Source organism: Salvelinus namaycush, chromosome 40, assembly GCF_016432855.1.
Source record: "Salvelinus namaycush isolate Seneca chromosome 40, SaNama_1.0, whole genome shotgun sequence".
NCBI lineage: Eukaryota > Metazoa > Chordata > Actinopteri > Salmoniformes > Salmonidae > Salvelinus > Salvelinus namaycush.
In genome coordinates this window covers 993,744-1,108,398 of record NC_052346.1, presented here as the reverse complement: position 1 = coordinate 1,108,398, position 114,655 = coordinate 993,744, and the positions used below count along the sequence as shown (strand labels likewise).

At 42.1% G+C, this 114,655-nt stretch overlaps 1 protein-coding gene across 1 annotated transcript; it reads right to left on the bottom strand.

Annotated features, from left to right (window-relative positions):
- Positions 1 to 12,399: 12,399 nt before the first annotated feature.
- Positions 12,400 to 110,182, bottom strand: LOC120033165 (zinc finger protein 385B-like). Its single transcript, XM_038979449.1, has 9 exons — positions 109,861 to 110,182; positions 64,763 to 64,905; positions 42,271 to 42,381; positions 17,166 to 17,355; positions 15,747 to 15,762; positions 15,352 to 15,632; positions 14,955 to 15,136; positions 14,067 to 14,174; positions 12,400 to 12,612 (listed from the first exon to the last, which is right to left on the bottom strand). The coding sequence occupies exons 1-9, from the start codon at positions 110,180 to 110,182 to the stop codon at positions 12,400 to 12,402; spliced, it is 1,566 nt and encodes a 521-aa protein (XP_038835377.1).
- Between the last annotated feature and the right edge of the window lie 4,473 nt (positions 110,183 to 114,655).

Sequence of the window (114,655 nt, the reverse complement as noted above, 5' to 3'; positions counted from 1 at the left end):
GCAATTGAAATTCTCCCTATGTCAGTGTAGTGACTGTAAGGGTCCCACACTGAGGATGACCTCTGTGGCCCATTCTTCCATGGACAATAATATGGTTTATGTTGCATCATCTCCAATTTTTTGCTTTTTTACTCAAAATGCTCTATCATAAAAAGTTTCCTGCTTGACATGCTCAATTTTTGGGACCATATCAACAGCGGACTTATACCCAAACATGATTTTGTTTGGAAAGTGATCCTTTTAAGAGTCGAAGCAAGCAGGTCAAAGCATCACTGACATGGAACTAGGTCTACTTTTAATGTAATGAATGATAGCTTAGGAATTGTGGTGTGAACGATCTACTGTACAACAAAATGTGGTGTGAATACTTTCTGAAAGCACTGTTGCGTGACTGTCAGTGACTGACAAAACGAGAAAAACTGCTGCTGCACAACCAAATTTTGAACTTACAGCTTCTGTCGCTTATGCCTGAAAGCCGTTCTGAAATGTAAAAAAATATTTCTCACAGCCTTTCAAGTCAAGATGTCAGTTTATTTAGAAGTAGTGTAAATTCAACTAGGCCTAGTTTGTAATCTCCAAATACTCTCCGCACGTTTCAGGAATCCATAGGAATAGTCTCTTGTGACAGACAATGCATTTTCTTGGATCTGGGTTCTGAGGTTACCACAGGATGCAACTCGGATGAGAACCCCAGTCTCTAGTAAGAGTAGCATACTGCTCAAGTCTCCAATGGTAACAACCCGGCTACAGCTCCATCTCTTGGTTCCGAATTCAAAGTCACTCACCGTGCAGGAACTGCTGACCGGTGCAAGGCTAAATTCCTCTGGGAGTCCATCCTGTGTGTCGACCCCAGAAACCCCTCTGATGATCCTGAGGGAGGTTGACTGTCCAGGCTCATCTCAGAAGGTTGTGTCGGATCCCGAGCTGAACCGCATGTCTTGCAGCGTACCGGCCTGGCCCAGAGTGCTGTGCATCATGAGCAGGCCAGAGCCAATGACAGTAAGGTGTCTCGGTTCCTTTTCTGCCCTCCTGACAGGGGAGTGGTTGAAGGATAGTCCTCCTGTCAATCACGAGGTGAGCCAGCTCAAGAGGTCTGAACTGTCTCTTGAGGATTGCAGCGTCATAGCAAACAGTCAGTCAGCCATGTGTTTTTATTCACCTTTATATTTGAGTTACACCTATGTTAACGTCTGTCATGAGAGACTAGTCTTTAGGGCACATAGATGATAACAGTTGCTTTTATTTCCAAGAAATGTGAGTCAAACACCCACAAAGGCCAATTAAGTGAACTGAACATTCTGTTCCTCTCAAGATGTAGTGCAGAGAAAAAAAGTGATTGCTGTCAATTCGATTAATTTCCTTGTTGATTTTCCATTTTATTTTATTACCGACAGATCCTTATTGTGTCTTTGGCATCATTAAAGTGAAGACTTATTTTATCAAATCAATTCTCTATAATTATTATTACGTGATTAAACTAATCATGTAAATGTAATTAACTAGTAAGTCGGGGCACCAAGGAAAATCTTCAGATTACAAAGTTATAATTTTCCTAATATAACGCTTCAGATATTTTAATATCTGATCAATTAGTCTTCTAATTAATGAATTATTCTTTAACTCACGTTAGTCTCATTCCAAACATCGTAAATTGTTGGTTATCTGCACGAACCCAGCCTTTACTATGAATCATCCATACACCAATTGTCTTAATCATTTATTTACTAACTAAATAATCACAGAAATGCATAAACAAACAACAGTTATGGTTACAAGGAAATGATAAGGGAGGTTAGCGGGCTAGCCTATATGACGGCTTGGTGGACAAAGGGACTGAGAACAGGCTGGAAAGACAAAAAGGAATCACTACACAGTTGATAATTATATTAATTGAAATGCTAATCCTTTGCACATGAACGCTCACTCATTCGGGAATAATTGTAATCAATATATATTTACGCCCAGTGTGTCGTCGTGATTTATGTTGGAATCCGGTCCGTCTGTTGGAGAGTCAGTTCATCATCGTCTCTCTCTCTGCTTCCCTGAAGATCAAAGTCTTTCCTGTTAGAATGGATACTTCAGAGTACCATTTAGAAATGTTCTCATAGAATAGATGTTTCGGTGGTTGTCTGTCTTCGCATCCCAGGTTGACATAATTTTTTAGCTGAGACTAGTAATTATTATCTAAGATTTGTTCTTATTCTGTAGGGATCAATAGTCTTAGGGTTTAACCATTTCCAGCCGTGTAGCCAATGCTCCACGTGGTATGGTTAGGAATTCAACAACCAGGATTTCTTCAGGAGGGGGTTTTATTCGTAACAGTAGAAAAGGGCTGTTCCATGATGCCAGATCATGTCTGTGCTCACGGGGGAGGGCCAATGACTTAGTTAAACTTTAAAGGGAATACAATTCTCTTTCATTAAAGGTTTAACATCACCTTACATCATTTCACAAATAGTTTAATCTTTACTCATTCATTTTATACAAGAATTAGATGCAAACCCCATAATTGAGAAATGTACATATTCAGAGATATAGTTATGTGTGTTTCCTGTCCTCTCTGAGGTCACCAAATGAAACACACTCGTCATACCCGTCCCTTAAGTGTCCACGGACCATTCCCACCTTCTCACAAAAGGACCTTTTGTATCAAATTCCCATTTTGGGAATTTAGGAGTTCGCCATGTGAAATCCTTTGTTCTCTCTATGTGGCTCTCTTTCTGCATTCCCATGGGAAGAGAGTCTCCTCCAGGAATTTACGACCTGAGATAACAACCTGGGTGTAGGAGATAGAGAGAGAGGGGGATGCCACGATCTATACCCAGAAAGGGCCACGTCATGACAAAAGGCTGGTCATTTTTGTGGTGATAAATGCTCTATTTGCATTCTAAATCAGATCTTCCACCTGTAGTTTGTACAGAAAGATGGTCAAATTAAAAGTGAAATCAAACTTTAAAGTGCATTTGAAATAATTTAAAATTGCAGGGCATTTAAAATCGCAGCACACTTTACAGTAAAATAGTCAAATGAAAAGAAGTAAAAGCAAACAAGAAGCATTAAATGGGAATAATAAAAGAATATAAAACACAAAGGATGTCTAAAACAAAAAATGTTTGTTCAATGCGCTTTTGTTATAACACATATACCAGTAGAGGGCGCCATACTATCATGAAAACAAGTTCAGGGCCCAGTTCCAAAATCATTCTCGTTCGCAGTTGAGATGTGCTGTAATTCAGGTGTGACAAGATCATTTGAACTGTAGAAAAGTCTGTTGTCATTATACTATCGTACACCTCACCTCACTGCTTACTGTCGCTGTGGAGCAATTGAGTGTAGAGAATGTGAAATGGAAATGGTTTGACTGGAGTATGTTCGTGAGAAATGAGCCTGCAAAGCTTTTCACTTTGAATTGGATTATACTGATTGGCTGTAAATTGCTCTAAATCAGGAGCCATCAGCAAACAAATGTGGAACACAGAGTGATGTCATTATGACTTCACAAAATGATCATTCTTCTGAGAGCTGTAATAAACTGTCACAGATCTTTCAACCAAAGACCAAAGTCTAGCGCCATGGCGGATGAGATAGCAAAAGCTCAGGTTGCCCAGCCCGGCGGAGATACAATCTTCGGCAAAATCATTCGCAAGGAGATTCCTGCAAAAATATTATTTGAAGATGAGGTGAGGTGTACGACAGTAAAATGACAACATACTTTTCTACAGTTTTTACTACACAAGTCAGCTAAGAACAAATTCTTATTTTAAATGATTGGCTAGGAACAGTGGGTTAACTGCCTTGTTCAGGGGCAGAACGACAGATTTGTACCTTGTCAGTTCAGGGATTTGATCTTGCAACCTTTCAGTTACTAGTCCAACGCTCTAACCACTAGGCTGCCTGCTGCCCCGAAGTGATTTATCAGCTAGTTTACACTGGCAACAAGTCATGTGCTTCTCTTTAGGCTTTTAGAATAAAGGTCTATAGGCCCTATCCAGAAACAACTCCTGGCTCGCCACACCGGTGTGACGCTAGCCACAATAAGGATTAGCTACAATGGTGGAATTTGAGATTCGCCTTCAAAATAAAAGTCCCCAATTGAAAATGATTCAAACTAATTAAAAATTGTGGAATCATATTTGGACTAGATAATGCTAAATAAGGTTGGAATGTTTTTATATAAATTAAACAGATGACAAAAGTTAATTTAAAACAAAAAATGTAAAAATCTGTTAAAATCACACTGTCGATTTAGAATTGCATTGGGGGTATACTTATATGCACAGTACAGCCTAAGCTATGGATTGTGCACCAGCCTACACAGTGACACCATTGTACAGCAATTAGGCACGGCACAGTGACAGATTTATATATCGTTTTTACCTTGTTGGATCTGGTATTTGAACCAGCAACCTTTCAGTTAATGGTCTAATGCTCAAATCTTGAGGCTACCTACCTAGTCCAAATATGTCTTGATAACACTATTTGTAACCATTTGCATCACTTTAAATTAGTGATTTGTATTTTGAAGGCTAATTGCAAATTCTGTGGCTAATCCTAATTGTGGCTAGCTTCACATAGGTGCCCGCCACTACCCCCTGGCCTAGGCACTTGTGGAGATGTGAGAAGATTGCACAGTTGTTTATTCCACCTAGCCTATCAGAGGGAAAGCATATTAGCATATCCTCTCAGATCTTCAAGGGTGGAGGAGGGCTGGGGGTTGTTTCTGAGCACCGATGAACATTGGTAGTAGGCTCAATAATGTTAAGCACCCTTCCCTTACTACTGAACAGAATGGGGCTTCCCTGCAGAGAGGATGCCAGGGCCAACTCAATAAGACTAACACAGAGCTTCCTATATATCAGGAGGAAGTGAGCAGCCAGCCCAGATTAACGGTCTGTAGTGATGCTCTTCTAAATGTTTATGTCCAAATGCAAACTACTGTATTTATTTTCCCAATTGTTTTTAACAGAGGCCCATTCTCCCTTTCCTACCTGAATGGTATCATACTCTGGTATGTTCCGTCATGTCAGTGTGATATTAGCTCTGAGAGAAACTGAGAGATTCCATGGTGTCATCTTTTCATAACAGAAGGCTAGAGTCAAACCGTTGCTCCCAGTCTCACAAGGATTAACAGACTAATGGTAATTTTCATGTAGGGCCAACCATAAAATGATATAATGAGAACTGCCCAGTGTTATTGCTATTTAGTGTTTACTATTACATTCTCACTCTACAGTAGCACAAACCAGCTAACCATGCCTATCAGATCAAATTTGCAAGTTAAGTACTGACATTTAAAAAATATGAAAGGAGACAACTATGCTCTTTCTAAATCTGGCATTAACTGCAATCAAGGGAGATTTGTGATACTTGTTCCACTTGTGTTCCTCTTTCAGCGCCCTTGACGGTAATGACTTGCTTTCAACATAATGCATGGGGCCTGGGTGTTTAAGTGGGATCAACCGCATCAAGTGCGAGTGAAAAGAGTAGATAAGCTGACATAAGGCTTTCATAATACTTTGACAACCACGGGTTAACCTCGGCATTCACTTCAAAGGAAAGGGGGGAAAAGACTTGAGGACTTGAGTCTTTCACACTGCTAAAATACTTTCCTAATATTTCTTAAAGCTTTTCTAGGGTTAGATTGTGTTCTTTGACATACGTGGTAAGATTTGCCTGTCATAACAGCAGCATTAAGGCTCAAAACTATAATGCAGAACTAAATTATCAACATGGCCAATGTAGATAATGTGTAAATTGTTTAAATATGAAATGTACTCTATCCGGTGATTTCGCTGATATGGCTGAAAACATAACTGGTCATTTCAGCCATTGCATATTTTTGTTCTTGCATGCTTTTCTCATGCAGTGTAGCCTGTACTAAGTGATTTTATGTAAACATGAGTATAAGCTAGAAGTGGTGTCAGTGGAGTGATGCTGAGCTTCTTACACAGCACTCGGCAGGAGGATCAAAAGACACACATGTTCTTTACATAACCTGCTTGCATAACGAAATCCTGCTGCGGCATGAGTCACACTAATACTTACTCATATTTGTGGATAAACCCATATGACATACAGTGCATTGCAAAAGTATTCACCCCCCTTGGGGTTTTTCCTATTTTGTTGCATTACATCCTGTAATTTACATGGATTTTTATTTAGATTTCATGTAATGGACACACACAAAATAGTCCAAATTGGTGAAGTGAAATGAAAAAAAATATTTGTTTCAAAAAATTCAAAAAAACGGAAAAGTGGTGCATGCATATGTATTCACCCCTTTTGCTATGAAGCCCCTAAATAAGATCTGGTGCAACCAATTACCTTCAGAACTCACAGAATTAGTTAAATAAAGTCCACCTGTGTGCAATCTAAGTGTCACAAGATCTGTCACATGATCTCAGATTCTGCAACACCACTAAGCAAAGGGGCACCACCAAGAAAACGGCACTATGAAGACCAAGGAGCTCTCCAAACAGGTCAGGGACAAAGTTGTGGAGAAGTACAGATCAGGGTTGGGTTATAAAAAAATATCAGAAACTTGAACATCCCACAGAGCGCCATTTAATCCATTCTTAAAAAATGGAAAGAATATTGCACCACAACAAACCTGCCAAGAGAGGGCCGCCCACCAAAACTCACGGGCCAGGCAAGGAGGGCATAAATCAGAGAGGCAACAAAGAGACCAAATATAACCCTGAAGAGACTCCCCAAACATATGGAAGAAGGAACTCTGGTCAGATGAGACTAAAATGTAGCTTTTTGGCCATCAAGGAAAATGCTATGTCTGGCACAAACCCAACACCTCTCATCACCCCGGGAACCCCATACCCACAGTGAAGCATGGTGGTGGCAGCATCATGTTGTGAGGATGTTTTTCATTGGCAGGGACTGGGAAACCGGTCAGAATTAAAGGAATGATGGATGGCGCTAAATACAGGGAAATTGAGGGAAACCTGTTTCAGTCTTCCAGAGATTTGAGACTGGGACGGAGGTTCACCTTCCAGCAGGACAATGACTATAAGCATACTGCTAAAGCAACACTTGAGTAGTTTAAGGGGAACATTGAAATGTCTTGGAATGGCCTAGTCAAATCCCAGACCTCAATCCAATTGAGAATCTGTGTATGACTTAAAGATTGCTGTACACCAGCAGAACACATCCAACTTGAAGGAGCTGGAGCAGTTTTGCCTTGAAGAATGGGCAAAAATCCCAGTGGCTAGATGTGCCAAGCTTATAGAGACATACCCCCAAGAGACTTGCAGCTTTAATTGCTGCAAAATGCGGCTCTACAAAGTATTGACTTTGGGGGGGTGAATAGTTATGCACGCTCAAATTCTTCATTTTTTCCTGTCTTATTTCTTGTTTGTTTCACAATAAAAAATATTTTGCATCTTTAAAGTGGTAGGCATGTTGTGTAAATCAAATGATACAACCCCCCAAAAAATATATTTTAATTCCAGGGTGTAAGGCAACAAAATAGGAAAAATGCCAAGGGGGGTGAATAATTTCACAAGCCACTATACGGTATGACGTTTTTACACTCACATAGGGCCAATATTGAAAAAACCTTGTTTGCACCCGATGCAAACATGTATATTCAAATCGGAATTAAACATTGAGGACAGAGCAAAACAAGTAAAATAACAGTTAGGAGAAAGAATACAACAAAAGTAAATTGTAAATGATGCAGTTTCATGTTTTAGCATTGTTTTTGGTGTTTTATCACTTGTTGAAAAAACGGTTGCAATTTTGCACCTGATGCAAATGCTTAGTAAATCTTCATATATCTTGCCTTGACATTTTTGTCAAGCAAATAGGACAAAAGAGGAAAAATAAGACCAATCATCCAATTTTGTGTTCCATTGCACCTGATAAGTGGGTAATAATGATGGTAGTTTAATTGATGATCTCCTCCCATTCAGAGCCTACATTTCCAAAACACAGTTTTATTTATTTCTAATTACACTCAAATTCAGGCATGATCATACTGTAATCAGGATTAAAGCATTGTTAATGTGCAGTAAAAAACAACAACATTGAGGTGGTTGTGAAACAAATATATTATTTTTTTGAAATACTTTCAATGTATACTTTTTCCTCATACATACATCTTATACACATCAAGTCCCCACATCCTCACAAATAACCTCTGTTGTCTCATCTGAGCAGTGTAAATGACTTAATATTCTAGAAATACCCATGTATGGTGCCTATAAACTAAAAGCAATTTTTTAGGAGGACTTTGTCAATTCTGGTTAACACACCATATTACAAATCCCACTGTGGACCCATAGAGGCACAGTGCCTTAAGAAATGATTCACACCCCTTGACTTTTTCCACATATTGTTGTGTTACAGTCAGAATTTAACATTTATTAAATTCGTCACTGGCCTACGTACAATACCCCATAATGTCAAAGTGGAATTATGTTTTTAGAGCTTTTTACAAAAATAATTTTTATGAAAAGCTGAAATGTATTGAGTCAATAAGTATTCAACCCCTTTGTTATGGCAAGCCTAAATAAGTTCAGGAGTACAAATCTGCTTAACAAGTCCCAATAAGTTGCATGGACTCTGTGTGCAATAATAGTGTTTAACATGATTTTTGCAAGACTACCTAATCTCTGTACCCCACACATACAATTATCTGTAAGATCCCTCAGTCAAGAATTGAATTTCAAACACAGATATAACCACAAAGACCAGGGAAAAGCAGACATTGAATATCCCTTTGAGCATGGTGAAGTTATTAATTACACTTTGGATGGTGTATCAATACACCCAGTCACTACAAAGATACAGACGTCCTTCCTAACTCAGTTGCAGGAGAGGAAGGACACCGCTCAAGGATTTCATCATGACGCCAATGGTCACTTTAAAACAGTTACAGAGTTTAATGGCTGTGATAGGAGAAAACTGAGGATGGATCAACATTGTAGTTACTGCACAATACTAACCTAATTGACAGAGTGAAAAGAAGGAAGCCTGTACAGAATAAAATCTTCCAAAACATGCATCCTGTTTACAATAAGGCACTAAAGTAAACCTGCAAACAATTTGGCAAAGAAATTAACTTTTTGTCCAGAATACAAAGCATTACGTTTGGGGCAAATCCAATACAACACATCACTGAGTACCACTCTCCATATATTCAAGCAAAGTGGTGGCTGAATGATGCTATGGGTATGCTTGTCATCGGCAAGGACTAGGGAGTTTTTAGGATAAAAATAAATGGAATAGAGCTAAGCACAGGAAAAATTCTAGAGGAAAACCTGGTTCAGTCTGCTTTCCAAAAGACACTGGGAACAAATTCGCCTTTCGCCTTTCAGCAGCCTTAAAACATAAGGCCAAATATACACTGGAGTTGCTTACCAAGACGACATTGAATGTTTCTAAGTGGCCTAGTTTCAGTTATGACTTAAAAATACTTGAGAATGGCTGTACAATCCAGGTGTGCAAAGCTCTTAGAGACTTACCCAGAAAGACTCACAGCTGTAATTGCTGCCAAAGTTGATTCTAGCATGTTTTGACTCAGGGGGTTGAATACTTACAGTTGAAGTCGGAAGTTTACATACACTTATGTTGGAGTCATTAAAACTCATTTTTTAACCACTCCACACATTTCTTGTTAAGAAACTATAGTTTTGGCAAGTCGGTTAGGACATCTACTTTGTGCATGACACAAGTAATTTTTCCAACAATTGTTTACAGACAGATTATTTCACTTATAATTCACTGTATCACAATTCCGGTAGGGGCAGAAATTTGCATACACTAAGTTGACTGTGCCTTTAAACAGCTTGGAAAATTCCAGAAAATGATGTCTTTAGAAGCTTCAAACGCAGTGCCTCTTTGCTTGATATCATGGGAAAATCAAAATAAATCAGCCAAGACCCCAGAAAAAAAATGGTAGACCTCCACAAGTCTGGTTCATCCTTGGGAGCAATTTCCAAATGCCTGAAGGTACCACGTTTATCTGTACAAACAATAGTACGCAAGTATAAACACCATGGGACCACGTAGCTGCCATACCGCTCAGCAAGGAAGAGCCACTGCTACAAAACCACTATAAAAAAGCCAGACTACGGTTTGCAACTGCACATGGGGACAAAGATTGTACTTTTTGGAAAAATGTCCTCTGGTCTGATGAAACACAAATAGAACTGTTTGGCCATAATGACCATCATTATGTTTGGAGGAAAAAGGGGAAGGCTTGCAAGCCGAAAAACACCATCCCAACCGTGAAGCACGGGGGTGGCAGCATCATGTTGTGGGGGTGCTTTGCTGCAGGAGGGACTGGTGCACTTCACAAGATAGATGGCATCATGAGGCAGAAAAATGATGTGGATATATTGAAGCAACATCTCAAGACATCAGTCAGGAAGTTAAAGCTTGGTCGCAAACGGGTCTTCCAAATGGACAATGACCCCAAGCATACTTTCAAAGTTCTGGAAAAATGGCTCAAGGACAACAAAGTCAAGGTAATGAAGTGACCATCACAAAGCCCTGACCTCAATCCTATAGACAATGTGGGCAGAACTGAAAAAGTGAGGAGGTCTACAAACCTGACTCAGTTACACCAGCTCTATCTGAAGGAATGGGCCAAAATTGACCCAACTTATTGTGGGAAGCTTGTGGAAGGCTACCTGAAACTTTTGACCCAGGTTAATTTAAACAATTTAAAGGCAATGCTACCAAATACTAATTGAGTGTATGTATACTTCTGACCCATTGGGAATGCGATGAAAGAAATAAAAGCTGAAATAAATAATTCTATCTACTATTATTCTGACATTTCACATTACCACTTAAAACCACTTAAAATAAAGTGGTGATCCTAACTGACCTAAGACAGGGAATTTTTACTAGGATTAAATGTCAGGAATTGTGAAAAACTGAGTTTAAATGTATTTGGCTAAGGTGTATGTACACTGCCAACTTCAACTGTATCTAATCAAGAATTATTATTGTTTTATTTTTCATTAATAGTTTTTACAAATGTTCAAAAAAAATATCCACTTTCACATTACATTTTGTGTAGATCGTTATCAAAAATGACAATTAAATCCATTTTAATCCCATTTTCTAACACAACAAAATGTGGAAATAGTCAAGGGGTGTGAAGGCATACCTTCAAAGAATTCCTATGGATAAACATCTAGCCTCCTTCTATTTTAATCAACTCTGTTTGACGGTGTCCATATTAGGACAGCCTAAGTCCTGCTAAGATTGAAACAAGTCCTGCTGAGAATGAGGGTGTCATAATATTAACACCATACAGGTTAAATCTTGCTGTTGTTGCCGCGGTTAAAATCGTACACAATATCGCTTAAAATGTGGTGACAATAGTTAAAAACTTCTTGCATAGCAAAGGACATCACTGTATCATCCAGAGATGGCAGTTTTTCAATTTTGATCCTAAGCACAATTCCCTACTTAAAGGAGCACAACTATAACATTCATATCTCGTTTCTTGATTTAAAAAAAAGTTTAAAGCAGTATTTCCAAACTCTCCAAACCACAATGTATGCATAAACTCTATTTCTAGTACTCTCTCTACAATACTACCTAACATAGTTTTGTGTATACTGTACACGTATCTTAAAACTCTGTACATTATTGCATTAAGGGGTCACAATACAGTGCCCTGACAAAAACATTGACATCACATAGAAATCAAAGGCCCATGACGTCCCTGCCAGACAACAGGCAGGTCAACATTAATGTGCAATTCTCCATTTTGTCTTTGGAAAAACAAACAGTTGTTTATCTTATAATAACACTGAAATTGAAGGACCGAAGGAAAACATCCCAGATTTTGCAGGGATGTTTATTGTGACTTTGAAAGAGTTAATCGCAGCTGGTGTCAGTTGTTCAGCCCACAAGAGTTGAGGTCAATCATGGCACTGTATCCCATAGCTTTCTCCACCATACAAACACTGGAGACAAGCTAGCCCCCATCATCGGTCTAAAACAACACAGCACTTCCTCTGCTGTCCAGCACTACCACAAATTCACACCGATCATGTGTAAGGTGAGATTGAAAGAAGTCCTGACACTGAGGCTGTCCTAATAGGACACCGTACATGTGACTGGTGTTGTCCTTACATTGTGCCGAGAAACCGCGGTAATTCAAGTCAATCAGGGTGTAGACAGTTCAATGCTCCCCTCGGTTAAGGTTCAGCAGGTTTAGGAGAAACATGTTGTCGGGTCAAGCTCCGTAATCCTGACTGCCCCAGTGTGAACGTTGCCATGGTAACACCTCTCATACACATCTCAGAGCTCTCTGAGGAACAGTTTGACACCAACCACTTGTGACTCTGAGGCTGTCATAATATGGACACTGTGCACACAAAGCTGGACCTCCCTCTGTGCTCAGGATGAGGGGTTCAAAGGTCAATATGGGGCGAAGAGGATGGACCCTCCTGTTGGCCGGATAGGGCCAGGAGCCGCTCGCAGGAAAGAGGGCGGGAGGGCGACTTTCTGGAAGATGGAGGTGTTGGGCCGCGGGTGGAGGGAGATGGAGGGTATTGTGGTGGGGATGAACGGGCTGGAGAGGAAAGCCTGAGACAGGGGCTTCACAAGGTCCTTCTGGAATGCGAGTTTAGCCTGAGGGGAAGAGAACAACTCCATGAGACACAACAATTCACATGGGGTAAGGTGTGTAATGCTATCCAATTCTATAATTGACTGATTAGTCAACAAATAAATCTGTAAACTAATCCATCAGAGAGACTACTCTAGCCTCTCTGCTCAAACAGACTACCCATAGGCAATGTGTAATATCAATTAAAAGAGAACAGCCACCGGGTGAGATAATACAGTTAATTTTGTACATTGTCAACTGAATGAATAAAGATATAATCTCAGGACATTATCTCAGGATACTGGATATTATTAGTTGCTATTCTCTTTTCGTCTGGAAACATAGTGTATATACACTGAGTATATATACACTGTGTAAGGGAGTGCGTAATTGGCGGCAGGAGAGCAAAACTTGACAGTTTTATTCATAAAACCACCGGTAACCAGAACCACAAACAAATGGGTACAAAACCCGTCGCGCACCAGAGAAAACGTGCACATGCACTTACAATAAACAATGCCGCACAAAGACATGGGGGGAACAGAGGGTTAAATACACAACATGTAAAGAAGGAAATTGAGACCAGGTGTGTGAGAAGACAAGACAAATGGAAAATGAAAAGTGGATCGATGATGGCTAGAAGACCGGCGACGCCGACCGCCGAGCGCCGCCCGAACAAGGAGAGGAACCGACTTCGGCGGAAGTCAGACTGACCAGACCGAAAAGGTGAATCGAGGTGAAAACTATGATACCTTATTGATGTCACTTGTTAAATCTACTTCAATCAGTGTAGATGAAGGGGAGTAGACAGGTTAAAGAAGGATTTTTAAGCCTTGAGATTATTGAGACATGGATTGTGTATGTGTGCCATTCAGAGGGTGAATGTGCAGACAAAATATTTAAGAACTGCAACACTGCTGGGTTTTTCACACACAACAGTTTCCCATGTGTAACAAGAATGGAACCACCCAAAGGACATCCAGCCAACTTGACACAACTGTCGGAAGCATTGGAGTCAACATGGGCTAGCATCCCTATGGAACGCTTTCGACACCTTGTAGAGGCCATGCCCTGCCGAATTGAGGTTGTTCTGAGGGCAAAAGGAAGATGGAAAGGTGGAATATTAGGAAGGTGGAAAGGAAATAGCTAGTCAGTTGAACAACTGAATGCATTCAACTGAAATATGTCTTCCACATTTAACCCAATCCCTCTGAGTCAGAGTTGCGGGGGGCTGCTTTAATCAACATCCACGTCATCGGCGCCCGGAGAAAAGTGGGTTAACTGCCTTGCTCAGGGGCAGAATGACAGATTTTTACCTTGTCAACTTGGGGATTTGATCCAGCAACCTGTCGGTCACAGGCCAACGCTCCTACCCACCAGGCTACCTGCCGTGTTCTTAATGTTTTGTGCACTCAGTGTAGATTTGACAAATCTCCACCAAAACTGAGAAAAATGATTGATGATAATACTGCCTTACTTCTAGTGTGGTGGTGGCGGTGCTGTGTTGCTGCTTGCTGTAAGGACTGTATTTGGGCTTCAAGGGTTTCCCGGCCACTCGGTCTTTGTGCCTCCGACTGGAAATGTGCTGAAACAAGTACAAAAAAGGGTTGACATTAGTCCTGTTGGCGCATTAAATATTACCTTTCAAAGTCGTTCATACTCAGTGTATATACAAACTCAATATGGCCGACATAAGCAAATCACTAAACTGGCACTGATTTCGTATTTCTTCAGAGCTAATCAGTTTGATCTAGTTGTAACCTTTCATTGTAGAACATATCTCAGGGATGGGAAGCTCTGGTCTTACAGGGTCGCAGTATGTGCAGGCTTTTATTCCAGCCCAGTACTAACCCATGGCTGATTGAAATAATACATTCTAAATCAAGACTAGTTTATCAGGTTTTTTCAACATTTGGAACAAAAGCCTGCACATACAGCGGCCATCCAGAAAATGACAACCCATGCCTTAGGCCTAAACATTATAAATGTGAAGTTATTAACTGCTAATTTTGGTGGAGATTCACATAATTACACTGCCATAGTACCTGTGGGAGAAAAATACAAAAGCCACCCGCCTAGTGTTTGACTCATGGAGGCCATATTCCATGAATTAGAGACTTCATATGATCATCTTTGCAAGATGATAGGCATTTCAAATGTAATTTGACTACACAGGCAATGGCATGGCACATACACAAAAAGTTGTACAAATAACAAACTATACCGTGGTACAGGATTTTGTGACAAAGACAGTGTTCTCCCAACTCAATCCACTTATTGTACAGAGGTAAAATGTATTATTTTGGATTTGTGATCAATTCAATTAATAAATGCTGAGATTGTCTGTAATTGTCTATTTCTTTACCTGTTTGAGCTGGATCTCTGAGTTGACGTGGACATCACAGATTTCGCAGTGGAACGTCTTGTTCTGCAGGCCTGAGCCTTTGGTGATGGTGGCCTGGACCTTGAGCTTAGCCCCTGGCCTGGGATAGGCTTTGATGGGCCCTGCTCCATCCCTCGCATCCAGCATCGTTTTGTGCTTGGAACCTGGTAAGGATGTGGAATAACAAGCAAGCAAATTAAAGAGGCTATTCGTCACGTTTAAAGGGTGCTCTTGAGCCAAAAGGAGCACATCCCATAGATGGACAGAAATTATACCTCCCCAGACAATAAATGTATCATTACATTATATGTACAGTATATGAACCATAGGCAAATTTTCACGTGAACAATTAGCAACTAGTAGATTCCATTTAGCCGACCTGTGTTGTGAGCCTCAAGCTGGGAGAGGGAGTTGACGGCTACTTTGCATAACGAACAGTAGAGAAGCTTCTTGGCCTTCTCCTCCTCTGATTCGTCGGAGTGCTTGCATGGGGCGGGGGCAGCAGGCACAGCAGGCACCGGGGTTGGTTTAGTGAGTGTGGGCTTTGGCATCTCTGGGGCCGGACTGGCAGGTGTGGGCTCACACAGAGGTTTACACAGGATAGATGAGGGCGCCAATGCCAGGCCAGAAGCGGGGAAAAACGATTTTGAAGACGCCATGGTGTAGAGATTGTTTGGATATAACCCTTTTTTAACTGAAAATCAAACAGACACAACAGTTAAACCACCTCATAACCCACTTAACACAGTGTTGTGCTACAGAGTTAGTACGTATGGGGATTGGGCTTTTTCTGTGTGTGTGTTTTATTAGATAGGACACTAGCTCGAAACCACGCTTGCACTGATACAGTGGCTGTATTCTGGAGGCAGCTGCTTAGACCGCTTGACCACGACAGGCCACAGAATTGGGCATTGATACATGCAATCTGTGATCAATTGAATGAATGCGATGAGAGCCTTTTCTCTCTCAAACTAGTCTGAATTGCACGTATCAAAAGGTATTAAACTAGTCTGAATTACATGTCTGTAAGGTATTGATACATGCCGTTAGACTCCCTCTATGGTTTTATCTAACCTTAATCCAACCTAACGTCATCTGACCTCCATCTGTTCAGGATTGATGAGTCAGAGAGCATTTCCACAGCTGCTGTCAAGCAGTGCTCTGGGTCGTGCAAATAGGGGTACGCTGTAGCAAAACGAAAAACACCATTTCAGGTATTACCTCCACATTTTGGACCAATTTCTTCCTTTTCGTGCCTATGAATTAGCCAGTAAATTTGAGCTGACCTGCGGAGGAACAGGCCGTACACATGATGATGGTGCTTTTTTTAAATATTTTTTTTACAGGCAATCTGCAATTGGTACATAAATTAATGATATATGTATCCATTGATTCTCTGAGAATAGACAGTAACTTCTGAATGCCACATGAGCTTAATTCAACTGTCGTGACCGATCAGAACCCAAAATATAAGCTTGTTTTACTCCATTGTTTGTAAACAATGTAACTGTTGATGACCACTTTGCCTATAATGCTGATATCATGGATGGTCATTCCCTGCATCCATAGCTTTGTCTATGAATTTGCAGGTGCTTACATTTCTCCAGCCCCATCCCTAAGCTGCGGCGGGGTTAAACTTATTCACAATATACCTTGCTCATATCGATATCACAACAAATTATTGATATTGGGACCCAGCACTACTTATCCAGCACGAATACATCTATCACTAAACCAAGCAACAGCCCAGGTGGTAGCGTAGCCTACCAGTCCCAACTCAGACCAATGGGTATGCAATCCAACACCACTTTCATAGGTCAGTGACTTTAGCAATCCAACTCAGCACATTGATGTAGGCACCACATTCAAATGACCCTGACACATGTTCACAAGCTCCTCTGAGCTGAGGCATAACAATAACACACAGAGAAGCGAATACACACATTCACAAACACACTTAACATCATCACAAGTCCAAACGCCTGAGACAAAGACCAATAAGAAAACGGCTGTATAGAGCATGCAGCATAAATATTCGGAGTAGACAATGGCCTGTCCCAAATGGTACACTATTCCCTATATAGTGCGCTACCTTTGACCAGAGCCCACATAGGGCTCTAGTCAAAAGTAATGCACTATGTAGGGAATAGGGTGCCATTTGGAACTCAACCTTAAACAAGAGGAGCTATTAACCTGGTTGTTCAGAGCTGCAGGCAGTGAGAGCGATACTGGAGGAGGAAGAGGAGGTGGTGGAGGATATGAATCTCTTTCCTCTGTCCTGGCTGGGTGTGCTGTAGTTTTTCAGGGTCTTATGTTTAGGGGTCTCCTGCGCTTTGAGCTTCTTGGCATGTTTGCTGCCTTTGTAGTGCGCATCGGCTTGGCTCTACAAAGGGGAAGAAATGAACTGTTCCGTCAGGCTCATTTCTAACACAGAGATTACCGCCACACACACACACACACACACACACACACACACACACACACACACACACACACACACACACACACACACACACACACACACACACACACACACACACACACAGACCAAGGGCTGTTAATGTGACCTTATTACCGCCACACCAGCAGTCACGATCAGGATGACCACAGTCAAATTCCACGTGACGGTAACTAGTAGCCTACCAGACTTGTAGCCTACCAGACTTGCTAACTGCCTGGTATTAGGGACTCTATTGTCCCACTCATCACTCAAAAATATTTATTAAACTCTTCATGAGAGCCCATGAGCTCATGTTGCACAACAATTCTATAGGCTATGTAATTGCGTGAGAAAACAGAGTTTTGATGGCCTCTATTAAAAAGAGGAGGATCCCATCAGCTTTCTATAGGCTAGGCCTACTATATTTATTTATCAACTGTCCTAATATTAAGCACATTGCTTTGCTTTACAACAGGAGTATAGCCTACCTGGCTGGCATGAAAATGAACCACGTGTCACGCTGGCATGAATGATTCGAGCGACAGACGCAGGAATGCGTAATAGGGTTTTTATTTAGCCCAAATTACGGCGTGCCGTGTAAAGGCACAGGGACGAAGACCGAACAAACACGTAACAAAAACACAGGGTTGAAACCCAAACAAAAGAGCGAGCAGTACCTCGAATAAATACACACGCGCACAATGATGAACACACGGGATGAGACCCGTACTCATCTGCGCAATCCACAAGGGCACGAAAGCCCAAACACACAGCACATGTACTCACACGCACCAATGGACATTGTAACAATAATCAACCCCACCATGGTGAACAAAGGGCACATATATACAAATACAATCGGTGGGAATAGGGGCCAGGTGTGCGCAAGGAAAGTTCCAGAGGGAGCCGTGACACCACGGGAAAAGCATCCTCCATTCGCTATTTAAGTGCATAGATGATATACTTTTTTCCCCATACCCCTGCTCCGAGACAGGTGCATGATAATGGTCCATTCTAAATCAAAACTCATTCCACACATATATTATTTAGTATATGTAAAGACAACATTAAATTAAGAATAGTCTGATGGGTGACAATATTGGTCTATCACTTGTGAATTATATTGTAGCGACCCTGGGTTTATAAGCGCGGAAATCGACTCATCCGCTGGAGCATGCTTTTGCGGCACAGTCGATAGCGCGCCGGACCTCGGGCTAGGAGGTCGAGGGTTCGAGACCTGCTCCCTGCTGTTTCATTACAATATATTATCACTTGTGAATGATGCCCAGCTTGTACAGTAAGGCAAGAAACAGAGCATTGCGACTTTTTCAAATCATAGTCACACATCTCATGTAGCCAAGCCCATAGGCATATATGTTTTGATACGGTTTGTATCACAACTGTGGCCAAATAGCTTCTTAAAATGAAGCACATTAATCTGCTTTATAACCGGTGTAGAGCCTAACTGGCATACTGTAGATAGGCTGCATGTGAGTTTCAAGTTATCATTTTCACCATAAAAATGCACCTTTATAATACAGCATTACATGCATAATTGCTGTCACTTTCGAGAACAGTGTATTGCCGCTAATTGATTTTATTTTGGAATATTCACATTTATAGCCTACTGCCGTGTGCGCATTGCTGCGCTTATAATGTGAAAAAATAGCCTAATAGTTTATCCACATTTTAAGCTAAACGTTCTGATCTGTTACATCAGCCTCAATGCTTTTAAAAGGTTTTTTGATGCGAGTATGTTTGGAATATTCATTTATTGCACAGCAGGACAAGTTGACTATAAGTAGAGGTCAAATTTTGTACTATAGGGGGAATAGTAGATTGACATAGGCTAGCGCTTTTGCTGTTTGTTAGGCCTACTCATTTTGTTGGCTGATGAAAAGTAGGATAAATGTGGACACTTCTAACATCTTCAATATGCTCCTCGGAATTCGATAAGAGGGACACACGCAGTTGCGTCCCTAATGTGTCTGTATTCATTCACTTGTAGCCTACTTCTTAGCTGAAATGCATCTGAGAAGGACCCGATCACGTGACTGGCATTGGCTAATAAGAATTGAGCCACCTGAGCGAGAGGTGCTTTGGAGCATTGCAGCCAGGAGAAGGGAATTATATTCATTATATTCAGCCCAAAAGGCATATATTTTTTCCGGGGGCATTACGCCACACAAGGGGAATTGCCGCCAGGATATCTGAGGCCTGTTGAAAATATTATCTGTGTGTGCAGCCGGCACAATAAACAAATCAGAGATCATGCCTTTCATGCAACTATTTTTTCGAAATCATCATTAGAGTCCCGTCATGCAGCCTTAGAATGTATTCAAAATCGAAACATATATCCCAACATTTGTATCACAACTCAAGTGGCATAAATAACTCTAAATTAAGCGTACAGTTGAAGTCGGAAGTTTACATACACTTAGGTTGGAGTCATTAAAACTCATTTTTCAACCACTCCACAAATTTCTTGTTAACAAACTATAGTTTTGGCAAGTCGGTTAGAACATCTACTTCTACATCTACTTTGACAATACATTTTTCCAACAATTATTTCACTTATAATTCACTGTATCACAATTCCAGTGGGTCAGAAGTTTACATACACTACGTTGACTGTGCCTGTCCAGAAAATGTCCAGAAAATGATGTCATGGCTTTAGAAGCTTCTGATAGGCTAATTGACATCATTTGAGTCAATTGGAGGTGTACCTGTGGATGTATTTCAAGGCCTACCTTCAAACTCAGTGCCTCTTTGCTTGACATCATGGGAAAATCAAAGAAATCAGCCAAGACCTCAGAAAAAGAATTGTAGACCTCCACAAGTCTGGTTCATCCTTGGGAGCAATTTCCAAATGCCTGAAGGTACCACATTCATCTGTACAAACAATAGTACGCAAGTATAAACACCATGGGACCACGCAGCGGTCATACCGCTCAGGAAGGAGACGCCTTCTGTCTCCTAGAGATGAACGTACTTTGGTGCGAAAAGTGCAAATCAATCCCAGAACAACAGCAAAAGACCTTGTTGGAGGAAACGGGTACAAAAGTATCTATATCCACAGTAAAACGAGTCCTATGTCGATATAACCTGAAAGGCCGATCAGCAAGGAAGAATCCACTGCTCCAAAACCGCCATAAAAAAGCCAGACTACGGTTTGCAACTGCACATGGGGACAAAGATTGTACTTTTTGGAGAAATGTCCTCTGGTCTGATGAAACAAAAATAGAACTGTTTGGCCACAATGACCATTGTTATGTTTGGAGGAAAAATAGAGAGGTTAGCAAGCCGAAGAACACCATCCCAACCGTGAAGCACGGGAGTGGCAGCATCATGTTGTGGGGGTGCTTTGCTGCAGGAGGGACTGGTGCACTTCACAAAATAGATGGCATCATGAGGCAGGACAATTATGTGGATATATTGATGCAACATCTCAAGATATCAGTCAGGAAGTTAAAGCTTGGTTGCAAATGGGTCTTCCAAATGGACAATGACCCCAAGCAAACTTCCAAAGTCATGACAAAATGGCTAAGGACAACAAAGTCAAGGTATCGGAGTGGCCATCACAAAGCCCTGACCTCAATCGTATAGAAAATTTGTGGACAGAACTGAAAAAGCGTGTGCGAGCAAGGAGGCCTACAAACTTGACTCAGTTACACCAGCTCTGTCAGGAGGAATTGGCCAAAATTCACCCAACTTATTGTGGAAGGCTACCCGAAACGTTTGACCCAAGTTAAACAATTTAAAGGCAATGCTACCAAATACTAATTGAGTGTATGTAAACTTCTGACCCACTGGGAATGTGTTGAAAGAAATAAAATGAAAATGAATGAAATAAATCATTCTCTCTACTATTATTCTGACATTTCACATTCTTAAAATAAAGTGGTGATCCTAACTGACCTAAGACAGGGAATTTTTACTTGGATTAAATGTCAGGAATTGTGAAAAACGGAGTTTAAATGTATTTGGCTAAGGTGTATGAAAACGTTCAACTTCAACTGTATACTGTAGGAGAACCAGTTTCTTTGTTAACCGCTCAACACAGAATAGCCGCATGTGCACACTTCCTTTGAAATCATTTGGAGAAACTGTCCTTGCTATTTTATTAAGTTATCTTCAATTGTATTCTTCATACTATATAATTATAAAAAATAATGCCAGGGGATTCTTAACAAATCTTGTCTGCTAAATGAACTAGTGTAGCCCACAGCCATATGACATAGCCAGGGCCTAACATAATGACAACTCACAGTATGCTATTCTGTTCTTCTGAAATAACACTTTTTTTCATCGCTATAGGTTTGATAAATTCACCTCTGAAGGTGAAATGTGTACTTACATTCTAAAATCTTGCTCTGATTTATCATCCAAAGCGTCCCAGAGATAACATGCAGTGTCGTTTTGTTAGATAAAATCCTTCATATCCCGAAAAGGTCCATATAGCATGCACGATCGATTTTGTATTTCCACTCGTTCAATTTGCAAAGAAAGGAATCTGTGAAAATCTAACCCTAAACGTTGTTTCCACCAGTCAAATCACGTTTGTATGTATTCCTCAGAGATCCTAGAACGTAACCAGACTTCACTATATCCTTAGCGGTGTAGTATATCCTATAGGACACCATATTTGGTCAGAGAGCGACGCCTTCATGGCACGCCGATGACGCGGGTGGTCTTCACTTGATCGACTCTAACTTTGTCAAATAAGCACCAATCGGGGTCAAACAAGGCTAGCTAGATAGCCAATGAGCTGGGCTTTACGGGGGTAAAATGTAGCTGCTAAACTTGTGCAACAGCATGCCTTTCCTTTTTGGACAAAAATTATAAGAATATTCAGAGTTATGAGGTTATGAATACTGGTTGTTTTGCAAATGTTGAACTTATAATATGGCTACTAATACTGGAAAAGCTAAGTCATAGTCCAAGTATACAGATTTGATGATATTCTTGCAGAAAAATGTAATATGAATGCAAATGTCTCCTTCACGATTTGCCCAAATGTACCTGGATGACTTCACAATAAATGTCATGTAGTTTGCTCATACTTCAAGTTATCCGTCTGAAAATTTGCACATACACTGCTGCCATCTTGTGGACACCGTCGGAACCAGAGTGATGGCTAGAAATGGGACCTTTTTGTTGCATTTCAAAGATGATTTTTTCTTTGTATTTTCTTCTACCAGATCTATTGTGTTATATTCTCCTACATTTAATTCACATTTCCACAAACTTCAAAGTATTTCCTTTCAAATGGTTCCAAGAATATGCATATCCTTGCTACAGACAGTTCGATTTGGGTCATGTCATTTTCGGCGAAAATTGAAAAAAAAGGGGGTATCCCAACCATATTTTCACATGTATTAAATTTTGCGGTTTCACATGTATAAAATGTTCACATGTGAAAATTGGATATGCAGTTTCACAAGTCAAAAACACCCTGATCTGTTTCACCTGTCCTTGTGATTGTCTCCATCCCCCTCCAGGTGTCGCCCATCTTCCTCATTATCCCCTGTGTATTATACCCGTGTTCTCTGTTTGTTTGTCTCCAGTTCGTCTTGTTTGTCGAGTCAACCAGCGTTTTTCTCAGCTCCTCTTTTTTTCCCCAGTCTCTCCGTTTCCCACCCCCCTGGTTTTGACCCTTGCCTGTCCCTGTCTCTGAGCCCGCCTGCCCGACTACTCTGACTGTCCTGACCCTGAGCCCACATGCCATCCTGTACCTTTGCCCCTATACTCTGGATTATCGACCCCTGCCTGCCTTGATCTGTCGTTGCCTGCCCCTATTAAACATTGTTACTTCAACAGTCTGCATCTGGGTCTTACCTTGATTCCTGAAATTCACATGAAAATCTCACTTTCACATGTGGAATTGGCAAGTTCACATTTGAAAATAAAATACAATTTGTGGGTTCACGTATAAGAAAACTCCACGTGAAAAACATTCACATGTGAAAATCACATTTGCAGTTTCAAGTGAAAATCTGAAGTGAGATTTTTCCAACCGGTGGAATTAGGGTGACCACATGTAAAATGCCCAATTGAGGGACAAAGAAACAATTTTGCGGGGCATACACAGAATACATTCACAGAATACATTTATTTGGGACAGGTTAATAGATCACATGGATCGTCAAATGACCGCATAGTGTTACGCCTGTCGTCGGAATGAGACCAAGGTGCAGCGTATTAGGCGTACATTTTTAATTTCTTAAATGAACAACAAAAAAACAAGAAAGAAAAACGACACGTAAAGTATTGTCACGCTAACACAGCAACTAACAAAAACAAGATCCCACAACAGAAGGTGGGAAAAAAGGCTGCCTTTGTATGATCCCCAATCAGAGACAACGATAGACAGCTGCCTCTGATTGGGAACCATACTTGGCCAACAAAGAAATATAAACACAGATTTTCCACCCTAGTCACACCCTGACCTACCAAATAGAGAATTTAAAGGATCTCTAAGGTCAGGGCGTGACAATACCCCCCCCAAAGGCGCGGACACCCGGCCGCAAACCTGAACCTATAGGGGAGGGTCCGGGTGGGCATCTACCCTCGGTGGCGGCTCCGGTTCGAGATGTAGCCCCCACTCCCTACGCTGATCCCTCCACTTCTGTGGAACCGTACCGTGGATCGTCGCCGGAGACTCCAGACCGTGAATCGTTGCCGGAGGAAGCGGACCGTGGATCATCGCCGGAGGCTCTGAACTGGGAACCACCGCTGGAGGCTCCGGACTGCAGATCGTCGCCGGGGGCTCCGGACTGGGAAACCCCGCTGGAGGCTCTGGACTGCAGCTCGTCGCTGAAGACTCTGGACTGCGGATCGTCGCTGGAGACTCCGGACTGCGGATCGTCGCTGGAGACTCCGGACTGCGGATCGTCGCTGGAGACTCCGGACTGCGGATCGTCGCTGGAGACTCCGGACTGCGGATCGTCGCTGGAGACTCCGGACTGCGGATCGTCGCTGGAGACTCCGGACCGTCGCTGGAGACTCCGGACTGCGGACCGTCGCTGGAGACTCCGGACTGCGGACCGTCGCTGGAGACTCCGGACTGCGGACCGTCGCTGGAGGCTCCGGACTGAGGACCGTCGCTGGAGGCTCCGGACTGCGGACCGTCGCTGGAGGCGCCGGACTGCGGACCGTCGCTGGAGGCGCCGGACTGCGGACCGTCGCTGGAGGCGCCGGACTGCGGACCGTCGCTGGAGGCTCCGGACTGCGGACCGTCGCTGGAGGCACCGGACTGGGGACCGTCTCTGGAGGCTCCGGACTGGGGACCGTCTCTGGAGGCTCCGGACTGGGGACCGTCGCTGGAGGCTCCGGACTAGTGACCGTCGCTGCAGGCTTCTTGCCATGGATCGTCACTAAAGGCTCCGGGCCATGGATCATCACTGGAGGCTTCGTGCCATGGATTATCACTAGAGGCTCCGGGCCATGGATTATCACTGGAGGCTTCGTGGCATGGATCATCACTACAGGTTCCGGGCCATGGATCATCACTGGAGGCTTCGTGCCATGGATCATCACTGGAGGCTTCGAACCATGGATCATCACTGGAGGCTTCGTACGTGGAGCTGGAACAGGTCTCACCGGACTGAGGAGACATACTGGAAGCCTGGTGCGGGGAACCACGCGTCCTGGCTGGACACCCACTTTAGCTCGGTGAGTGTGGAGAGCTGGCACGGGATGCACTAGGCTATGAAGGCGCACTGGAGGCATAGTGCGTAGAGCCGGCACAGGATATGCTGGGCCGTGGAGGCGCACTGGAGGTCTGGAGCGTAGAGCTGGCACAACGCGTCCTGGCTGAATCCCCCCTGTAGCACGGCAAGTGCGGAGAGCTGGCACAGGCCGCACTGGGTTGTGCTGGCGAACTGGGGATACCGTGCGTAGAGCTGGCGCAGGATATCTTGGGCCGAAGAGACGCACCGGAGGCCAGGAGCGCTGAGCCAGCACAATCCGTCCTGGCTGAACGCCCACTCTAGCACGGCAACTGCGGGGAGCTTGCACAGAGCGCACCAGGCTGTGGATGCGCACTGAAGGCATGGTGGCGCAGAACCGGATAACACGGTGCTTGACCGGTCACTCGCTCCCCACGGTAAGCACGGGGAGTTGGCTCAGGTCTGAACCCTGACTCCGCCAATCTCCCCGTCTGCCCACGGGGGCTGCCTCTCATGCTTGCTTCGTTGAGCTAACTCCTCGTAACGTCGCCGTTCCGCTTTCGCTGCCTCCATCTCCTCCTTCGGACGGCGATACTCCCCTGCCCTTGTCCAGGGTCCTGGACCAGGGTCCTCCCTCCAGGATTTCCTCCCAGGTCCAGTCCTCCTGACCACACTGCTTGGTCCGTTGGTGGTGGGATCCTCTGTTACGTCTGTCGTTAAATGTACATTTTGAATTTCTTAAATGAACACCAAAAAAACAAGATAGAAAAACGACACGTAAAGTATTGTCGCGCTAACACAGCAACTAACAAAAACCAGATCTCACAACAGAAGGTGGGAAAAAGGGCTGCCTAGGTATGATCCCCAATCAGAGCAAACAATAGACTCTGATTGGGAACCATACTCGGCCAACAAAGAAATATAAACATAGATTTCCCACCCTAGTCACACCCTGACCTACCAAATAGAGAATTTAAAGGATCTCTAAGGTCAGGGCGTGACACATAGTTCTGCTGTATTAAGGTCAATGTCTGTTAAAGGGGAAATCCTTAGTTGCTACATCCATTTTTGGACTATAAATGAATGATTCTTGAAGAATATAATGTGTAAATGCCTCAAGAGCTTAGTACAATTCTCAAACCCCATCAGAACCCAAAATATACGTCTGTTTTACAGTGTTTGTAAACAAAGTAAATGTAAACATCCTAACAACATGGTTAAAACTATAATTTTGATATAATGTAATGGTCAGTCCTTGCATCCATAGCCCTCTCCTGTACTCGCTGCTCACCCACGACTGCGTGGCCTTGCACGCTTCCAACTCAATCATCAAGTTTGCAGATAACACTACAGTGGTAGGCCTGATTACCAACAATGATGAGACAGCCTACAGGGAGGAGATGAGGGCCCTCGGAGTGTGGTGTCAGGAAAATAACCTCTCACTCAACGTTAACAAAACAAAGGAGATCATTGGGGACTTCAGGAAACATCAGAGGGAGCACCCCCCATCCACATCGACGGGACAGTAGTGGAGAAGGTGTAAAGTTTTAAGTTCCTCGGCGTACACATCACAGACAAACTGAAAGGGTCCACCCACACAGACAGCGTGGTGAAGAAGGTGCAACAGCGCCTCTTCAACCTCAGGAGGCTGAAGAAATTTGGCTTGTCATCTACATCACTCACAAACTTTTACAGATGCACAATCGAGAGCATCCTGTCGGGATGTATCATCGCCTGGTACGGCAATTGCACCGCCCTCAACTGCAAGGCTCTCCAAAGGATAGTGTGGTCTGCACAACGCATCACCGGGGGCAAACTACCTGCCATCCAAAACACCTACAGCACCTGATGTCACAGGAATGCCAAAAAGATCATCAAGGACAACAACCACCTGAGCCACTGCCTGTTCACCCCTCTATCATCCAGAAGGCGAGGTCAGTACAGGTGCATCAAAGCTGGGACCGAGAGACTGAAAAACAGCTTCTATCTAAATCAAATCAAATTTATTTATAAAGCCCTTCTTACATCAGCTGATATCTCAAAGTGCTGTATGCAGGTGTAGAAGCACGGTGGCTAGGAAAAATTCCCTAGAAAGGCCAGAACCTAGGAAGAAACCTAGAGAGGAACCAGGCTATGAGGGGTGGACAGTCCTCTTCTGGCTGTGCCAGGTGGAGATTATAACAGAACATGGCCAAGATGTTCAAATGTTCAAAGATGACCAACAGGGTCAAATAATAATAATTACAGTGGTTGTCGAGGGTGCAACAGGTCAGCACCTCAGGAGTAAATGTCAGTTGGCTTTTCGTAGCCGATCACATTCAGAGTATCTCTACCGCTCCTGCTGTCTCTAGAGAGTTGAAAACAGTAGGTCTGGGACAGGTAGCACGTCCGGTGAACAGGTCAGGGTTCCATAGCCGCAGGCAGAACAGTTGAAACTGGAGCAGCAGCACGGCCAGGTGGACTGGGGAGAGCAAGGAGTCATCAGGCCAGGTAGTCCTGAGGCATGGTCCTAGGGCTCAGGTCCTCCTCCGAGAGAGAGAGAGAGAGAGAAAGAGAGAGAGAGAGAAAGAAAGAGAGAATTAGAGGGAGCATACTTAAATTCACACAGGACACCGGATAAGACAGGAGAAATACTCCAGATATAACAGACTGACCCTAGCCCCCCCTGACACAAACTACTGCAGCATAAATACTGGAGGCTGAGACAGGAGGGGTCGGGAGACACTGTGGCCCCATCCGACGATGCCCCCGGACAGGGCCAAACAGGCAGGATATAACCCCACCCACTTTGCCAAAGCACAACTCCCACACCACTAGAGGGATATCTTCAACCACCAACTTACCATCCTGAGACAAGGCTGAGTATAGCCCACAAAGATCTCCGCCACGGCACAACCCAAGGGGGGGCGCCAACCCAGACAGGAAGATCATATCAGTGACTCAACCCACTCAAGTGACGCAGCCCTCCTAGGGACGGCATGGAAGAGCACCAGTAAGCCAGTGTCTTCAATGAAGACTTAAAAGGTTGAGACCGAGTCTGTGTCTCTCACATGTGTAGGCAGACCATTCCATAAAAATGGAGCTCTATAGGAGAAAGCCCTGCCTCCAGCTGTTTGCTTAGAAATTCTAGGGACAATAAGGAGGCCTACGTCTTGTGACCGTAGCGTACGTGTAGGTATGTATGGCAGGACCAAATCGGAAAGATAGGTAGGAGCAAGCCCATGTAATGCTTTGTAGGTTAGCAGTAAAACCTTGAAATCAGCCCTTGCCTTAACAGGAAGCCAGTGTAGAGAGGCTAGCACTGGAGTAATATGATACAATTTTTGGGTCTAGTCAAGATTCTAGCAGCCGTGTTTAGCACTAACTGAAGTTTATTTAGTGCTTTATCCGGGTAGCCGGAAAGTAGAGCATTGCAGTAGTTAACCTAGAAGTGACGAAAGCATGGATACATTTTTCTGCATCCTTTTTGGACAGAAAGTTTCTGATTTTTGCAATGTTACGCAGATGGGAAAAAAGCTGTCCTTGAAACAGTCTTGATATGTTCGTCAAAAGAGAGATCAGGGTCCAGAGTAACGCCGAGGTCCTTCACAGTTTTATTTGAGACGACTGTACAACCATCAAGATTAATTGTCAGATTTAACAGAAGATCTCTTTGTTTCTTGGGACCTAGAACAAGCATCTCTGTTATGTCCGAGTTTAAAAGTAAAACATTTGCAACCATCCACTTCCTTATGTCTGAAACACAGGCGTCCAGCGAGGGCAATTTTGGGGCTTCACCATGTTTCATCGAAATGTACAGCTGTGTGTCATCTGCACAGCAGTGAAAGTTAACATTATGTTTCCGAATGACATCACCAAGAGGTAAAATATATTGTGAAAACAATAGTGGTCCCAAAACGGAACCTTGAGGAACACCAAAATGTACAGTTGATTTGTCAGTGGACAAACCATCCACAGAGACAAACTGATATCTTTCCGACAGATAATTTCTAAACCAGGCCAGAACTTGTCCGTGTAGACCAATTTGGGTTTCCAATCTCTCCAAAAGAATGTGGTGATTGGTGGTATCAAAAGCAGCACTAAGGTCTAGGAGCACGAAGACAGATGCAGTGCCTCGGTCTGACGCCATTAAAAGGTCATTTACCAACTTCCCAAGTGCAGTCTCAGTGCTATGATGGGGTCTAAAACCAGACTGAAGCGTTTTGTATACATTGTTTGTCTTCAGGAAGGCAGTGAGTTGCTGCGCAACAGCTTTTTCTACATTTTTTGAGAGGAATGGGAGATTCGATAGAGGCCGATAGTTTTTTTATATTTTCTGGGTCAAGGTTTGGCTTTTTCAAGAGAGGCTTCATTTCTGCCACTTTTAGTGGGTTTGGTACACATCCGGTGGATAGAGAGACGTTTATTATGTTCAACATAGGAGGGCCAAGCACAGGAAGCAGCTCTTTCAGTAATTTAGTTGGAATAGGGTCCAGTATGCAGCTTGAAGGTTTAGAGGCCATGCTTATTTTCATCATTGGGTCAAGAGATGTAGTACTAAAACACTTGAGTGTCTCCCTTGATCCTGGGTCCTGGCAGAGTTGTGCAGACTCAGGACAACTGAGCTTTGGAATTTGCTTTCTAATGATCAGGATCTTTTCCTCAAAGAAGTTCATGAATTTATCACTGCTGAAGTGAAAGCCATCCTCTCTTGGGGAATGCTGCTTTTTAGTTAGCTTTGCGACAGTATCAAAAATAAATTTTGGATTGTTCTTATTTTCCTCAATTAAGTTGGAAAAATAGGATGATCGAGCAGCAGCGAGGGCTCTTTGATACTGCACGGTACTGTCTTTCCAAGGTAGTCGGAAGACTTCCAGTTTGGTGTGGCGCTATTTCCGTTCCAATTTTCTGGAAGCTTGCTTCAGAGCTCGGGTATTTTCTGTATACCAGGGAGCTAGTTTCTTATGACAAATGTTTTTAGTTTTTAGGGGTGCAACTGCATCTAGGGTGTTGCGCAAGGTTAATTTCAGGTCCTCAGTTAGGTGGTAACTGATTTTTGTACTCTGACGTCCTTGGGTAGGTCGGAGGAAGTCTGGAAGGGCATCTAGGAATCTTTGGGTTGTCCGAGAATTTATAGTACGACATTTGATGATCCTTGGTTGGGGTCTGAGCAGATTATTTGTTGCGATTGCAAATGTAATAACATGTTGGTCCGATAGTCCAGGATTATGAGGAAAAACATTAAGATCCACAACATTTATTCCACGGGACAAAACTAGGTCCAGAGTATGACTGTGGCAGTGAATAGGTCCGGAGACATGTTGGACAAAACCCACTGAGTCGATGATTGCTCCGAAAGCCTTTTGGAGTGGGTCTGTGGACTTTTCCATGTGAATATTGAAGTCACAAAAAATGTGAATATTATCTGCCATGACTACAAGGTCCGATAGGAATTCAGGGAACTCAGTGAGGAACGCTGTATATGGCCCAGGAGGCCTGTAAACAGTAGCTATAAAAAGTGATTGAGTAGGCTGCATAGATTTCATGACTAGAAGCTCAAAAGACAAAAGCTTTGCGGGATGCGCTGGGGATATGGTCACTAGTGTAACCAAGAGGTGATGCCTCATTTAACACAGTAAATTCATCAGGCTTAAGCCATGTTTCAGATTATGATCAGTGATTAGTTCATTGACTATAACTGGATCCAACATTAAGTAGCCCTATTTTGAGATGTGAAGTATCACAATCTCTTTCAATAATGGCAGGAATGGAGGAGGTCTTTATTCCAGTGAGATTGCGAAGGCGAACACCGCCATGTTAAGTTTTGCCCAACCTAGGTCGAGGCACAGTCACAGTCTCAATGTCGCCACTTAAATCTCAAGGTCACCAGACTGTTAAACAGCCATCACTAACATAGAGAGGCTGCTGCCAACATACAGACTCAAATCTCTGGCCACTTAAATAAACAGACTTAATAAAGGTATCACTAGTCACTTTAAATAACGCCACTTTAATAATGTTTACATATCCTACATTACTCATCTCATGTACATACTGTATTCTACACCATCTACTGCATCTGCCTATGCCATCGCTCATCCATATATTTATATGTACATATTCTCATTCATCCCTTTACATTTGTGTGTATTTGTGTGTATACGGTAGTTGTTGTGAATTTGTACGATTACTTGTTAGATTTTACTGCATAGTCGGAACTAGAAGCACAAGCATTTCGCTACACTCGCATTAACATCTGCTAACCATGTGCATGTGACCAGTAAAATTTGATTTGATTTAGTCTATGAATATGAGAGTGGTTGCATTTCTCCAGCCACATCCTTCAGCTTTTTACTGAAACTGTGGTGGGGAGTACACTTCGTTAATGTTTCAATTAAGGATTGCCACTATAAATACCTTCAGTAGAGTAATAGTGTTATTATATGATGCAATCCTCTAGACTGAGTTACTTTTGTGCCATTGATATCAAGCAAAACTTCTGAAGTCGAGAACAAAACTCTTAGTATTGGAAACAAAAACAATGAACTTGAAAGCGAAACTTAAACCCAAAAGTATTGCTAGCTTGTGAATTCTTCATGTGTCTTTTTGTAACGGGACACTCACACACACACACACACACACACACACACACACACACACACACACACACACACACACACACACACACACACACACACACACACACAATCACTTCCAAATTAAGTGAAAGTGTACACCCAGCAGTCACTCTCTAAACCAACGGTTGTGATTGCAGTTACCGCCACACTGGCAGTCATGCGTTATGACTGGAGTACAATTACATGTGACCATTGAGTCACAGTAATCTCCTTTAATGCACTCTGGACATACATTGGTAGTACCCAACTCCCTAACAATCATCAGGTCGCTAATGGCCTAGTACTCAGGGCTCTATTTTATTTAACCTTTATTTATCTAGGCAAGTTAGTTAAGAACAAATTCTTATTTACAATGACAGCCTACCCCGGCCAAACCCTAACGACGCTGGGCCAATCACAGTGCACCGCCCTATGGGACTCCCAATCACAGCCAGTTGTGATTCAGCCTGGAATTGAACCAGGGTCTGTAGTGATGCCTCTAGCACTGAGATGCAGTGCCTTAGACCGCTGCGCCACTCGGGAGCCACCTCAAACACCTATCAAACACTTATCAAACATCAAACACTTAGCATGCACGCTGACTTTGGTCACCAGTTGTATGGTGTTTCCTCTGACGCATTTGTGCAGCTGGCTTCTGGGTTAAGCGCGCAGTGTGTCAAGAAGCAGTCCGGCTTGGCAGGGTTGTGTTTTGGAGGACGCATGGCTTTCGACCTTCGCCTCTCCTAAGTCCACACGGGAGTTGCAGCGATGGGACTACCGATTGGCTATCACGGAAAAGGGGTAAAAAAGTACAACAAAAAAGATAGAGGGGCTGTCAACAGTTTAATGACATGTGTTTTGTGGAGAAAACATGTTACTATCGATGTTGCCAAACAGATTTCACTTGGTTTCCCAAATTATGCACTGGGTAGCTGCAGGAACAGGGTTGGAGAGCCCATGGCATACAGAGTTTGGGCGGAATATCACCTGTGGCACAGCGAGAGGCTGCATGCTCCTCAAACAGTGGTTGATGTGTGGAGTAAAATAATCGGAGTAGCCTATGTGGCTTCCATCAGTTATTCGAGAGCATACAGATTTTTTCCCCCTGCACCTGTTCCTGCCCATTAGATAATGGGCCATTCTAAATCAAAACGAATTTGACATATTAGCAAAGATTAAATTGAGAATAGTCTGATGGGTGAAAAAAAATCACTTGATGAGAGAACAGTGTGTGCAGCCTGAGACAAAGAACAACTTGCAACTTTTTCAAATGATCAATAGCCTATAGTCACATCATGCAGCACATGTTCTGATTTCTAAAACATTCTGAGATTTGCTAAAGTTCCCAAATAACTGTAAATCTACGTATAGGACCTGTTTCAAATGATCACTTTTATGCTCAACATAGCCACTTCATATGCAAACGTACTCGCTCTGGAATGGGACATTTTTTATTTAGATTTTATTACATTTTGGGTGTTTTAGCTAACTTTTGTACACATGTGGTGTTCCAAGTCAAAAATGAACGGTCATTAGAAATGAATGGGTGAGACTACAATTTGTGTATAAAATTGAGTTCATCAAATGGACACACTTCCTTTCCCAGACCCCCACATGCATGTGTGTTTGAGCACACACACACACACACACACACACACACACACACACACACACACACACACACACACACACACACACACACACACACACACACACACACACACACACGGGAACCTTTCTCCAATAGAATATTTCCCCCACGGGAACCACACCTCACAAACAATCACAACATTGTTTCAATAATATATATAACTTTTTTCGCAGCTCTGGTATATGAAGCTTTTTTGAGGCCTTGCTCACAATTCATTCTCTGGGAGCACAATGACCAAAGATATACTGTATGTGAGGCTCTTTGATCATATCTTTGATCATGACACTGGTGAGGAGGAGAGAGGCCAGGAAACTGACAGTGAAGATGCATTAGAGGTGAAAGTAGTCTGTGATTAATAGCACAATATATTTCACCTGAGTATTTGTGTTAGTCAAAATAATCCATACATGATGGGTTTTTTTACTCAAAAATGTGCTGTATGAGCTCAGGTCAACGAGGCCTATAGACCATATATAGCAAATATAAGTAAAAAATGTCACAGATCAGGTTTTCTCCCTTGAGTGTACTACTTGAGGTTGCCACTGGAGAGCACCCTTGAGTTACTTCTAGTATCCAGGTGACCTTGACTGGGCTTATTGGGATCACCTGCTGGATGACTATTTAGGTTCCTCTGTGGACTGGGCCAGTTGCTCAGGTCTCATGTTTTGTTCAGTGTTCTCATGTGGCCTTGCGTTGTTGTTTTGCTATTAAGACCTTAGGTAAACATTCTGGATTCACCCTTACCTCTGCCTGCTGTGTTTCTCTGCGCCTGGCTCCGAGTTCGTACTAGCATTGATGTCACAAAAAACATGTAATGTTCGCAAGAACTTAAGTCGATTAATAGATCTAACACAACGTTAGGTGATAATATATGTATTATTATGGATTTATAATCAGCTATAATGGGGCGGTCATTTTGGACCGGGAACACAGAATGAATTAACATGAAAGGAACACAACAGGAGGGTTAATGCTTCTCCCAGCTCACGCTGCTGCAGAGTACCGAAGGCTCCTTTGTCATTTTCTAATAGTCACTTCAATTAAAGAAGGAGAACATTTTTTTCCGTATGTAATTATTGTGGGCGTTGAATGCATTTTCAATTGCAAACTTAATATTTTAGTACAATAGTGCCTTTACTGACAAGAAGATTCACTTTCAAAGTTGATAACTTCAAAGAGTTAACACCAGATTCACTTTGTCAACTCCCAGACACAAAGTATTGGCAGGTAAAGCATGCTGCTAAAGATAATATTGTTGCTAAAGCGGAGAAAGAATACATTCCTACACATGCCCAAAACTACAGTTTCCTTATTGGTTTACAGGTTTACAGAGAGAATATCATGACACGAGGAAGACCTAGGATTACATTTGTCAATTTAGTCAGACATTTAACTAAGGTAAGTAGGACAACCATATCACAGTCATTGCAAGTAAAGATACCCAACACTACTACTCTAGCCTGGTCCCATATCTGCTTGTGCTATAGGTATGTTTGTGCTGTAAGGCTATACAGCACAAACAGATCTGGAACCAGGCTACTATACCAGGCTACTATACTATATACCTCCCTGATTTTGCATGGCCATCTGCATCACTTGTCAGTCTAGTGCTCCAGAGCAGACTCATGCTCCCTCCTAACCTCTTTCACCCTGTACACCTGGCAATACCTGGCTATTGGCATAATCCTTGATTTGTACCAAATGTGTAAGCACTGGCCACTTCAGCCTTGTTATAGCTGCCACCATAGAAACAGAATCTTGATTCTAAACTCAGGAAAAAAAAGAAACGTCCTCTCACTGTCAACTGTGTTTACTTTCAGCAAACTTAACATGTGTAAATATTCATATGAACATAATAAGATTCAACAACTGAGACATAAACTGAGCAAGTTCCACAGACATGAAACTAACAGAAATTGAATAATGTGTCCCTGAACAAAGGGGGGGGGGTCAAAATCAAAAGTAACAGTCAGTATCTGGTGTGACCACCAGCTGCATTAAGTACTGCAGTGCATCTCCTCCTCATTGACTGCACCAGATTTGCCAGTTCTTGCTGTGAGATGTTACCCCACTCTTCCACCAAGGCACCTGCAAGTTCCCGGACATTTCTGGGAGGGAATGGCCCTAGCCCTCACCCTCCGATCCAACAGGTCCCAGACGTGCTCAATGGGATTGAGATCCGGGCTCTTCGCTGGCCATGGCAGAACACTGACATTCCGTTCTTGCAGGAAATCACGCACAGAACGAGCAGTATGGCTGGTGGCATTGTCATGCTGGAGGGTCACGTTAGGATGAGCCTGCAGGAAGAGTACCACATGCGGGAGGAGTAACACTTCCCTATAACGCACAGCGTTGAGATTGCCTGCAATGACAACAAGCTCAGTCCGATGATGCTGTTACATACCGCCCCAGACCATGACGGACCCTACACCTCCAAATCGAACCCACTCCGGAGTACAGGCCTTGGTGTAATGCTCATTCCTTCGACCATAAACGCCAATCTGACCATCACCCCTGGTGAGACAAAACCGCGACTCGTCAGTGAAGAGCACTTTTTGGCAGTCCTGTCTGGTCCAGCTACGGTGGGTTTGTGCCCATAGGCGACGTTGTTGCCGGTGATGTCTGGTGAGGACCTGCCTTACAACAGGCCTACAAGTCCTGTCCAGCCTCTCTCAGCCTATTGCGGACAGACTGAGCACTGATGAAGGGATTGTGCGTTCCTGGTGTAACTCGGGCAGTTGTTGTTGCCATCCTGTACCTGTCCCACAGGTGTGATGTTCGGATGTACCGATCCTGTGCAGGTGTTGTTACATGTGGTCTGCCACTACGAGGACGATCAGCTGTCCGTCCCGTCTCCCTGTAGCGCTGTCTTAGGTGTCTCACAGTACAGACATTACAATTTATTGCCCTGGCCACATCTGCAGTCCTCATGCCTCCTTGCAGCATGCCTAAGGCACGTTCACGCAGATGAGCAGGCACCCTGGGCATCTTTCTTTTGGTGTTTTTCAGAGTCAGTAGAAAGGCCTATTTTAGTGTCCTAAGTTTTCATAACTGTGACCATAATTGCCTACCGTCTGTAAGCTGTTAGTGTTTTAACGACCATTTCACAGGAATGGATTATGGATTATGGATTATCTTTGAAAGACAGGGTCCTGAAAAAGGAACGTTTCTTTTTGCTGAGTTTATTTATTTGGATGCCACTATAGCTGTAGTGTTTAGAGACTCTACAGGTATAGTAGAAGCCTACATATAAAACTACTCAATAAAGTTCCCTTAGAAAGAACAATGGATCCTCTTTTCAGTGAAAAAAAGCTTCTTCCTTCTCTTCAATTTATCAGCTTTTATCCTATCTGATTATTCTCTGCCGTCTAGATATAGGAATCGTCCCAAATGGCACCCTATCCCTATAAAGTGCACTACTTTTGACCAGAACCCATAGGTCTTGCACTGTATAGGGAATAGAGTGCCATGTGGGACTCAAACATAGAAGTAATACATCAAAGTGTTCATGGTTATCTTATTCCTTTTCAATCCACTAATGCTTCACCCCCAAAAATACAAAAATAGTGGCAGCGGATTTAATGCTGTAAATTGCTATCTAACTTCACTGGCTTGATTTGGGAAATATTCTTGGTGTTAGATCTTCACTCAGAGTATGTGCCTTGAGGGGAACATACATGGAAACGGATTATATCAATCACATTTTAATCTGTAGGGCCAAACACAGACGCACACGAACGCACCAGACACCTGGGTTTAAATACTATTTGAAACCCTTCAAATACTTTTAGCATTTGCGTTAGCCTACTTCAAGTGCAGAAGGTGCAGTTTGCACTTTTGTGACTGTTCCATTGTGCCAGGCAATCTCAAAACCCAGATAACGTATTTATAATGATTTCAAAAGTATTTAACCCAGTTTGGCATGCATGCACACACGCATGCACGCACACACGCACGGACACACAGACACACAGTGTCATATTTCAGTGTCAATGGTAATTATATTCAGCCCTAACCAAAGCGCATGAGGCAAACTTGTGGGATGTCAGGAAGTTGCAAACACTACTGAATTTTTGATTGGTTGGGTTTCCTCCATTAGCTGTCTACTTTAACAGGTCGATGGTCTCGGTCCCTCCATGCATCCTTACTGAAACAAAGTGTTCATTAGGCACCAAACTGAAGAAAACAGACTGAAATAGGGAGGGACTACCTAGACTCGTCCAATAAGAAAAGCTCATTTTGTTTTCCAATGTGTGTCCTAATGAAAATGACCCTAATCACCTGTTAGTCCACCTCAGAAATATGACAATCAGGGCATTCGGAAAGTATTCAGACCCAATGACTTTTTCCACATTTTGATACGTTACAGCCTTATTCTAAAACTGATTAAATAAAACAATTTCCTCATCAATCTACACACAATATCCCATAATGACAAAGTGAAAACAGGATTTTTGAAATTTTTGCAAATGTATTAAATATAAAAAACAGATACCTTATTTACGTAAGTATTCAGACCCTTTGCTTTGGAATCGAAATTGGGCTCAGGTGCATCCTGTTTCCATTGATCATCCTTGAGATGTTTCTACAAATTGATTGGATTCCACCTGTTGTAAATTCAATTGATTGCACATGATTTGGAAAGGCACACACCTGTCTATATAACGTCCACAGTTGACAGTGCATTTAAGAGCCATGAGGTCGAAGGGATTGTCCTTGGAGCTCAGAGACAGGATTGTGTCGAGGCACAGATCTGGGGAAGGGTACTGAAAAATGTCTGCAGCATTTAAAGTCCCCAAGAACACATTGGCCTCCATTATTCTTAAATGGAAGAAGTTTGGAATCACAAAGACTCTTCCTAGAGCCGTTCGCCCGGCCAAACTGAGCAATCAGGGGAGAAGGGTCTTGGTCAGGGAGGTGACTAAGAACCTGATGGTCACTCTGACAGAGCTCTAAAGTTCCTCTGTGGAGATGATAGAACCTTCCAGAAGGACAACCATCTCTGCAGCACTCCACCAATCCTGATCAAACATCTCTGGAGAGACCTGAACATAGCTGTGCAGCGACGCTCCCCATCCAACCTGACTGAGCTTAAGAGGATTTGCAGAGAAGAATGGGAGAAACTCCCATGTGCCAAGCTTGTAGCTTCATACCCAAGAAAACGTGAGGCTGTAATCCCTGCCAAAGGTGTTTCAACAATGTACTGTACTTTGTACTTTTTTATTTTTTATAAATTTGCAAAAAATCTCTAAACCTGTTTTTGCTTTGTCAATATGGGGTAGTGTGTGTAGATTGATGAAGGAAAAAAACAATTTAATCAATTTTAGAATAAGGCTGTAATGTAACAAAATTTTGAAAAAGTCAAGGGGTCTGAATACTATCCGAATGCACTGTATCTCTGCTTTTCTACCTGCCTCCCAGAGGCAATGTCACACCCTGACCATAGAGAGCCCTTGGTTCTCTATGGTGTAGTAGGTCAGGGTGTGACTAGGGGGTATTCTAGGTTATATATTTCTATGTTGGTGCTCTTGGTATGGTTCCCAATTAGAGGCAGCTGATGTTCGTTGTCTCTAATTGGGGATCATACTTAAGGGTTCCCTGTTCCCACCTGCTTTGTGGGATATTGTTTTGTGTTTGTGCACCACGTAGTCACGTTTAGTTGTTCGTTTATTGGTATATTTTCGTTTTGCTGAAGTTTCACTTGGAAATAAAAATGTGGAACTCAACATCCGCTGCGCCTTGGTCCCTTTCTTACGACAACCGTGACAGGCTACCACACGGCCTGTGGGGTTTGAATCGCCTGACAAGTGGGGCGAGGGAATATTAAATGACATGGTTTTGCATGGAGAGAGATGAAGGGCAATATAACATTGACAAAGCCAATGGTTATAGACTTCATACAGAAACTGACAAGGCCCATTGAGAGTGACACCGATAGCCTTCAATCCTTACATTTTTTAATTAGTTGGTTATATATTTCCAGCCTCTGACTTTCTATATATATATATTTTTTTTAATTCTCTTTGATCAATAATGCAGGGCAAATGCATGCCGGTTTGGCCAAAGGATAATCATGTTTTGGATATTCTTTAAAATCTGTAGAAAGGTCCTTGGAGGGAAGGGTGTTTGGCATACATTTAAAATCTGTATTCAAAATAATTTGAGAAATAATTCATTCAAGTTAGAAACTTTGACATTTTGGCCTTACTCGCAGGACGCCATCTGTAATATGAGTGTGCGTATTGGAAAGGGTCAAATTGAAATGTTTCTACCAGAAGAAATATGAGAAGCATATGCATAACCATGGTAGCAATTGAAATGGATCACTTTGGAGATTATGGAGAAATTATTAAACCAAAGGTGAGGTGAGGACACTACAGAATAAGTGAGAAATTCTAGACGAAACAAATTACTAGACTGCAGCTAGAAATTACGTAAACCTAGGACGAGAATACCGACAACCGCCGAAGCATCTATCCATGAGAACATCTGAAGTAACCATTCTAACCGCCTACAACCACGAAAGACTTTGTGACTTCAATTAAAGTTAACCAGAGACTCTGATGAACCCTACAGGACGATTGAGGATTCCAACAGAGAAAACAACGAGATACGGGTGTAAATATAAATTGCAATTTCTTTTCGAATGAGCGGCCGTTCATGGGCAAAGGATTAGCATTTATATTAATATAATTATAGACTGTGTGTAGTGAATCCATGTTGTCTTTCCCGCTCTTTCTCAGTCCACACCCCCTTCCCTTTGTCTACCAAGCTGTCATATCGGCTTAGCTCACTAGTGACTTTTCTATCATTGTAAGTAACCAATATCTACTTTTTTTTGTGATGTATTTCTGTGATTATTTAGTTAGTTAGTAAATACATAATTAAACCAATTTGTATGTTGCTGATTCATTATTGAAACTAGGGTTTGTGCAGATAACAAATAATTTTACGACGTTCAGATGAGACTGATAGAAGGTAGCAATTAGTAAGCATTAATGGGAGACTAATTAATTAGAGTTATATTCGGGAAATTATAACTTTAACTCAAAACCTTTTCCCGTCGTGACCCATCTTCCTAGTTAATTAATGTTTACGGATTAGTTTAATCATGTAATATTTAAACCTAGAGAACTGATTTGATTTAAATACATCTTCACATTTAATGATAGTCCAGACATGACACATTACACTGTTGGTTTAATGTGCATTTTACATTTACTGTACGTTTTTAGCCAAAGTAGCCCAATTAGCTGTGAGGATGGGGGCATCTTCTTGTTGCACTTGCTGCTCAAGTTTAGAACAGCTGTCAGTTGAATAGTATATAGAGCTGTAAAGTGGAGACCCTGGGCTCCGACGTCATGTTAGAATGTATAGAATGTTACTGTACAGCCACTACGTTCCAATTTAGGCACTTATCAGTGACCAAATCTGCCATTTGCAGCAATTACTGAATTTGGTCTCTGCAAACACGGGAACATTGGCTTTAAAACGTACATTGCTGACAAAGTTTGATCGGATTGAATCCCGGACCTTTCTATGAATTTAATTTGGGGAAGACGCAAAACATCATAATTATATTTTTGGCAGTCTGGCGTGGAATGCCTCTGCAATGTTGTTGATATTGTATCAGCTATGCTCTCAATCACACAGTAACCATGGGACATAGAAACCAACTTTTTCATAAAGCGTTTCAGAGTAGGAGTGCTAATCTAGAATCAGGTCCCCCCCATGTCCATGTAATCTAATTCGTCATAATCGAAAATACAAAACTGATCCTAGATCAGCACTCTTGCTCCGAAACACTGACGCGTCCAGGAATAAGAGTTCAGCACTACAGTTCAGTAGAAACTGAAGATTCTTGGATAACCAATGAAACACACTGACAAGAAAGAACCTCCCCTGATACCCTCCCTTGAAACTTCCATTATGTCCCAAAGGAGTTGGTAAGGAAACTTAAAAGTCAACGTTCCAAGTCCTGTTTCACCCAAAGTGCTGTGGTTTGTTTGATTTTATGACCATGATGAGAGGAGGACAGTGGAACCCTCCTCTTCCACAGTAGGGCTTATTTCACACAATCTCACTCTCTCTGTCACTGTCTCTCTCTCTGACTGCATCTATTTGATGAGCCTTTCAGAGTCAATAACTGCTACCTAATTACACAGGGCAGAGAATGTCAACTCCACAATACTTCAACACTGCAACGCTTAAGCTCTCCTGAACGCTGCCTGTCTACAACAGTCTCAAACACCCTCAGTCATTTGTCTGGCGAGAGAATGAGAGAGGAGAACACTTGGACCGAGGACAATAGAGCCCAGTTGCTGTCAATTGAAGAGGCATTAAACAGGAGACACAACAAGCAGTATGTTAACGAATAGAAAATCGCCGTGTCCACCCCACTGTTTTTAGCTCCCGAGTGGCACAGCGGTCTAAGGCACTGCATCTCAGTGCTAGAGGCATCACTACAGACCCTGGTTCGATACCGGGCTGTATCACAACCGGTCGTGATCGGGAGTCCCATAGGGCGGCGCACAGTTGGCCCAGCGTCGTCCGGGTTAGAGAAGGGTTTGGCTTGGGTAGGCCGTCATTGTAAATAAGAATTTGTTCTTAACTGACTTGCCTCGTTAAATAAAGGTTAATTAAAGAACACATAAAAAAAAAACATCCATAACATCCTATAGAGTTGATTGACAGTCAGAGACCTTACTGACAACTTACATTTGTCCTAATATGGACGGCGGCAAATAGATGTGTTGATATCATACATTAGCGTACTCCCTGAACCTTTAGAGTAGACTGTCTGGGGAACACACAACTTAATATAGCTACCTGAAGACAAATGACAATGCACAAAGGTGAGTGAGTGAGTGAGTGAGTGAGTGAGTGAGTGAGTGAGTGAGTGAGTGAGTGAGTGAGAGAGAAGGGATTCCCATATACTCACATCTGAGTTGAAGCGCAGTTGGCAGATGTTGCAGGAAATAACTTGCTTTCTCTTCGGCGCGATGGAGACTCCAAATGTGTGATTAATTACGGCCTTCTGCACAGGGTCCATCTGGAAAACAAGCAGAGCACATAGAGATCAGATTAAAAATAAAGGGAGAAAAAGAGAAAAGGAGAGAGAGTATGTGTGTGTGAGAGCAGGGGCGCAACTTTGACTGGGAACGGGTGGGAAATGTCCCCCCCCACACACAAAAGCAAGTTATTTCCTGCAACATCTGCCAACTGCGTTTCAACTCAGATGTGAGTATATGGGAATCCCTTCTCTCTCTCTCTCTCTCACTCACACAGCTTTGTGCATTGTCATTTGTCTTCAGGTAGCTATATTAAAACCTGTTGAGGACAGAGGGCGCTGTTTTCACTTTGGGGGAAAATCGTGCCCAATTTAAACGGCCTCGTACTCAATTCTTGCTCGTACAATATGCATATTATTATTACTATTGGATAGAAAACACTCTAGTTTCTAAAACCGTTTGAATTATATCTGTGAGTAAAACAGAACTCCTTTTGCAGCAAACTTCCTGACAGGAAGTGGAAAATCTGAAATTGATGCACTGTTCTAGGGGCTGCCTATTAAAGTCCTTGATATTTATTAGTTTAGATGCACTTCATACGTCTTCCACTAGATGTCGACAAGCAGTGAGAGAAGAAATTGAGTGTGTAACTTGATCTGGACTCGAATCATAGCTCTTGGCATGACGTGTCACCAGTTTCCTGTTTTCTGGAGAGCGCGAGGAGGGACCTGGATTTGCCTTCTGATAAGCTGACGTTATGGACGACTAATATCTCCGGCTTTGATTTTATTTGATACATGTGACAATATCATCGTAAAGTATGTTTTTTCAATATAGTTTAATCAGATTATTGAAATTTTTTCGGGAGTTTTGCCGTGTTCCGTTCTCTTCCGTTTGTTGACGATGGAGAGATTCGTGCCACTTGGCAAGTGTGCTTGCTAAATCGAGAGGGAAAAAGGCCGTTCTAAAACCAAACAACGATTGTTCCCGACAAAGGACCCCTTGTACAACATTCTGATGGAAGATCAGCAAAAGTAGGACCCATTCTATGATGTTATTTCATATATCTGTCGTACATGTGAACTAGTCGTTTGCGCCCAGCTTTTGGGTACTCTCTCGCTATACCTAAGCTGGATGTCGTAATGAAGTTATTTTTAGAATTCTAACACGGCGATTGCATTAAGAACTAGTGTATCTATCATTTCCTATACAACATGTATTTTTTTGTTATGTTTATGAATAGTTATTTGGTCAGAATATGTGTGTCAGAAAAAGTGTCAGAAAAATATCCGGACGTTGTGGGAAAAAGATGCTATGTTAGCACAACGTTAGCACAATGTATAACCACTGATTTCAGCTCTAAATATGCACATTTTCGAACAAAACATAAGTGTATGTATAACCTGATGTTATAGGACTGTCATCTGATGAAGCTTATCAAGGTTAGTCAAAATTATATATCTTGCTGGTTTATTCACTATCGCTAACGTGCCTATTGCTATCGCTAACGTGCCTTGATGAATGAATGCGGTAGTGTGGTAGGCTATTGTAGTAAGCTAATATAATGCTATGTTGTGTTTTCGCTATAAAACACTTAAAAAATCGGAAATATTGGCTGGATTCACAAGATGTTTGTCTTTAATTTGCTGTACACCATCAATTTTTCAGAAATGTTTTATGATGAGTATTTAGGTATTTGACGTTGGTGTCTGTAATTATTCTGTCTGCTTTCGGTGCAATTTCTGATTGTAGCTGCAATGTAAACTATGATGTATACCTGAAATATGCACATTTTTCGAACAAAACATAGATTTATTGAATAACATGTTATAAGACTGTCATCTGATGAAGTTGTTTGTTGGTTAGTTTGGTTGGTTCTTGGTTAGTTAGGTTGGCTTTGTGCATGCTACCTGTGCTGTGAAAAATGTCTGTCCTTTTTTGTATTTGGTGGTGAGCTAACATAAATATATGTGGTGTTTTCGCTGTAAAACATTTTAAAAATCGGACATGTTGACTGGATTCACAAGATGTGTATCTTTCATTTGCTGTATTGGACTTGTTAATGTGTGAAAGTTAAATATTTCTAAAAAATATCTTTTGAATTTCGCGCTCTGCCTTTTCAGTGGAATGTGGGAGGAGTTCCGCTGGCGGAACGCCAGAGCCAGACAGGTTTTAAGTTGTGTGTTCCCCAGTTTGATAGTTGGAATGTGATACAAAATGTGCGCCGGTGTGCTTTAGGACCATGCGGACGCCTCCGAGCGGTCGGGTAGGCTCTTTTTGGAGTGTTTATCGGACCGGACACCACAGAGCAGGATGACAGGCTGTGTGAAGGCAACGTTTCTGGAAGGTTGGCTGGACCTACACGGAAGAGTTGAACATAGTTCAGTGTGTTCTAGCTACTCTTTAGTTGACTGATGTAATTGGCAATGTAACTGCTGTATAACTTAACAGAAAAAAACGAAACTATTGTTTATTCGCAGTGCTGAGCTAGTATTGTAACTGACATGTAACGTTATCTAATGTTTCATCCCCTTTCGACTGAGGTGAATGAATAAAAACGACAGTAGCCACCACAGCCAGGTCAGCTCTAGCCTGTAGTTATCTGTCAGATAAGTAGTAGTAATAACCACCTCATATCATTATCTAACAGCAGTTGTTTGTATGGAAAAGTTTTGTAGCCTTTGTTTTGTCATGTTTCAGAAGTAAATGAACCTGGCAAGCTTTCGCCAGTTGATGTACCATTATTTTTTGCCTCAATCAAACTAGACCTGAATCAAACGATGAAACCATCAGCCATACAATCGAAGATTGATATTCTGATGTTTTTTTTCAGTGCAATGTGAGCTATATTAGTCAGTATGTCAATGTAACGTTATTGATCTGTCAGTTTCCCAAGCTAATTCCCTACTTTTCACACTGACACAGTAAAAAACAGCTCTAACATTACAAGCTTCACTGTCATGGTGCACAGTGGTGATCTGCACTCGACCGATTTCTTCATCCTGCCCCCGCCCGCACCTGCTGGTTTTCTGTCGGACTCCCACTCCCTACTGCAAGAACTGGTGGTCCCAAACCCAACCACAGTCCCGCAATGTTATTTTAGGCGTATGTGACGTAGCTCACTTGCCTGCCATGTTCCCAGGAATTTTGCACCCTATAGGCAATATCAAATGTGCAAAAATAACTTAAGAAATAGGTTAAAATACCAGAGATTCTCACATGGCCCTTACATTGTATTATCAGCCAATATGTGTAGATGTAGTTTGAAGAGAGCAGAATTGGAGAGACTTGCACTTTCTCTGAGCTATTTTCATAGCCTATCCTTTAGGAGTGGGAAGATTTTCAGACGGAGAAATATATTTAGGCCTATTACTATTCAATGTAGTAAACTATAGCCTAACCTATAGCCTAATCATGGGCCTATTTAGGAGTCTGTGGCTCAAGTGGTTTGAAAGCTATTGAGGTTTGAAAGCGTGAATATCCAACTTGAAACGGTCTTTACCTCGGTCTATAGCCTACTCTATTTAATTGGGACCAAATCTCGTAAGTATGGCTACTGAACTGGAAGCAGCGAGAATGATGACAGCGACACTTGTGACGTTTTGCATAGTCCTATATGATATAGCCTACCTTTTAGGAGTACGATTTGCAGGCAGAGACAAATAAATGCGTAATCCATACTTATTGAAAATGAAAAGGCGCAACACTCCACTCACCATAGTAGCTCCATTTATGTGCGCGTTGTGTATTTTCCTTTTCAATGGTGATTACATTTTTTGGATTGCACTTTGACTCACGTTGGGTGAGCGCCCTCCACTTCTTTTCATTATCAATATGTATTTACAGACACTAGTAAAGTACAGTCTAATCATATTTAAGTTAATTTCCAATTCAGGTTAACTGCCACGTGATTCTCCGCCCATGTAGGCAGCTTACTCTATTTCAATGAGACCACACATACTAGGCGCACTTGAACTCTCACGCCGAGCTAGGAGAGGTGAGGCTACTGAAGGTGAAGCTGGGAATTCTGAGTGTATGAATAGTGCGAAAAATATGTGATTTTAATACAATAGCTAGGCTAAAGCATACAAAGCAGAAAAAGGAACGTTTCAAAAATAATCTGCTGGACAACAAAACTATTTTCAGCCCAAAGTTGTCTGTCTGACCACCCGCACCTGCCTGCAGCATGAAAAATGCTGACCGCCCGCAATGATATCTGTGGGGACTCGCAGGTCCCGCAGGCATCCCTTGGGAATGCAGCCCTCTAGTGCAGTCAGTACCCAACACTATGCTCATCATGTCTTAGCAGGATCAGATAGTGACAGGGTCCCAGCAGGGTCAGACAACCAGTCTACAGAGCTCAGGTGAATTTTGCAGTACATGTTGTGAATGATACAAAGTTCCATCTTGAATTGATGGGTAGACCTACAGTAGCTACAAGATAGCAGTTTACGTTTAAACTGCAGTAATCTCTGGCATAAATTACTGCTGTTAAAACCATCCATTGAATGTACTATATGCCAGTGAAACTGAATATCATGCACTCAGGAATTGTATTATTCTGCTGGAGGTTTAAAGCACAAAGGGGACATATTTGCATATGTTGTGGTCTTGTGAAGGCTGGCTGAATTCTGGCAAAGAGTATGTTCTTTTATTTCAACATGTTTACTTATTCTCCCTTTTTTTGTTTGCTCGGAAACGTTGATACTGGAAGTATCAGAAGTATAAATATATATAAATATATACAGTTGAAGTTGGAAGTTTACATACACTTAGGTTGGAGTCATTAAAACTCATTTTTCAACCACTCCACAAATTTCTTGTTAACGAACTATAGTTTTGGCAAGTCGGTTAGGACATATCATTTTTCCAACAATTGTTTCCAGACAGATTATTTAACTTATAATTCACTGCATCACAATTCCAGTGGGTCAGAAGTTTACATACACTATGTTGACTGTGCCTTTAAACAGCTTGGAAAATTCCAGAAAGTGATGTCATGGCTTTAGAAGCTTCTGATAGGCTAATTGACATAATTTGAGTCAGATGGAGGTGTACCTGTGGATGTATTTCAAGGCCTACCTTTAAACTCAATGGCTCTTTAATTGACATCATGGGAAAATCAAATGAAATCAGCCAAGACCTCAGAAAAAAAATGGTAGACCTCCACAAGTCTGGTTCATCCTTGGGAGCAATTTCCAAATGCCTGAAGGTACTACGTTCATCTGTACAAACAATAGTACGCAAGTAAAAACACCATGGAACTATGCAGCCGTCATACTGCTCAGGAAGGAGACGCATTCTGTCTCCTAGAGATGAACGTACTTTGGTGCGAAAAGTGCAAATCAATCCCAGAACAACAGCAAAGGACCTTGTGAAGATGCTGGAGGAAACAGGTACAAAAGTATCTATATCCACAGTTAAACGAGTCCTATATCAACATAACCTGAAAGGCCACTCAGCAAGGAAGCTGCCACTGCTCCAAAACCGCCATTAAAAAGCCAGACTACGGTTTGCAACTGCACAAGGGGACATTTTTGGAGAAATGTCCTCTGGTCTGGTGAAACAAAAATAGAACTGTTTGGCCATAATGACCATCGTTATGTTTGGAGGAAAAGGGGGGAGACTTGCAAGCCGAAGAACCCCATCCCAACCGTGAAGCTCGAGGGTGGCAGCATCATGTTGTGGGGATGCTTTGCTGCAGGAGAGACTGGTGCACTTCACAAAATAGATGGCATCATGTGGATGGAAAAATATGTGGATATATTGAAGCAACATCTCAAGAAATCAGTCAGGAAGTTAAAGCCTGTTCGCAAAAGGGTCTTCCAAATGGATTTTGACCCCAAGCATACTTCCAAAGTTGTGGCAAAACGGCTTAAGGACAACAAAGTCAAGGTATTGGAGTGGCCATCACAAAGCCCTGACCTCAATCCCATAGAACATTTGTGGGCAGAACTGAAAAAGCATGTGCAAGCAAGGAGTCCTACAAACCTGACTCATTCACACCAGCTCTGTCAGGAGGAATGGGCCAAAATTCACCCAACTTATTGTGGAAGGCTACCCAAAACGTTTGACCCAAGTTAAACAATTTAACGGCAATGTTACCAAATACTAATTGAGTGTCTGTAAACTTCTGACCCACTGGGAATGTGATGAAAGAAATAAAAGCTGAAATAAATCATTCTCTCTACTCTTATTCTGACATTTGACATTCTTAAAATAAAGTGGTGATCTTAACTGACCTAAGACATGGAATTTTTACTAGGATTAAATGTCAGGAATTGTGAAAAACTGAGTTTAAATGTATTTGGCTAAGGTGTATGTAAACTTCTGACTTCAACTGTAGCACAGACACTTCTAAACCCATATTCATGATTGTCTTTTTTTCCCATTTATGAATGTGTTATTCAATACATTTCTATGCGCTGTAGTAGTAAAGGCCAAATTCAATATTTTATCAAATAATTATTTTATGTATTTATATTATACTTAAAGGGGTCCTAAAATTCTAAATCAAATTGCTAAATGATTCATGGCATGACCATCTTAAAACAATTCCATATGTTAGCTTAGTACGTCGCTAATGCCTTCCTGAGATGTAGATGTACTGTCGCCATGGAAACAGAAATGCCTTGGCAATGGTGCTTTGTGAGAATGTTAACTTAAGGGACGGATGGTTGTGAGTTTGCACTCTCTCTCTCTCTCTCTCACACACACACACACACACACACACACACACACACACACACACACACACACACACACACACACACACACACACACACACACACACACACACACACACACACACACACACACACACACACACACACACACACACACACACACACACACACACACACACACACACACACACACACACACTAGCTGTGGGGATTAATGGATGTGACTAATTGTTTCTATTCCTGTGTAAAAACAACATTCATTACTCTTCATTCTACCTTAGCTGCCACTCTTCATATAAGAAGATAATTACCCCTCACGATACGCATGAGTGATGCCAATCTGTTAGCTCACTACCGCTGTGTGTGTGTGTGTGTGTATGCATGCAGTATTTAAAACCACACTAAATGGCTTAATAATGAGTTATATGTACACAGTATGTTGTGGTGTTATTCTTAATAAAAATGTTAATCATGTTATTCCAATGATGATATATCCTTATCAAATGATGATTGGGAGGGTGCACTGTGTCGATCCTTGTCAAATTATCTTATTCTGTTCTCTACTCAATTGGATCAATTTAAACTTTGTCATCATATAGAACATAATCCAGGGATTTATTATTGCCAGATACTGTACAATCCAGGGTTTCAGTGTTTTTCAGACTTCAATAGTAGATATGTTCCCCATCCAGCTCTCCTCTCCTGTACCAAAGCCAATAAAAACCTATTCCCATCATCCTCGGCTAGGAAGAAACAGGTGTTTTTATAATCGAACAATGACTTAGAAGGTGAGGTGTGATCTTCACAGTATGTTTATAAGTTTGGTTATAGAATAAACTATTTACACTGTGGCCAAATCATTAGGTACAGCCATCTAGAACCGGGTTGGACCCCCCTTTTCCTCCACAACAGCCTGATTTCTTTGGGGCATGTAAACGTGGTGTACCTAATAAACTGGCCACTGAGTGTATATTTGATAATAAAGTGTGTCACGCCTCATCTGCCCAGGCACCCCTCAGGCTATGAGTCATAACCAGTGGTGTATAGTCGTGGCCAAAAGTTTTGAGAATGACACAAATATACATTTTCACAAAGTCTGCTGCCTCAGTTTGTATGATGGCAATTTGCATATACTCCAGAATGTTATGAAGAGTGATCAGATGAATTGCAATTCATTGCAAAGTCCCTCTTTTCCATGCAAATGAACTGAATCCCCCCAAAATATTTCCACTGCATTTCAGCCCTGCCAAAAAAGGACCAGCTGACATCATGTCAGTGATTCTCTCATTAACACAGGTGTGAGTGTTGATGAGGACAAGGCTGGAGATCACTCTATGCTGATTGAGTTTGAATAACAGACTGGAAGCTTCAAACGGAGGGTGGTGCTTGGAATCATTGTTCTTCCTCTGTCAAACATAGTTACCTGCAAGGAAACACGTGCCGTCATCATTGCTTTGCACAAAAAGGGCTTCACAGGCAAGGATACTGCTGCCAGTAAGATTGCACCTAAATTAACCATTTATCGGATCATCAAGATCTTCAAGGAGAGCAGTTCAATTGTTGTGAAGAAGGCTTCAGGGTGCCCAAGAAAGTCCAGCAAGCACCAGGACCGTCTCGTAAAGTTGATTCTGCTGCGGGATCGGGGCACCACCAGTACAGAGCTTGCTCAGGAATGGCAGCAGGCAGGTGTGAGTGCATCTGCATGCACAGTGAGGCAAAGACTTTTGGAGGATGGCCTGGTGTCAAGAAGGGCAGCAAAGAAGCCACTTCCCTCCAGGAAAAACATCAGGGACAGACTGATATTCTGCAAAAGGTACAGGGATTGGACTGGTGAGGACTGGGGTAAAGTAATTTTCTCTGATGAATCCCTTTTCCGATTGTTTGGGGCATACAGAAAAAAGCTTGTCCGGAGAAAACAAGGTGAGCACTACCATCAGTCCTGTGTCATGCCAACAGTAAAGCATCCTGAGACCATTAATGAGGGGGGTTGCTTCTCAGCCAAGAGAGTGGGCTCACTCACAAGTTTGCCTAAGAACACAGCCATGAATAAAGAATGGTACCAACACATCCTCTGAGAGCAACTTCTCCCAACCATCCAGGAACAGTTTGGTGACAAACAATGCCTTTTCCAGCATGATGGAGCACCTTGCCATAAGGCAAAAGTGATAACTAAGTGGCTCAGAGATCAAAACATTGATATTTTGGGTCCATGGCCAGGAAACTCCCCAGACCTTAATCCCATTGAGAACTTGTGGTCAATCCTCAAGAGGGTGGACAAACAAAAACCCACAAATTCTGACAAACTCCAAGCATTGATTATGCAAGAATGGGCTGCAATCAGTCAGGATGTGGCCCAGAAGTTAATTGACAGCATGCCAGGGCAGATTGCAGAGGTCTTGAAAAAGAAGGGTCAACACTGCAAACATTGACTCTTTGCATCCACTTCATGTAATTGTCAATAAAAGCCTTTGACACTTATGAAATGCTTGTAATTATACTTCAGTATTCCATAGTAACATCTGACAAAAATATCTAAAGACACTGAAGCAGCGAACTTTGTGGAAATTAATATTTGTGTCATTCTCAAAACTTTTGGCCACGACTGTACAGTACTTATACTGAACAAAAATATATAAACGCAACAAGCTACAATTTATAATACTTTATTTCGTTACAGTTCATATAAAGAAATCAGTCAATTGAAATAAATTCATTATGCCCTAATCTATGGATTTCACATGACTGGGAATACAGATTTGCATCTGTTGATCACAGATTCCTTAAAAAAAAGGTACGGGGGCGTGGATCAGAAAAGCAGTCAGTATCTGGTGTGACCACCATATGCAGCGCGACACATCTCCTTCACATAAAGTTAATCAGTGGCCTGTGGAATGTTGTCCTACTCCTCTTCAATGGCTGTGCGAAGTTTCTGGATATTGGCTGGAACTGGAACACGCTGTCGTACATGCCAATCCAGAGCATCCCAAACATGTTCAATGGGTGACATGTGTGGTGAGTATGCAGGCCACGGAAGAACTGGGACATTTTTAGCTTCCAGGAATTGTGTACAGATCCTGCAGCATGGAGCTGTGCATGATCATGCTGAAACATGATCGGAGGATGAATGGCACGACAATGGGCCTCATGATCCCATCACGGCTTATTGTAGAGAAATTAACATTAAATTCTCAGGTAACAGATCTGGTGGACATTCCTGCAGTCAGCATGCCATTTGTATGCTCCCTCAAAACTTGAGATATCTGTGGCATTGTATTGTGTGACAAAACTGCACATTTTAGAGTGGCCTTCTATTGTCCCCAGCACAAGGTGCACCTATGTAATGATCATGCTGTTTAATCAGCTTCTGGATATGCCACACCTGTCAGGTTGATGGATTATCTTGGCAAAGTAGAAATGCTCACTAAATTTTGTGCACAACATTTTAGAGAAATTAGCTTAAGTAGTTTAAGCTTCTGTACTTTACTATTTATACTTTTGACAACTTTTACTTTTACTTCACTACATTTCTAAAGAAAATAATGTACTTTTTAGTCCATTTATTTTTCTTAACACGCAAAAGTACTAGTTATACTTTGAATGCTTAGCAGGACTGGACATTAGTCCAATTCACACACTTATCAAGAAATATTAGGAAAGTTAAGAAAATGACTGTAAAAACTGTTAAATTCGCATGGATTGAAGAGGAATTGAAACATTTTATGGTTGAGAGGGATAAGGCAAAAGGAATGGCAAATAAGTCTGGCAGCATAAACAATTGGCGAACCTACTGCAAATTGAGAAATCGTGACTAAACAGAACAAAAATAAGAAACTATACTATGAAACAAAGCTAAATTATATAAAGAATGATAGTAAAAAGCTTTTGAGCACCTTAAATGTCATCTTGGGCAAAAAGGCAAACTCAGCTCCATCATTCATTGAATCAGATGGCTCATTCATCACAAAACCCACTGATATTGCCAATTACAAATTTTTTCATTGGCAAGATTAGCCAATTTAGGCATGACATGCTAGCAACAAACGCCGAACCTACACATCCATGTTTAACTGACCAAATTATAAAAGACAAGCAATGTAATTTTGAAATCCTTAAAGTGAGTGTGGAAGAGGTGATTTTTTTGTCGTCGGTCAACATTGACAAGTCACCTAGGTCTGACCACTTGGATGGAAAATGACTGAGGATGATAGCGGATGATATTGCCACTCCTATTTGCCATCTTTCAATCTAAGCTTATAAAAAAGTGTGTGCCCTCAGGCCTGGAGGGAAGAAAAAGTAATTCCACTACCCAAGAATAGTAAAGCACTCTTTACTGGCTCAAATAGCCGACCAATCAGCCTGTTACCAACTCTTAGTAAACTTTTAGAAAAAATGGTGTTTGACCAGATAATGTTATTTTACAGTAAATAAATTAACAACAGAATTGCAGCACGCTTATAGGAAAGGGCATTCTATATGCACGACACTTACACAAATGATGGATAATTGGCTGAGAGAAATTGATAATAAAAAGATTGTGGGAGCTGTTTTGACATTATCGATCATAGTATGCTGCTGGAAAAACATATAGAGTATGTTATGGCTTTACACCCCCTGCTATATTGTGGATTGTGGAATTTGAAATTATTTATACTTTTACTTTTGATACTTAAAGGAAAACGCCACCCCAAAACGATCTTTTGGTATTTGTTTCATTAGTCCATTTGACATAGTCCCAAAATGTTTTGCTTGTTAGCGATCAAGTTTTAAAGACATGTAACTTTCGAAATACAGAAATCACATGATGCAAAACGCACCAAACGGGGATGATTTCTGTATTTTAAAAGTTATATGTCTGGAAAACGTTGATTTCTGACAAGCAAAACATGTTGGGAGTCAACAATGGACTAATGAAACAAATCAAAAAATATTGTTTTGGGGTGGAATTTTCCTATAACCTTTTCACGTGTGAGTTCCAAATATCTTAACCGTCGCCCCTGCGTGAGTTTATTCATGCGAGTGATGTCAGACTGCTATCACTGTTCCAAAATGTCATTGTTCAGCAAAAGGACAGCTACCCGCGCTGCCCTCAAACCAAGGCACGCTGCCTGCTAATTATCTTCAACTTGTCATTTTCAAATTATTTTCTAACAAGTTTTAATTTCTAAAAACAGTTTGAAATGTGTTCTACCTACCGGTTAATAAATTTGCATAAGAAGTGGCCTATTTCACTGTTGCGGACAATTTATGTTTGAGACTTTACAGAGAGGACAAAATTCTCTCTTCATTGAGAGCCTGAGCACTTCCCTAGTGTTTCCACAGATCAAGTATGGAGACATTGCACATCTCTAGTCAGAACAGGCCTTGCACAAATGTTTTCCACCAGCACATTTTCTGGCTGGCGCCCGCATTACCTTCATGGTTGTTTTCCTTACACATTGGACATGTGTGAGTTCCTATCAAAGTAAGTGGCTTATTGTTTGTATATTGTGTTGTCGTTTTTGCTGTAGCACACCATATGTATGTATGGATCATAATGTATTTACTGTTTTATTCAAATGTTTTCAAGTACTGGTAACTTGCATTCCAATTCTTGTATAGATTGTAACAGACACATATTACTTTTCTGAATGTTGTACTGATTATGAGGAGTTAATGCTAAGCTATTTGCCGGCTATGTGTGGCGCCATGTTTGTTGACATTATACAATGCATTCTGGTTGTCATGTAAGCGTCTGTCAGACCAAAGTTATCACAAGGGATAGTTCCCTTGACTGACTTATGGTGCTTTCAAGACAACTGTGAACTTGGAAAAATACGAGGTCAAATCATGATGTCAATAATCTTCATGTCGGAAAGTCGGAGCTCAAGAAAGAGGTCCCAGTTCCAGAGTTGGAATTCCGAGTTGGATGACCGTTCCAAACTATTTTTCCCAGTCGGAGCTTGTTTTTTCTCCGAGTTCCCAGTTGTCTTATACGCACTGAAGTCGGAAGTCAGAGATTTCCCAGTTCCCAGTTGTTTTGAACACGGCATCAGATTGTAACTTTGGTACCTCAGGGTTGCCAGCTCAGACCCCCCCTTTCCAGGGGTTTTAATTATATTTGGCGTATAAACTTATCTTGTGTTTGCCCCCCATTTATTGATAAATCCCCCATCATAGTAATATTTCCTGCATCTTATCCCCCCACGATACCTTCCCCCATTTCTACCCCCCATGGACTTGAAAACCCCCTACAAATGAAATTAACCCCGCTCACAAACACACCTAAGATGGTTTCATCCCTGTTTAGCTTTTGCACTACGGTTAGGCTAGGCAGTAGGCTTGTATTTGATGTGATGAGCTGTGAGGTGAAAATCTTTTATTTGCTTTATGATTTGTCAAAAAAACTATAAACGACTTGTCAAGTCATGTGCTCCGGTTCTTGTATACACTAACAAGTACATCGACGATCTGTAATATGCTGAAAAGTGGCTAAACTAAGTTAATATTTTTCAGGAAATGAGCACAGCCATCTTTGACTTTGTTTATTTGCGTCCCATAGTGAATGGCATTCTGAGATTATGGAGTTTTCGCCAAGTGAAACATAAACAAACATGGCTGCCATCATAAGGAATGTAGCTGCTGTTAGCTTAGCTGACACACATTTCTTTTATAAACAACATTACATTAGGCTCTTGTGCTCACCAGAGATGTGGTACATTGTAAACTAGTCTAGCTGTTAGGTCGCTAAGTTGTTTTGTTTTTTATCAGCGCAAACTGTTATTTAGACTGGTTTATGTAAGGTTCTTTATTTATTTTCTTAGTCAACCTCACCCTCCAGATTGAAGTCTTCCACACCGAAACCATTCAACTCATGGAACTCTCATCCCCCAAACAGCTACTCATCCTCGGAAACCCCTGGCATTGTCGTCACGACCCTGCCATCTCGTGGCGACAAGGTGAACTAGTGTCCTGTTCTTCTATCTGCTTCACCAATTGTCTCAGCCTACACTGCAGCGCCACCACCATTGAGGACTCTGCCTCTGCAGTGCCACCCACCATACCATCTGAATATGCCCAGTACAGCAATGTCTTCAGCAAAATCAAGGCCTCCACATCGCCCAGGGGATTGTGCTATTGACTTACTCCCTGGAATGTCCCCACCAAACGGCCATGTTAACCCCCTATCTATCCCGGAAAATGAGGCAATGGAGAACTACATTGATGAAACACTCGAAAATTGAAACACTCGAAAATGGTTTCATTCATCCTTCTTCTTCCAGGGCTGCGTCCAGCTTCTTCTTCGTTGGAAAAAAGGACGGTGGTCTCCGTTCATGTATTGAGTACCGTTCACTGAATGACGTCACGGTCAAGAACCGTTTCCCTCTTCCTCTGATCCCAGTGACCCTTGAACAAGTGGGCCACACCAACATCTATACAAAACTCGACCTGCGAAGTGCATATAACCTTGTCCGTATATGTGAAGGCGCCGAATGGAGGACGGCCTTTATCACCGCACTTGGGCACTACGAACACCTGGTCATGCCCTACGGCCTTACTAACACCCCCACCGTCTTCCAATCCTTTATGAACAAGGTTTTCCAGGATATAATCAACCGCTTTCTCATCATCTACATTGAGGACATCCTGATTTACTCCCACTCCCTGAAGGAACACATACAGTATGTGCAAAAGGTTCTTCAACGGCTCCTTGACCATAACCTTTATGTCAAGACTGAAAAGAGCACCTTCCATGTAACCTCGGTAAGCTTCCTCGGTTTCGTACTGACACCTGGAGGGGTCAGCATGGATGAGAACAAAGTCACCAAACCCAACACCGTTAAGGAACTCCAACGTTTCATTGGGTTCTCCAACTACTATCGCCGGTTCATTCGGAACTTCTGTTATACTGCCGCTCCCCTCACTGTCCTTACCAGCCAAAAGACTCCTCCAGGTACCATCCCCATACCAACGGGCAGACGGAATGCCTGAACCAAGAAATAGGGAAGTACCTCCGCCAACAATGTTCTGCCTCTCCACACTTTTGGAGTCGGTATATGGCCTGGGCCGAACACGCTCAGAACTCACTCATGCATTCATCCCTCCGCCTTACTCCGTTTCAGTGTATACTTGGTTACCAACCCCCCATGTTTCCCTGGGAGGCAAAGCCTGGTACTGTCCCAGCTGTCGATGACTGGTTTCGGCGTAGTGAGCGGGTATGGGAGACCGCTCACCGGCATCTGCAGGAAGCCTCTAATACCCAGAAACGCTTTGCCGACAGACGCCGCCAACCTACGCCACTCTTTCACCCCGGACAGCATGTGTGGCTCTCTACCAGAGACATCCGGCTCCACCTCCCCTGCAAAAAGTTCTGTCCTCGCTTCATTGGTCCCTTCAAGATAACCCATCGCATCAACCCTGTCACGTACCCCCTCCAGTTACCCCGTCAATATAAAATCTCCTCGTCCTTCCATGTGTCTCTGTTAAAACTGGTCACCTACAGTCTACCTCGGGGGTGAGGTCCAGCAAGTCAACCTTGTGTTCTGTTTCTTTTGTGTTCTTGAACATAGCCCTGTCTTTCATTTTTGTTCATTGATTTCACCTGTGTTAGTTACTCACCTGGTCTCATCAGCTCCTTATTTAGTTCAGTTCATTCTGTTTGTGCCTTTGTAAGGTATTGTTCGTTTTGACTCAACTAAGCCTTTTCCTAGCTCGTTTGTGAGAACCAGTTATAGCCTTCAGTCCTAGGTTTGATTCACCTGCCTGTTTGCCTTACCTGTGTATGACCATTGCCTGCCTTTGACCACGATTCCTGCGTTTTGCGAGGGCGAAATAAACACCTGCCGCCCTCTACGCGTGAATCTACACCTTTTTCTCCCTGAGTATTCATTACAGTTTATGGAATGAGTTTGACTGTGGATGTGTTCCGTGTGATGCTTGGATGATAAAGTTCGCATTTTTCTTTTACGTTCTGTTGCTTTCATAATAAAAGGTCAAATTGAGGAATAAAGTTTAAGACCTTTATTTTCCATTCGTACAAAACAATATTTAGATGCTGTTCAGACGCGTTTGTTGCGTCGTACATTCTGTTGCTACTGTTCCAGTCACATATTTGAGAGCATACGCTGCAGGGACCGCGCAACAAATACGTGATCATACGCGACAAAGGGTTAAGCATATTTTAGTAATTACAATTACTTTTGAGACTTAAGTATATGTAAAACCAAATACTTTTAGGCTTTTACTCAGGTAGTATTTTACTGGGTGATGTCAATTGGGTATTTTTTCCACCACTGGTTCTAACTCAAACACCTTATAAGGGTATGTGTGGGAGCAATAATTCATAATTTGGGCAGAGCAAAGCAGCAAGAGAGAGAGAAAATAATGTTTAAAACAAGTGGCGAGGTACAGTGTTTGTTGATTTAACAGGCATTGAGAGGTCCTGTGTGGCAAATGTCAAGTCTGGAGCCAGGAATGCTTGGCATGAAGAGCCGAGGCTCGCCAGGTTTACATATCCTGGCGCGGGAACAAAGCGGTTGTGTGCTGTGGGATGCATAGAACATGGGCAGCAAACGAAGAGGCAGGCTGTAGCATACAGTAGCAGAAAAAGGAAACTAACGACACAGATGGACACACGCCCACGCACAGGCAACGCACACACACGCAAAGCTGTGGTTCTTGCTGGTGCAGTGTTGTAGACCATTAAAGCCTAATAGGCTCATTCTAACACACACCTTCAGGGGATGTTAGTGAAGTGACAGTGACAAAAACGTCGAGAGACACAAACAAAATATAACCTGACTGTAACAGATGCTTGGAACAAGACAAATATATTCCGACACGGCACATGCACAAGAAAAACTCATTTGATCAAGCGGTGGCAATAGTCATGGCACCATGTGAGGTATTTTGTAACAGTCACTCACGAATGTGCTTGTGTGTGTGCGTGCGCGCATGTGTGTGTCGGTGTGTTCAGGCTTGTCACTCACACGCGCTGGTTTGTCGCTGGCTTGCTATTGTGAGTGCTTGCTTGTTTGTTTTGGTATCTGTCTGTTTACGGAGGAGTGCGTGTGAGTGTGTTTGTCTATTACCTTGTTTATTGTCCATCCACTAATATCAGTCAAGTCAGCACCTCTTGCCTTACCTAGCCCCTGGATACAGTCGAATCATGTCCGTAAAATTTTTGATCAGGGCCTTTTTTAGGCCTGGCTGCCCTCTAGCTGCCCATTGTCTGCGTCCCAAATGGCACCCTATTTAGTGCACAACTTTTGATCACGGTCCAAAGAGCTTTAGTCAAAGGAAGTGCACTATATTGGGAAAAGGCTACCCTTTGAAACGCAGGCATTATCTGCTGTGTTTGCTTTCCAACAAGTATTGATTACACAGTCTCAGAATGGAGGGCACGCACCTGCTCTGGGGCTATGATGCAATCATGTAGAAATAATTTTCAGCATGCCCAGCCACACACCACGAATCAGCCTGATAAATGGGTACGCGGAATCGTTCTAATGAAGTCTTGCCTAGTTATTCATCACGGGAAGTAGTGTGTGTATGTTTATGTGTGCACACATAAGCACACATACACAGTCACACACACAAATGCCTTTTTAGATTACCAATGGAGATACAGTAGTTCAACCAGAAAATCAAGGGCTTTCACTTTTCTGAACAGACACATCAATGTGTATAGGTTATAGTCTGGTGTGTTTAAACATTAATCCCAGTACCTGCACACACACACACACACACACACACACACACACACACACACACACACACACACACACACACACACACACACACACACACACACACACACAGTCATAGAGGCCTATCGATGGGATATAAACCTTCTGTTAAGAGAGCAGGGGCTAGATTGGGTGAGCACAATACTATGCCACCTATTGCCCTGCCTATTCTCTTCGCTCGGAAAACAAGTAACCACTGCGAATTATAACTATGGACGCCTGCTCGCTGTTCCCATGAAAGATGCATGGACACTGCTGACCTCATGCCAGGGCAGCGGAGTATCTCTTACACTCCACCACAACTCTGTTTTATTTTATAACGCATGGTCAGGTTGTATACTGATCATATAAGGACGTTTTGCTAACATATTTTTAGCAGCCAGAAAAGGCTGTCTATCTGGTTGTAATCTAGTTATATGACATATTTTTTCTCTAATTTTCGAAATCATGAAAAAGGTATCTTTACCTGGTTATAACAGAGATCAGTTGGTTGTAAACTGGTTATATGACGTCTTCTCAACCAGAAAACGAACTCACAACCAGACAATAATGTTATTAAATATTGGGTGCCAAAAACACTGAGAAACAAAACAGTTCTAGGTCCTTCTGAGTGCTCTTCAGGCCAAGCGTCTGTCATGACGCCCCCCCCCCCCCCCCTTCTCTATCTCTCCACAGTTTTATGACAGGTTGTAAATTCCTTGAAGAGACCCTCTCCCCGTTTGGACATGCAGTATGGGGAGAGAGGATTTCACAGTGGAACAAAGAAGCTGTTCCCACAAACTCCTACATCCCCAAAATTTGAGAATTATACAATATTTATATTTTTGAGAATGTGGAACCGGTCAGTGGGGAAGCAAAGAATGACCATGTCAAAATGTGTTTCATTCGGTGACCTCATGAAAGACAGGAGACACACATTGAGAAGTATACACATAATTGTTTTTCATAGTAACTTACGATTAGTCAGTTGCCACGCTCCCGTGAGCACAGACATTACACAGCGTCATGGAACGCCCCCTTTTCTACTAAAAGTATAAAACCTACTTCTGACAAAATTTACATTAGACCAAAACACGCCGCGCTGCTGCCGGTGTGTGAAGTAGTTCTATCTGTGACCCGAATAATCCACCATTGAGACCAGAAAACATGGAAGCTGTCGCTACATGATGAAATGGTTGGCAACTCTACCAAAGGACAAGACCAGAGAACGTGAAGATCATCCACGCTGAAATGGTTAAGAAATCTACAAATTAAAAGACCAATTATACAGACTGTACCTGTTTACATACTTTAGTCTAGTAAACACAACCCGTCGAACGATTATAACAAGCTACAACTCCGAAAGACTTGGTGGACTAACCAGAGACTTTCTGTCGACAATCTATCCAGCAGACGGATCGGCGATCGCAGAGAGGGACAACAAAGGCATACACTTGTAAATATGTAAATTGCAATTTATTTTCTAATGAGCAGTTGTTCATGTTCAAAGTATAAGCATTTCCATGAGTGTAGTGTATGTACGGGAGTCCACTCTGAGTTTCCTGCTCTTGAGCTCGCCCCTTCCCTTTCCTTTCTCTACCAAGCAGTCATATCGGCTTAGCCCACTAGGGACTATTCAGTGTATCATGTCAGTAATCAATGTATAACTATTGTGTGTGTGTGTTTATGTAATTCTGTGATTGATTAGTTACATAGTAAATAAATAATTATGCCAATTTGTATATGGCTGATTCATGATTTACGATGCTAGGGTTCGTGCAGATATACAAGGGTTTGCAACATTCAGGAATGATATTGATGAGGTAATACATTAATAGAAGACTATAATCAGTAAGATAATAAAATATCTGAAGAGTTATATTCAGGAAATTGTATAACAATATAACAATATAACTCTATAACAACTTTTTCCCGTGATGCCCCGAGTTCCTAGTTAATTACTATTCCGTGATTCACTTAATCACGGAATAATTACACATAGAGAATTGATTTGATAATATAACAGTCTTCACATTTAATGACAGCAAACGCTACGACACGTCCTAAGCCATGCTAAGCTGGGCACACAGCCACGTGTCTGTGACAGAGAGATGTTGACAGGCCCCTGGCGAGGCTTTCACTAACTACTCTAAAGATCCCTGTCACATCACACCATGAAAGTCAGTTTGGGAGGACAGTCAGAGATGCAAGTGGTGGAGAAGACACAGCGTGGAGTGAGGGAACACTTTGCCAAGATAATCCATCCACCTGACAGGTGTGGCATAACAAGAAGCTGATTAAACAGCATGGTCATTACACAGGTGCACCTTGTGCGTGGGACAATAAAAGGCCACTCTAAAATGTGAATTTTTGTCACACAAACACAATGCCACAGATGTCTGTGGCATCGCTACCATGTGCCGCCTCCAATGTTGTTTAGAGAATTTGGCAGTACATCCAACCAGCCTCACAACCGCAGACCACGTGTAACCACGCCAGCCCAGGACCTCTTCACCTGCAGGATCATCTGATTGGCTAGGCCTGGCTCCCCAGTAGGTGGGCCTATGCCCTCCCAGGCCGACACATGGCTGCGCCCCCTGCCCAGTCAAGTGAAATCCATAGATTAGGACCTAATGAATTTATTTCAATTGACTGATTTCCTTCTATGAACTGTAACTCAGCAAAATCTTTGAAATTGTTGCAGGTTGCGTTTATATTTTTGTTCAGTATATACTGTATGTACTGTATATGTCGTTTGGCCGTGTATGTGCTATGGCTGTGTGGGGTATGTCATATGTCAATAAATTCCGCCGGTAGAAAAGTTAACAGTGTTGAAATGGATGTGATGGTATTTGAGCCAAACACTCAAGTTTAGCAACAAGTAAACTGCAACAAGGAAACAGAGTGGAACATAGAGGTGGGCGATATGTCCTAAAAATTATATCTAGATCTTTTTTTTTTTAACATTTTTTTTTACTTATGGACGATTCACAATATATATCTCGATTTTCTCAAAATAAGCGTTGTTGTACAATTAAAGGTTAAATACACTGCATTTCAAATAGTCAGCAGTAATCTAATGAATTTAGGGCTTGTGTAATTATACACATCCTAAATATAAGCCATCTACAAAGAACCATTAACAATGTAGCTGTTTTATCTAAGTAGTTTAACCTACTTTTTTGCAATAATCACTGACCTGGCTTTCAAGTCTGTCTATGAAAATGCCAATTTTGTTACAAATTTAACCAGAACCATGCACATTCACTAATAATGACCAACTTCTGGTAGCAGGAATTACAGAAAATTAACACAGATCTCATAAACAATCTCTCATGCACAAGCCCACGTACTAGTGCGCAGCCAGCTAATCTTTGTATTTCATGTTTCGCCAACTTGGATCTACACTACCGGTCAAAGGTTTTAGAACACCTACTCATTCAAGGGTTTTTCTTTATTTGGACTATTTTCTACAATGTAGAATAATATTGAAGACGTCAAAACTACGAAATAACACATATGGAATCATGTAGTAACCAAAAAAGTGTTAAGCAAATCAAAATATAGTTTATATTGAAATTCAAATAGCCACCTTTTGCCTTGATGACAGCTTTGCACACTCATTCCTTCTGGAGCCAATCAGTTGTGTTGTGACATGGTTATAAAATAACAAGTCCATATTATGGCAAGAACAGCTCAAATAATCAAAGAGAAAGGACAGTCCATCATTACTTTAAGACACGAAGGTCATGTGCAATACAGAAAATTTGGTCAGTAAATACGGAAAATTTAAAGAACTTTGTGCAGTCGCAAAAACCATCAAGCGCAATGATGAAACTGGCTCTCATGAGGACCGCCACAGGAATGGAAGACCCAGAGTTAGCTCTGCTGCAGAGGATAAGTTCATTAGAGTTACCAGTCTCAGAAATTGCAGCCCAAATAAATTCAAGTAACAGACACAATTCATATCAACTGTTCAGAGGAGACTGTGTGAATCAGTCCTTCATGGTCAAAATTTCTGCAAAGAAACCATTACTAAAGGACACCAATAATAAGAAGAGACTTGCTGGGGCCAAGAAACACGAGCAATGGACATTAGACCAGTGGAAATTTGTCCTTTGGTCTGGAGTCCAAATTGGAGATTTTTGGTTCCAACCGCTGTCTTTGTGAGACATGGTGTTGGTGAATAGATGATGTGTATTTCCCACAGTAAATCATGGAGGAGGAGGCAGCAATACGCCATCCCATCTGGTTTGGGCTTAGTGGGACTATCATTTGTGTTATATGTGTTATTTCATAGGCGCAAAAAGCATACATTTCAATTATGTAAGGAATTGGCAACTCGTTCTCATTCTGAGAAATAAGGGAGGCCACTTGATTTCATCATCTAAACAAAGTATAACAGTTAGTATAACAGTCTTTGGCTAAAATAATGTCACACACGACAAGCTGTACTTGGTACTGCACGACAAACTGAGCATGAATTTTCCAGGATCAATTTTCATTAATAGTGCTGTTTTAGTAGTGTCTGCTTTGCATGCAGTTTGAGGAGTTGAGACATAAAAAGGGTATTGTTAGAAAGGTTAAAAAATAATGTCTAAATGTCTTTCAGTGTCCTTATGACCGATTTTGTTGGACCAAACCTCAAATGCAAATGGCGAGTTAAAACCGCTTGTCAGAAAGGAAGAAGTGATCTCTCATCTTTGTTGTTGTGAGTGGCAGGGTAAGGGGCTTGGAGTTTGTGAGTAAATGGGAAGGTGCGCACAGCACAGAGTGAAGCGAAAGAGATGAGACCAAAAAGACAACATGAGAACAAGTGGACATAAATGCTCATGAAAACAATACATTTGTGATGGGGTAAGACAGTCGATCCAAGCTTACGAGCCATTTATATATAGGTTGTATTCATTTAAAAGTCCCAAAATGGATGTACCAATCACCAACTTTAGCTTTAATTGTCCTGCCTAAAGCATCACTTATTAATTCAGATCAGAGCAGTTCAGCGAGATAGGAAGTGATAGCAGGAGACTCACTGTGTTGAAGTTGGGGAAGAGTCCCACTGCTGATGTGGTTTCCACCGGGAAGGACATGAAGGACTTCATATCCAGAGTGGACTGCATCATAACAGGAGGGGTCCGCACCAACGCCGGGAGACAGCTGCTATTGAAGGCACTTCCTACAGAAAGAGAGAGAGAGAACGCAATTTTGCAACAGTAGAGAGAGACAAAGCGACAGTGAGGGGAGGAAGAGACAGAGAGAAATTAGATACGTAAATGTCTTCCAAACTCACAGGAAACCATGGTTATATCTGCAGTAGTGCTTGCACACACATGTAACTCATTCCTACAGACGGCATCAAGAGGACGGAGGAAGAGGAGATGGAGCGTGGATAAGTATTTTATTCAATTTTCTATTTAACCTTTATTTAACTAGGCAAGTCAGTTAAAAACAAATTCTTATTTACAATGACAGCCTACACTGGCCAAACCCGGACAACGCTGGGCCACTTGTGTGCCACCCTATGGGACTCCCAATCACAGCCAGTTGTGACACAGCCTGGCTTTGAACCATGGTGTCTGTAGTGACGCCTCTAGCACTGAGATGCAGTGCCTTAGACCGCTGCGCCACCTGGGAGCCCAAGTATTCAGTGATGATGCGTGAGAGAGTAACAAGACACACACACACGACATGCCTTCAGAATTTTCCTACTGCATCACTTTTTTTGCTCCGCCACTGAGCTCATGGATCCCCTCACAGAAAATCATGTCATACAGTACGACGCACCAAGGGACTAGAATGCACCTGTGCTGAGGCAGCATGGTAAATCTGCGCCCAGTGAACCATTGATACAATCCCACATCAATCCAGTCAAACATGCATGCTGAATCTCCAGAAAACAGTCCCACTCAAAATAACCCAACACATCATAATATATAGCATAGTACATCCATTTTAGCAGACAGTTTTATCAAAAGCGTCGTACAGTTATGCATGCATACATTTTTAGAATGGCTGGCCCCAGCAACCCCAGCGTTGCATCTATATACAGGCTATAGATAACCAGTCTAATACACACTGAAATGTAACTTGCAATATCTTATAACAACATTGTAGTTCATAGATCTTGACTTAGATCATCACATAATCCATTATTGATGATGTGTAAGCAGACAGAATTCTATGAAAGCGTATATCACATTTCAAATCAAATCAAATGTATTTATATAGCCCTTCTTACATCAGCTGATATCTCAAAGTGTTGTACAGAAACCCAGCCTAAAACCCCAAACAGCAAGCAATGCAGGTGTAGAAGCACGGTGGCTAGGAAAAACTCCCTAGAAAGGTCAACTGCTGAAATCCAATTAAAAAGAAAACGACAACAATAAATCAATAACAAGTTTGCAATTTCTGCAGCATTACATCACAACAGGACGAATACATCACAGCAGAGTTTCAGAAAACGTGTCTAACTTTATTTTCAAGATCTTTTCAGATAAAAACACACACTTTGGCATGCGGTTTTAGAGGAACGGAGGATCCTTGAGGCAACGTAAAGAAAGGTCTATTTGTTTTTTATTACCTTTATTTAAGCAAGGAGTCAACCATTTATACAAGGGCCTCTTTCAAAGGAAGCCCTGCATCTACAATTCCATTAGAGAAAATCAAATACAATATAAAACAAGTCAAATACCACACAACACACATTTACAAGAAAACAATTACATTCCTCAATAAGAAGGTCCCCAAACAATATTTTAAATTGCCCGAGCGGCACAAAAACATTCAATTGTAATGTATTTTATAGTTGGTTCCAGCAATGAGGTGCTTTAAAATTAAATGCAGATTTACCTAGTGTGGTGGAGACCTGAGGAACCTCAAGAGTTAACTTCTTAGGGATAGCCCCCTTTTTTTCAATTTCGCCTAAAATGACATACCAAATCTAACTCTCTAGCTCAGGCCCTGAAGCAAGGATATGCATATTCTTGGTTCCGTTTGAAAGGAAACACTTTGAAGTTTGTGTAAATGTGAATTGAATGTAGGAGAATAAAACACAATAGATCTGGTAGAAGAAAATACAATGAAAAAAACTAACGTTTTTTTTCTATCACCATCTTTGAAATGTAAGATAAAGGTCCCAGTTCAAGCAATCACTCTAAGTCCGATGGTGTCCACAAGATGGCAGCAGTCTATGTGCAACGTTTCAGACAGATAACTTGAAGTATGAGCAAACTACATGACATTTAGTGTGAAGTCACCCAGGTACATTTGGGCAAATCGTGAAGGAGACATTTGCATTCATATTACATTTTTCTGCAAGAATATCATCAAATCTGTATACTTGGACTTTGATTTAGATTTTCTGGTATTAGTAGCCATATTATTAGTTCAACATTTGCAAAACAACCAATTTTCATAACTTCATAACTCTGAATATTATTATAATTTTTGTCCAAAAGGAAAAGGCATGCTGTTGTACAAGGTTAGTAGCTACATTTTATGACACATACAGGGTTACCAGATACTCCCGTAAAGGCCAGCTCATTGGCTATCTAGCTAGCCTTGTTGACCCTGATTGGTGCTTATTTGACAAAGTTAGAGTCGTTTAAGTGAAGACCGCCTGCGTCATCGGTGTGCCATGAAGGCGTCGCTCTCTGACCAAATATGGTGTCCTATAGGATATACTACACCGCTAAGGATATAGTGAAGTCTGGTTACATTCTAGGATCTCTGAGGAATACATGCAAACTTGATTTGGCTGGTTGAAACAACGTTCAGGGTTAGATTTTCACAGATTCCTTTCTTTGCAAATTGAACGAGTGGAAATACAAAATTGATCGTGCAAGCTATATGGACCTTTTTAGTATATGAAAATGATTTTATCTAACAAAACGACACTTCATGTTATCTCTGGGACCCTTTGGATGATAAATCAGAGCAAGATATCAGAACGTAAGTACACGTTTTACCTTCAGAGGTGAATTTATCAAACCTAATGTGCGTGAAAAGAGTGTTTTGTTGTTAGGAGCTCTTCTCAAACAATAGCATGGCATTTTTTCGCAGTAATAGCTACTGTAAATTGGACAGTGCAGTTATATTAACAAGAATTTAAGCTTTCAGCCGATATAAGACACTTATATGTACCGACATTTGTTGTTTCTCTAGATTCTGCGATCGTGACAAGGCGCTGCATGATTTACAACTGTCCCGTTGACAGGATGCCGATCCGTTCCAGGAATGAGGTGCTTTAAATTTAAATGCGGATTTACCTAGTTCGGTGGAGACTTAGCAACCAAAAAGGGAATACAGAAGTGATCTACGGGACTTTAATGAAGACCAGCCAAACTTTTGGGTAAGTCTCTGAGACATCTAACATTTTCCAGTTGCCTTTCCTGTTGAAGTGGATGAAAAGCATGCCGTGTCATCTAAGGGAACCAATAACTCATGCACATCTGCATGGAATAAGGTCAACGTAAAGAGTGTTTATTGAAAACATGGAGTAGGCAAACTGACAGCTTAATCCAGAGTTTTAGGTTAACGGCCTCAATTAGATCCTCTTTCCTAAGGTCATACCAAACTCTCAATGCAATGGAGCATCCCTCTCATAATCTCTTTTGATTAAATATTAATTTGACAATGTAAGGCCATAGAATTTTTTTTGGGGAACAAAAGCTATTGGTGCCTGAGGGTAGCCTTGTCGTTAAAGCATGCATATGATTCCTCTGCCTGCGATGGTACAGCATCTAGCAGCTCCCTTCTCTCTATCTCCCCTTAATTTCGTCCTATATCTGTTAATAAACAATAAAAAATGGATGGACAGTAACATTTTGCAGGTATACTTTTACTCATTAAAACATGATTGAGAGATTTTGCTCAAATATCAATATAAGTTATAGCACAGTACACCAGTAGCAAATATACACTAGTCATATTAGTGGTGCTGCAATCAGAAAGAAACGTATGCTAACAATCTCTTTGAACTCTCATCAATATTCAAAGCAGTGATCGCAGCTCCACAGCCAGACTGGAGAGAGACAAAAACAACCGGCACACTCTGTTCTGAATAACATCAAGGCAATTTGAAATCTGAAATGGTCACTAAGGGAACACAATGATGATTCAAAGAAATGTTAACCAAATTACAATACCAAAACAAAATTATTTAATGGCAGCACGCACACACCCTTTTTTTTAGCCTGGATAATACCTGCCAGCCTTGGACTGTTTTTCTCCACTACAACGCCAGATTCCTGCCGTAAACCCTGTACCATTGATCATCACATCTAGCTAGCTGCCACTGAGTGACCCAGCCCCGAAGTTAGCTCTGAGCCAGGCGCATCTCCTGGCTAGCAAACGAAATTACCACAACTACAATACCTCTTTCGCCATCTGGCCCGGTCCCTTCATCGATACGGCGCCCCGCCGTACCACCATGACTGGTCCGCAGACGTATTTCCATCAGTTGTGCCTTCAACCGGCCTTTGCCGGACGACGGAGCAGACGCTTCTACTTACCCCGGACTGCTAACTTTAAACGCCGTGTCTCCCGCGTGCTAGTGTAGTAACGAATACCTAGCGGCTTCCCCGTTTCATCTATTGCTGCACACTGGACCCTATGATCACTTGGCTACATAGCTGATGCCTGCTGGACTGTTCATTTATCACGATACTCCACTTTGTTTACCTTTGTTTATCTGTTGGCCCCGAACTCAGGCCCTGTGTGTAGTTAACTGACCCTCTCTGCCCATTCATCGCCATTTTACCTGTTGTTGTTGTCTTAGCTGATTAGATGTTGTTGTCTTACCCGTTGTTGACTTAGCTAGCTCTCCCAATCAAAACCTGTGATTGCTTTATGCCTCGCTTTATGTCTCTCTCAAATGTCAATATGCCTTGTATACTGTTGTTTAGGGTAATTATCATTGTTTTAGTTTACTGCGGAGCCCCTAGTCCCACTGTACATGCCTTAGATACCTCCTTTGTCCCACCTTCCACACATGCGGTGACCTCACCCAGTATAACCAGCGTGTCCAGAGATGCAACCTCTCTTATCACTCAGTGCCTGGGCTTACCTCCACTGTACCCGCACCCCACCATACCCCTGTCTGCACATTATGCCCTGAATCTATTCTACCACGCCCAGAAATCTGCTCCTTTTATTCTCTGTCCCCAATGCACTAGACGACCAGTTTTGCTAGCCTTTAGCCGTACCCTCATCCTACTCCTCCTCTATTCCTCGGGTGATGTGGAGGCTAACCCAGGCCCTGCGTGTCCCCAGGCACTCTCATTTGTTGACTTCTGTAATAGAAAAAGCATTGGTTTCATGATTGTTAACATCAGAAGTCTCCTCCCTAAGTTTGTTTTACTCACTGCTTTAGCACACTCCGCCAACCCTGATGTCCTTGCCGTGACTGAATCCTGGCTTAGGAAGGCAACCAAAAATTCTGAGATTTCCATACCCAACTACAACATTTCCATCAAGATAGAACTGCCAAAGGGGGAGGAGTTGCAATCTACTGCAGAGATAGCCTGCAAAGTTCTGTCATAATTTCCAGGTCTATGCCCAAACAGTTCGAGCTTCTAATTTAAAAAATGTATCTCTCCAGAAATAAGTCTCTCACTGTTGCCGCCTGTTATAGACCCCCCTCAGCTCCCAGCTGTGCCCTGGACACCATATGTGAATTGATTGCCTCCAATCTATCTTCAGAGTTCGTTCTGTTAGGTGACCTAAACTGGGATATGCTTATCACCCCAGCAGTCCTACAATCTAAGCTAGATGCCCTCAATCTCACACAAATCATCAAGGAACCCACCAGGTACAACCCTAAATCCGTAAACATGGGCACCCTCATAGATATTATCCTGATCAACTTGCCCTCCAAATACACCTCTGCTGTTTTCAAATCAGGATCTCAGCAATCACTGCCTCATTGCCTGCATCCGCTATGGGTACACGGTCAAACGACCACCCCTCATCACTGTCAAACGCTCCCTAAAACACTTCTGCGAGCAGGCCTTTTTAATCGACCTGGCACAGTTATCCTGGAAGGATATTGACCTCATCCCGTCAGTCGAGGATGCCTGGTCGTTCTTTAAAAGTAATTTCCTCACCATCTTAACTGACTTGCCTAGTTAAATAAAGGTAAAAACAGGTCTCTTAGGGTATGTCTCTATAAGCTTGGCACATCTAACCACTGGGATGTTTGACCATTCTTCAAGGCAAAACTGCTCCAGCTCCTTCATGTTGGATGGGTTCTGCTGGTGTACAGCAATCTTTAAGTCATACCACAGATTCTCAATTGGATTGTGGTCTGGGCTTTGACTAGGCCATTCCAAGACATTTAAATGTTTCCCCTTAAACCACTCGAGTGTATGCTTAGGGTCATTGTCCTGCTGAAAGGTGAACCTCCATCCCAGTCTCAAATCTCTGGAAGACTGAAACAGGTTTCCCTCAAAAATGCCCCTGTATTTAGCGTCATCGATCATTCCTTCAATTCTGACCGGTTTCCCAGTCCCTGCCGATGAAAAACATCCCCACAGCATGAAAACCACCACACTTCACTGTGGGGATGGTGTTCTCAGGGTGATGAGAGTTGTTGGGTTTGCGCCAGACATAGCATTTTCCTTGATCGCCAAAAAGCTAAATTTTTGTCTCATCTGACCAGAGTACCTTCTTCCATATGTTTTGGGAGTCTCCCACATGCCTTTTGGCGAACACCAAACATGTTTGCTTATTCTTTTCTGGCCACTCTTCCGTAAATCCCAGCTCTGTGGAGTGTACGGCTTAAAGTGGTCCTATGGACAGAGCTTTGCAGCTATTTCAGGGCTATCTTTTGTCTCTTTGTTGCCTCTGATTAATGCCCTCCTTGCCTGGTCTGTGAGTTTTGGCCCTCTCTTGGCAGGTTTGTTGTGGTGCCATTTTCTTTCCATTTTTTAATAAAGGATTTAAATGGTGCTCCGTGGGATGTTCAAAGTTTCGGATATTTTTTTATAACCCAACCCTGATCTGTACTTCTCCACAACTTTGTCCCTGACCTGTTTGGAGAGCTCCTGTAATAGTTCTGGGTGTAGCTGGTGCAGAGGAGTCAGGCGCAGGACAGCAGAGATGAGTAATACACGTAATTTTACTCAAGACTTACAAATACAAGTCGAATATACCTAGCCCACAATAAGGACTGTAAATACAACAAACAATCAAGCACAAAAACCATGGGGAAAACAGAGGGTTAAATAATGAACATGTAATTTGGGAATTGAAACCAGGTGTGTAAAACAAAGACAAAACAAATGGAAAATGAAAAGTGGATCGGCGATGTCTAGAAGGCCGGTGACGTCAACCGCCGAATGCCGCTCGAACAAGGAGAGGGACCGACTTCGGCGGAAGATAGTGCCGCTTGCTTGGTGGTGCCCCTTGCTTAGTGGTGTTGCAGACTCTGTGGCCTTCCAACGAGATCATGTGACAGATCATGTGACTGTTAGTTTGCACACAGGTGGACTTTATTTAACTAATTGTGTGACTTCTGAAGGTAATTGGTTGCACCAGATCTTATTTAGGGGCTTCATAGCAAAGGGGGTGAATACTACATATGCACACACCACTTTTAAGTTTTTTATTTATTATAATTCTTTTAAACAAGTAATTTTTTTCATTTCACTTCACCAATTTGAACTATTTTGTGTATGTCCATTACATGAAATCCAAATAAAAAAATATTTAAAATTACAGGTTGTCATGCAAAAACAAATAGGAAAAACGCCAAGGCGGGTGAATACTTTTGCAAGGCACTGTATGGAATCATTTAGTAACTAAAAAAGTGTTAAACAAATCAAAATATTGTTTTTTTTGGATTCTTCAAAGTATTCACTCTTTGCCTTGATGACAGCTTTGCAGACTCTTAGCATTTTAAAATAAGGATGTAACCTAACAAAATGTGGAAAAAGTCAAGGGGTCTGAATACTTTCCGAAGGCTCTGTACTTCCATTCATTTTTTCAACTGGTACCCCCGGACCTTCAGACGGGTATTCTGAGGACTGTGGGCGTCCTAGAGCAAAATAACCAACATGTACATGTTCGCGAGAGTCTCGCCATTCCACGGAAATATTAGTGTGTAGTTTAAACTGTTTAGACGCTACAGACAGAAGTTGGCAGATTGGCTGTACCGACATTAGACAGAGTCCTAAGACGCTTGTGGGGGGTCGTAGAGCAAAACATGTTCGTGAGAGTCTCATCTTTCCATAGAGGGGTCATAATAGTTTGTAGGCCAAACCGGTCTGATGCTGCAGATGATTTTGTGAGAAGATTGAAGGTTCCCTTCTATTAGAAGCACCTGATGCAGGCTGGGTGAAATGAAATTAGGGCTTATCACAAACTTGAGTCTGCATGCCAGGGAGGACTGATTCAATCGCAGAGGCAGATGACCTGGTGGGAGCAGAGGCTAATAAGTAGAGACCTGCCAGTCATAAGGCAGAGTTGGGTTAGAGCAGTGAACAGGGTCACCAAACAGAAAATATGCACCACTTCCTTAAAGAATGTAAATTTCAGAGCATCTGTGCATAACACTGAGGCTCCATCCCACATAATTAAGTCATAATTAAATATTGCTTGCTAATATGGACAAATGCAAAGACAAATCCAACATGTTGGCATAAAATGAAAGTAGAGTGGTGGATCTCAACGTGGAAGATATTAGTAATTTCTAGTGTGAATGAAATCATAAATACGGGAGCACCTGAGATCTCTCTCTACAGCAGCGTTTTCCAAACTCGGTCCTTGGGACCCTAAGGGGTGCAGGTTTTGCTCTAGTAATACACAGCTGATTCAAATAATTAACGCTTGTTGATGAGTTGATTATTTAAATCAGCTGTATAGTTCTTGGGCAAAAACCTTGGGTTCCCCAGGACCGAGATTGGGAAACGCTGCTCTACAGAAAAAGAAAGTCCAGATTCCACATGGGAAATAAACATAGACAGCCTTTATAAGTCAAAGCCAGTGGCAGAACAATTGGAAAACAGGCTACAGTAATGCTTTTATAAGATATAGAATCTCCAATTGCAATTAGGCCTAACTTAAAGAACACAGGTGGTAGAGAGCCAGTCAGTGTGGGTCTGTGAAGTTCACATCTGCAAAGTATTGGGTTTTTATTCTACTATTATTTCCTAGTATCATTGTTACCAGTCATTGCATTAAACAGTGACACATACAATGAAACACATACAGTACAGTACATGAAAAGTTCACAAGATGAGGACAGGAAGAGGCGACGATACCCAATGAAACAAACATGCAGGTAAACCACTGCAGACACCAACCCAGGCACATCTAAGCTGTAGCTAAATGCAAACCCGTCTCCATTTAGCAGCCAATAACACTATTAGTCTCACACACAGAGTGTATCTCAGTGAAATCGTTCATTTGGATGAATATCAAGACACTTTAGGCCCTTGAAAAGTCCACTAAACAGGGAAAAAACAGGAGATGAAACACAAAACAGTTGTATGACTCACACTGTAAATGAGATGCTGAATACAGTAGCATACACAATAAAATCGATCAAATGAAATTGCCTTCCATTGCATTCTCTTCACTATTTTGAGACCACATATTACCAGAAGGAATCAACAAAATGCCCAAGATGCACTTCTCATAAGCTGTCATGAAACACAATGTAAAGATATAAAGCACAATGCCATAGCCTACCATTGCATTCATTGAATGCACTGAGCTAACCTAACTTCTTCGGGATAGGGGGCAGTATTCGGAAGTTCAGATGACTGAGGTGCCCAAAGTAAACGGCCTGTTACTCAGGGCCAGAAGCTAGGATATGCATATAAGTAGTAGTATTGGATAGAAAACACTCTGAAGTTTCTAACACTGTTAAAATAATGTCTGTGAGTATAACAGAACTGATATCGCAGGCCAAAACCCGAGGAGAATCCATCCGGAATTTCTTTTTTGAGGTGACCACCATTTAAAATGCCTGTCTATGGGAAAATCAAAGGAATACCTCCCAGATTGCAGTTCCTATGGCTTCCACTAGATGTCAACAGTCTTTAGAAAGAGTTTCAGGCTTGTTTTTTGAAAAATGAGCTAGAATTTGTAGTTTTTCTAGGTGGCTCTCATTTTGACTGTAGTGTTGTTGCGCGCGTGGATGAGGGCGCGGTCTTCGTTATTTATCTCCGGTAATGAATATACTATTCTCCGTCTTAAATTGTATCATTTATTTACATATTAGGGCACCTGAGGATTGATTAGAAACGTTGTTTGACTTGTTTGGACAAAGTTTATTGGTAACTTTTGGGATTCCTTTGTATGCATTTTGGACGTGTGGAACAGGTGGATTACTGAATCAAGCGAGCCAACTAAACTGACTTTTTTGAGATACAAAGAAGGACTTTATCGAACAAAACAACCATTTGTTATGTAGCTGGGACCCTTGGGATTGCAAACAGAGGAAGATCTTCAAAGGTAGGTGATTTAGTTTATCGCTATTTCTGACTTTTGTGTCGCTTCTGCTGGTCTGGAAAATGTTTTTAATGCTTTTGTGTGGGGGGCTCTGTCCTCAGATAATCGCATGGTATGCTTTCGCTGTAAAGCCTTTTTGAAGTCTGACAAAGCGGCTGGATTAACAAGAAGTTAACCTTTTAAACGATATAAGACACTTGTATTTTCATGAATGTTTAATATTAAAATTTTTGTATTTGGAATTTTGCGCTCTGCAATTTCACCGGATGTTGTCGAGATGGGGAGCTAGCGCCCCACCTTTCCCAAAGTTAACCAAATGTTAAATTCTGAACAAAAGGGTTTGACAAAGAAAACAAACGGTCAAGCACATTCTCACAGCAATCAATTAATTCCCATCACAAAACATCACCCTCGCTGTGTAAAAAATATACTTTCATAAACTGATTTTATTTAGGGCATGTTCTTGTTGTTTCAGCTTTAAGAATTCCATGGAAACAAAGGGCCTGCTTAAGGAGAGGAACTTCCCTTAATTTTCTCCTGACAGTGGAACCGACACACACACACACACACACACACACACACACACACACACACACACACACACACACACACACACACACACACACACACACTGATCTTAAGACATGTCCTAGATGGTAAAGTAATTACTGCTGCAAAGTTGTAATTAGTAACAAAACAGACAATATAAAGGTAGATACTGTAATACACTCATATTGCTTTGAGCTCAACACTGTACAACTGCAGTTGAACATGCTGGCATTTCTACCTCAGTTTAACCAAGTCGTGTCTGATAGGAGCAACTGTTCGCCCCCTGGACCATTTGCCAGACGGGCCGAGTGGTCCCAGCAGTGCTCTGTCTCAGGGTCAGTCTGGTACAGACCCCATTGGTGTTCTCCAGGGCCCTATGAGGACAAACACACACAAACACGCTCACAGAGGCACACACACCCAGACATTGGTATGCATGCATGTGCACAAGCAGAGACACACACGCATGCTCACGTACAAACACAACCACACACACACGCAAACACACAAGCGTAATACATCCTTTCACTGTTAGCAGTGGAAACAGGTCTACTCAGACAGCAGTGTAGTATGTTACACCAGCTATTCAATATCGGTGCGAACGCCATTTCATCGAGTCGCCAAGTGACAGTTCAGTCATTCAGTCAGGGTGATCTTTCAGATGATCGCTGCTATATTCAGAGTGACGCGTTGTTATCATTCATTTTAAGTTGACAGGAATTTCCACAATAACAACTGATGTACTCTCCTATCTGGGATTGACAGCAGGAAGGGAATTTCTCAGCTTGATAACTAGTGTGGCATCTCCTAGAATTTGAAGCAGAAGTAGGATCATCATCAATGCTCTTTCAAACACCTTCACAATTCACACAATTCACTTCAACATCCTCTGTTCTGCTGGCTGTTCACATAAGGAACTGTGAGATTGAAATATGCGCTGTGCTCCTACTCTAAGACATGGGAATGCAACAACAACTATATATTGTATTATGTAATGGCAAACAGAGGATAGCACAGCTATTGTCTTCAAACATATCCTGGTTGGACTACTTAAGACATTTCCACATTTCAAAAACCTATTAAAATTTAGATCAAACAAACAATTCATTCCAGACAATTCTACAGACACAGGAGTGTTCTGATATCAGCACAAACTGCCTACACCATGTCAACAGACGCCTTCACCACACACTGCATGCTCCCATCAAATCAAAAGGAATCCAACTGTCCAACTCACCTAAAAGCATGCTTGCACTATGTAGTGTGACCGTGAATACGCCTGAGTACATCCCATGCAACTCCCCTCCTGGTCCACTTTGGCATTCTGCTGTCACTGCTGGCTCTACTGTGAGGACAGGGGAACACACGCTGGGGCGCGGTGGGGGGAGGAGGTGGCTGGTGCCAGGGGGAGGGGAGGGGAGCACTGCTGTGCTAACTGCCAGACTCACCCAGACAATAAAGCAGCTGTCAGTGGAGCAGCAGCCACAGCAGAGGTAGAAGGTAAACTGTAATATGTAGGAGGTACTAGGTAGGAACAGTTACTGTAGGAGGTAGGAGGTATGAAGGTACGAGTTACAGTAGGAGGTAAGCGGTAGGAGCAGGCACCGCATAAGTTACAAGGTAAGATATAAGAGGTAATAGTGAGCGACTGTAGAGGGGTAGGAGGTAAGAGCTACAGTAGGAGAAAGGAGGTAAGAGGTAGTATATAGCATATTTGAGGAAAGAGGTAAGAGGTAGAAGGAGATCAATCAGCCTAGGAGGTAAGAGATAAGGTGTAGTGACAGTAGGAGGAAAATATATATATTTTTTAAATGTAACCTTTATTTAAGTAGGCAAGTCAGTTAAGAACAAATTCTTATTAACAATGAAGGCCTACACCGGCCAAACCCAGACGACGCTGGGCCAATTGTGTGCCGCCCTATGGGACTCCCAATCACGGCCGGATGTGTTACAGCCTGGATTCAAACCAGGGACTGTAGTGACACCTCTTGCACTGAGATGCAGTGCCTTAGAATGCTGCGCCACAAGGTTGGAGGCTGAAGCTAGGAAGTAGGAGGTAAAAGTTAGGATGTAAGAGGTAGGAAGAAGGATCAGCAATCAGCAGATCAGGAGATGATCACCTTCACCAGTGTAACCACAAATCAGAAATATCTAGGTCTCTTCACAATAGTTTTCAGATAATGGGGGAAGGAGAGTGAGTACAACAAAAGCATCACCCTTCAATGGCGTAGATTTAAGAGCTGAGTTAATCAGTTTTATAAGTTCTGCTCCTGGCGTTCGTTCCCGGAGAATAGGACTTCAATCAGAGCTGACCCACTGCCTCTCTGTTGCTATGTGTCTAGTTGTGTATGGTGAGCAGACACACACAGACACACAAAGGTGGCGTTAGCAAAGGACACTGTGTGATAGCTTGCTAGGAGGACACCTTTATACAGCAGGTGGGAGGTGGGGATGACACAGGTAGATAGCTAGACAGTGTCCTTCATCCCCGAAAAACTCAGGTAATACTTTTATTTCAAATTTATTTTCTTCACATTATAATCGCATAGCCAAAATCGAAAGTGTCATACAAGCATGAATCAAAGTTTATTTGTCACGTGTGCCGAATACAACAGGTGTAGACCTTACAGTGAAATGCTTACTTACAGGCTTTATCCAATAGTGCAAAAAAGGTATTAGGTAAACAATAGGTAGGTAAAGAAATAAAACAACAGTAAAAAGACAGGCTATATACAGTAGCGAGGCTATAAAAGTAGTGAGGCTACATACAGACACCGGTTAGTCAGGCTGATTGAGGCAGTATGTACATGTAGATATGGTTAAAGTGACTATGCATATATGATGAACATAGAGTAGCAGTAGCATAAAAGAGGGGTTGGCGGGTGGTGGGCGGGACACAATGCAGATAGCCCGGTTAGCCAATGTGCGGGAGCACTGTTTGGTCGGCCCAATTGAGGTGGTATGTACATGAATGTATAGTTAAAGTGACTATGCATATATGATAAACAGAGAGTAGCAGCAGCGTAAAAAGAGGGGTTGGGGGGGGCACACAATGCAAATAGTCCGGGTAGCCATTTGATTACCTGTTCAGGAGTCTTATGGCTTGGGGGTGAAAACTGTTGCGAAGCATTTTTGTCCTAGACTTGGCACTCCGGTACCGCTTGCCATGCGGTAGTAGAGAGAACAGTCTATGACTGGGGTGGCTGGGGTCTTTGACAATTTTTAGGGCCTTCCTCTGACACCGCCTGGTGTAGAGGTCCTGGATGGCAGGCAGCTTAGCCCCAGTGATGTACTGGGCTGTACGCACTACCCTCTGTAGTGCCCTGCGGTCAGAGGCCGAGCAGTTACCGTACCAGGCAGTGATGCAAACAGTCAGGATGTTCTCGATGTTGCAGCTGTAGAACCTTTTGAGGATCTCAGGACCCATGCCAAATCTTTTTAGTTTCCTAAGGGGGAAAAGACTTTGTCGTGCCCTCTTCACGACTGTGTTGGTGTGTTTGGACCATTCTAGTTTGTTGTTGATGTGGACACCAAGGAACTTGAAGCTCTCAACCTGCTCCACTACAGACCAGTCGATGAGAATGGGGGCGTGCTCGGTCCTCCTTTTCCTGTAGTCCACAATAACCTCCTTAGTCTTGGTTACGTTGAGGGATAGGTTGCTATTCTGGCACCACCCGGCCAGGTCTCTGACTTCCTCCCTATAGACTGTCTCGTTGTTGTCGGTGATCAGGCCCATCACTGTTGTGTTGTCTGCAAACTTGATGGTGTTGGAGTCATGCCTGGCCATGCAGTCGTGGGTGAACAGGGAGTACAGGAGGGGACTGAGCACGCACCCCTGGGGAGCTCCAGTGTTGAGGATCAGCGTGGCAGATGTGTTGCTACCTACCCTCAACACCTGGGGGTGGCCCGTCAGGAAGTCCAGGATCCAGTTGCAGAGGGAGGTGTTTAGTCCCAGGATCCTTAGCTTAGTGATTAGCTTTGAGGATACTATGGTGTTGAACGCTGAGCTGTAGTCAATGAATAGCATTCTCACATAAGTGTTCCTTTTGTCCAGGTGGGAAAGGGCAGTGTGGAGTGCAATCGAGATTGCATCATCTGTGGATCTGTTTGGGCAGTATGCAAATTGGAGTGGTCTAGGGTTTCTGGGATAATGGTGTTGATGTGAGCCATTACCAACCTTTCAAAGCACTTCATGGCTACAGACGTGAGTGCTACGAGTCTGTAGTAATTTAGGCAGGTTGCCTTTGTGTTCTTGGGCACAGGGACTATGGTGGTCTGCTTGAAACATGTTTGTATTACAGACTTAAATCAGGGACATGTTGAAAATGTTAGTGAAGACACCTGCCAGTTGGTCAGCACATGCCCGGAGCACACGTCCTGGTAATCCGTCTGGCCCCGCAGCCTTAAATATGTTGACCTGTTTAAAGGTCTTACTCACGTCGGCTACGGAGAGCGTGATCACACAGTCATCCGGAACAGCTGATGCTCTCATGCATGCCTCAGTTTTGCTTGCCTCGAAGCGAGCATAGAAGTGATCTAGCTCGTCTGGTACGCTCGTGTCACTGGGCAGTTCACAGCTGTGCTTCCCTTTGTAGTCTGTAATAGTTTGCAAGTCCTGCCACATAAGACGAGTGTCGGAGCCGGTGTAGTATGATTCAATCTTAGCCCTGTATTGACCTTTGCCTGTTTGATGGTTCGTTGCAGGGCATAGCAGGATTTCTTGTAAGCTTCTGGGTTAGAGACACGCACCTTGAAAGCGGCAGCTCTACCCTTTAGCTCAATGCGAATGTTGCCTGTAATCCATGGCTTCTGGTTGGGGTATGTACGTACAGTCACTGTGGGGACAACGTCCTCAATGCACTTATTGATAAAGCCAGTGAATGATGTGGTGTACTCCTCAATGTCATCGGAAGAATCCCGGAACATGTTCCAGTCTGTGATAGTGAAACAGCATCTGCTTCATCTGACCACTTATTTATAGACCGAGTCACTGGTGCTTCCTGCCTAAATTTTTGCTTGTAAGCAGGAATCAGGAGGATAGAATTGTGGTCGGATTTACCAAATGGAGGGCGAGGGAGAGCTTTGTATGTGTCTCTGTGTGTGGAGTACAGGTGATCTAGAATGTGTTACCCTCTGGTTGTACAATTAACATGTTGATGGAAATTTGGTAGAACTGATTTAAGTTTCCCTGCATTAAAGTCTCCGGTCACTAGGAGCGCCGCCTCTGGGTGAGTGGTTTCCTGTTTGCTTATTTCCTTATACAGCTGACTGAGTGCAGTCTTAGTGCCAGCATCTGTCTGTGGTGGTAAATAAACAGCCATGAAAAGTATAGCGGAAAACTCTCTAGGCAAGTCGTGTGGCCTGCAATTTATCACAATATACTCTACTTCAGGCGAGCAAAATCTAGAGACTTCCTTAGATTTCGTGCACCAGCTGTTGTTTACAAATATGCACTGACCGCTCCCCCCTCGGAATTGACAGGGGCGTGCTCAAGAGTGGGGGACCAATGGGAAGTGGGCTGCAATCACACACTATTGGCAAGACGTGTGTAGTAGTACACACACCACAGTCCCTGTCCATTGTCACTCAAAAATTGTATTTTAAAAATAATGGCCACCTAATATTTGAAAATACGCACACACTGTGCATGTGCAGGCCGGTGTGTGTGTGTCGGGATTGGCAGGGGGGGTGTCAAAACTATGAACATAACAGAATAGTCAATTTCTCCTCCGAGAGGCGAACCCAGGACCTTCAGATTGGTCAGATAACTAGTTACCAGAGCCATAAAGTCATGAACCCTGCTTATTTCTACCATTTATCTTCTTAAAATCGGATTTTAAATCTAACCTTAACTTCAACCCTAACCTTAATCACACTGGTGACCTTATGTCTAACCCTAACCTTAAAATATGTATTTTTTAAATACATGAATTTGTGTTTGTGGTAACTATCGGAAACTCTTCAGATTCCGTGGCGGTGGCATTAACGCTTACGCTATGAACCCTGTCATGAACACATCTTGACATGGACAGTATGGTAATAACAGGACACTTTTGTCATTGTTCATTCACTCAATACTGATTGAACGTTTATTTTTCTTGCTTGGTTAAACGGGATCTTTAGTGACCACAGAGAGTCAGGACACCCTTTCAACATACCATCTGAAAGACAGCACCCTACACAGGGCAATGTCCCCAATCACTGCCCTGGAGTATTGGGATATTATTTTTTTTTTTAGACCAGAAGAAAGGGTACCTCCTACTGGCCCTCCTACACCACTTCCAGTAGCATCTGGTCTCCCATCCAGGATCAACCGTGCTTAGCTTCAGGAGCAGGCCAGCAGTGGAATGCAGGGTGGTATGCTGCTGGTGGTATGCTGCTGGCATGTAGAAAAATGTCACATTGATAATCAAATTAGCAAGCATGGCATTTTCAATTGACTGTACAAAGGTCGCGCAAGGACGCGATGATGTTGGTCTAGTTTAAACTGGGTGCCCTAGCACCCCCTGGCTACTTTTTACTTCAGGTTTTCGGGAATATGGATTTATTTCAAAGCCTAACTTCAAAATCAGTGCCTCTTTGCTTGACATCATGGGAAAATCAAAAGAAATCAGCCAAGACCTAAGAAAAAAAATTGTAGACCCCCACAGGTCTGGTTCATCTTTGGGAGCAATTTCCAAACACCTGAAGGTACCACGTTCATCTGTACAAACAATAGTACACAAGTATAAACACCATGGGACCATGCAGCCATCACACCGCTCAGGAAGGAGACGCGTTCAGTCTCCTAGAGATGAACCTACTTTGGTGCGAAAAGTGCAAATCAATCACAGAGCAACAGCAAAGGACCGTGTGAAGATTCTGGAGTAAACAGGTACAAAAGTATCTATATCCACAGTAAAACGAGTTCTATGTCGACATAACCTGAAAGGCCACTCAGCAAGGAAGAAGCCACTGCTCCAAAACCGCCATAAAAAAGTCAGACTACAGTTTGCAGCTGCACATGGGGACAAAGATCGTACTTTTTGGAGAAACGTCCTCTGGTCTGATGAAACACAAATAGAACTGTTTGGCCATAATGACCATCATTATGTTTGGAGGAAAAAGGGGGAGGCTTGCAAGCCGAAGAACATCCTCCCAACCATGAAGCACGGGGGTGGCAGCATCATGTTGTGGGGGTTCTTTGCTGCAGGAGGGACTGGTACACTTCACAAAATAGATGGCATTATGAGGAAGCAAAATTATGGGGATATATTGAAGCAACATCTCAAGACATCAGTCAGGAAGTTAAAGCTTGGTCGCGAATGGGTCTTCCAAATGGACAATGACCCCAAGCAAACTTTCAAAGTCGTGGAAAATGGCTTAAGGACAACAAAGTCAAGGTATTGGAGTGGCCATCACAAAGCCCTGACCTCAATCCAATAGAAAATGTGTGGGCAGAACTGAAAAAGCATGTGCGAGCAAGGAGGCCTACAAACCTGATTGTTACACCAGCTCTGTCAGGAGGAATGGGCCAAAATTTACCCAACTTATTGTGGGACGCTTGTAGAAGACTACCTGAGACGTTTGACCCAAGTTAAAGAATATAAAGGCAATGCTACCAAATACTAATTGAGTGTATGTAAACTTCTGACCTACTGGGAATGTGATGAAAGAAATAAAAGTTGAAATAAATAATTTTCTCTCCTGTTATTCTGACATTTCACATTCTTAAAATAAAGTGGTGATCCTAACTGACCTACGACAGGACATTTTTACTAGGATTAAATGTCAGGAATTGTGAAAAACTGAGTTTAACTTCTTGTCAATAGGGGGGCGCTGTTTTCACTTTGGAAAAAATCGTGCCCAAACTGCCTTGTACTCTATTCTAGATCGTACAATATGCATATTATTATTACTATTGGATAAAAAACACTCAAGTTTCTAAAACTGTTTGAATTATATCTGTGAGTAAAACAGAACTCATTTTGCAGCAAACTTCCATACAGGAAGTGAAAAATCTGAAAACGATGCTTTGTTCCAGGGCCTGCCTATTCAATTGCCTAATATTTATCGATATGCATGCACTTCATACGCCTTCCACTAGATGTCAACAGGCAGTGGAAGGTGGAATGGGGTGTCTAGCTTGATCTGAGGCCGAACAAGAGCTTTTGGAGTGACAGGTCTGGAAATGTCTTTGTCTTCTCTGGCGCACGAAGTACGTCGACATTGGCTTCTGAAAAGCGTTCGGTATACACGGCGGATATCTCCGGCTCTGATTTTATTTGATACATGTGATAATAACATCATAAAGTAGTTTTTTTCAACCGAGTTGTATCAGTTTATTCAACGTTTATTGGGACTTTTGGAATTTTCCGTTCTTTGCGTGAAGAGAAGATGGGCATGTTCCCCCCACATGGCTAGCTAAGGTTGCTAATTCGACAGGAGAAAAGGACATTCTAAAACCAAACAACGATTTATTCTGGACCTAGGACTCCTTGTACAAGATTCTGATGGAAGCTCAGCAAAAGTAAGAACAATTTATGATGTTATTTTGTATTTCTGTGGAAAATGTTGATTCCTATTCTCTGCCGTTTTGGCGGGCGCTGTCTCGCAATAACGCAAGCTGTTTGTTATGGTAAAGTTATTTTTAAAAATCTAACACGGCGGTTGCATTAAGAACCAGTGTATCTTTCATTTGCCATACAACAAGTATTTTTATGTCAAGTTTATGATGAGTTCTTTGGTCAGATTAGGTGAGTGTCCAAAATGGCTCCGGACATTCTGGTGAATCGATGCTACATATTCACAATGTATAACCACGGTTTGCAGCTCTAAATATGCAAATTTTCGAACAAAACATAAGTGTATTGTATAACCTGATGTTATAAGACTGTCATCTGATGAAGTTGTTCAAGGTTAGTGATTAATTTTATATCTTTTGCTGGTTTTTGCGAATGCTATCTATGCGGTAAATAAATGCGGTTGTGTGTTTGGCTATTGTGGTAAGCTAATATAATGCTATATTGTGTTTTCGCTGTAAAACACTTAAAAAAAATCTGAAATATTGGCTGGATTCACAAGATGTTTATCTTTCATTTGCTGTACACCATGTATTTTTCATAAATGTTTTATGATGAGTATTTAGGTATTTCACGTTGCTCTCTGTAATTATTCTGGCTGCTTTGGTGATATTTTTGATGGTAGCTGCAATGTAAAACTATGATTTATACCTCAAATATGCAAATTTTCGAACAAAACATACATTTATTGTATAACATGTTATAAGACTGTCATCTGATGAAGTTGTTTCCTTGTTAGTGACTAATTATATCTCTATTTGGTCGGTTTTGTGATAGCTACCTATGCGGTAGAAACATGGTGAAAATATGCGGTTGAGTCTTTGGCTATTGTGGTTAGCTAATAGAAATACATATTGTGTTTTCGCTGTAAAACATTTTAAAAATCGGAAATGATGGCTGGATTCACAAGATGTTTATCTTTCATTTGCTGTATTGGACTTGTGATTTCATGATATTTATATGCTATTATTTACTTGTGGCGCTATGCTAGGCTATGCTAGTCAGCTTTTACTGATGAGGATGCTCCCGGATCCGGGATGGGTGTTAAGTAAAGGTTAAATGTATTTGGCTAAGGTGTATGTAAACTTCCGACTTCAACTGTGAGTCCTCAGACTGTCTTATAAAGGGAAACTTGATTGGCAATTATAATAAGCTGCGCTATTTTCAAACCCTCAAATCCATATGGTTCCCTGTGGATTCCTGACAGCAGTATTTAAAGAAGAACATCAAAGCTGTAGTGGGGTTTACCTCAAATTGAAGTCTATGTTTCTCAGTCCCCCTTGGTAAGAGCATAAATCCTTAATTTTGCAGAAAATAGGAAAAAGTGGTTTCACATTGAGAATATTGAATCTTGTATGATATCACACGGTTCAGTTTATTCTCCAAGGACTTACTCACACAATAACTATTCGGTACGAGACAGAGACATCAGGACTAGAATACACGATTGGTGAACACCAAGCCAGAAGCACAATGATGCCTTTGAAGTACCGAACTAGAAAGTCAAATATGTGTACACAGACACAGTGCTCAGTGCTGCTGTCGGCACCCTGAATCCCCTTTGAAATGAAACTCATATTTAAATTTAACATCTCTCTTTAGAGAGAAGAGCCCATGGCTGCAAAAAGGAGAGACACACATACAGATTGAATTCTCTGCTATCAGAAATAAGTTTACCTGAGGGTTTTTCCAGTCTAACAGAAAGGGGTTAAAGGGATAGTTCACCATTTTTGTGTGAATTTTTAGCATATGTACTGCTTTTGACTTTCAACTTTCTTTCGGAAAAATGTTTTGGAACATGTAGCAATGTTAGTGGAAATGGATTGAATCAGCTAGCGGTGCATTGAAAAGTATGAGGAAAGAGAGGTGGAAGGGAAAGCATAACATGAGAAACAAACTTGAAATAAAATGTAATTATAACACCCTTTTGGTAAATCAGAAATAAGCTAATAAGTCACCTTTAACCTGCTAAACAACTCCATTATCCAGTTTGTAGTGGTCATACTATGCTGTTTGTCCTTTATTTCACAAACAGATCTGGTTTTCCTTCACAAACAACTGCTCAAAGGAGTCCGATATTCACAAAGGACCCATACAAACGTGTAGGTTATATACTCCATCTCACACAAAGAGCAGGCTTATATCTTTTGAATGGTTGGTCAGATTGGAGAACCCATGTCAGGTGTGGCATAAATGCTATCCTGTGTAACCAACCCAGCCTGTAACTCCACCATCGTAATGCCATGGGTAAACCACAGCGATGACAGCAGCTGTCTTTGCTCTCCCAAGGTCTCAAACATAAAACTTGGCCAAGGCGCTCCTTTCTTGTCTTCTGTGAAACTGGGTATGTGACACAACTTGATCTGTTTCACCTGTCTTTGTGCTTGTCTCCACCCCCCTCCAGGTGTCGCCCATCTTCGTCATTATCCCCAATGTATTTATACCTGTGTTCTCTGTTTGTCTGTTGTCAGTTCGTCTTGTCTTGTCAAGCTTACCAGCGTGTTTTTCTGTGCTCCTGTTTTCCTAGTCTCTGTTTTTCTAGCCCTCCCGGTTCTGACCAGTTCTGCCTGCCCTGACACTGACCCTGCCTGCCTGACCATTCAGCCTGCCTTGACCTCGAGCCTGCCTGCCCCCTACTGTACCTTTCGGACTCTGACCTGGTTTATGAACTTCTGCCTGTACCCAACCTGCCCATTGTATTTCAATAAATATCAGAGACTCGAACCGTCTGCATCCTGGTCTCACCCTGTTTCGTTATAGGTATGTGTCTCAATTGGCAACCTATTACCTACACTACGTTTGACCAGAGTCCAATGGGCTCTGGTTAAAATAGAAGTGCACTAAATAGGGAATATGGTGCCATCAGAGATACAGCTGAGATCCAATCCATGGAATCAATTTCCCAAGGCCTAGTGAGATGCTTTTACAGTACAACCAAGCAGCATCAAATGGAAAGCTTGTGTTGTTGGTTCCGGTTACATGCATATCCTTATTTTACACATCCCCACCCCAGCCCTAATCTCCTCCACAGGTGACAAGAAATGTAAGGAGAGGATAGAAATGGTTTAGGGTCTGCATGCGAAAGAGTGAACTCCCATTCCAAACACTCTGGCTCATAGCTGAGGAGATTTACACGTGGGTAGGAGAGTCTGATCTAATGCAAGGTCCTATAGAAGCATGAACAAGACGGACAAGTAGAGAGGGGCAGGGGAAAGTGTTTCTGAAATATGTGACTATTAATCACCGAAATAAAAGCTATAGTCAGGGAGAATCGAAAGTTTACAAAAAAGACCAACACAGGAGTATTTCTTGGGGGGGGGGGGATTTTGCCAGCAAGGCAGTATACCCAAATTTGCAGTGAGTGCCCGAATTCGGGGGGAGACCGATGTTCGTATGACACCCCTGACTGAGACATCTTGAATTGAAGCATATACAAGCACCTCTTATTTATTCACACCATCATACCATTAACCAGAGCTTAAGCATTATGCTACAGAACCCATATGCTCTCTACACCATATCCAGTATTGTCTTAGTAAAGATGTTCTGAGGCTAACATAATGCTGTCCTGTCTCCTTACCAATACAAAAGCTTGAGTATTCCCCTCAACACAACAAGCGTGGTGCTGTGTGTAGACTAAGCTACTAGACATAAGTAACAGAGCTCCCAGTGAAATCCAACCGTGTCATGATCTATAATTGTATCTCCCAGTGATAATGGCCTTTCATCCCAAACAGCTGACACACTCATCAATCACAGATCACACACTCCAGCTTTCATTTCCACAATGTTCACAACATCATTAACATTGAGTAGAACGGGACAGACCTTCCAGATAATCTTTGTGCTGAAATACCCTTTTAGCGTTGGTGGGGGTGCTGTATGTGTGACAGTGTGAATGAGTCAATGGAGTCATCGCTCTCGAACTGTCACTGTCATTTGAGCTGACGGAACAAACTATTGAAAGAGGTTGGTAAAGTGCGGTTTTGCTTTGCGTCATACAGTGCCAGATGAGAATAGACCAACGGAAAGACAAAACAGACAGACAAGCAGGCAGGCAGACAGGTCGACAGGTAGACAGACCAACAATAGGTGTGATGTGCAGTGCAACGAAACCCAAAAAGTCTGGATTTATCAAACAAAGAAATGTGGTTGGGCCAACGCTAACAAACAACCAATTTGAAGGCATTTTCACAATGCTGTGTGTTTTGACCTATAGTGCTGTATAATTAAAAGTTCAAAGAGTAACAAGTCCACCATTCCATTATTTTTATTGGCACCATTCACAACAAAAAAATACCCTCAATGTCCCAGTCTAACCAGTCAGAGGTGGGAACTTCTGAGAGCTTCAAGCTCTTGAAATGAATATCAAACAACATATGCACTGTTCATCAATGCAGTGTTTAGCAAGCTTGGGATTTGAATAATGCCAGTAATTGGGTGGGAGCCTTCTGAAACTTTCATTGGGTTCTTATTGATCTCAGGATGTAGTGCCTAGGCTTTGGCATTCTGGGTGTGTCCCGAAATGCACCTTATTCCAATATAGTGTGCTTCTTCAAATGGCACACTATTCCCTACATAGTGCACTACTTTTGTCATTTTATTCGGGGAAAAAAAGGGGCTAATCCTTAAGAGTTTTAAAAGTCGAAGCCGTTTGGGGGGGGGTTCCAAACTGACATATCGAAATGTTTTAAGGTGGTCACACTATGGATCATTGAACTATTTGATTTGGAATTATAGGATCCCTTCAGGGATAATTTTTTGGTTGATAATATATTGAATATTTGGACTTTACTACTACAGCCCAGAGAAACACACTGAATAACACATTCATAAATGGCAAAAAAGACAGTAAAAAAATATATTATAAGAAAAGGTTTTGAGGTGTTTGTATATCTAGGTGTTTGTATATCTATATCTAGGACATATAAGAAAGCTCAGGAAATACATATACACCGTACCGGTCCAAAGTTTGGACACACCTACTCATTCCAGGGTTTTTCTTCATTTGTACTATTTTCTACACTGTAGATTAATAGTGAAGACATCAACACGATGAAGTAACACATATGGAATGATGTAGTAACCAAAAAAGTGTTAAACAAATCAAAATATTTTGTATATTTGAGATTCTTCAAAGTAGCCACCCTTTGCATTGACGAGAGCTTTGCAGACTCTTGGCATTCTCTCAACCAGATTTATGAAATGCACCTGGAATGCATTTCAATGAACAGGTGTGCCTTGTTAAAAGTTAATTTGTGGAATTTCTTTCCTTCTTGAAGCGTTTGAGCCAATCAGTTGTGTTGTGACAAGGTAGGGGTAGTATACAGAAGATAGCCCTATTTGGTAAAAGACCAAGTCCATATTATGGCAAGAACAGCCCAAATAAGCAAAGAGAAATTACAGTCCATAATTTAGACATGAAGGTCAGTGAACTCGGAAAATTTCAAGAACTTTGAAAGTTTCTTCAAGTGCAGTCGCAAAAACCATCAAGCGCTATGATGAAACCGGCTCTCATTAGGACCTCCACAGGAAAGGAAATCCCAGAGTTACCTCTGCTGCAGAGGATACATTCATTAGAGTTAACTGCACCTCAGATTGCAGCCCAAATAAATGTGCCACAGAGTTCAAGTAACAAACACATCTCAACATCAACTGTTCAGAGGAGACTGCGTGAATCAGGCCTTCATGGTCGAATTGCTGCAAAGAAACCACTACTAAAAGGTAACCAATGGGGGCTGCAAGTAGCCTATTGGTTAGAGCATTGGGCCAGTAACCGAAAGGTTGGTAGATCGAATCCTCGAGCTGACAAAGTAAAAATCTGTCGTTCTGCCTCTGAACAAGGCAGTTAACCCACTGTTCCTAAGTCGTCATTGTAAATAAGAATTTTTCTTAACTGACTTGCCTAGTTAAATAAAGGTTACAATAAGAAGAAGAGACTTGCTTGGGCCAAGAAACATGAGCAATTAACATTAGACCGGTGGAAGTCTGTTCTTTGGTCTGATGAGTCCAAATATTTTTGGTTCCAACAGCCGTGTTTTTGTGAGACGCATAGTAGGTCAACGGATGATCTCTCCATGTGTAGTTCCCACCATGAAGCATGGAGGAGGATGTGTGATGGTGTGGGGGTGCTTTGCTGGTGACACTGTCAGTGATTTAATTAGAATTCAAGGCACACTTACCCAGCATGGCTACCAAAGCATTTTGCAGCGATACGCCATCCCATTTGGTTTGCATCAGATGTCCTGGCCTCCACAATCATCCGACCTCAACCAAATTGAGATGGTTTGGAATGAGTTGGATGGCAGAGTGAAGGAAAAGCAGCCAACAAGTTCTCAGCATATGTGGGAACTCCTTCAAGACTGTTGGAAAAGCATTCCACATGAAGCTGGTTGGGAGAATGCCAAGAGTGTGCAAAGCTGTCATCAAGGCAAAGGGTGGCTACATGGAAGAATCTTAAATATAAAATATATTTTCATTTAGTTAACACTTCTTTGATTTATTTAACACTTCTTTTGATTCCATATATATTATTTCATAGTTTGGATGTCTTCACTATAATTCTACAATGTAGAAAATAGTAAAAATAAAGAAAAACAATTGAATGAGTAGACGTGTCCAAACTTTTGACTTGTAATGTATATATTTTTTTAATTCATTAATTGTTATTTTTACACATATTTAACCCCTTTTTTGGATGACCACAAAACTACCTTCCCATTCATTTTCTTAACCAGTACCGGTTACCTTTATATGAGTCCCGTGACACTTGTGGGGGTCCGCAAAACTGAATAATCAAACTGAAACCGAACCGACCTAAAAAAGCACTAATTGCTCAGGACTAACTATAACCTTTCAGAAAGCAGACACACACTTTCGATTCCCCATTGATTGTATTTGGCTTGAAACAGACTTTACCGGACAGAGGTTGCTCTCCGGTTTCGTGATGAAGCCAAGGTGTGGTTGAATTTATTCTGCCACTGTGTCTTCTTATTGTTTTGGCCTCAGGCCTACATATCACGGTTGCAAGGCATATAAACGAACCGGTTATAGAGCAAACAACGCAATTATAACACCACATAGGTTGTGAAATGGCTTTGTTTCCCCATTGATTTTACCCACGCACCGCTACTGGCAATACCGAAGCTAATATTTGATCTCTAAAGACATTCCTCACATTATTCATTTAATGTTTGATCTTGGCACATCACTAAATCAGCAGTGTGTCGGTTGTTAGAGTTGACTTGACTAAAAGTAATTCAATTGCATTGAACTCTCATATTAACGTGCAAAGACGCAAACATTTCCAAAAGGTACTCACTTCAGTTGTACTGAAATTGCAATCTGGGATTGGTACATACAATTTTTGACTGTTAAAGTAATGATATATTGCCATTGATCCTTGCATCCAGTCATTTCCATGGCACAAGGTGGGCTTAATAGAGTTCATTGTTAAGCCCTAAGAATGAATACATCACAGAAGAGACTTCAAAGATGCAATTAACCCTCCTGTTGTGTTCGTTTCATGTTAATTAATTCTGTGTTCCCTGTCCAAAATGACCGCCCCATTATAGCTGATTATAAATCCATAATAATACATATATTATCACCTAATGTTGTGTTAGATCTTTTTATCAACTTAAGTTCTTGTGAACATTACATGTTTTGAACTTCTATTTGCTATTTATGGCCTGTAGGCCTCATTGACCTGAGCTCATACAACTAGTTTTTGAGTAAAAAATGCATAATGTATGGATTATTTTGACTATAACAAATACTCGATAAAACATATTGTGCTATTTATCACAGACTACTTTGTGTCAAAGTTTATTAAGGACATTTGTTTTGAAACCATTTCAACATTTTAAATAGTGGCACAAAATAACATCTGTTGAGTTCCCGGTCAACACTGACCGGTAGGATTTTATTCGTGAAGAAAGGACATAGGCCCAAAACTACACATGAAAACTTTACCATATTACAAAATGTATGTCTGAACACACTAAAGAACAACAGTAATAATAACAGTATTACTAACAATAACAAACATTAAAATGTTCACACACTGTCAATCAATGGTGGTAACATTTTGTATGTTCTCATGCACATGTTGGACAATACATGTGCCTGGACTTGGGTTATAGATGAGTGGCAGGCTCTCCACCCACTTGTGCCAAACCTTTCTGATTGCTGCCAGCTTGTCTTGTTGACGGCGGCCTGGTCTTGTATCACGGTTGTCGAAGCGAATCACCCTTGACAACACGGGTGAAATGTCTGGAATGACATAGTGGCACGACCAGACTCTGCATCCCATAAACTGGTGGTAGATTGTTTCTGGATCTGTACACGTCAGCCAAAATCAAGAGACCCACGTATGCTTGAACATCTGTCCGGTCTACCTACTTCCAGTTGTCTTTGTAAACGCGTCTTCCCTCCAAGTTGGTCATGTTTATCACTATAGTTTCGATTGACTCTGTCAGAAACAGTTCGAATCAGGATTTTATGTCATCAACCCGGGATATGGCGTATCTCGTTGGCCCTGGGCTCATCCTGATAACATTTTCAGCCGACAGCTGACCTCTCCTCTCAGGTGGGGATGAAGGCCAGGACAAATTCCCATTCTTTGACCGGAATGTAACAACAACCTCAGCAGGGCCCTTTTCCTCATCACTGGATTGTTCCACATCGGTTGTCTCTTGGTCTGGATCATGTTCCGTGTTGTCTTCAACTTCTGACACTTCCTCCTCTAATGCATCTTCACTGTCAGTTTCCTGGCCTCTCTCCTCCTCACCAGTGTCATGATCAAAGTTATGATCAAGAACCGCACATACAGTATATCGTTTGGTCATTGTGCTGCCACATAATGAATTGTGAGCAAGGCCTTAAAAAAACTTTATATACCAGAGCTGCGAGAAAAGTTGAGATGTTGTGAGAATGCCAACAGGTGCGGTTCCCGTGGGGGAAATATTCTATTGGGGAAAGGTTCCCATAGGGGGTTGCCATGGAAGCCAAGAAGGGGAGTGAGGTGTGTGTGTGTGCTCAAACACACATGCATGTGGGGGTCTGGGAGAGGAAGTGTGTCCATCTGATGAATGGGCATGTGCCTGAACCCACTAATTGTAGTCTCATCCATTAATTTCTAATGACTGGTCATTTTTGACCGGGAAAACCACAGGTGTACAAAAGTCAAATAAAAAACCCAAAATGTAATGAAAATCATCAAAATGTATTTTGTGTGTTCAGATGCCCTGTGTACATTTTTCAGAGAGAAAACTTGTAAATCGGTCCAATTCGACCAGAACACAACAGGAGGGTTAACTCAGCAGAGAGAGCAAATAAAAAATATCCAGAGGAACTCACATGCACATAAAAATGTAAATGTTTGTATTAATTTCAGCCAGCCGGTCTGAGGACAAACATCTGAGAAACCATTTCACCATGGTTCCTCCAGACTATGACCTGGTTATACTGTGGAGGAGCAGTGGACTGCGAGGCTAAAGCATCACACCAACAGGGTCCTGTTCATTAGGCAAGAAACCGAAGAAAATGGTCCGAAATAAAGGGAAATGGAGTGAAACAGGTAGGTACTACCTCGATTTATCCAATAGAAAATGTTCATTTTCGTTTTCCCTTGCAAATTGTTTTAAAGGATTTTTTGCTGCAACCCTAATGAACACAACCTAATATAAGGGAGCCTAGGGGTGAGTATTAAGCAGACTGACACTACTTTTCAGCCCCCCATAAAAGTGACATGGTGTGAGAAGGCGATATGGAGTTCCCCCCCTACCACCGTAAAGCTGATTTAAAGCTATTCTCCACATTAATACGGTGTCTATTGATCTACAGTAATTGAACTACATAAGCTTGAAGAACATAATGTATAATGCTGGACATACATTCAAATCCAGACAACATCAATAAATACAATCAATAGGCATTAGAATTGACCAATATACTGGGTGCAGGGCAGCCACACTAATTTCTGATGGCCCATGTTGAGACAGACAGGCAGACATACAGATAGACGGTGTGATGTTGACCTATTGAATGAGCTTTCTGCGTAACGACTGAGAGGAGAAAACTCCAGACTCCATACAGCTCTTTCAGCAAACAAACACACACAGTCACGCATGCACAGATGCACAACCAAAGAAAATGCACACACAGTCACAAACCCTCTCACACACACAGACAGACACACACAGTCATGATTGACTGTTACAGAATACAACAGCCCTCACTCTCGTATCAACAATCTATGGTCACACGCTGTATGCATGCACAGACACCTTCTGATTCCCAAGTAGATGAGTAGAGTACATACACACACACACACTGTCATGGAAAACTGTAATTTATCTGGTAATTTGGGGTATTATCAACAGTAAAATACTGTGAAACGATTTACTGAAGCATACTGTAATTTGATGCGTTGTGGGAAAGGTATGTGTGCAGTAATTCCATCCCACAGAATACAGTACAGTACCAAGTTATTGGAGTGCCAAAAACATTTTTGACCAAGAGTGGGTGCATGGTATTGCTGTTTCTGGCACATTAACATATTTAAACAATGCTGTACCAATTTAACTGGTATGTAGTAGTAGTGCCCCATGAAATGAAAATGTATAGGGGACAGATTGAAGTGGCATCAAGTCTTAAACCTTGTTGAGCATTTTGACATTTCCTTTTAGTCAGTTTTGCCCTGTAGTCGCTGCCAATTTGGAAGCATTTGATAAGACCTCTAGAAGTGCAAGTGATATAACATACCAAATATGAATTGATATGCTGTAATGTGTAAACACATTAGCTATCAGCCAACCTGCTTGCGCCAATCCCATATAATTACAGTATAATACTGTGAAATACAAATCCCATCTGCACTTAAAGAATTTAACTAATTACTCCATTCATTCAGTACAATTACATTAGCGTTAACTTTTTTTAAACAGTATAATACAGTCAATTCTACGGCATGTATTTTACTGTGTGTCATTACTCAGTACCTCTTTGATACTGCATTTAGATTCCAGTAGTTGTACTCCAATATGAAATACAGTAACTTACTTACCACTAGCTGCCTGTCATTACTGTCAAAATCATGGCATCCTCTTTACAGTGTGCTATAAAGAGTTGTCCATGACTGTGTAATCAAAATACTATACCTCATAAAAAAATTGCTTCTCAAATGTCAATACATAAAGACAATAAATCAAAAAATCTGTTGGCATACTGTAACCTAACAGAGACACTATATATCAAACACTTATTTACTCAAAGCAGGGAACAACTACAATGAAATCAATAAACTGAAAGAAATTTCAAAGTCATGCATTTGCTGTACTGTTACCAGCTACGAATTCTGTCAAGCACAGCAGTACTGAAAACAATCAGCAACAACGGAACAGCGTCGCTCACCTCGGCTCAGTAGACTGGTCCACATATTCACACACACAACTCCTCCCTCCCAATGCTGAGTAGAATATGTGTCCTCCTATGTTAAAAGAGAGATAGAGAGAGGTAGGTGTGTGTGTGTGTGTGGGGGGGGGGCAGAGAGAGACAGAGAGAAGAGGATCGAAGGAGAGAGAGGTGGACAAAGAAAGAGAGAGGGGAAAAGAGAAGGGGACTAAGAAAGAGAGAGAGTAGGGGAAAAGGGAGAGGAACAGACAGAGAAAGAGAAAGGGAGAGCGAGTGAGCGAGAGAAAGAAATGCTGCACTGTGTTGAGTGGTGAAGAACTAGTGCGCCTTGCCTCTGAGCCTTATCGTCAGTGTGACAACACACTTTAAGATCAGCACACCTCCACAGCTCCCTAGACACTGGCTCATTTCCCCCTGAGCAAAACCCTTCACTCTGTGGGAAGAAAGAGAGAGACACGCACACACGCACAAACAAACATGCGCAAGCTGGCACGCACGTGTGCGCAGGCATACACAGGCATGCACGCACACACAAACGCACACAGAGATAAGCCATGCCATTAGAGATAACAAATGAGGTGAGGAGAGACTAGTTCACAGTGACACTTCTGAGTAAGTTGGAAATAAGTGTATGTGTGTGTGTGTGTGTGTGTGTGTGAGAGAGAGTGTGTGTGTGTTTGACGTTCAGAACATGTTATTCCTCTCACTATCTGACCAAGCAGCTAACAAGCCGATAGCCTGTCTACTCTTGTTAGTCTCTGTCATTTTTCTCACATGCACGCACACACAGTTTAAAGTGAGAGAAATCAATGACACACGTGCACGTAGATTCGCGGGGCAAGCGTAGTACGCCAGACACACACACATTTTTAAAGAGGACGAAGACATTTCCATCAAATTTCAACTGACAATTCCCTATCGGCATTTCCTTTTAAATCTCTGAACCTTTAGTGCCTGTGAGTCCCTATTAGTGGTTGCCCAGTTTAATCGCTGTATGAAGGAGTGGGAGGGCTGGGGTCTTCTTGGCGTCAGCAGGGCCTGGCATGGGATAAATAAAGCAGGACTGGCACGGAGAGCCAGGCACACAGCGAGCGAGAGCGAGAGAGAGAGAACCTCCTGCCAAATGTATGGCCATATTAGAGACACATATTTCCCTCAGATTACACAGACCCAAATAGAATTCGAAAACAAATCCAATTTTGATAAAGTCCCATATCTATTGGGTCAAATACCACAGTGTGCAATCAAAGGCGCAATATTTGTGACCTGTTGCCACATGAAAAGGGTGACCAGTGAAGAACAAACACCATTGTAAATACAACCAATATTTATGTTTTAATACTTTAACACGTACTTTAACTATGTGTACATCATTACAACACTGTATATAGACATAATACGACATTTGAAATGTCTTTTGGAAATTTTGTGAGTGTAATGTTTACTGTTCATTTTTATTGTTTATTATCTATTTCACTTGCTTTGGCAATGTAAACATGTTTCCCATGCCAATAAAGTCCCTTAAATTGAAATTGAATAGAGAGAGAGTGAGAGAGAGATGACGGACTAGAACTACAAACACTGAGCTCCCGACAGAGACAGAGCATGTGTTCTCACTGACACAGAGTGAGAGCCTCAACATGTGCCAAACGCCACAAATGTTCCACCTTCTGATATAGCAAACATATGTCTCGAGCCTTGGGGGAAAACATGAGGGATGTACTATGGCCGAAATAAAACAAAGCTTCTGAAAAGATCTTGGCTATGTAAAGCTCCTCAAATATATTGTATGCTGCCAAGTCAATGGTGCTGGCCAGGAGTAATACTGAGAATGATGAAACACAAGGACAGTAGCCATAAGGGGTGTCATTGATTCAAACAACTTTTTTCATGTGGGATATATTTCAGTCTCTCTCTCACGTCAATCTACAAGAGCAGACAATAACGTGCTACATAAAGATTGTGAAAGTGACCTTGGAGTGTGAAAGCAATGCATGCACAGCAGTCCGCCACAACCCCCGACACTACACAATCCTACGGTACACTACACAACAAGCTAGTCCCAATTCGTTCCCTATCACTTTACTTGGCCAGAATCCTTGCAGGAAGTAATACGGCGGAAGCTCTACTACGACACTGCTTATACCCATCCAGACTCTTCAGACATGCTAACCACATTGAGGGGTTATAGGGAGCAATTTGGACCAGCTGTACTCCATAGCCTGTCCTAATGAAAACGACCTTGTGTTCCGAGTGGAGTCTGTTGAGGCAGAGGGAGGAAGGGGCTTGGTGGACAGGGAGGAAGGGGCTTGGTGGACAGGAGCAACAGAAATGTCAGACAAACATCTAGCTCTCTCGAGATTGTTCTCTAGAGGTCCTACCGGTCCCAAAACCCAATCAGTCTGTCCTCGCCCCTCTCCTCCCCCTTTCCTTCCCCCTAACCTGCCGTGTTAGCCCTGCTCTGCTTCTGTTGTTGGAGGCAGTTTGAATAGCAAATCACAAGCACGGGATGCCACTCACACCAAAATTAGATCACTTTTCATGTGCATAATTTCTCTAACCCAAACAGAAGTTGTCCTTAATGGAAAGTAAATAGAGAGATCCCACAACCCAGCCCGGAATGCTGCACTGCACTTGCCGCCATCTGTGTGTTGTGTGTGTGTGTGTGTGTGTGTGTGTGTGTGCACAAGAGTGTATGTGTGTCTGAGTGAGTGCCACAATGTCCTCTGTGCAATCTGTCCCAATAGCATCTTGATGCTCCCCAATGACGTGTCAGCAGTTTCTCTGACCTAGCTAGCAGCTCATTTCTCCAGTGACCGTGCCAAGTACAGAAACAAATAAAGCCTGTCTGATTGCCCTCACTGGTGAGTAAATCAATTAAAGTCTGTGTTCCAAATGGCACCCTATTCCCTACATAGTGCACTACTTTTGACCAGAGCCCCATGGGCCATTTATGACTCTGCCATAGCATCTGGAGCAATGCTTCAATAATCACCAAGAGAGGGCCAACTTGGCATCTTGCCAATGTCTGTTATTAAGCTCGAAGGGCGATTTCAAATTGTGTCCGTTACAATTGTAAATAAAGAGGCGAACAAATTAGTTTGAACTGTACAGTACCTGTACCATGTGATTGCAACATTGGTTGGGAAGTACAATTGGGGAATAATTAATTAGTCACTGATTAGTCACTGGTGCGATTCAGAAAGTCTTTTCGATGACTATATCAGAAGAGAAGGACTAAACACACTGCGGAAACACTCTCCTCAGGGAAAGGCAGAGGCATGTGTTTGTGCGTGTGTTTTGTTCTGTTTCTTTGTCATCAATGTTGGGAGATGTATAGACGAGCATATACGCGCACACACACACACACTGTACAGTATACAGCACATATCCCATTACATGATTATATTTACAGCATGGCCCAAGAGACACAACTCATTAATGAATTAATAAAGTAATTAAACTTTCCAAACAGTTATGCTCCCAGCCTAGTTTTGATAAGGTCATTGTTTCTGTCATATACATCTCAAGGTGATGGAAATCGACTACGGGTGAAAATGTGCTTTGTTGCTCACTCATGACTCTTTTACATTTTACTTTTACAATAGCTTCAGAGCTCAGGAACCTACCAAAGCACCAGAACAGTTTTTACCCCAGTGCTGTGTGTAGCCTAAATAACATCCACATAAGACAATTGCATTTGTACTTTCAGATACTATTTTTGTATATACGGATGATGTTGCCCACCATTTGCACTGTGACATTCCTATATTTTTATTATTGAGCTCTCATCAAAGAGACATTTCAATGTTTTATGAACAAATTACACATAAATGCAACTTGCACTGTGTTGAACATGAACGGTCAAATTCATTCCAGTTCCTGTAATTATTCTATATTGATAAAATAATTGCTAGAATTTCAATGAAACCCCATAGCAATTGTTTTGTCTACAATGTATTGTTATTCTGATCACTGGAAGCATGCACCTGTGAGGGGAGTCTACCTGTTGGTGGTCGTAGTATTAGTAGTATTAGTAGTAGTATTTAAAGTCCCCACAACAATTCTTTGGTTTTTAAATCGAACATGGGAAAAAAAAGAGCTACTGTGCAAATACAGCAAATAGTCTTTATTTTATATTCATAACACCAACACTTACCATAAACCCTTAGCGGCTCTATGGTGCAGTGTCTTGGCTACTGCTTTTTGTCAGCACTGCCATCTAGTGGTGAGCCCAGTGTTATCTGGATACTGTAGGCTGGTAGTTGGTACTGTTTAGGCTACCTACACCACAAGACCAAAAGTATTTCAACATCTGCTCGTCGAACATCTCATTCAAAAAATCATGGCCATTAATAGAGTTGGCCCCCCCCCCCCTTTACTGCTATAACAGCCTCCACTCTTCTGGGAAGGCTTTCCACTAGATGTTGGTAAATTGTTGCACAAGAGCAGTACATGCATGATGATTTTGTCCACCCACAGCAGACGCAATCACGACACGCAGGATGAAATATCAAAACGAACTCTGAAACAAGTATATTAATATGGGGACAGGTCGAAAAGCATTAAAGATTTACGTCAATTTAGCTAGCCAACTTGCTGTTGCTATCTAATTTCTCCTGGGATAAACATTGGGTTACGCCAGTGTAGGTCCTCTACTCCGACAATTTATCCACAGATAAAAGGATAAACCTAGCTCGTTTCTAGTAATCTCTCCTCCTTCAGGCTTCTTCTTCTTCTTCTTCGGACATTATATCGTGAGGTGCTGACTTGCTGCACCCTCGACAACTACTGTGATCATTATTATTTGACCATGCTGGTAATTTATGAACATTTTAACATGTTGGCCATGTTCTGTTATAATCTCCACCCGGCACAGCCAGAAGAGGACTGGCCACCCCTCATAGCCTGGTTCCTCTCTAGGTTTCTTCCTAGGTTTTGGCCTTTCTAGGGAGTTTTTCCTAGCCACCGTGCTTCTACACCTGCATTGCTTGCTGTTTGGGGTTTTAGTCTGGGTTTCTGTACAGCACTTTGAGATATCAGCTGATGTAAGAAGGGCTATATAAATACATTTGATTTGATAGATGGCGGTTGGAAAACATCTTTAAGGTGCATTACCACCACCAACAGGACTGGAGTGTGGACCTCAGTTCATCTTTCAATCACTCACGTGGGTATATGCTCATAAAAGCCAATGAGGAGATGGGAGAGGTTGCAGCACATCAAGCGTCAAAAACAGAACCAAGTTCTATTTTAGCGCCTTACTACGCAGATGCTCGTTGACATGCGCGATCAGTGTGGGCACAATGATTGAATAACATGTGAAATTGTATTTACAACACTCGCGCACGCGACGCGAGATGTGTGGTCAGCATGTTGGTGAGGTTGGGCACTGATGTTATGCGATTAGGCCTGGCTCGCAGTCGGCATTCCAATTCATCCCAAAGGTGTTCGATGGAATTGAGGTCAGGGTTGTACAAGCCATTCAAAGTTCTTACTCACCGATCTCAACAAACCATTTCTGTATGGACCTTTTTGCACGGGGGCATTGTCATGCTGAAACAGGAAAGGGCCATCCTCAAACTGTTGCCACAAAGTTGGAAGCACAGATTCATCTAGAATGTCATTATATGCTGTAGCGTTAATATTTCGCTTCACTGGAACTAAGGGGCCTAGCCCGAACCAAGAAAAACAGCCCCAGACCATTATTCCTCCTCCCCCAAACTTTACAGTTGGCACAATGCATTGAGGCAGATAGCATTTCCACCAAACCCAGATTTGTCTGTTGGACTGCCAGATGGTGAAGCATGATTCATCACTCCAGAGAACATGTTTCCACTGCTCCAGAGTCCAATGGCGGCCATAGAAACCCATTTTATGAAGCTCCCGACGAACAGTTCTTGTGCTGACTTTGCTTCCAGAGGCAGTTTAGAACTCGGTAGTGAATGTTGCAACCGAGGACAGACGTTTTCTACACGCTGCGCGCTTCAGCAATCGGCGGTCCCGTTCTGTGAGCTTGTGTGGCCTACCACTACGCGGTTGAGGCGTTGTTGCTTGTGAGGGAAGATTTGATAATACAGAAATTAAACACCACATTTGGCGATGAGGATGGGATGTGAATCGTCACTTGGTGACCGCTCCTGAAGATCTGGGTAAATCGTGCACGAGGGATCCCTCAAACTTGGGATCTCAGGGAAACCACACTTCGGAACGAAGCAGATGGACCCACCTTTGATCTGAGAGGCAGTGAGCCGAGTGGATACCACATCTCAAACGTATTATTATTATTATTATTTTTAACTTCTTGACGCTAGGAGGCAGAATTTTTATGTTTGGAAAAATGCTAGAATATGCATATAATTGACAGATTAGGATAGAAAACACTCTAAAGTTTCCAAAACGGTCAAAATATTGTCTGTGAGTATAACAGAACTGATTTTGCAGGCGAAAACCTGAGGAAAACCAACCCGGAAGTGCCTCTTATTTTGAAAAATCCCTGTTCCATTGCCTGCCTATCCTCCATTTAAAGGGATATCAACCAGATTATTTTTCCAATGGCTTCCACAGGTTGTGAACAGGCTTTAGACATAGTTTCAAGCTTTTCTTCTGAAAAATGAGCGAGATTTATCAAAACGCGTCAGTGGATGGCCAGGTGTCCTTTGATTAGTTCATGCGCGCGAAAGTTGTAGCTCGACATTTTCTTTCTCTCTAGTATTGAATAGTTTACCGTCCGGTTGAAATATTATCGATTATTTATGTTAAAAACAACCTGAGGATTGATTATAAAAAACGTTTGACAAGTTTCTACGAACTTTACGGATACTATTTGGAATTTTTGTCTTCCCTTCATGACTGCTGGAGCCTGTTGATTTCTGAACATAACGCACCAACCAAATGGAGGTTTTTGGATATAAAAATAATATTTATCGAACAAAAGGAACATTTATTGTGTAACTGGGAGTCTCGTGAGTGCAAACATCCGAAGATCATCAAAGGTAAGCGATTAATTGTATTGCTTTTCTGACTTCCGTGACCAATCTACATTGCTGCTAGCTGTTTGTAATGTTTTGTCTAGTGATTGATAAACTCAAACGCTTGGATTGCTTTTGCTGTAAAGCATATTTTCTAAATCTGACACGATAGGTGGATTAACAACAAGCTAAGCTGTGTTTTGGTATATTTCACTTGTGATTTCATGAAAAAAAATATTTGTAGTAATTTTTGGGGAATTTGGCGCTCTGCAATTCAGCGGTTGTTTACGAAAATGATCCCGTTAAAGGGATCCGTGCGCCAAGAGGTTAAGAAAGAGGTGAGCGCACCACACTTGAAGTCAAGTTTTTAGATAATCCCCTGTTACGTAGGCTCTGAGTGTGTATTCCTGTGTGAGGGGGGCACCTTGGAGGCGTAAGCAGGGCCGAGTCAGTGGAGGATGATCTGAGAGTTAGTCGACTCAAAGACACCTATCATTGGTCGGTTGCGGGCAACCTAGAGCCGTCCTGACACTGAATTGATCACAGTGGGGATTGGTGCGGTCTGTAGGGGTGAGGAGCCAGGGAGACTGTGGATTGTGTGTGAAGCACAGTACCTGGTGAAACCCTATTGGAAGAAGGACCTCATTCTGTAAAGTGTCTGTCCCTGTCTTAGTGACCCTCAGAAGTGGTGAATTCCAATTGTTTTAAATGTGCTTGCCGGGTATGCCCTGGGTTTGGTCATTTAGCGTTAAATATCTAGAATCTGTGTGAACTAATTAAGACCATTTATGACATAGTATAAGATAGTAAGGTGGAACCTGTACTTGTTTTAAACCTGTAATTTTAAACATGTACCCCATTTAAAAGTATTGAAAGATGTAAATGTATGAGTTGCATTTTCCTAGGAGCTAATCATGAGATAGAAATGAGAAAATATTCCTGCAGGTTAAAATATTGTTGGAAAACAACTAATTGATTAGGTATGTTTGAGTATAGAATTGTGTGACTGTGATATGAGAGTTGTGTGAATATGGATATGAGTCTTAATCTGACGTTTGGATAGTAACATATAGAAATATGCTTAATCAGATTATTGAAATTTGGATAATAAGCTTTGATATAACGTTATCTTAGGGTTCTGTTCCTTCACTGCCCATCATAGAATATCACAGTGTGGTATTGAGAGCGGGATGATATTTTAGAAAGCAGCGGAAGGTCTATAGTTCCTGAGAGGCTTGATTTTGCCGTGGTCTCTGGGAGGTTGAGGATCCCCCTGGTCATTGTCCGGGAAACAAAATAATTTTTTTCTGATGATTGTTGCTTGGTTTTATTGTTTAGGTAACACCAGTGAATTTGAGCAGGAAGTTAATGTATTCTAACATTATAATCTGTTTTCATTACGTGGAACAATGTCAGGTCATTAAAGTGGATTACAGTTTGAGTTTGATTTTATTTTTGCAGATTGTGTTTTTTTAAATGTTTTATTGAGATGCAAACATGAGTCCCTGAGCAACTTTGTCATCTGAAACATTACAGTCGTGAGTTCTTGTGTAGCTTGTTGTTTACTATTTGCATGCATATATCACTGTATCATCTGCATACATTGGAACTTCAGACCCTGTACAGACAGAAGGAAGATCATTCATGTACGAGCTGAACAGTATTGACCTTTGGGGCATGCAAACATTGTAGATATGAGTGGAAAAAAGTTAGTTTTGACTCTTACGCTGATGAGACAGCACCAACTTTTTAAAGGTTTTCGATTTGTTAAAAACAACAGGTTTGTTTTTACAAAATGTATGCAACAGGTTGAAATGATTAGATTGCTGGAAAGGCGTTATGGGTTTGTTTAAGGTTTACTGTTTATTGTAGGTGTTGATTTCACTTAATTAAACATTGTATTATCTGATGTGTTTGAGTAGGATTCTTTCTTCCAGGACGGATGGAAGTCACCTAAAGTATGTATGTTTAAGGAGACATAGGAGAACACGTCAACATTTTTATTAAATGCCTGGGATTAAATAACGCTGATTCCTTATGCTGAGAAATTTACTACATTTGCGACAGAGGAGAAATGATTACATTGGTCTAGTAATGATACCAGGATAATTGTGTCTAAGGGTAGCACATGCTAAATTAAGTACATATAAACATTGAGGAAGTTTAAAACTAACGATTAATGATTTGAGGGAGTACAGTGGAATTATCATTATTATTAGGTTTTGTTTGTAGTTAACTTTTGGGTTTCTGAATCGGTGTAGTATAATGAATGCTGACGAGGTGTTTTGTGTTTTTTCTGGGAAAATGGGGGTTTCATTGTCTCTCTTTGGAATGTTTCCTGGGGCTATAATCTTGGGGAGAGTGAGTGAGATTGAGGCTGTAAACTACCAAATTGAAAAGGCCTGGCAATTTTGGGTTTGTTTTTACCTTAAGGTTTGCAAATACCAACACACACAACACATTTGTTAAGACTATCTGTTGGTGTTTTTAATATACTATGTTTGATTTGTGTGTTCTATTTCCTTTGGGTTTAGTGAGTTTTTCATTTGTCTTAGTGCCAAGGTATCTTCAAGGGGCACGCACACACATGGAATTTTTTGAAGTTTTTATTTTCTGAGTTTTAATTAAACACGTGAATTCTTTTGATAAAGGAATGTTCTGGGAACCTGGGATACAACATGTAGGAAATGGTTGACTATTTTTCTTTAAATTTGTCTAATATAGTAAGAAACACTTCTTTGAAGGGTTTGTATGACCTATGACCTCTGTCATGACTTTCCATTGTGGTTTGATGACCCTCATTGGAAAGCCATTTGGATAATGAATTTAAGGTCATTTGTTATACTGATTTCTAAGTCATTTGTAATATTGATAATTATGATGAAGTTTATAGTTCTTAGCCATATCTGTAATTTGGACCAATGTGAAGAAGGAGAGGGCATTGCCTTTGACTAAGTGTAGGTTGCTTTAAGTCTATTTTCCTTTGACCATATAGGTAAAATAATTTTTCTTTGTGGAGTTTTTCAGAGTAGTGATTTTAATTTGATTATGTTAATTAGAAATTTTGTTTTATCTTTTGACCAGTAGTAGTGTTGTTTTATACATTACTCTCATGGAGAGTTATGTGTTAAAAATGGGGGAGGGTACAGTCCTTTGAGGTTTTGGATTCAGTTCTTTGAGGTTTTGGATGGAAGTTTACACCTTGAGTGATATGTGTAGGAGTGTATTGTTGTGTTGTTTGTTCTGTTCCCGATGGGTTATGTCTAACTTCCTGATCCTGTGGCTCTGCGATGAAGTTGACAGTGTGTTGGGGAGTATAAGCCAATTTGAAAGAATAGTTTCAATAGAAGGGGTTGTTATTCTCTTTGACATATGTTAAGACATTTGTATTTAGAAAAATTGGTAAAAGTAATAATTTATCATATAGTTAATGAACTGAACTAAACTGTTGTTCTGATCTGTTCTTTCGAGGTTATCATGAAAAGTGACATCAGACGGTATCTTAATGCATGGAAGAGATAATTGGACTGAACAGTGTGTGTACCTCAGAGGGATGACTGTCCTATCTGTTGTGATGAGGCCTGTGTTTAGACACTGGTTCTCCTGTAATTTAGGGAGCATTTCTGTTCTGTTATTTTTGTATTTTCCTCAACAATGTATTATTCTGTGTGAGATTAAACATGTGCAAGTCTGTCTTGTAGAATAAATGTTGTAAACTCAGTTTCCGAAGGGAGAAAGCTTACATGGAACTAAGGTACTCGACATTGAAGGGATTTGATTATTTTCTTTTAAATTTGATTATGTATGTTTTTTCATAATTAATATACTCTGCAAACTACTGTTAGTAAGGTACCATGTTACTGTTCTGATTCTCCAGAAGGGACCGAGTCCCTTGAGAGGGGAACGTGGTGGATGAATCAGAATTAGTTGGGTAACATGGATAATTAAGATGTCTTATCTGCATAATATGCTTATGTGATATACTTGTTATTAGAATGTATCCCTTCGGACTCTGGTGTTGGCAGTTGCACTTCTTCCCTCAGCTGGGGCTCAGTCACCTGGAGCCCAGAGAGGGGAGTGGTCAGGCTTGTCTTTTACATGTCCCTGGTGCTATGCAGAATATCAGAAAGGGAAGAGGACAGGAGGGAACATTGTCTTCATATGTGAATGTATCTGTTAAACCATGTGAAGGGATGGTGTGATTAATGGGGAACCAATTACTGGTTTCCACAATGTCTGTGCGCCAGTCACTCCCTCCTTTGGCCTTGGGGGATGTGTGTGGTAGTGTCTAGAGTTGACAATTGTTTTATGTGTTACGTTCCCCAGTTTCTGTGTTGTAGTTTGTGTATTTGAGTGTGTGTTTCAGGAGATGGCTTCCTGAATTCTCCCCAAGCAGCTGATTGGTCGACTCCATGGCTAATTGGAGCTGACCCCGCCTCCTCGTCAAGACGTAGCTGTCTTCAATTAGATTCCTTCTGAAGCTATATAAGCCAGTGTTCTGTTGCTCAGAGGAGAGAATGCAGAGAGGGATCATTGCTGAGAGGGATCATTGCTGAGAGGGATCATTGCTGAGAGGGATCATTGCAGAGGGGGATCATTGCAGAGGGGGATCATTGCAGAGGGGGATCATTGCAGAGGGGGATCATTGCAGAGGGGGATCATTGCAGAGGGGGATCATTGCAGAGGGGGATCATTGCAGAGGGGGATCATTGCAGAGGGTTATATCATATGCTGGTTGTGTTCTCAGAGAGAGATCATTGCTGAGAGTGAGACAGGCAGTTGGTATGTATTATGTTAGTTGTTGATGGGAGCAGCTTTGGTATGTTCTGTGTGATTTTGTTGCTCAGTCAGAGCCTATTTGATGTCCTGTGTTTCTCAGTGTGTTTGTGAAATTGTTTAATATTCTGTTTCATTTGTTCCCGAAGGGGAAGGCACCTAGGGAGTGCTTAGGCAAGAGGCCCTACATATACCTGTAGTATATTCACTGTCTAGGCACACTAGGTAAGACCTGGGCGGACCTCCCCCTGTATTTTGGTTAGTGCACCAGGTGGTGCTAAATTAGGTAAGTAGTGGGTAGGCAGGTAAGGTAGGAGAGGGGGCTTTGACATTTAACTTTCTTTGCTTTGGTTCCGTCCAGCCTCTTTTCCCCATATTACTGTGTGATGGAATAAATTCCTTGTAAACGGTATCACTCTCTCTGCCTTTGTCATCCTTACTCGCACCTACAGTCCATACTACTTTCACTTCACGGGGAGTTGAGTTGTAACAGGGTGTTGCGTTCCCTCTTCTTAGAGGCGTGCGTAACATATGCCATTGGATGAGTTGGCGTTTTTGTGCTAGGAGTAACAGGAACAAGATAGCAACCTCGTCTTAGGGGCCAGACTGAATGATAATTTATAGCGAATACTATCTGGCTACGGGATACTCCTTTCTCATTTATAAAGTCTCACTTTGTGAACTGTTCCTAATATCTGTGGTTTGTTATGTCAACTAGGGGGTGGATCTTTGCAATAAAAGATCTCAGTAGCCATTGGGTTGCCACTCTCAACGGATCATTAGAAATGGTGAATCGTTGAAAGTCATTGCTATTGCAAATCTCTTATTAAAGATTTAGCTTAAGTATAACTGACTTGTGTGATAAGTTTGTCTCCTAATTTGGTAATACAGAAATTAACCACCACATGCTCCACTTCATGTTAACAGCACTTAGTCGACCGGGGCAACGCTAGTAAGGCAGAAATTGTTGGTGGCATCCCATGATGGTGACACGTTGAAAGTCACTGAGCTCTTCAGTAAGGCCATTCTACTGCCAATGTTTGGAGTGTGTGGGGGCAATCGTGAACCATAGCCATATCAGACATCAATACATCCAATTGGCACAATCATTGGTTCACTGCAGGTAAAGGACTAATTTATTTACAAGGTGTGTGGTGACTTTAGGAGATGTCCAGGTGCTCTGCATTTGAAGGCCTGAAGACCTTCACTTCCTGATTAGGATGATATAGTATTACTGAGGAGGATCTCCAGTCCTAGCCTGAGTCTGCTGTAATTACATGTGTTTGGCTCAGACAGCTCTACAAAGACACAGCAGAAGTGTGGACCTCCTGACTGAAAGGAGAGCTATGAACAGACTTTAAACAGACCTGGGTACAAATAGCATAGCTTGTTTTCATTCAAATACTTTTTGATCAATGCTGCATTGTGTGGCAGATGGGTGGGATTAGCATTTTTTGGGACTATTCCATTGGTTATTCCATCTGAAAGAAAATAAATAATTCTTGAACCTAGTTTTGCTGGATGGTTCCAGTCATTTTCTTCTAAAACTCTGTTACTGTTTAGCTAGTGGTGTTCCATTTAAATGTTTCTGCAAATCGCTTCAATGTTTTTTTTAATAACATCTAACCTTACCTACTCTACTTGTAAGGGTTTAATCTTGTTTCCCCAATGCATCCCTCTACAACAACAGTGTTATTAAATGGTGTTTCATCCGCAAGTGCTCTTTCCATGCTGCTTACAGTACATCTGCCCTGGTAACTGTGATTACATTCCTCTGCCTCACTGCACCTGACCTATGTAATCCTCTCACTCTCTTCCTTGCTCTCTCCAATAATACACAGAGTGGTGTTTGAGCTGCAGCTATGCCATGAGCAGGCAACAGTCGACCTCCAACCCCAGCCAACCCACAATCCCAGCCTCAGCCCGACTTCGGGCTCCAACCTCAGCATCAACTGACCCACAGCCTCAGCTCCAACCTGACCCCCAGCCCCAATCTCCAGCTCCAGCCCCAGCTCCATGGCTTCTCTCCTCCATGAGAGCTCGTTACTCTAGGGTGTGCGGGTGCATGATGCTCAGACTCTGGCCCTAACCAGGCATCTCCAGCTGGGTTAATTCAGGGAAGAGAGCGGGCACAGCCCATCACATCAACCATGGGGGGGCAGGGCATCTTCACCATGAGTAACCCACGGGACACAGATGTGCTTTTCTCTCTCACTCACAAAAACACACACACCTCCGTCCACAATTGCATGTGTGCACAGTGCACGCCCAGAGAGAGAGACAGATGAACAGAGACAAACAACTCTTTGGGTGTTGGAAGTAGAGCGGAATTATTCAGTAGACAAACTAATAACATAATATTGTATTCTATGTTCCAGTGAATGGTGAGTTGTCCCAGCTTACCTGTGCTGGAGCAGGTGAGAGTGCCGGCCGGTGCTGGACTGGTGCCGCTGCCTGTGCTCGGGGGGAGCTCTCCATTGTTGAGCTGCTTGACCCTGCGCAGGTGGGAACGGCCATTGTAGTGGACCTGGGCCTGGGCGGCTGAGTTGAGCTGGAGGTTGCACACCTCGCAGAGGGAGTAGAGCAGCCTTTTCTTCTGCTGAGGGCCATCTGGGTGTCCTTCTTCGGGCTCCTGTAGCAGCTCGCCACACAGGTTGAAGGGCAAGCACACGCCACCGCCACTGCCTTTCTGCAGCAACTGGGTTGGACTCAGAGGCCTCTTCATACCTAGAAATTAACACAGCGAGGGAACAGGGTGAGTCAAGAGATGAGTAATACGTACAGAATTGGCAAGGTCTTCTTTAGACATCTTACTGCTCTTCAGCTGCTCTTCAGTTTTCCAACTCAGGTGCAAACGGCTGGGATTTCGTAGCAAAACTCCTCAGGTAACACCAAGAGCATAGATACAGGCAAAAAATATGAGGACGGTAATAGCAGAGGGAGAAAAGTCTTCTCTCCAAACCACATTCACAACATATTTCGCAATTTCTTTAGCGTCACCTTCTGCACAAACTCTTCACATGCCATTACCTTTGAGTTCCACTCAACTGCTAGTCAACACATCAGCTAGTACCACTTGTTTAACCTCTGCTCTGCCATCATCACAAAACGTGTATCCAAAATGGTACCCATTCCCTATATAGTGTGCTACTTATATCCCAGGTATAGGGTGCCATTTAGGGCATAGACAAAGCTATAGCCCAGACCCAGCATCACTCACCGCCCAATTACCTATCAGCAAAAGGTCAAGTTAATTTTCTTTGACAGAGATGAAAGATGATGATTCTCAGACACTCGTTGTGTCAAACTGAGGGTGCAGGCTGCCCGGGGGCCAGAGGTGAACCTGGTGCTTATCAAAGCACTGTCGCTCCACTCGTTCCAAATGGATTAGCAACTAGTTGGTAAACACCAGGTCACCTCCACTCACATCCACATATTCACAAGCAGAAAGGCCTGGGAAACTCACAGTGCCTTCGGAAAGTATTCAGACCCCTTGACTTTTCCCACATTTTGTTATGTTACACCCTTATTCCAAAATGAATTACATTTTAAAAAAAATCCTCATCAATCTACACACAATACCCCATAATGACAAAGCGAAAACAGTTTGACATTTTTGCAAACGTATTACAAATAAAAAACAGAAATACCTTATTTACATAAGTATTCAGATAATTTGTTATGTGACTCGAAATTGAGCTCAGGTGCATCCTGTTTCCATTGATCATTCTTGAGATGTTTCTACAACTTCATTGGAGTCCACCTGTGGTAAATTCAGTTGATTGGACATGATTTGGAAAGACACACACCTGTCTATATAAGGGCCAACAGTTGAAAGCATTTCAGAGCAAAAAACAAGCCCTGAGGTTGAAGGAATTTTCCGTAGAGCTCTGAGAAAGGATTCGAGGCACAGATCTGGGGAAGGGTACCAAAAATTCTAATCAAATCAAACTTTATTTGTCACATGTGCCTAATACAACAAGTGTAGACCTTACCGTAAAATGATTACTTACAAGCCTTTAACCAACAGTGCAGTTCAAGACGAGTTCAGAAAATATTTACACAAACTAAAGTAAAAAATGATAAAGAGTCAATGTCAATGTAAATTGTCCGGTGGCCATTTGATTAATTGTTCAGCACTCTTATAAGCCATAAGAGTGCTGAACAATTAATCAAATGGCCACCGGACAATTTGGCCACCGGGGTAGAAGCTGTAAAGGAGCCTTTTGGTCCTAGACTTGGTGCTCTGGTACCGCTTGCCGTGCGGTAACAGAGAAAACAGTCTATGACTCGGGTGACTGGAGTATCTGACCATTTTTGGGCTTTCCTCTGACATCGCCAATTATATAGGTCCTGGATGGCAGGAAGCTTGGCCCCAGTGATGTACCTGGCCGTTCGCACTACCCTCTGTAGCACCTTACGGTCAGATGCAGAGCAGTTGCCATACCAGGCGTTGATGCAACCGGTCAGGATGCTCTCGGTGCAGCTGTAGAACTTTTTGAGGATCTGGGGACCCATGCCAAATCTTTTCAGTCTCCTGAGGGGGAAAAGGTGTTGTCATGCCCTCTTCACGACTGTCTTGGTGTGTTTGGACCAGTTCGTTGGTGATGTCTGCAGAATTGAGGGTCCCCAAGAACACAGTGGTCTCTATAATTCTTAAATGGAAGAAGTTTGGAACCACCTAGAGCTGGCCGCTCGGCCAAACTGAGCAATAAGGGGAGAAACAAGGTTCTTTGGTCTGATGAAACCGAGATTGAACTCTTTGGCCTGCATGACAAGTGTCATGTGTGGTGGAAACCTGGCACCATCCCTACGGTGATGCGCGGTGGTGGCAGCATCATGCTGTGCGGATGATTTTCAGCGGCAGGGCCTGGGAGACTAGTCAGGATCGAGGAAACGATGAATGGAAAGTACAGAGAGATCCTTGTTGAAAACCTACTCCAAAGTGCTCAGGACCTCAGACTGGGGCAAAGGTTCACCTTCCAACAGGACAATGACTCAAAGCACACAACCAAGACAACGCAGGACTGGCTTCAGGACAAGTGGTGGCCCAGCCAGATCACGAACTTGAACCCAATCTAACATCTCTGGAGAGACCTGAAAATAGCTGTGCAGCAACACTCCCCATCCAAGCTGACAGAGCTTGTGAGGTTCTGCAAAGAAGAATGAGAGAAACTCCCCAAATAAAGGTGTTCCAAGCTTGTAGCGTCAGACCCAAGAAGACTTGAGGCTGTAATAGCTGTCAAAGGTGCTTCAACAAAGTACTGAGTAAAGGATCTGAATACTTATGTAAATGTGATATTTAAGTTTAGCTTTTATAAATGTAAAAAAATTCTTACAAACCTGTTTTTGCTTTGTCATTATGGGGTATTGTGTGTAGATTGTTGAGGGACAAATACAACAATTAAATAAATGTTCAAATAAGGTTGTAACGTATAAAAATGTGGAAAAGGTCAAGGGGCCTAAAATACTTACCAAATACACCCCAACTGTAAGAATATTCTAATATAAATACACAATGCAGAGGACTAGAGGTCAAGAGGGCTAGAGAGCAATGGAACTAGTGTTTTTCAGTTCAACATCTATTTAGGATCTGTGTAGGAATTTCAGTCCGGGACTCATAGCTACAGATGGCAAGTTTTCATTGGTCCAAACTGTTTATACATTGAACCTGAAATGGAAAACTTGGTATTTTGCCATTGGCCCAATTTTAATGCAAGGAATTCTAATTTGTCAACCTAAGGCTAGGCTTGGGTATAAACTACATCCTGTCACTTTGTTCCCTGGAGAAAACACTGAGGACAGGGAAGAATAAACATCTAACATATACTTTCCAGCATAACAACTATGATTTGTTCTCTTTGAATAAATATATTTGACTCCCCATGATTTGCTTTAGGGTTTGTGTTATTGAAGAATAACATCAACTGCTAACACAACTCTCCAGATACACACATTCTCATGCAAACAGCGACATCTCGTGCATACGCAGTCACAAACATTCAGGCGCACATCCAAGCACATACACACTAGGGTTGAATGGCGGGAACCCAGTTACCACTCCCTTTACCCGGGATAAATAACTGCGAGAAGCTGGTGAATTATAATAAATTATTTATATGAACAGCATGGCGTGAAATGGAACTGTTCAATTACAGTGGGGAGAACAAGTATTTGATACACTGCCGATTTTGCAGGTTTTCCTACTTACAAAGCATGTAGAGGTCTGTAATTTTTTATCATAGGTACACTTCAACTGTGAGAGACGGAATCTAAAACAAAAATCCAGAAAATCACATTGTATGATTTTTAAGTAATTAATTTGCATTTTATTGCATGACATAAGTATTTGATCACCTACCAACCAGTAAGAATTCCGGCTCTCACAGACCTGTTAGTTTTTCTTTAAGAAGCCCTCCTGTTCTCCACTCATTACCTGTATTAACTGCACCTGTTTGAACTCGTTACCTGTATAAAAGACACCTGTCCACACACTCAAACAGACTCCAACCTCTCCACAATGGCCAAGACCAGAGAGCTGTGTAAGGACATCAGGGATAAAATTGTAGACCTGCACAAGGCTGGGATGGGCTACAGGACAATAGGCAAGCAGCTTGGTGAGAAGGCAACAACTGCTGGCGCAATTATTCGAAAATGGAAGAAGTTCAAGATGACGGTCAATCACCCTCGGTCTGGGGCCCCATGCAAGATCTCACCTCGTGGGGCATCAATGATCATGAGGAAGGTGAGGGATCAGCCCAGAACTACACGGCAGGACCTGGTCAATGACCTGAAGAGAGCTGGGACCACAGTCTCAAAGAAAACCATTAGTAACACACTACGCCGTCATGGATTAAAATCCTGCAGCGCACGCAAGGTCCCCCTGCTCAAGCCAGCGCATGTCCAGGCCCGTCTGAAGTTTGCCAATGACCATCTGGATGATCCAGAGGAGGAATGGGAGAAGTTCATGTGGTCTGATGAGACAAAAATTGAGCTTTTTGGTCTATACTCCACTCGCTGTGTTTGGAGGAAGAAGAAGGATGAGTACAACCCCAAGAACACCATCCCAACCGTGAAGCATGGAGGTGGAAACATCATTCTTTCGGGATGCTTTTCTGCAAAGGGGACAGGACGACTGCACCGTATTGAGGGGAGGATGGATGGGGCCATGTATCGCGAGATCTTGGCCAACAACCTC

Coding starts and splice junctions, on each gene's coding strand:
- LOC120033165 (XM_038979449.1), bottom strand. CDS start 110,182: ATGAAGAGGCCTCTGAGTCCAACCCAGTTGCTGCAGAAAGGCAGTGGC. Junction 17,356..42,270: donor AACTGCGCTTCAACTCAGAT/GTGAGTATATGG, acceptor TCCCCTTTGTAG/AGCCAAGCCGATGCGCACTA. Junction 12,613..14,066: donor CCGCCACCACCACACTAGAA/GTAAGGCAGTAT, acceptor TCTTCCCCTCAG/GCTAAACTCGCATTCCAGAA.